Genomic DNA, 144179 nt, shown 5'->3' with positions numbered 1-144179 from the left:
CATGGCTTGGCAGTTCGGGCTGGACTGTTCCCATGAGGCACAGGGTCAAGACTGATTTGCATATGGCCATGTCTAAACTGGGGTGGTGTAGTGGGCAAAAGAACGATGGATTTAACCCAGATCTCTTGACTGGGGGAGAATGTATGCATTGTCAGCATTCCGTCCATCATTTGTTTGTTGTAACGCTTTTCGCCCTAAGTGGGATGGGTATTCCCAGACGTGGGACCCGTGCTCACTACGCCACTAGAGTCAAGCTATCCTGGCTGATGACGGCTGATAGCCAGAAACCGGTCCTAGGATGCTTGATTCCGGTCCAGGGAAGACATGGCTTGGCAGTTCGGGCTGGACTGTTCCCATGAGGCACAGGGTCAAGACTGATTTGCATATGGCCATGTCTAAACTGGGGTGGTGTAGTGGGCAAAAGAACGATGGATTTAACCCAGATCTCTTGACTGGGGGAGCATTGTCAGCATTCCGTCCATCATTTGTTTGTTGTAACGCTTTTCGCCCTAAGTGGGATGGGTATTCCCAGACGTGGGACCCGTGCTCACTACGCCACTGGAGTCAAGCTATCCTGGCTGATGACGGCTGATAGCCAGAAACCGGTCCTAGGATGCTTGATTCCGGTCCAGGGAAGACATGGCTTGGCAGTTCGGGCTGGACTGTTCCCATGAGGCACAGGGTCAAGACTGATTTGCATATGGCCATGTCTAAACTGGGGTGGTGTAGTGGGCAAAAGAACGATGGATTTAACCCAGATCTCTTGACTGGGGGAGAATGTATGCATTGTCAGCATTCCGTCCATCATTTGTTTGTTGTAACGCTCAGTTTAGTTAGGCCTCGTGCCACGCAGTATTGTGAAAGAGACGTGGGCTAATGTGCAGATCTGGCGACTTCGGAACTGTAGGACTTGGTTTTGAGTCCCCGCGTCAACTCTATTACATTCTGGGAATCTAGGCAGGATTCTTAATCGCTTAATTCCTGAATCTGTTCTTTAATAATGGAGCTTGATGCTCATGTAAAGCATTCTTAACGCATTTGGACCAAATTTGCGTAATGTAAAAAACTACAAAACAAAAGGGGTCTGACAACTCTTCTCAGTTTAGATTCTTCATGCATTTTTAATTCAGGGAGGGCTCTATCAGCGTCCCCGCATCTAGACTAGCAGCACCCCCTGCTATTCTTCTGTTGCAGTAACTGTCAATTCATCTGAACCCAGACCTACTGAACCCCTGCTACTCTAGTACAGAAAGCGCTCTGCCAATGCCCACGATAAGCAAGCTCTTTTGATGGCTAGAAGGTAGCCTTAGGGCTGGGACTTAGATTCTTATGGCACCAAAGGCAATTATATGTGTTCCCACCACTCTGCCACCATACATAGCACTACCCCATTTAACAAATATCCCCACTTTATAATACCAACAGTAACAGCACAATATATTGCCTTTCTAAAAAAAACAAGTCAAAACACTTGAACAGAGTTTCAGTAACTTATATTGCACAACTATTCACCAAGCTACAACTTGCAACAAAAAATAGCTTATTATTAATAACAGGCGAAAAACTATGCATTTACCAATGCTTGTTTTCAAAGTCGTAGGCTGCCTCTCACTGTGAATCAAGAGGCTAATGTGAAACACATTTCAGTTTTGTAGGAATATTTGTTGTGCACCTTGTATGTGTTAGTTTTTGTGTTTTCTTTTTTCTTTTCTATCTCTTCTTCTATGTCTCCTGTTTCTCTTCTCCTGTTTTCTAATTTCTTTGTCTTTTCTCTATTCCTTCTCTTGCTTTTTCTCCTTTCTTTTTCTCTTTTCCTTCTTCCCATCTCTCCTTTTTATTCTTTCCTTTCACCTTTTTTCGCCTTCCTTTTTCATTTCCCATTTTCGCCTTTCTGAATATTTTCTCCTTTCCCTTTCTCCTTTCATTGTCTTCTTTTCTCATTTCATTTATTCCTCACCTTTTTTTCTATAATCTTTTCTGTTATGTATCCATTCTTGCCTTACTGCCTCCCCCATTTTCTTACCTTTCCCCTTCTGCTCTTCTTTTTATGTAGTCCTTCTCCTTCTCTCATGCATTCCCTTCTCTCATTACCTCCTGTTCCACCTCGTTTTTCCTTTGCTTCTCTTATTATCCTTCTCTCTTTATTTTCATCTTTCCTAGTCTCCTGAATTCCCTTCTCCAAATTTCCCATTTTCCTACTTTTCTCATTTCCTTCCTTCCTTTTTCACATCTTTTCTCCTTCTATTTATTCCCTCTCTTTTATTCTCTTTTCTCCCCTGCCTTCCTTCCCTTTTCCTTCCTTCCCTCCTTCCCTCACTTCATGCATTTCTTTTTGTTTTTACAAATGTCTGTCATACATACCCATGAGCATAGGGGTGGCTGCAAAGATATGTATACTTTTAGAAATGTATGGAATCTGCATGCGCCTCAGAAAAGGTATTATTGCTAATGGTCATATTTAAGAGCCATAGTTAACAGTGTACATGTTATAAAGCTATCTCTCTGATTTGCTTGTTTGTGGACCAATGGACGGCAGGGCATTTAGCCTGAAAATGTAAGTATTTTGTAGCCTAGCTCTGTAAGTGAAAGTAATTTCATTGCATGTTGTACATGACAAGGACCATTCACCATACCCAACAAGTCACTCACCTTTCAGAGGTGATCCATAAGTAAGAGCAAACGGGCAACACTAATCCTTTGGAACTCCCATGTAAACCTTTGTTTATATAGTTTTTTTTTAGTAATTAATGTTGTTAATGGTCTCTGCTTCCTAACTTGAGTTCCCCAGGGAGAGCACTTCATTATCTAATCCACATATATAAGAAAACAACTATATAAGGAGCCAGAGTAAAGGCTTCCTGGTCCCCTAAAAATTGAGGGGAGGTCTATTAGGCATTAGTAGTGTGATGAAGCAAACTGTAAATTCTTTTGGAAAAATGTTGCAATACCTCTGTAGTTCATGGGAAAATTTCGAAAGAGAGGCCAGTCCCTCCCTACATCCTACTATGCACACCCGTCGCCTAGGGGAGAGGTGTCAGTGGAGAGGCCAGTACAACCAGTCCAGCTCTACACCCTGCCGTTCTGGGAGAGGTCTCAGCAGAGAGGCCTGTCCCTCCCTACACCCTACTACGCACACCTCTCACCTTGGGGAAAGGTCTCAATGGAGAGGTCAGTCCCTCCCTACATTCTACTGTTTACAGACCTTGCCCTGGGTAGCGGTGTCAGGGTAGAGGCCAGTCCCTCTCTACATTCTACTGCGCACAGCTCTCGCCCTTGGTAGCGGTGTCAGGGAATAGGCCAGTCCCTCTCTACATTCTAATGCACACAGCTCTCGCCCTTGGTAGCGGTGTCAGGGGAGAGGCCAGTCCCTCCCTACACCCTACTATGCACACCCGTCGCCTAGAGGCAAGGTGTCAGTGGAGAGTCCATTTCAACCAGTCCATCTCCACACCCTGCTATGCAAGCCTGCCATTCTGGGAGAGGTTTCAGCAGAGAGGCCTGTCCCTCCCTACACCCTACTACGCACACCTCTCACCCTGGGGAAAGGTCTCAATGGAGAGGTCAGTCCCTCCCTACATTCTACAGTGCACAGCTCTCGCCCTGGGTAGCGGTGTTAGGGGAGAGGCCAGTCCCTCCCTACATTCTACTGCGCACAGCTCTCGCCCTGGGTAGCGGTGTCAGGGAATAGGCCAGTCCCTCTCTACATTCTACTGCACACAGCTCTCGCCCTCGGTAGCGGTGTCAGGGGAGAGGCCAGTCTCTCCACACACCCTGCTGCGCACACTTGCCACACTGGGGAGAGGATTTCCACAGATAGGGCAGTCCCTCTCTACTCCCTACTAGTCACAGTAATAATATCCTACTCTGCATTTAAAAACAACCCCTTAGAAATTCACTGAAAAAAACAAAGGTTAATGGGACGTTCTAGTTAGATGAAATTGTAAGTTAAAACATACCATTTTAAATTAACAAAACCACTGAATTCCCCAGTTATAGTTATCTCAAGTAACTTGTGCTCTAAATTAACTATAACTCACTCCCTCGCAATGCACAGTGGTGTGATCAATGGCCTCATTTCAGATGTTGCATTTGTGTTATATTTGGTGTCACAGAACATGTCATGAGTGATGTAATACGTGAAGTAATTAGGGGTGTATGGCGAGGGTGCAAGCTATAGTTAATTTAGGGCACAACTTTAATACACGTATATGTCATCAAGGTACATGGATGTTGAGTTAAGTAAGGTAAACCTATACGTACCTCTGATGTTTTGGCCACAATATTTTGGCAGCATGAAATCTATGCTGTCTATATTTTGATATACAACCAATGCTCTGGTGACATGACTCAGTGTGTTCCACTCTTGCTACAAGAAGTAAGTGAGCCCAATTGATAGGGTTTTTATAACATTTATTATTTACTTTATGGGAGGTAATTGGCTTTCTGCCAGGCATTGTGTGAAAACTAAAGACTATTTAATGTAATACGGCATTGGGGACCATAATCTCATGGGTCAGCAATGGCGTGTCTTAATCGACTCAGTGAAAATGGTGCAAAAAGCCCCAGACATGACTGAACTTTTAAACTCTGCAAAAGAAATTAGGGTTCCTGAAGTAGTCAATCCTTCATGTAAGAAATGCAAATGCTGACAAATAGGATATACGCTGGTTTGTCTGCAAATCAAATTAACTCTTATTGAATTTTGAACATTTTAAATGGTTGTATATTCCATACAACAATTTGGTATGCTGGTGCCCAGTTCAGGAACATTTTCCTTGAGGAATCTCAGTAGATGGATGAAATCTAAAGTGGTAAACTCTAGCTCTCAAGACAATTCACAAATATTGGTGATTTAACAGTTTTGTTTATACACTTGCCAGTTGCGAAATGTATCTGGAGGGTTAATTTTAATTCCATTCTATATTCTTTGATATGAGAATAACATGGCCTATTTAGACCTACAAATGTTTAAACTTTTGAACACTCCCTTAAGTGTAAATGTCATGCTCTGAAGAAGTAAGGACATCGCTATAGAATGTGGTCCTCAGTTCATTCTTAATGGCATTTGCAAAAGGCCCATTGCTTGGATACAGTGGTACATTCACTCAACCATCTCCTATCATGGGGCAACAAAGTTACAAAACCCCAGATCTAAAGAATTCATATTTTGATATTTGTAGGTTTACTGTGTATTTCCTAGGATGAGTATAGCAATTTGGCTTTTGCCCACTCAATTCCCCTAGATTTCTTGCTTTTTCACTGCCTGTTTTTTTATGTTTACTGTTTATCTCACCTAATGAGCCTCACTCAAAGTAAATTCTGCGGAAATGGAATGAGAGTGCTAACTACCAGTGTCCACCTTTTAAGAGAAGGCCACTTCATTGTAGCTGGGTTAAGAGGCTGTGGCCTGGTTACGCTTGTTCACATAGTCAGTCACATGCCTGTGCGCATCTGTGCAGGCTGAGCGTATGGGACTTCAGTCAAGCTCCACATCTGTGCACAAATGGGTTGTCATAGAAGGGAGCCTTCAGGGATTGGTGCTAACCTGATATAGGCCCTGTTTAATGCGAGTGGGCATGCATAGGGTACCTTTGTAATGATTACTGAAAGGTCTGTATGCTTTACTGGTTTACACATTGTGGGTGAAATCTGAGCCACAGCACAGTTCCGACCTATGTAGGCCTTCAGAAATTCGTCCGGTATCAATCTTAGGACAAACATATCACCTGAGTGCAGATCCAAAGTCCTGTTTGTAATAATTGTACTCCTTATGGCACTTGGAGAATTGTCATATTTCCCTAGCTCAGCTCAAAAGCAAGTTCCAGTCCTTTGCCCCCCTTATTGGGCCCAGTTAATTACTTTGCTGGCCAGCAGGAGGATCAATGGCCTCCCCACACAGTATAGACATTTGCTAGTGCTTCGACCAGTTCCTGCGAATGGAAGGAATAGGGAGGAATTCTGCAAGTGCTTATTAGCTCTTCACATTGCCAGTGGCCTGGGCAGACCCCAGTCACCAGGAAGAAAGGAGGAAGGTCAGAGCTCCCGCAGGTCAACAATGTCCACACTCTTGAACAGGATCTGCTTCTGTGTCATCAGTGGAACCATTTTCAAGAAGATCAACTACCAGGTACACCATTCCCCAGGGTACACTGCCCCTAGTGCTTATTTCAGCAACTGCTGCTCCTAGATTTTAAACAGCGCTGGTTCTTACACCTTTTATTTTGTCCCTGAACTGCACTCTCCTACATTGTGGGAAATAGAAGCTCTAGTCATCAAGTTAAAACTTAAAATTATTCTAAACTTACAAAACATCAGAAACATTATTTTCATCCTTTAGCACTCAACTAATTAAAAACATATTTAAAAAAAGTTTCACCATATGGTCAACGTGTTTCTCTACTCTTACACTTCTCTAATGCTTTTGTCAGGACCAATACCGGGATATTAAACTATTTTCTCCATATGTTTGAATTTTACATTACTTTTGTAGAGAGAAATAGTTATCTCATGAGAACTGATTTATTCGCCACATTCTACAAGGCATACGCCATAATGATCAGTAACAAATGTCCAGACCCTGTAAAGTTTATAAATATTTGGCTCCATTCCATACTGACCAATTGATGTGCTATTTCATAATAAAATAATAAACTCAGTGCAGCAATAAAAACAAACATCCCTGTATTCCTTATTTCACCATTTGCTTGAAAACCCACCCCAGGTATTTTGTTGTCATTACAAAATTCCTAAAGCCCATAGCATGGTTCTCATTGACAAGCCAACCCTGCTCTCTCACATGATGGGAACTCGTTGTATGAACCACACAAAAATCCCTCCCTGATCGCATTAGTGCCCAGATTTTGCCAGAGTTAATGTCACAGTTTTGGTACCTCAATTGGATGGCACATATCTCATTTGTCACAGGGAAATGATGCCTCTTAGGGTGTAGCCCCAGCACACTAGACACCGGTCTTGATGTAGGACGCTGTTAGCAGTGAAGTAACTGATCTTTGATATATGCACCCTGCTTGACTGCAAACTCCAGGCTGCTGCAACAGCACCTTCCCCACAATGAAGATTTCCTGCTCTTTTTAATATTTTATTGAATCTGATTTCACATTAGCATGTAAGGGGTCATTGTATCATCCTCCCTGTTTTCTTTCGGTTCCAACAGTGCATCCCTGTGAGAATTCAGGGCTCAGCTGTAAGCCTTTCAAAGTATCTTCTTAGGGTATGCTTTTCATCACAATTTTTTAGTCAGGTAGCTTGATTGGTGAATTACATAGTTTTGCTGCAGTTACACTAGAATCTCGCAACCAAATCCACATGTAGGATCATTAGTGGACTTTGGGATGATCTGGTGATGGAGGCCTGTTATTATGTAGTTTTGGTAAAATACAAAATCCTGGTGAATGGGGATAGGTTTCAGTCAGAAACTCAGCCTCTTGGCAGCTACAGCTTGATGGACTTGGCTGTTTTAACCAGGGAATCACTGCTATATAGGCTGAGAGAGCACTAATCCTGGACACATGGTGCTACCTTGATAGAAGTGGACAAAGCCTTATTGGAGACGGAAAGGGTTTTACACTAGTCTATTTAGCAAGGCATTGCATGGAGATCACTTTCACGAAAATTGTTTGAATACCAGCAGCAGTACTAGTGGCAGATTAGTGGCACTTTGATTGGTGCAACATCAGGGTAAAGTTTAACCAACATACAAGATGCGCAATTTGAGTTTTCATTCATCTATAGTGAAGCTACATGACACAGAATTTAAGAGCAAATGCAGAAGCCCTACACAGACGATGTTCTAGGTAGGGGTGGGCGGAATTTGCATAGTCGCGCTACGCAAAGCTCTGCAAAACTGTAAAAAATCTCCACGGAATTGCTTGTTCGCGATGCTTTTTTCCAGTTTGCGAACGCTGTTTGCATGCTCGGGGGGAAATATCTCGCAAACACGCATTTTGAGAACGCGAACAAGCAAAACATTCCGGGAAGCCGTGGAACGCAGATTTTTGGGCAATTCCGCGTTCTCCGCAGAACGCGAAATTACCCAAATTCTGCAAATTCCACGAGCGGAACAGAATTTACCGCCCAGGCCTAGTTCTAGGCATTTGGACTGGTACTATAGAAGAGTTATTGAACTTGTTGACCTGGATCAACAGCCAGGATGATCATTTGGGTTTCACACAGACACACAGCAAAGAAAAAGTAACATTTCCCGATCTGAGGATCAAAACTAGCGAGGGCAGGTTTGAAACAGCTGACCCATATTTATCAAGGTTTTGCGTTGCCCTTGTACCATACAGGGGGGCGCAAGGGTGACACAGAACTTAAGTGAGATTTATCGAGCCACGCAAGGCCAGCTTGCGTGTCCCTGTATGGATTGATAAAGCTAGAGTAGCACAAGACAGCGCAAATCAGCAGAGTGACGTTCCATGGGTAGAGCGTGGGTGTTCCCACGCATCCACCCATGGATTTTGGTGCATCCCCAGGTTTACCAATTGTGGTAGACTTGAGAATGCCTCAAATTGCTATGCCTCCCCAGGTGATTTGTAACAAGGAGCAATTTCTTTATTTTTACTTGTTTTTACCTCTTTCTACGCGTGTTGCATTGTGCACCATGCATAGAAAGAAGAAAATGCCTCTCAGCATTGTTTTTGTGCATGGAGGCAGGGCCGGACTGGCCGTAGCGGGCACCGGGCAATCCCCCAGTGCGCCGCACTGGTGGGGGCCAGTTTTGGGCCCCTGGGGGCCGTTTTTTGTTACAGGGCCGTTTTTTCTGCATAGCTGCAAAATCGACCCTGTAACAAAATCGGCCGAAAACCGGGGGGGGGAGGGGGGGGGGGGGGGGAGGGGGTTGGAGGCCGAGCACATTGCCAGGGCCGGTTGTGGTTCTCAGTCCGGCCCTGCATGGAGGTGTCCATTCCTGCATAAAAACAATCCTGCTTACAATGCAAGCACCCTTGCAACATGACGCAAGGGTGCCAGCGGTGGCGCTATGCAGCTAAAAGTGACCCAGCACTAGGAACAGACAAGAATGCGCTGTATAACGGTGAATACGGTGCATTGCTGACCCTTCCATTTCATGCAGCACAGCAAGGTGGCTTGCTGTTTTGCGCTGCACAAAACGTTTCTAAGGAGGATGCTGCCACTGACAAGTCCCCCACTCCCATCACACATACCCCTTCCTTTCCTATCCCTTCTACTCATGCTGTGCTGTATATCCTTACTCCTCTTGCTCTGTTATTCATCTTCACTTCACTGTACCGCTTTCCCTGTTTCCTATGTCATCCTCGTCGGTCACATTTCCCCCTATCACTGATTGACTTCTCTCCTGCCCTTAGCAGCCCTAACCATCTTGTCCTCCTCTAAGAAGGATGAGAGGGCGTCAAATAATCTGGAAACTTCATGGGCTGTCAGGATCTGACTGTATAGCCAACATTTGAGTTATTGCCCAGCTCTACTTAGATTTTGGGCTGCTGCCTAAAAAGAAATGACACCTGTCTGTCAATATCAAGAGGTAATGAATTCCTGAGTTTTGTGGCCAGGAGGGAGGAGGTCCTCCCTCCAGCCTGATGGGCAGAGCACCTCAGTTTGGCAGTCTTCACTCTGAGCGAAGGCACAAGAGCTTAGTGCCGATATCGGCAACACCCCCCGCTTAGCAGTAAATGGTCATGCTGCGCAAAATATACAGCCCACACAAGTGTTTTGTTGGAAAACAGTTTGCTGCAGGTTTATTACATACAAGGAGTATGCCAACTTGGTGGGTTAACTTAAAGGCGATCCAAGGGCAGGCAGTGGTGACTAACCTAAGCTGCCCTGCCCACCTGATGAGCCAAACGGCACCGTGGCCAATCCAATCGGTTCTACCATTTATGCTGGGGTTATCCCCCTTACACATCATGGACCACCAGTCCATACCTTTTACTCACGCCTTTTTAGGGGTGGAGCGTCACCAGGCAAGCCCGCAGGACTAGTGGGGTGCCGTCTTTTTCAACCAGGGTCCTGCCGGAAAGACTCTTGGGATTTTGGCATAATGCACCCTTATTGTTCTCCTGAAAGGGTACCCCTCGTACCAGACAGCCTCAGGATTGCCCTGTAAGCCCGCCAAAGCCCTGGGTGTGGCTGCTGTCATATCTAGGGCCCCAACCCACCATGGCAAGTTCCATAACCTCCTGCAATGTGTGGTTACCTCTGAAGGGTCCCAGTCCTTCTAGCTGGACAATTCCCTTCTCCCTCTGCAGGTGTTCCCCATCCCTATCGGGGAAACCTAGTGGCATATACACTCAAGAGACCATGCCTTATTTACCAAGCCCTTCTTATTTTATTTTATTTTGCATTAAAGTTGAATCAAGCCCTCCTGTTTGGTGGGCTTGTGCATGGCTTATTTACCCCATCATAGGCAAGTTTGATGGCCTCCAAGTAAATTGGGAACTATTGTTCTCTGTTTTAACCACAGTTTAATTTACCCATCCAAAGGCATGTTCTATGGCCTGCCTGGAATTGAAGCAACTGCTCTCTACTTTAACCTCAGTTCAGAGTGAAATCCCTATGGTGCACTGTCACAATAAGGGCCTACTTGTTAGGTGTTGCCAGGTCGTGCATTACCCATCACTTCCCTGTGACTGATTTCAGAATACACCGGAAAACATATTGGAGTTCGCCTCCCAGGCCAACAGTGTATTTGTTAACAAGTTATTGTTAGTGGCCAACACCATACCCTTATCTCTGCCAGCTGGCCTGCTCCTGTATAGGAATACCACGCTGGCCAGAATTCTTACCCAAACGGGAATGCAAAACTACTGGTCTGCATAACCCTGGTTATGTCTGATGTAATCCATTGTGCACTGCATGCAAAATGTGTCTTACATTTAGGGTTGACTAAGCCCTTGTTTACCCACGTACTTGATTATTCCCTAAATGGGGGTTCAAACTGATAACCGTGCACCGCACCAGCAGTGGAAATGTATGTGCTCCTTCAAAAATTTAATGCAGTGTTCTAGTAACTGTCAGGATATGTTATTTTATTTTATTTATTTTTAGAGTTTTCTATAGCGGGGACCTGACCCAGGGTAGGGTATCAGAGCCCTTCACAATGAGTACACAGAACGAGTAAACCAAGTGGCAAAATAAAGCAGTACATAATATCAGCATGTTTTGTCAAAGATCGGAGGGGCACAGGTGACAAAGTTAATCTGAGCAATAGGTAATAGGTGCGAGGGAGTCCTTGGTGGGGGAGAGGAGGCAAGTAAAAGGGTGTAGAGCTGGAATGGTTCACGGTTCCTGTGAGAGTTTACGGGAAGAATTTGCACATCAGGAATGATTATGCTTCTCTTTTGAACAGAGGGGTAGAGGTGATTTTTCTAATGTAAGGAGGGAGTGAGTTCCAATTTCTTGGTGCTGCTCCGGAGAATGCTCCGTCAGATGTTTTTTTCTTGCTGAAACGTAAGGGTTTCAGGAGTAGGTTATTGACACTCCTAGAATGTCTGATTCCTCCAGATAGAGTACGTTTTTGGGATAGGTACTGGTACGTACTGTGGTGAAGTGCTTTATGGGTGATGTATGCCATTTTTATGTGGAATTGAACTTCATAAGTTAGCCAGTTGAGTGCTATCAGGTGTGGTGATGAGTGGTCAAATTTTCTAGATCCTGTTAGGAGTCTTGCTGCAGCGTTGAGGCAGGCTTTTAGAGGGGCGGTTGAGATTTTGGGAAGCTCTGTGAGGGTGGTGCACCAAACCCTTCTTTCTCCCCCTCATTGGAGTCGCAGCACACACTTATTTGGAATGGCACACTTACGCAACCCCTTTCTAAATCCCCTATTTGTGGGTTCCTGGCACTGTACCCTTCTGCCCTTGTATGGACCATGTAACGCCTATAGCCTCGCACCTGCCCCCGTATTCTGCATTATTACATGACCATATTGCATGCCAGCCCCTCACCTTCTGACTGTGATATTTAGCTGCTGTGAGGCCATGCTGATGTTCCTTCCCAGCGCAAGACGTGCACTTGCCAACTACTGCTAATGTGTACTTTGGAGCAGACAAGTGGGTGGGGACAGGGGGGGACGATAAGTACAGATACCTGCCTTTTCTTGAATAATGGACATGCCAAATGTTCTTAATACATTGTAGCCTTTTTGTGCTTTAACACCTTGTTTCCCCAACATTTGAGACAGCAGCACACTTGTTAGATGACAGCATCCACAACCAGCCTAGCTCTTATGGCTATCAGGGCAGGGTATTTTGTGCTTAATAGAAGCAACCTGTAACATGCCCTCGGGATCAGAGTGCACATATTTTGCTGAATTTGACCAGACATCTGCACAGACCTTTTTGCTTGCTAATCCATAGCGAACACATAAAAGGTGTCAAATCTGGTTTGAGGGAATGTTTGTATTGTGCACGCTATTGCAATCACCGCACCCTTTTTTGAGTGACAACTTACGTAGCGCACCAGGCTTGTTTAACTGCAGTCCGATCACGGATACATACCACCTGCTAACCAGCTGTGACCCTTGGTGCTTAATCCAGCAATAGACCAAGTTCACTTTGTTATCCCCGGAATTGATTGCCCTCCACATGATCAAAGCTGAGTCACCTTGTAATTCATGTTGGAACATTTTTACGCCGCATAGCCAGAGAGTCATGTGTATTATTAATTCAATGATAATGTCGGAATCTAAGATTCCCAATTTCAAGTTTTGCCGCTGCCCACCTTTTGTGGGTCCCTGGGACCCCTATGCCTCACTGCAAGTAACCTTGTTACTTGATACAGCTCCCTTAATGCACTTGCCTGTCACTCAAAGACACCTGGCAACAACATGACGCACTGCAGCTTGGTGAAGAGGGTTTTTGAGCCAAACGTACCCCGGCCCGTGTTTTCAGCATTTATCCTTTTATAGAGGTTCCAGTTTGTATGAAGTGTGTGTCAATGTCTTGGCAAGGCATACCCAGAAGCACGTTGTTGGCTATCCTCCTATGATGTGTAAAGGCTCAACTATCGGATGAGCTTCAAAATATGTGACATTAAGCAAGGGTGTCCTCGTGTACTTACCATGTATCCCTCCATTCTTACAGGAATTTTGCCTGTTCAGTTTAATCTGTGGTGTTTTCCCCCAGACTTCCCAGGCTTCTTTACTGCTAGCAATGTGAGCAGTTGCTGACATTAATGGGGGAATCTCCCTGTTGCAACCTAAAATGTTTACACCGCCTAATGTGAGCAGTTGCTGACATTAATGGGGGAATATACCAGTTGCAACTTGAAATTTTACACCGCCCACCTCAATGTGCTACGTTGTAAGCAATTAGGTACCCAACATATATCTCTTCCCCTTGAAAAGATACAACAAACCGCTTTGGTCATGAGAACCTTAATAAACACAAACTTTACCATGGACATACCTCTAAATGTCTCAGAGGTGGGACGGCCGAGGAGCACAAGACACAGGAAGTGTGCCAAATGAGAATGGCTCTACACAGCCATAAGAGCAGAGATACACATACATTAAACCCACAGATCCACCTTTGAGGTATGCTAAACTGCCCCAAAATCTGCTTCCCCTTGCTCCTGAACTGGGCTCATATTGCGTACAACCCCTCAGCCTCTGAAACTGTCAATTATATCAGCTAGCTGAAGCTGCGAATAACCGCATTACATTTGTTTGACCAGGCCTGTTGAAAGTAACTTTATTCCATTATTCAGAGTCTGGGTGATCTTGAGGTGGGTGGGGAGCTAATACCTGCCTTTGAAGAACCAGACTTATTGTTATAAGCAAATTTATGGGACACATGCTGCAGAAAATGGGCCTTCAGATCTCTGATTCCAGCCAATTGAAGCATAAACTTGCGGCATCTGCCTAAGAAACCTCAAGATTTAAAGCCTGAAGCCATATGGCGCATTTTCGTGAACCTGGAAGGGTGGGAAAAATGGAGGACCCATGTGCCTCTAATATGCTCATAGGGACTTTTGCATTCTAGGCCAAAGTGATACACCCTGTTATGGAGCACCCCAAAAGAACAGTCAGTTGTGGTTCTCAACAGACAGGTGAAATCATATCCCAAGCCTGCTGCATGGAAATTGAGTGTGATTGTGCTGCAGTCAGGTGATCAATTGAAAGGTGCCTTTGCCCAACTTCTGGGACTTGAACCCTTGACTTGGACGGGGCCCATCACACCAGATGTGTAAGCCCCTGCCTCTGAGCTGCAGGTCCTGGAAGCAGCCCAGTTATATTTCATGGTCTGGATAAATAAGATGTACAGACTGCGCCAGTCAGGGCACTCTGAGACACTAAATTCTGAATTCTGGAAGCATATCTAGAAGCATTTACTTTAGAAGCTAATGGCTTCCTATGGTGCGATGAGAGTTTGTTGACCCATATGGCCCAATGATAAGAAGACTTTACATTATCATAATAATAAAATGGGTAACTTTAAGTCGGTCTGAAAACCGTCCTGCCACATATCCTGGTCAATGCTCTCCTAGGCAAACTTCTGTTCTCTCTGGGAGGAACCTAAATCACCAGAGTTATCTTGACCTAAGCCAGCATAGCAGCCCATTTGGACTATTTGCCCTCTCTGGCGACATGATGAAATAACTTAGGAAAACACCCTTCAAGGTGTCCCCTGACACCGGCTTGTAAAGCATTTGTTTCAGAGCAGCTGCTCTTGGGCAGTAAACATGCAGCTCAGTATGTCTCTCCTCGTCATGTCCTACCATGCATGTTCTTAAAACGCCCAACAGTTTTGTTCAATAGACCATAATAACCCCATTTTAGTCTATGCTAGTCTCGAGCCAATTGGCACCTATGTATCTTCATCCGCACGTGCACGCTCTGTAGCCCCATGTATTCTTGACTGGCATTCCTTCATGCCCAGACATACCTCCCATGCCCTACAAACCTTCGTCAGACAGGTTATGCATGCGCCCTGTGAATCAGGAACTAAAGAGATTAGTCTTTACCATTGTCTCTAATTATAAGTAGGCTGTATAAACTAGCAAACACAAGAGCTACTGAAGAAAATAGGATACCAACAAAAGGGCAATTCCCCCAAGCACTACAGATTAACGACATGCACTCGCCACGCAGCTCGATTGTTCCCCCTGGCTGAAATCAACAAGAAATTGACCCAAGACTTCTGCGAGGGCCTGTACTCAACACTGGCCCCCTCTAACTGCTCAAGAGCGGGCGCCACACGCATGAGAGAGGGACTTACGTGAAACAACATGGATTGTGGATCGCAGTAGATGCCCATGCATGATCAGGCCAGCCAGGATCATGTGCCACGAGGCACGACTCTACTATTTAGTCACATGCATCATCCATGCGGGTTGAATTCTGCGACCCTGGTGGTACTAGCGCACCCATTGGAAACAGAACTCGCCTAAATTGCGTTAATCGCTCCCATGCAGGACCCGCGACCTGTCACATCTTGGCTTGGGCGGTTAACTAAATACCCCCATGTTAAGCCCCTGTGGAGTGCAAGTTACGGGCACACTACAGTTTCAGCAATAATGCCCAATGAGGCAGGAGTCAACAGCCCTGATAATCCAAAAACCTTAAACGTAGTGAAACAAAGCAACCAACCAGAGCACTACGCCTGCATTCGTACCCTTGTAGGGAAGCCAAATATTAACAAGCCTCACATCTCTGAAAACAAACCGTGGTATCACCTTACAATAGTGCATCTGCCAAAATAATGTACCTGCGAACCCGACTTGCCGATACTCACACTCCCAGCTCAGACCATCGGGGAAGCATCTCTGGTCGCCCAACATTAACCAACCTCGCACTTTGTGCTGGTCTCTCCCCTGACAACCTCTGAAACTTTACAGCCGCCCATAATTGTGGTTGACCACTGATACCACAGGACTCGGGCCTTTGACCTGGTAGTGAGAGTCCACAACCGCTAAGCTCCTCCTGACCCATCAAGTCCACTCCAAACCCGCAAAATGCGGTCCCTACGACTGGCGCGTCATGCTTGCACCTGGCTGCTGCCAGCTTCACCACACCAGCTCGGGGTCAGTGGGTAAGCGGGTGGGAGGGCACATGTAAGCTCGGGCTCTCGACAACAACTGTGCACAAAAGCACCAGCCAATGTAGCCATGATATCGCCCGCACCCAGAAGTAGGAGTGAAACCACTCGCCCTGGAGCATCCGTCCAATCCCGCAAATGCAGCATGTCCTACCCTCCTTTCAAAGCAAGAAAACATTGTCTGCATTTCCTTTCGTGAACACAATGCACGCTTAGACCTCAATCAGAGTATGTGCCAACCCGAGAAGAGAAAACCCGCTTAACCCATAAGAAAGCTAACCAATCCCTCAAAAGCTGGAACTCTCATGGAGTAGCCAGAGGCAACCAAAGAATAGCAACCAGGGGGAGCCCGCACATATGTAACACCAAGGCAGCCCAAAACAAGGGGGAAAACAGCACCCAAACCTCTGGCGAGCAGACAACCACCATGCACGTGATGAAATGAGGCTCAAACACAGTGGGTGCCCTCCCCACCATGGCACCGAAGCCACTTCCCTCTCTCTGAGGCCAAACCAGGCAGCCAAAACCAGGCGATAGTGAGTGCCACAGACCCGACCTTCTGAACATTGGAGAAACCCAAGGCCACACACTGCACCCTCAGTCAGTGTCGTCCAATGCCCCATAATGCACATATGCTCATGAAAACCTGCATCTTCACTTTCCACCTTATAACAGGTGTCTGCACACAGCAGAGCATGTGTCAGTCAGCCAAACAATCCACTAACACCGAAACTGACTCCGGTCCCCACAGCGCCACAATGTACAGTTAATGACCTCATCACAATTGGGCATGACTCACGGCTGACAAAGACTTAAGCAATACCTCACAAGTTTCTGATTAAAAGCCGTCTAAAGTAAAGATCACCCACTATATTCGAAAAGGCACTTCAAATCACTAGACCTCCTCCAACAAGCCAGCCTGAGCTCGTGGAGCAGCAATGGCTGCTCTTCAGGGAGGACCCCCCTGCCAATGCCTGGAGCTCATGCCGCTAGACTCCTGCAGCCGCAACCCAGGCCCGGGCACAACCCCAGCATGCCACTCTCACTCTGCTCTTTCGGTCGAGGAAGCACCTCTCTGTAGGGGTGCATTGTCTGTGCACAGGCAGCCACCCGCACCCTGCCAAGAACAGAGAACCAAAGAAAAAGGGACGACGACTCACGACATGCATTCTTCGAAATATGCCAAAACTATGGCATCAGCGTGCACAATGCGGCCCCCGGGGGAAGTAGGGACAGCAGACCAGTCTTCCCCCAGGGTGTTCGCGCGAGACCAGGAGACAAGGTGTAGTTAGGGGTTTAGGGGGTGGGTTTAGGGGTGGGGTTACAGTTAGGGTTTATAGAGGACAGGAGAGGAACATCTAGCCTCTTCCTGCCATTAGGGAAGGGTCAAGGTTAGTTTGGAGAGTTTAGTTAGGCCAGAGTAGGGATTTTGTGCTTAGGCACAATCAGCCGATTGGTGCGGGCGTTTCTGTGCAGTCGGGGACCTGGTTGCACATGTCTTTCCTTCCTGTAGCGCCCTCGTTCGTCAACACAGAGAGGTTTCCTTGGGCCCGGACGACGGCACACTCTTCTTGCACCCCGGGTATGGCAGAGCCTGATGCAGCGGCGGTCCGCGCTGCCCTTCAAGTGTTGGTTCTGAACCTGGCGTGGGTCGGGTTGACCCGCACGCCTCGTTCCCCCTCTGCAGGAGTTGCTGCAGCGGTGGTGACATGTCAAGAAGAGGCACCACCACCCAAAAGAGTTATGTCTGGGTGGGGCCGGGGGCTGATTTCTGTGGAGCCTGCGAAGCGCGGGGGACGGCTTAAGAGCCTCCCTGCGCGTGCTGATGTAGAGACGGCCGACCCTGTCATGACGGTGGGGTGGGGTGGGGCAGGGGCGCAGTGATGCAGCAGCAGGGGTCTGCGTTAGAGGCCTCAGGGAGCGCTCCCAGTGCGTCCAAGGCGGCAGAGGCAGGAATCCTAATACTGGGTGACACATCTTGGGACCTGGGGGGAGACAGTGAGGGGGGGGAGGAGGAAGGAGCCTTGGGAGAGCCAGTGCAGGAGGATTTTGCACTCATCCTGTCTGGCAGTGAATCTGTGGGGGGGGATTGGTGTGATCAGCCGGTGGATCTCTGGTGCGGGGTTGGGAGGGGGCCTGTTCGCGGGGGGCAGGGTCCGGAGAAGGCAGACTCGCATCTCCGACCTCCTGAGCCAGTGGGTGGAAGTGCCCCTGGCCCTTTGCGGACCCCTGGGCAAAAGTCAAGTGACCTCAGCTTGGGGCCCGCTGGGACCAGGTGGGCAGGCATGTCCCTGGAAGAAAAGATCCGAGACCAGCGCCGCATTATTCAGGAGACCGAGCTTAAGTGGCAGGAATTGTGTGCGGCCAGTGATGCGGGTCCCCGGGGTGTGTTCGGGGGGGATGGGCCCCCGGCGCACGGCTTGGAGGTGAGAGTAGGGCCAGGGCCCGGTCAAGGGGCATCAGGGCCCGAGGCAAGTGGGTTTGGGTGGATGAGTCAAGCCCCCTGTTGTCGGGGGTAGGGACGGCCACGACGGCTACGAGACCTGATGGAGCTGGGGCCCCCTCAGGTTTAGACGGTCGGGGGGGCACAAGCCAGAGGTGGAGTTTGGTAGAGGCATGGGTGGGCCGGCGGGGGGCAAGACGACCCCTAGACGCCAGGCAGAAGCAGCAAGGGGGTCCGCGGCAGCCTGACCTCCATCGAGGGAGCGGGCATCAGCAGTGCCGGAGTGTGGTGTTGTGCCTGGTGTGAAAGGGAAAGGTTTGAAGAGTACGGTGCATGAGGTGTTGGGGGCACCTGTTGAGGATGAGCATGAGGAGCAATTGGATTATGATGATGAAAGTGATGAGCTGGAAGAGGGTGAAGTGAGGGACAGTGTGGATTGGGGGAGGGCTAAGGTGGCAACTGGACGGCTTGGTGTTTTGCAGGCACCACAGGCCACCACCAGCGGTAGCAAGATGGCGAGCCGCCAGAAGACGGCTGACGCCAGAGGAAAGGATCTGGAGGCACCCACAAACTTATCGGGTGCCTGGTGGGCGGCTTGGGATGATGGCCACATAGAGGGGCGGAAGAAAGCCTGCTGGTCGGTTGGTGTGGGTGAGGGGTCTTTGCAGGACCCGGGAGGGCCTGCCAAGTTGGCAGTGGTACCCGTGGGGGGGGTCAAGCAGCTGGTAGGGGCAGGCGTCCAGACGGACAAGACAGATGAGCAGGACGGGAAGGATGACAAAGGGGATGACAAACAGTGGAAAAAGTTACCATACATGTGCCTGGCAATGGCATTGGGGTTGCATTTGTCTGAGAAGACTAAGTCGCGGATATTGAAACATGAGTATGTCGATATGTTCAAGTTGTTACATAGGGAGATCCAGGCCAAGGAGGGTTCCAAGGAGGAAGAGTGGGAACTGACTAGACGGACGAGGGTGCCGATTAACATGGAGAATTGGACGTCAGCTTTTCTGATTTACGCAAGAATATATTGCGAGAAGCATTTGGACAAGGCTATAGCTTTGCTTAAGTATATGGACATCATCCGGAAAGCGCAGATGCATTTCGGTGGTTTCGCGTGGCTCAGTTATGATGAGGAGTTTAGGGCTAAGATTAGCGTCGACCTCGATAAGCCGTGGGGTGAGGTAGATCAGGAGCTCTGGATGCAATAGATGTCCTCCACTGTGTCATCGGCATCTACACACACGGCCAGTGACCTTCCAGTCACGTACCGGCCTTTTCAGTCGCGTCCCGCCCAAACTGGGGCGAGAGGGCAGAGCTCGTACACCGGAGCTGGAGGACAGAACACTTAGACTGAGTCAACGGGACAGTCGCCCAAGCCCACGGGGGTTAGTACAGGTGCATGCTGGAACTTCAACAAGGGTTTCTGTACATGGCACCCCTGCAAATTCAAGCACGAGTGCTCCAAGTGTGGCGGAGGCCACCCTTTCACGCAATGTTTCACGTTGGCCACACCATCTGAACAGTGGTGGGTCACAAAAGGGCGGGGGCAAGCTGGGCCAAAGGGCTCCTACACCGGTTGACGTTAAGGCCATGGGTCCATGGCTCTCTAGGTACCCCGATAGAGAGGCCGCATTGAGGATTCATTGGGGAGTCAAGGAGGGTTTTCGGGTGGGATACCAGGGCCCCGGGGAGCAGAGATGGGCGGAGAAGGAATTGCAGAGTGTGGTTGCAGCTAAATTGCAGAAGGAGGTGCTAGAAGGAAGGATTGTAGGCCCAGTTGACCATTGGTCTGTCTCAGATCTCATTATATCACCTTTGAGAGTGGTGCCTAAGAAGAAGCCCGGGGAGTTCAGGCTGATTCATCATTTGTCCTGGCCGGAGGGGAGGTCTGTCAATGATTTCATTGCTGAAGAGGATTCCAGAGTTTTGTATGCTTCAGTTGACGAAGCGATCAAATGGTGAGGGTGTGTGGGCAGGGTGCTGAATTGGCAAAGTGTGACATAAAAATGGCCTTTCGCCTCCTTCCCATTCACCCTGCTGATTTCTCCAATGGTGGGAATGCAGTTTGAAGAGTCCATCTTTGTTGACAAGGTCTTGCCCATGGGTTGCGCGATTTCCTGTGCTTTGTTTGAGACGTTCAGCTCCTTTCTGCAGTGGACATTTACGTGCAGGAGCGGTCATCGTGAGGTGTCTCACTATTTGAACGATTTTCTGTTCATAGGAAGGGCACGGTCTGGTGAGTGCGAGAGGGCGCTAAGTCAGTTTCAAGTCCTAGCACCACGGGATTTCAGGATTTCCTTAGCCCCGGAGAAAACCGCTGGGCCCAGCTGCTGTCTGACATTCCTAGGCATTGAGTTGGATTCATTTGCTTGGATGGCCCGGTTACCAGAGCAGAAGGTGACAGACATGCAGGCTTTCCTGCTGCACGTGATTGGGGAGAAAAAGATCAATCTGCGGTCGGTGCGAAGACTCCTGGGGTTTTTTAATTTTGCGTGCCGGGTAGTGCATGCCGGGAGGACTTTCTGCAGACGTCTCGGCATGGCCATGTCGGGTGCGATCATCATAGAGTCAGGATCTCGATCGGAGTCAGGGCGGACCTTCGTGTGCAGCAGAGTTTTCTGTCTGATTTCAATGGTGTGTCGTTGGATTTTGTGGATGACAAGATGGTTTGGCAGGTGCAGCTTTTCTCTGACGCCGTAGGGGCTTCCGGTTTTGGGGTTTTCTGGGATGGGAGGTAGTGCGCGGAACAGTGGCCAGCGCATTGGTTGAAACAAGGCAGGAGCATTGCTTTCTTAGAATTCTTCCCACTGCTGGTTGCGCTAGAGTTGTGGGGCCCAGAGTTCCAGAACAGGTCAGTATTGTTCCACGTGGACAACAGGACAGTACTGGACTTGGTGAGCAATCAGAAAGCACGAGACCTGCATGTGCTGCGCTTGTTGCGAAGTTTTATGTTGCAATGCCTGCGTTTTAATGTGCTGTTTCACGCGCAACATGTCCAAGGTGCAAACAGTGACATTGTGGATGCATTGTCTCATTCGCAGTGGCAGCGTTACAGATGTCTGGTGCCGGGAACAGAGGCTTGCAAGACCAAGGTGCCGGACGGTATCTGGGCCTGGGTGGAGTGAGAGTAGTGGACCTGGTCGAGAAATCCATAGCTGACCCTACAGGTTGGCGTGGTCTGAATTTGGCGCGTTTCTGGGATGGACCAGTGAGATATGGCGCATGTCCAGACAAGGATGTGAACAGGGAGTCATTTGTTTTGTTTTGGACATCATTGATAAAGGGTTGTCACAGACTACGATTGCAGGAAAATTGGCGTGGATTTCTGTTTACAGCACATTGTACATGGGTTTTGATCCTGCAAAAAGTGATTTGTTGAGTAGAATGTTGAAAGGTTGGGGGCGTGAACAGGGTGAGGGGGAGGCACCTAGGGAGGCGATTACTTTTGACCTGTTGCGAGGCCTGTTGGCTGAGTTGTCACATAGTTGTTATGATGAGTATGAGGTGCCAGTGTTTCGTTTGTGTATTGTAATTGTAATTGTAAAAATCACTTATATAGCGCATGGCTACCCGTAGGCATCCCAGCGCTCTTGGCAACGGTGACCCTGGGCTAGTCCGATCTACATTCCTACTGCAAGCTAATTTCTGGGGAATAGGAAGGTTTTGAGTTTCTTCCTAAACTGAAGGAAGGTCTGTTCCTGCCTCAAGTTGCATGGGAGGGCATTCCATTCTCTTGCTGCTTGCAGAGAAAAGAGCCGACCGCCCGAGCGGGCTCGCTTTATCCTGGGAATGATTGCCAGGTTGTGGTCACTCGAGCGGAGATTAAGTTGGGGCTTATAGGGACTTATCATATTTTCCAAAATGGAAGGGCCTTCTCCATGCATGATCTTGTATGTGATGCATAGGGATTTAAATCACACCCGTTCCTTCACAGGGAGCCAATGGAGTGATCTTAGAGCTGGCTTCGCCGACATATATCGACTAGTTTCAGTCAAAATCCTGGTGGCATAGTTCTGAGCCACTTGTAAGGTTTTAAAAGTGGATGCAGGTGCCCCAAGGTATATAGCATTCCCGTAGTCAATTCGTGATAAAACCAAGGATTGAACTACGGTCTTCTTTGCTTTTTCATGGAGTTGGGGCAGGATTTTGCGCAGGGATTTGAGTATCCCATGACAAACTGCAGAGGTCTTTCTGGCTTGTGTTTTGAAGGACAACGCGTTGTCGAGCCAGAAGCCTAAACTTTTTATTTCTGGTTTGGGTGGTGGTATGGCACCCATACAAGTGGGCCAAGCTAGACAGTCAGGGATATCCTGCTTTCCTAAGAGCATCAGCTCGGTTTTTCCTCCGTTAAGTCTGAGCTGAGACAAATTCATCCAGTTTACTACCACCTCCAAACAATTAGCCAGATTGTTCGGGGAGCATCTGTTTGTTGCAAGGAAAACACCAGCTGGGTGTCATCCGCGTAGCTTATTAACTGGATGCCAAACGGAGCAACTAGTTCCGCCAACGGGGCCATGTAGACATTAAACAGTGTGGGGCTAAGGGACGACCCCTGTGGTACCCCACACTGTAACGCTAACAGGCGAGAGCAGTTGTTACCCTCAAACACCTGAAAATATCTTTCCTCGAGAAAAGATCTCAACCACTCCATGGCTTTCCCGGTTACCCCGATGTTCCGGAGTCGAGACAGCAGCAGATGATGACTTACCGTGTCGAAGGCGGCGCTGAAGTCCAGAAGGATAATGGCCGCGCTGCCACCTGCATCCAAAATCCTTCTGGCCTCTTCTACCACCCTCAACAGTGCTGTCTCGGTGCCTTGTCCCTTCCTGAACCCCGTCTGGGATGGATGGAGAAGATTGTACTTCTCCAGGAATGCCGCCAATTGGATGTTTACCAATTTTTCAGTCAATTTCCCCATCCCAGGTAACAAGGATACCGGTCGATAGTTAGCCGGGTCTCCTGGGTCGAGGTACGGCTTTTTAATCAGGGATCTAACCATGGCCACTTTCCATGCCTTTGGGACCGTAGCCGATTCCAGGGAGGTGTTAACCATCTTAATTACGGGTTCGCTGATGGTTGGAAGTGCCTGGTTAAGTATTTTCATGGGGACTGGGTCTCGTGGTGATCCACTTTTTATACTCCTCAACAGAGAGGGGAGAAGCTCTTCCGTGAGGGGGGCAAACTCGGAGAGTGTTGGACATTCACTTCTTTCCTCCGGGGGAGGTGCACTATGATGTGAGGCCGGGTCCGATACCGGGATCGTCTCAAGAATTTTATATATTTTGGTCTGGAAGTAGTTCGCCATGTCATCACATCTTGTGTCCTGCTCGTCTGCTTTTACGGGGGGATCTGGGATTTTTGTCAAGAGCTTTACAATCTTGAACATTTCCCTGGGGGCATTGACGGCGGATTCGATTTTGTTCGCAAAGAATGCAGTTTTAGTGGTAATAAGAGTGGTTTTGTATTTCTTCAGTGTGGCTTTGTAACTGGTCTTCCTTTCCACGGTAAAATCCTTCCGCCAGTGTCGTTCTGCCCTTTTACATTCTTGTTTTAGTAACCTTAAGTCTAAGGTAAACCATGGATGTTTCAGCTCTCCCTTCCTAATTGTTGAGGGTTTTTTCGGTATAAGCGTATCTAGGGATTGGGTGATCCACTGATTAAAATTATTGACAGCCCCTTCCACATTAGGATTATCCGGTGGCTTACTGCTTTCTAACAGTCCCTTCCATTCGTCCACGTCAAGTTTTGTCCAAGGTCTTATTAGTCCTCTGTCTGAGGAAGTAGTAGTACTCGTCCTGGAAATTCTCCAGTGAAAAGGAATCACCGAGTGAGCCGACCAGGGGACAGGGTAAGGCTCCAGGACTGTTATAGTCGCAATGTTAGTAAAAATGGGGTCAAGAGTATTTCCTGACTTGTGTGTGGGGCGCCGAACCTTAAGGTTAATGTTATAGCTCTCTAGGTCATTTTCTAAGTCTTTAGCTGCCCTATCTCCTAGCTTGTTAAAATGGAGGTTGAAATCTCCTAATAGCAGGAAGTTCGTGACCGTACATACCCCTCCTATCACCGCCTCCAGCAAGCTTTCGTAAAATGTGCCAAGGGGGCCTGGTGGTCGATAGATCAACATCCCTGCTATCGAGCTCTCACATGAGGGATGGAGGGTGAAATGTGTACATTCACATCCCTGAATCCTAGTATCCTGTAGTCGGCAGCTTATATTTTCCCTATGGATAATTGCAATCCCTCCTCCTACCCTCCCTGGACGGTCTTTATGCTGTGCTATATATCCTGGGGGTAGTGCCTCGACCAGATCTGGGCCAGAATGTGCCCCCAGCCAAGTCTTCACAAGAAACAGGGCGTCGAGATCTCTGAGGGTGATTAAGAGTGAGATTTCCTCCTTATGTCCAGGCAGGGATCGACAGTTAAGTTAGGCCATCTTCAGGGTTGTAGTCTGTTTAGCTTCGTCAAAAGCCTGTTCCGTTACTTGAAAAGGGCAATGATTGCATGCTTGATGGCCTTTCGTCAGGTCTAGCGTATGTAAGCTCCGGGAAATGATTGTTCCCTTGCAAGCTAGAAGGTCATCACGAGTATAGACTCTTACCTGAGCAGAGTGTCTGAGCCCGAGGCCTGAGCCCGAGGCCCGATCGTGCGCGAACGGGCGCAAACGGGCTTTCCTCTGGCGCTCCTCCGGAGCTCATCGGGCGCTCCCGCTGCGCGTTACCGCTGCGCGTCCTCATGACCCGTTTATGTAGGCTCTCCTCCCAAGCGCGTGAGCGCTAGAGCGCTGCTGAAGAAGATGGCGCCGGAAAACGGCGCTTCCTTAACTAATATGGCGTCCTAGTTGATCCGGGGCCCGCTCTAGAAGCGGTGAGTTGTTCGCCAATGCGATTTTTTAAAGTGCAAGTGGGGGGCGGCGTGCGCGATCACAGCGCAATTAAAATCAAGGTAAAATAGACTATATGAAACCCAAATACCAACATTAGGAATTATTATTTTAAAATATGTACTTCGCTAGCGCAACGCGCTACTATCCTGCGGCAGTACTATGCAGCGCGGCAACACCCTAGGGGGCACCTTGTTCCAGGCTGAACCCACCTGAGTCTGCGGCTTATGTAGGCTCTCCTCCCAAGCGCGTGAGCGCTAGAGCGCTACTGAAGAAGATGGCACCGGAAAACGGCGCTTCCTCAACTAATATGGCGTCCTAGTTGATCCGGGGCCCGCTCTAGAAGCGGTGAGTTGTTCGCCAATGCGATTTTTTAAAGTGCAAGTGGGGGGCGGCGTGCGCGATCACAGCGCAATTAAAATTAAGGTAAAATAAACTATATGAAACCCAAATACCAACATTAGGAATTATTATGTATGATTTGGATGTTCTTTGGGGCTTTCCGGGTGTCAGAATTGGTGGGGGCGAGGGGCAAAGCTGGTAGGATGTATGAGGACGTGCGCTTGGATGGGACGCGTCTGGGTATTTGGTTAGGTCGTTCTAAGATGGACCAGGTTGGGAGGGGCAAGTGGGTGCAGCTGGGCGAAAGCGGATGCGTGGAGGCATGCCCGGTGCAGGAGTGGCCAGAGTTTTGCCGAAGGACGCAGAAGGTAGCTGGGGAAATCTTTTGTCATGCTTCCCAAAAGCGGGTGATGGCTTTCCAGTTACTGGCGGTGTTACGAATGGCATTGAGGCACTTGGGCAGGGACCTTGCTAGGTATGGAATGCATTCATTTCGTATTGGCGCGGCGACGGCGGCAGCACGCCAGGGGCAGTCCTGGGACAAGATTCAACGAATTGGGCAATGGAGGTCCCGCTGCGGCGAACGCTATGTGCGCAAATGAGTCAGGTGCGCTTCATTGGGGTAGGCCGTAAGGGTGCGGGAGGGGTAGTTGTGTGTTTGGTTCAGTGGTATTAATATTTGTTTCTCTTCGTAGGTTGCATTGGGGGTCCAGGAGCCAAGACGGTTACCTGGATTGTGGGACACTCGTTTGTACACTGGGCATCGAAATATGCGGACAGGCAGGTGTACGGTCGTAGCCTGGGCCTGCAAAGCAGCCACCATGAGGTACACTGGTGGGGTAAGAGTGGGATGCGCTGGGGAGCTTTTTTGCCCTGGCTGACGAAAAAGTTGTCTCAAAGAGGCTGCCCGGACATGTTGGTTATCCACCTGGGGGAGAATTACTTAATCAAGCAATCCAGCGTGTCCCTGCTATTGATGCAACGGGATCCATGAGGAGCAATCTGGCAGACACCTGTATTGTATGGACTGAGTTTGTGCCGAGAAGGACTTGGTGGGGGCACTGAAGCCCGCTGCAGTTGAGAAAGCAAGGCGAAAATTGAACCGTGCAATGAGAGTTTTTTTGTGGGAACAATGGTATTAAAGTGATTGCTCATGTGGGATTGCGGCTTGAAGAGCCACTGCTTTTTCGAGATGATTGAGTGCACCTTGGTGGGTTGGGCAGTGCCTGACTTTGAAAGGTACTATCTGGCAGCCCAACTCCAGTGGTTCACACAGGCAGTGGCAGCGACGTTTCGAGGGCCCTACCCAGGCAATAACTGCTGGATACCGCGGCATGTGCTCTCCTATATCTTGCTAGGGCAGAGACTGCGTAAAGATACTATTACGAATGAGGAGAGAACACTGCAGCGTTGCTGGGTCAGGAGTAATAAAAAGCATGGAGTGGAGCGCCCCTACGTGCCCGAGCTCCCGTTAGGGGCGAGTACAGCGTCACCCCACGGAGGAGATTGGTCTGCTCTGGGGGATTGGGAGGAGAAGGGAGTATTTATGGTGGGCGACCTCTATGAAGACGGTGCCTCACTGCCGTTCTCGAGTTTACGAGATAGATATGACCTACCGCGGGGACACTACTTACTGCACGCGGCGCTGGTAGCGGCGATTCAACGCAGGTGGAAGACGGGGCTGACAGAACCAGAGACGTCGTTAATCTGCCAATATGTACCTATGGCGGCTGGTATGTTCAAGGCCGTTACGTGCCTTAACGGGAGAATGGAACAGGAGGGGAGGCAACCGATGGATTGACGAAAGGAGAAGTGGGAGCAGGACCTAGAGAGGGACATCCCGGAAGCTACTTGGCCTAAACTAGTGGAAAGGGCATGGAAGAGTACACGGAACGCTAGGTTCCAGCTAATACAATTTTACGTGTTACATAGGGCATATATGACCCCGAAGCATATTAAGCAGTTCTTTAGGGTGGAAAAGGCTGGCTGCCCTAGGTGTGGGACAGAAGATGCGGACTTTCGGCATATGCTGTGGTCCTGCCCGAACCTGACAGTATATTGGGGAGAAGTACTAACGGCACTGGAGTTGACAACGGAGCGAACACTTAACAAGGACATGGGGGTGAGTTTATTGCATTGGTTTCCGCATACAAAACGCAACAAAGTGACCAGCAGATTTATAGATTTAGTAGTTATGTTGTTGGGGAGGGTTGAGCGATATTGATACTAGTATGCAATAATTGTTGATGCACTACGAGACACCGCAACTAGTTGCCTAGATGACAATATGTAATCCTCTGTTTGGAAAGGATAACAACTTTGAACTATAATGGGCAGAGGACAGTTAATAACCATGTACTCTGTGAAAAATATGAGGATGTTATGATGATGTTTGAAAAACAAAAACAATAAAAAAATATATATTAAAAAAAAAATGGAGTGCACCTTGGTAACGCGTGCTACATGATGGAAATGAGGGATGTCATTAGTAAACTGTGGAATGAGTCCATTTGGTACCGTCGGGTTTAAGAGTGAAAGGTGCACTGACGCAAGGTGGGGCAGGTAACCGCCCTTCGGGGGTTTCCTGGTTGGCAGTAATTTGGAGGGGTGGGGAGTCTGACGGGCATACTCACCCCTCCGGGGAGGGGGATGCAAGTGCATGATGGGGGTACGGCATGCAAGAGTGCGATGGCTGGAGATGCTGGAGGAGGTTGAAAGATAAGTGAGGAAGCGAATGGAAGAAGGGAAGAGGTTGCTGAGTGAATTGGGAGAGAGTAACTGGAGTGTGTGAATGGCGGATGGATGGAAGATCTGAGTTTGGGGATTGGTATATGATATTGATGTTTGGGTTAAATTATTGTTGTCAACCTTGTCCTAATAAAATGGCCTTTTACGCTAACATACAGCATGGAGTGATTATTGCGTGAATGTCACACTAAGGGCCGTTCACCACCGGCCCCTGTCACTGCTCACCCCATGAGCCACGTGGCTTTCTGCCCATCTCCCAAACGCAAACTTGCCATGGTTACACAGACAAGTTCCTGTTGTGCAGTTCATCGCCTGTTCAATTTTGTTTTGGAGCTAGTCCAACCTTCATACTGTGTGCCTCCAACTTTCCAATGCCTCTCACAACCAGCGCCGGGGGATCACCGGGAAGCCAGGTCCACCTCTACTACTCCCACAGAACGACCTCAAACCGTCCCAAAGGTAGTGTGACCAGGCATCCCAGATTTGCCCAGACAGTCCGGGTTTTTCACCAGCTGTCCGGGTAGATTTCAGGAAATTCAGCTCCTGTCTCGGTTTTTAGAGAGGGTCAGCTGAAAACGACAGGAGGTGTTTTTTATGTTGTACTAAGCAGGGATAGTGAGCTGCTGTTTCCAGAAAGCAAGTTAATTAACAGGGAAGCTTCTGGGTTTAAAAATGGCATTTTATGTATGTTCTAACTACTTGTTCTGTAATTCCGTGCTGAGAAGCGCTGTCATTCTGTGCGCTCGCTTGAAGTAAAACTGTAGTCCTTCTTCTATTTTCATGAAATGTCCCGGTTTTTGGCTTTACAATTCTGGTCACCCTACCCAAAGGGGCCCAGGCTCACTGCCTGAATTACTGAGCCTCACGGGCCAAACCTGCCCGAAGCACCAGTGGGAGCCCATTCACACGACGGGGTCGGGAGCCTCCCACCCTCAGATCAACCATTCCCCTGCACACACAACTCCACGCACCACCAGAAAGGGGGTGAAGCAACTAGGCCCAAAAATGATCAGCAGCAAAGAAAGGCCACAAAGGCCCTTCATGGCAGAAAACTCACTGCGCATGACGAACACCACTTGGTCCTGGGAACACGACACCAACGGCACGATACGGACACAGCGTGTCCAACGGGGGACAAAGAGGGTGGCCAGTGGGTGGGGGCAGGTATAAATACCTGTCCCCAGCCCACCACACACCGGAAATGATGCTGCAGAAGCATCAGACCTGAGGGGGGACTCCCAGAGGAGCGGGTCCCAGTGACAAGGCGCGGGAGGTGCCTGAAGTGGCACTCAGGGGGCCACCCTCTATGAGGGCCCACTGCATGCGCCGCGAGCAGCCGCATTCTTCTTCCTCAAGTGCAACTCTACAGTCACGTCACCATCCCAGCAAAAGACCCATTTCAGCTCCACGGGGAATAAAAGAGAAGTCAGGCAGCCCCTGGTATCTAGTCCAGGACTCTTGAGATTAGTAATTTATTTAACTCTTGTGATTAGTCAGAAGGGAGCCAGTCTGTCAGATTAGTTTGAACACAGTTAGAAGCTGGGGTAGACATGGGGTACCTCTCTGGTTGTCTCACTGTGTAGTAAACGTATGTCTGGCTTTGAAGTCCCCACTTTGAAGCCAAGTAAGAAGAGGAATTAAACACTGGGGGCTCGATTCACAAAAGGCTTACGCACTTGCAGAGGGACCTACGAACTGCACTTTCTCATTGCGGAGGTTCCGCCATGAGCGAGGACCCCCGAGATTGCAGGCCCCTTTGTGAATCGGGCCCACTGAATATATCACATTCCCTGATCAGGGATGCCCTCCACTCTCTGGATAAACAGACATGGAGTAAAGCAGAGGTGGAGCAATGAAAGGGAAAACCCACTTGGTGTTAATAGCTTTAGACTTTTTCTACTTACATGGGAGACATCCCACACCTCCCGAAGGCACCAATCACCGGCCTTCCAGCTCTAGCCGGTCAAAGAACATGAACAGGGAAGAGGCTGCCGCAGTCAGCTGGATCCTATACCAAATTCTAGTCTCATTATCTCTGAAAATGTGTTTCTTCGCAGTCCAAACGCCTTCCTCTGGGTTGGGTCCTCTAATAGATTGAGTGGTTTGTGTATGGATGAAAACCAAATTGGGGCACCTTAGGTGAAAAGTAAGAGTATTTTTAGAATGTTATAGATCCAATAATAGTTGGAAAGAATGTCCACCATATGCTAAAGTAGCATTAAGCATTTGTAAATGATTGGTCTGAATTTATCTTAACACGGTTGAGCGGCTCGAGTGTTGACAAAGGTGATGCCCAAATAGTTATAATAGTTGGCATGTTCCAATGGGCTTCATTCAATAAATCAATCTCCTCAAAAGATTCTCCTGTCTGAAAAAGAGAATTTGCACTTTTCTTCTTAAGCGGCAACTTGAGCATACTTCAAGAGCACATCTAATATAAGATGCAGTACAGCTACAGTCTGACCTCCCGGTAAATCATCTATGTGATATATAGTTCCAAATTTAAGTCCACCAAGATCAGGTGGGAAAACACAGAGATCCAATAAAGCAAAGTTTAATTGTGCTAAATGTAAGTGTTCAATGATGTTGGAGGGAGAATGCAACAATGTCTGATCCCTGGATTGTAGACTATCTGTGAAGGCGCAATAGATGTGTCAGTATTAGATATGTGTGTCCATGGGAATAGTTATAAATCAACTAAGATACATATTTAACCGCCTAACAGACCCAACACTCCCATAATAAGGCTTCTTGCAAATGGTTGAATGCCTTGGAAAAATCAATAAAAGCACAATCAAATTGTACAGCATCTGCCACTGGTGATCGACCAGTTACAAGATTTAAAACTGCTCCACTATGAACTGCAGAAGATAACCGATTCAAATCCAACTGAGTGATGGGAATAATGTTGTTACTGTCATTCCAATTTTCCAATTTATTCAGGATGGTCTTAGCAAATTACTTGAAAGGAGGACACAACATTGATAAAAGTCGATAAACACCTGAATTGTTAGGATTCAATTAAAATAAATGGCACAGAAAGTGCGCCATTCCAGTATATCAGCGCTGTATGTACTTCAGGTCAAGGGGGGTATTAAAAACGTGGGCTTAAGACCATTTTGCGCGTTGTAATGAGATCTAGTACTTGTTTTTTCAAATTCTAAAGTGAATTGTTTCGCAAGCTCAATGATCGGAGTTTAATGCTAGATTCTTGCTACAGCCAACTGAGCACGTGAAAATAAAACAGGGAACTGACCTGTCACCGTATGGGTTGTGTGTGGAGCGGGGTACAAGGAGTAGAGTGTGTCTTTTCATGAGCATTGCTTCGGGTACATTGTGTGCTACTGGCTGCTAAAAATGATGGTACTATGTCCAGATCTGACGTCAGTATTCTTCCCAGGCACCACCCATACAGTGTTGTAAAAACAAATTGGCAACAGTCGCTAGGCGGTGACCCAATGGTTAAATTACGATTTCTTTATAGGGATTCTCATGAACCTAAAATCTGGAGAACACATGAAACATGACACCCCCTGAGCCTGACCCAGGCCTGACCGTAAGCGGGTTGAGCAAGAGACTCATTTCGCAATAAGCTGGCCACGCCCTGTGCCTTTCTGATATTGGTGTGCGGTCGCACATTAACACCAGGGCACTGTAAGTATATCTCCCCACCCTTGAAAGTCCTTTTTCCACCATCAAAGGAAAGTTACACAATTGCTTATATTTCAAGATTGCAAGTCAGCATAGATGCTTAACATAGAGAAGTGAAACTGGGACTGGCCCTTCTGATTTCCTCTTTGTGCCCCATTGTGTAACTTTTCTATACATATATATGTATATAACTAGAGTAGTGTTGTATCCCAAGTTACCTTGGACAGAAACTGAAGGATTTGAGGCTCCACTTGAAGGAGTACAAAATGGCACCTTGCAGAAGAATGTCCTGTCTGTTGGCGATCTTCATTTTAATTTCTATTCCAAAAGGATTTTCTTCAGACCAGGCTGAGTCAGACTGCTGTGCTAGTAAGTGCCCTGTCATTGTCTTTCCTGCTGGATGTTTACCTCACCTCAGACATGCTAGGTTCTCTGTGAAAATGACCCAATGTTTTCCCTTCAAAGCAGCCGCCATTTTGTTCCATCCTCACCAGGGTATGTTTCTTAGACTGATAGGTGCCCTCTTTTTCCAACCCTGAGATCTCTTCTCATTCTAACACTTAATGGAGATTCCTTATTCTTCGCTCAGTTCAACTGGACGGTAATCGCTTTGAACAGGGTGGGCTTTGTATCTCTCTGACTCTAGTAGGGCCACCATATTCTTCCATCTTCTCTGGGTTCCTGTGGGCTTATCTCCCTCCACTGTCTTTGGCAGTCAGAATGGGGCAGACGATTCTTTTTTCTGTATGTTATCAGTAGGTTGACAAGTGGGTTGTTTGCTTTTCATCTTCATACTTTGACCTCTTCCCTTCTGGAGGTATCTCACGGTCCCCTTATTTCCTTCAGTTCTTGGAGTCTCCATCCGCTTCCAGTCTCTCTGAACTCAGTCATTCCATCTGGATTATGAGTTCGTGGGAACCTCTATATTTTCGCCTTCTTATTAGGGTAGATTCTGTTCTGTTTGTTCTAAAGGTAGTTTCCATATGTCCCTTCAGCTGGTGGGGCTCGGTATTAAAAGGAAGACCTAATCCCTGGCTACCCCCTGAAAGCTGCAAGTACCCAAGTCTTTCCTTGTACAACATATTTAAGTTTTTTGCATGCATGAAATTGTTTACACAGTAATGAATGCACCAGTTTTGTAAATAAAAACCCAGGATTGAAGCCACGTGCTGCATCGCAGCACCCAGCCAAGCCCATCGACCTGGATTTCTGCGGTGTAACCCCTTCCCTTTTCTTGTGTTTCTTGGGCAGAGCTGAAGGGGATTTCCCTGTGCGGCACGGACAAGAATGTATTTCTCCAGGGACAGCCAGGAATGCCCGGGGTGCCAGGGATTCCAGGAACCAACGGGAATGCTGGCGTCAAGGGTGAACCTGGAACCCCAGGCCCCAGAGGTGAGAAGGAAGAGGGGAATCCATGGCTAGGACAATTAAGATGGCTGCAGAAAGTGGGGACGGATGGAGTGTAACAGAAATCTAGGTGACATTCCTATGAGAGGCAGGTTGATAGATTAGAAACAAGTCGATATAATGTCAACATGTTAAATACTGACCCACTTATGCACAAACTTCTGGGTTGAGGAAGAGTGATTTGTCCAAGATCACACTCAGTGTTCCTGGCAGAAACTAGACACGGCCTGAATATTGTTTACTCTGCACTAAGCCTGAAATAGGCATATCGGGTTATTTAACAATATGTAGCGTTTTTAAAACACGGCATTCCTCGACTAGCCCCCATCGATCACCACATAGCTGCCAAGTGAATACCAAATAGATCCCAATGACCCGAGGGTGAGACTGAAGCCCACTCCCCCCTCCCCCCCACCCATCTTTACATGGCCCAGCGGCTGCCATTTCTCCATCCTGCCCACCGTTCCATAAGCTAAGAATGAACGCCTCATTTTCACCCTTCCTGTAGCCCTCCCTCCCACTCCACGCTTCTCGATTCTCTGCTGGACCTTCCTGGTGATCCTGGTCTGGATGCCTTTCATGAAATTGGGACGATACAAATTCCACCGCACACTTTCACCTCTGTAACTATGCCTTAACACTATGCTCCTGTAGGGCATTTCCTCATCAAGAGCTTTCACTTGTTATACATGATACGACTTTATGATGCTGTTCATGATTGTATCTAATAAAGCTGACTTTAAAATATCGATTACACTAAAGTCAAGTTGAAATTGTTGCAGTAATAGTGTTGCATCCTTCATTATTACCTGTGACAATTCCAAACATGTCGAATTACATGTATTCTTGAATTTATCTAACTGTACCCCAATAATCTTTTAGTACTCATCCCTGAACCCTCAAAACCCAAACTACCCCTTAATACTACCCTTCCGATTGCCCTAAAAAAACCTTACTACTCCTTAACGCTATCTTTCCCTAAACCCTAAAAGCCCGAGCTACCCCTAGAGTTACAAATTGATGAACCCTAGCGACCCCCTACTACCTATTAACACTACCCTTCCATGAACTTTAAAACCCTTACTACTTCTTAATGATTCCCTTCCCTACACCTTAAAAACCCCTTACTACCGCTTAATACTACCCTTCTCTGAACCTAAAAAAAATCCTATTATCCCTTATTGCTACCATTCTATTAACCCTAATAAAACACTTACTACCCTTTTACCCTACTCATTCCTAAATCCAAAAAACACCACACTCCCTCTGAATGCGGCCCTTCCCTGAACCCAAAAATCTCTTTGTTCCCTTTTTGCTACTCTTCCCTGGACTCTAAAAAATCCTTACTACCCCTTGACACTACCCTTCCGTGAACCCTAAAAGCCCCTAACCACCCATTAACACAGCCGATCCCTTAGCAGAAGCCGGCAGCACAAGTGTAACAGGCTGCAGTACTGATGGGTGATGGGTGGTATATAGTCCATATTTATTTTACTGTCAGGTGACAAATCCAGCAAATGCTCCTAGTTCATTTTATATGCGACGTCATCATGAAGAAGCCCTGTTAGCCTTGCTATAGATAAAAAAAGCCAACAAATAACCCTTAGTGAGGAAGCACGGTTAATCATTTCTTCTCTTGGACTTCATAATCCATTAACTGAGATGCACTCAATAGTGTTAATGCTGGTGTTCAGTTACTAGACACGGGGCCTCATTTATCGGCTATTGGCATAGGGCAGCGCAGTAAGTCTTCTCGCTGTACTGCCCTGCGCAAATGTGAAAGGGCAGGAATCCACCGTATTTAAGTAATACAGTGCATTTCTGTCCTTTCCCCCCTCCACTGGTGCACAATTTGCTGCATAGCACCAACACAGGCACCCTTGCGCCATGGTGCGAGGGTGTCTGCATTGTATGCTAAATTGTTTTTGTGCAGGACGAGGCACCTTCCTGCACAAAAACAATCCTGAACTGCGTTTTCCTCTTTCTGTGTGTTGGAAAAAGGAAAAACAAGAAGAAACCAAAATATTTCTCCTCGTTACGCCTGCTCTGGGAAGGTGTAAGGTTTTGGCACTGCCCCAGCTTTACATGATACAGTAAATCGGGGGCAGCGTCAAAATCCATGGGCGTTGCGTGGGAAAACCCACCGCAATGCCTATGGAACATTTTCCCTGGGGCAGAGTAAGGCAATGCAGCGACTTGCACTTCTTTGTATTACTCCATAAGAGGCTTTGAGTGGCCTCACAGATGTGGCTGAGAGTTCTGCGCTGCAGGAGCATCAGAAACAGGGACACTCGGCAGAGCAAGCCTCTCATAAGTAAGCCCCACAGTGAGCAAGGGAAGGGCATGGAATGAGCTGCAGAATGTTAAACACGGTGCATTCCTGCCCTTTCACTTTAATGCAGCGCAGCAAGTTGGCTTCCTGCACTGTGTGAAAGTTTGATAAATCTGCCCCTCTGTGTCTATGGATGTTTCAGGAAAGCGGCCTGTTTAGTGCCAGCCCAGGGGGTTGACCGCTTAAGAAAGCTGTTGCACCGGTGAGTGGGCTACTATGATAAGGGAATGTTGGGGAAATTCGTTGTGGTGGGCGAGGGGGTTCGTTAGAGATAGTGTGTGCACCTATTTTTGCGTGTGTGTGCGTTCTCCCACTTTTATATGTCTAGTCGAAAATATGTCCACAAACTTCTAGCCAATTTCCATCTCTCCGGCCTTTAATTCACACAAAGAGGGCTGTTTGCTGTAACCCACTGGAATGCCACAGACTTCTGCTGCCACCTGTTGGTAGGCCTGGAGAGTCTGTCTTGAAGTCAACAGCCCTGTTCCAGCCACTAAGGGTCATCAGCACAGGGATCTGGGCCCCAGGACTAACCTTGATTTCTAGTCCTGGCTGGTCGAGATCTGGTGTGGTCTAACTGGCCAGGGTACCTTGACTAGCAAGGTGGAAGTCACGACCCACGTAAGGACCCTCAGTCGTCCCAGGTAGGTAAAGAGAGCGCTGCACCTGAGCGTCAGCACCCCGGCGTGCTCTGATGTGCTCTGACAACAACAGCTCTTTGCCCATGAGGTGCTTGGCTCTTAAGGAAAACATAAGTGCAGAGCAGCCCCTGCCAGACCCTCGGATGCTCTCTCCAACCCCCTAGCCCCTTTCCTTGTTAGGAACTGTGGGGGTCCATCCCTAGGTGAGACAAAAGTCTGCAGAGAGCAGAGTGGCAACTTAGGAAGCAAAACCAACCATCCACATTTGAGAAACTTTCGGTGGACGGTATTTACTCGACTGGTAATAAAAAGTACCCCTGGAGGCTTCAGCGGCAAAGCACATTTTTTAATTCCTCCACAACTCACCAAACACAATACATGCCAGACACGCTTATCGCGGCCCATTCACGTTTTTTTGGAAAGGTTGGTGCATGCTGATCTAGGGGAATGCAAGTGGAGGGCAAAGTTCAAGGCGGTCAAAATGCACAGCTTTGAGGGAGATGAGTGTGGTGTCTTGGGCGCCTGTGAGCAGCACACCGCCCCATCAACGGGGGGGGGGGGGGGGGGATATAGGGGAGGGGGGATAGGGGCTTGCATGTGTAAGCAGAAGGTGTATGCTGGGAGAAATGTTTCTTATCTTTTGTGGGAAGCAGAGCTGATACCAGGCTGTCTGGGCAATCGTGATACCATGTTTTTTTGTAGAATGTCAAGTTTTAATTTATGAGCCCAGTAAATTGGCATTTGAGGAGAGGGAGGGGGAGAAGCCATTGAACTGCATCGTGTTCCCCCAATGATGAGTGTGAGAAAGAAGAGCAGCTGAGCCAGAGACTTTTTAAGGCATGGGCAAAGTGGGCTCTGGCCCAGGGCCCCAGCCTTTCAGGGGGCGCCTTGATGGAGCCAGCTCTGTTCTCCATGAGTCTTGCCCTGATGACCTTGAATAATTCTTAAACAGATAGTTTTAAATACTGTTTTCCTTGAATTTATTTTTAATGTGGGCGATGTGTTGGAGTCTATTACATATATTTTGCAGAGAAATGTTGTATTTATGTTTCATGGAACATCCCTCAGAAAAGGTTCTTTTAGATCAAAACAGGACCTCGCATATGAGAAATGGGAGGGTGTCGCTGGGATTATTTGCAAAATTAGTGAGTTGCTGCTGTTTTACAATATTGAAAACACATCATTATCCCTGAATATTTGATGTAAAAACATTTACTATTCGGATGAGTGCGCTTGTGTCAGTGACCTGGCAAAGGGAGTATGAAAGAGTTTAAATAGGATCATACATTCAGAGCTGTTCTGAATAGGGGCCCCCTTAACACGGTTGCCCAGGTCCTCCAATATCCTTAAGATGTCCCTGAGCTGAGCAGATGAGGGGCTGGTGACTGAGAGGAAAAGCATTGGGTTGTTGCAAGTTTGTAAATTAGAGTGGAGACACCTGAAGCAAGAGGGAGTGAGACTGGGAGCTACACGAGAAAGACTCTCTGGGCTTTTGTGTTCTGGGGGGTCATACATGTGGTGGAGATGGCAATGATGTAACAAGCATTGGCATAGCCAATAGGTCTCGCCTTTGGGACCTTATAAGTGTTTAGCCTGAGATTTTTGTAATGTTTTTAAGGGATGTTATAGAGCAATGTAGCCGTTGTGTTTTATACTGTAAAGTTTGTGTGCAAGTTGTGATTAGTAGTGACGTAAGGGTAGTGGCATGGTGTGGAATATAGTGGTGAGTTGTGATATGATGTGTGTTGGTGGGATGTATGGGTGTAGTGTGTTTTGCTGGTGTGTATGTTGGTGGTATATGCAAGTTTACACCCCCCAAAAAACCAATTGTAATGATATTAGTTATGTGCGTAGTGTGATGGTATTAGAGAGAAGAGGGGAGAATAAGACAGAGAAAAGGGACAAAATTTGGGTATGAGAGAAAGTAACAGGGAAACAGAAAGGGCAAGAAACGGGGGGACTGAAAAGAGAGGACAGAGTCAGAGGAACGTGAAGAAAGACGGCCCTAGGAGCTGTTCCTAGGCACGGGGTGGTTACGTGATTTGCTCACAATCACAGGCTGTTGAGTCGACGCAGACCGCCAGCTCTAAAGTAGGCGTCTCTGGCCGTTATGCTACACCTTTAACTCTCAGCCCTTGTTACCTACTCTGGTTGTTTGTCTCTTCCAGAAAAGGGCCATGGTTATGAGTCAGGCAGAGAGGAATTACTGTAGGATCATGAGTCGATCAGCATTAAAGCACCTGGTATTCCTAGTTGTTGGAACACCGGACCCCATTTTAAAGGCAGTAATTCTACTTAGTAAAATCGTAGGAGACTTTGGCTGCAGAAGTCAAGCCTCGTCACCCGATTTGTTTTTTTTATTTCTGGTGGGGACGCATTCAGTTCTACCCCCTGCCCCACCTTCTAAGCCCTTTTCCTTCCTAATCCCCACAGCCTCTCCCTCTATCCACTCCCCACACAGACGCTCCCACATACATTGATCAGGTGGTAAATGTATGCGTCAAATCCCATGGAATTTAGAATTCTGCATCGTTTGGTGACCATAAATCCAGTTCCACATGGTAATTCCCCATTCCAACTCTTATTATTATTATTTACCGTATGGAATTCTAATTCACCTGATAATGATTGGTGGGGCGTTCCAGTGTCTGATCTGATTTTACCAGGCACTCATTTTTCTCAGAGCAGGTGTGAATGTATGCCTTAAAACTGGGAATTCTGTTTGGCTTTACAACCAGGAAGTCCAGCTCCAGAGACCAATTCCCCATTCCAATACATAATGTCATGGTACTGGTGCCATGTTACTGCACGTTAATTTAAATTTCACCTGCAGATTTACCCCCATGCCCTAAACAAGTACCGTGCAATTCCTAATCAGCCCCAAAGAGTCAGAAATGCATCTCTTCCCATTTGCATCTGCTGGTTAAGTTTGTTTTAATGTTTCCCTTAGCTTGAAGATGGTAGCTGCCTTCCACACAGCAGCAGCTCTCTGGTGCTTTTAACATACAAAGATACCCACATGGAAGAAGAAATGCAGTTGACATATGAAACTTTTAAATGTTTTTACCTTATGAGGTGTTCAGTTTTGCACGAATCTATTGTCCTTCTCCCCTCACTTTCACACCCAAGGCTCATCTGTGAACGATTTAGGGCATCACGTCTCATCTCCATCGTACCTGCTGCCTTCCTGACCTCCAGATTAATATTTGGATGAAGCCAATTAAAAGTTCCTCTCAAATTAAATATATATGCAGTTGGGAACAGGTGCTGGAATACATTCTCAAAGATTTTCCTGACAGTAACACAATTCTCACTTATTTAGGCGGAAAAATATGTTTATTTCCGGTCCATAATTCATGCTTGTTTGTGCTTCATTATCACCTCCAAAACACGTCATATACGAGCTTCATGAATAAGAAAAGCAAATAAATGTGCATTCATAATAAGACAGAGCCGCCTAAGAATGCGCCTCATGTTTTGCTGGTAAAGTGTCATGATTGCTGTTTTAGTGAAACGCTCGCTGCTGATTTCGACCATGATCTGGTTATCACGCGTGACCCTCTTAGTGATTAAATTGGCCAAATAATACAGCCTGATATTTGTATCCTTTGAAAGCCGCAAGAGGGTGGTATAAAGTGTGATAAACAAACAGGCTTTTGTTTTCAGAGGGCAGCTATTGTTGTCTTGTAACATGTAACTTGGAGAAAACAAAGATGTTGAAAGTGAAACTGTGAATCACCTGCCAGACAGGGCCGTGTCCAGGGGAAGTCAACATCAAGTGTGTACATAATTCGCCTTCTTTCAGACACTTGGATTGTGTAATACCCTGATTTAGTTGCTATTTCTACCTGAATGGATGGTACCCTGTGGTGTGTTAGATGTGACGCACCATTCTATTTCCTTTGTTTAAGGATTGCCCTTCCTGGCAGGCTCTGCTCTTGTAGGACACGACGTGCATAATCACAGCTGTAAGAGGAGATGTTAATCGGCAGCGGTGAGGAGAAACAGATTTAATGTATGATAATCCGTCCTACGGCCAGCATCTGCCCACAGAAAGCCAGGCATCCGACTGTCAGAGGGATAGAAACCAACAGCTGCCGAGAATATTGAAGCGTGAGGCAAGCACACCCCAAACGCCACAAGAATAGAGACTAGCAGGTGACGATCCGGCATACCGTATGGACCACCATTTGCTGGGTGCTGGAGGGGTTATGAGGGCGCTATACAACTAAAACAGAAGACATGGCCTCACGGGCCCAACGGCACATACTATACAGGTCTGGTTCTAGGCACAACGAGCGCTAGGATGGGAGGAAAAGATAACACAGGCCACGCCATTGTGGGACACCAAAAGACTAGGTGTGATGCGCAATACTAAGGGGTTTCGACAATGGGATCTGATAGGAATCTCGAGAGTCGGAGATCTCTGGAAGAAAGGTGAAATAGTCACGTTTGCGCACTTACAGACTGCATATGACCTGGCAGACACCAAACAATTTCGCTACCTACAAATTAGACACGCACTCCTGGCTGCGATTCCACCGGGTGCACGGCTGGCAGAGTCCTCACCGCTGGAAGATAGACTCCTCACAGAACATCTGGCTAAAAAAGCCACATCCCAAACATATCGGAAAATAATAAATAACCAGCCAGACCCCCTAAAAGCCCTTAAATCTAAATGGGAAACAGAATAAGGAGACTTTGACGAAACGGATTGGCAGGAAGCACTTTCATCCCCCAAAGAGGTGGGGATACCATCAAAACTTAAACTGATACAATAAAAAATTCTACATCGCACGTATTATACCTGCACACTCCTGCATAAACTTAATCGGACAGATTCATCGCTTTGTCTTAGACGGTGTGGTGAAGAAGGGACTCTCTTTCATACCCTCTGGCTATGCCCCGTAATTGTCCGGTACTGGAAGGTGATAATACGCACACTCTCATAGGTGATGAAAATTACGACTCTCCAGGAACGGAGGAGATGCCTCCTTAATATATGGGAACCCACAGATCTTAATCGTACAAAGCAAGCCTGGGTGACATTGGGAATGATGTTGGCGAAGCGAAACATAGCTCAGCGGTGGGGATCCCGACAGCCCCCTACCCTTCCCCAGTGGTGTAGGGACATGGATACCACAATGATCGTTGAAAAAACAGTATATATACATAGAGGCTGCCCCAAAAAATGGACCCAGATATGGGGAGGATGGAATGCCTACTGGGGGAATATATGCGACCCCCCCAAAAGAAAATTCAGATTTAGACATGAGTGTTTGAATGGATTAAAGATGATAAATGGTAGAATAATAAACACTACGAAAGTCCACGATAAAGCTAGAGGGCAGCAAGGGATCCACTGTTACTGTTACGTCAATGTATTGTTATGTCGGATTCTGAATGAATATGCACAAATTAATGGTCTGAATCTCAACATATTCCATGGCAATGAATGTTTATTTGTTTTGAAAAATGTCAATAAAATTTTTTTTTAAAAAAAAGAATAGAGACTAGCGCGGCCGCGCGAAAGTGAAAGCGATTGCGCTAAGGCCACGCTATTTAAAAGCACGCCGCCATGCGCGCACGTGTGCGACGGGAAGACCCGAGCTATCACAACAAAATAGCGTGAGACTGTCCACTGTCCCACGGACACACGCATGCTGTCTGCATTGGATAGATGGCGAGAGCAGCCATCTTTGTCCATGCAGACGCGTGCATGAGCCCACGGGGAGAATTGATTCCAAAAGTTCCTTTCTAACGAGAGCAACGCATGCGCTGCTTTCGCCAGGCGAGAACTAAAAAACAACAAGACGAGATTGCATGAGGCAGGGTGAGCGGAGGACTCTAGGTGAATGGACAGGGATTACTCTTTTTGAGAGGCAATGAAGAGGAGAGCAATGAATTATAGTATAGTTCATGATTTATGGCCTGCCATGGCTAATTTTGTGCAGGAGGGTAGGTGTATTGTGAATTCAGTGCTCAATTTGAGCTGGTAGTTTCACTTAATTGTCAGCATCGGTGCTTATGACAGTCTGCCACAAGGTGGCGCTGCCTGGCTAATTTGGGTATGAGCATAGCAAAAGCTGTTTGTTCAGTCGATATACATTAACAATGACTAATACCTACCACCCAAGCCATTCTTATAACTTTGGGGGCCTGGAAAAGTATTGTACCTATTTGTAAGAGTGCAATAGTTAGTAGTCATGTTGGTATTGTCATTGGCAGCGCTGGCAGGGACAATGGCTGGTACAAGCAGCAAAGTCCTCTTGACGAGGGGCCCTGGCACCTATTTTTTCACAAATTAAGCACTGATGGTGGTGTGTCATTGAAGAAGATTTTGCCAAAGGGGGTGAGGATGTGGGGATGAGCCAAGTTTTAGTGATGACCATGTAGCCTGTGAATGTGGATATCAAGGAGGGCGGGTGCTTGTGTGTTATCGTGGTGTGCATTGGCAAGCACAAGAAGGAGAGGGCGGCAGGAAGGGGTTTGTGGTTGCTCATCATGCATTTCAATGAATTGTTAGGGTGGTTATGAATGAGCTGAACAGGTTTTGGTGTTCTGTAGCATGGGATGTAGTGATACATAAGATTGGGTTTTGTTGCGGTGTCATGACAGAGGTGATAGGGGTACAGAGGCTCAAGGAGCTCTAGGAAGTGGATTTCGAATGTACTGACACTAGTTACTCAAACGCAAACTGGGCGTGGTTTGTTTATGCAACAACATGGCAGCAGCATCTCCTCAGGTGATCTTGGGGGTTCATAAGAGCAGGGCTTTAGGCGGGATGAAAAAACTGGGGGGATCTCTCAAAGGGGTGTGGCCGATGTAATTAGGGCGTGGCTTAAACATAGGTAAGCTAAAAAATCTGTACTTGGCGTTGTATGCCACTGACTGGTAATTTGCTGCTTCTGTCAATGCATCCAGATATATATTACAACAAGCAACATTACACCTACAGCAAGCCAAAACTATTGGCTTTGCTAAGGGTTGTTAGCAGAGGCGCAACTAGAGCCAAATTTCGGGGGGGGGCTAAGAAAAAATTTCGGGGGGCGCTGAATCTTTAAGCAATCGGCAAAGTGGAGCTGCAGGGGCTCTTAGAAGGGGTGAAACAACAGCAAGGCCTCATTAACATGCAAATGGTCTTTAAAAGACCTGTGAAGTGCTCGGGTGCGGCTGTGTGTGCGCCGGGAAGGTGTCTCATCCCGGGCTGCCACACACGACGGGGGGGGCTGAAGCCCTTTGAGTCCAATGGGTGTTGCGCGCCTGGTTGTTAGTTGCATAAGATAAATAAGCAACAACTATGGCTTCATCATATATAATATTGAAAATGCTTCAGTTCTGAAATGTTGGGACTGTGAAAGAACTATAACAAGTCTCTGTGAAGTTACGTGAAAGGTAGTGAAAGGTGGTACTGCTGCAGAGTTGAGATTGTATTTTTCACCCTGTGGGTGAGGGCTAAAACGGAGAGCCCGATAGGGACCTGTCTCAGTACCTGCTTTTCAGAATTGCCGGTGCTGAGCACAGGTTGGACCCGGCCCACTTAAAGCCTTGCATAAGAGCATAGTAGCTGCAGTTCCTTTAATGCAGGCGGGATCAGTAAGTCAACCGATGGAGGGCAGCAGTTCATTCACATCCTTTTAGTGCTGCCTGCTGTCCTGAGAGCTGCAGGACGTGATTGAGTGTTAAAAGAGGACAATGCATAGAGTCTTAAAATTCTAATGTTCTTCCTCCCACAGGTGAACAGGGTAGTGCTGGGATCCCCGGAAAGTTTGGCCCACAAGGACCCAAAGGAGAAAAAGGTCAGTACATGTCCATACTCTAGAAACACAAAAGCATTGTATTAATTGTATATTATTTATTAAAGGGGCATCTGGTAAAAGAGAAAAACAATGTCCCTAGCCCAATCCTACATCATCACCAAACAGGATTCGGAATCTGTTTGATGATGAATTGTGGGGTTTGCGACATATTGTGGCTCCTAGATTGCACCTTTCACTAGGATTGTGGAATGTGGTGCTTAGGAGGTAGATGGTCCAAGGGTCCACTGATGCAGCCAGTAATAAGAGTAGAACTGATGCAGACATTCGAATGGGCACCTTTGCCTTCTGCCTGTTGCCGGGCAGAGGGTCATGTCTAGGCATGGTTTGCACTCATCTCTCTGGCTGACTGGGGCAGCCATGTGCCACAAGATACCAATGCCCTGGCACACACGACTCTTCTGAAGGCCGAGTCTGGTGGCTCAGTGGACTAAAGCGTCTACTGTAGGGGTCCGTGTTTGACCTCATGGTCACAGGTTCAAATCCCAGTTGGTCCACTAAAATAAGTACCATTTGGTTGGGTAACAATAAGCATCTGTTATTCAGTGCAAAGAAACCCTTGGGTCAACGTGTGCTTTACAAATACACGTTATGTTATATGTAGTACAGTTGACCACCCTCCTCTGCTCCAAGCCTTTCCCTAATTCCTCTGCAAGCCCAGAGATATTTTTCTATCCCAGAAACTCTGAATGTGCATTGGGTAAATAGGGTGGCACGTCTCAACCTTTTCCTTTCCTCCTAATAATGAACTCTGCGCTACTTGTAACCTTGCAACTGCTAACCTCGCAGCACCCCCATACCCGTTGCGCCGAGCAACATAAACACCACGGTGTGCATTGTGTCCCCCGCACACCTTGGACGTATCTAATACGTAGTAGTAAGATGCTTCTCTGCTCTCAGAAACTTGTTTTAAGCTATTTAAATATTTATAAAGTACCCCAAATAAAAGTACATGAAATAATTTTTGCATCTGATCTTTACCACAGTTTGACATTTCAGGCGAGATCAAATATGAGAGCATTAGCAGCACGCAGGTCATACTAGGAGGAGATTTACTAAGATTTTGTGCTGTATTTGCGTCACAAAAGTGATGCAAAACTGCGCAAAACCATTTAATCCTAATTAACTTTCCAGCGCTAAACTTCTTTAGCGCTGGAAATAACGTAAAAGTAATGCAAAGCAGCGCATTGCGCTGCTTCGCATTGCTTTGCGCCATGGGGGCGTACCAAGGGTGGTGCATGGTCATTCCCATGCAACCACCCAAGGTTTCTCACGCTAAATCCAATTTACTAAAACAGTAGATTGGGTTTAGTGCGAGAAAACTGCGCCCTTTTCAACTAGGCGCAAGGAAGGAGAAAGGCTTTTATTTCTCCTTCCTTTCCCACTTTGCATGCCTGTTGCACTGTGCAGCACGTATGCAAAGTGGGAAAAGCTTTGCCTCGTGTCTAGCATAGTATTTTGTACAGTAAGGGTACCCTTCCTGTACAAAACCTATGCTACACTCATGCACACACCCTAGCGTTACGGCGCTAAGGTATGTGCTTGGCGCACGGCAGCTGTAATCAGCGCCGGCGCAAGGGAAAGGGGAGGAGAGAGCCATATCTCTGAAGATATGGTGCTCTCCTGCCCCTCCCTGTCGTGCAACGCAGCGTAGCCTCGCGGGTGGCTGCGCTGCGTTGCATGGAGATTTTGTAAATCTCCCCCTAAGTGTTAACACACACTAGGATTTTGTTTTTAGTCCTACTATGGACAGCTTGAGCTGTGACATAGTCCAAGTCAGCACAAAGCACAACAGGCAGTAGGAAATATAAAGAGAGGGCTTCTGGTCTGTCCCCTTAAGCCATTAGCTTGTTTGAGTGAGCCCCCTTCAAGCACTGATTTGATGGGCTGTTTATCAGGTTTTGGAGCAGCCTCCGGCAATTTACGTATGTTTACAGTTATCCCCAGAAATCAGTGCAGAAAGTAACCCCCACAGAGCAGGTAAACTTAGCAACTGCCCTTTCTTGCCAGACCAGTTACACCCTATTCAGTATTAATATTATTCTTTTTTTTGCTGCGTCAGGCCACTCGTTTCGCATGCACTCCACCCAGTGATTCCACCCAGTGATTCTATAGCAATTAAGGCCTTCCGTAATTTGAAGCTATATTTATGTTACCTTAGACTTTACTTGACCCATACTTCGGATTCTCTGAATTTAGTACATTCCACCACTAGATGAAGCAAGTGCCACTGCTATGTTTTAAATGATTACAAGGGCAGTCTTGACTTGACATGGTACATTGGTTGCATACTGCCACATAACGAGGCCGATAGCATCAAGTTACTTATGCTCCATGCCAGAGGTTCAGTTCCATTTCATCAGAGGCCATCTGTCAAAGGCATTGTAAAATGAATTGTTCTCACCGCAAGAAGCCTTGCGACAGCTGAATATAAATATGGAATGTAACCTGGATTTTTTTTATTATGGTATTAGAGACGCTAGGTTTTCTCTCTCAAATATCAGCCATTCGAAATGCAAAGTTTGACATGTTTTTTAGGTCTCGCCTGAGCCAGCGCATGCACTGCGCTGGCGAGACTTTTAGTTAGTGGCCTTCAAAAAGCCCGACAACAGCTTTTAGTGAGATATAGAGCGTGCGGTTATGCGCACAAGCGCGCGTGCCTCGCTCCGCCGCCGCCTCTCCGTCTTCCTCGACTTCAACGTTCCTCCTCCCCCTCCCCCACCACAGAGCACGTCTGGCAGCCGCGGGTCTTGTTTGTTATTTTGGTTGGGTGAGCAAGCCTCGGAACGTTGCTGTTTCTGTAATTTCTCAATCGTGGCATGAGCTATGCTCCTTCCCGCCCCCCCCCCCCCCATGATGTGTCAGCCTGGGCTGCTGCAGCTTCAGGACACACACAAGTCTTTAGCTGATGTGTCCTGGGCTGTGCTGCTGATGGGGCTACAGTGGCTCCCTCGTACAAGGTATTTCCTAGGTCATCCAGAGGTTGAGGCACATAGAAAAAAACTACCTGAACTCTGATCCTGGGAACAATGTTGTTGACATGGCTTAAAAAACTAAAACCAAAGTGTTCTGCAACCATTTTGTTTCCCTTCACCTTACGTTTAATACAGATAAGATATAGCACACATACCTTAAATAAAAAGTAAAGTGTGTGTGTCACTAGACAGTCGCCCAACTGAATCCTGGTTGGGGCACTGGTAGAATAGTGGTGACCATTTAAAGTGCTTCGATGTCCTAACTAAATGACTGAAAGCACTGTGCATGTGACAGTCATTATTTTTAAATTCTATTGCACACAGTATAAAACAAGCATTGGCATATCCAATAGGTCTCACCTTTGGGACCTTCTAAGTGTTTAGTTATCCAGCACAATATCCTTGGTGCAACAACATCAAGTGTTGCATGGCTAAACACTTAGAAGGTCCCAAAGGCGAGACCTATTGGCTATGCCAATGCTTGTTGGTCGTAGCCTACGAGCCTCGCTCATGCCTATTATGGTCTAAGCTAAAGGTTATTCCAAGTTGTCCTTCTCACTCACATGCCTCATACCCAGGGCTTTAAGTGGGGCGGGTCTTACAAGCAGGTGCCGAAACAGGTGCCTATTGGGCTCTCCGTTTTTGCACTCACCATGGAAAAAAATAAATCTTACCTCTGCAGCAGCACTACTCTTCACTGCCTTTGATGTAACTTCAAAGAGACTCATTACAGTTCGTTCACAGTCCCACCATTTCAGAACTAAAGCATTTTCAATATGTTATACTAAGGCATGGTTGTTGCTTATTTATCTTATGCAACTAACAACCATTGACAAAGTCAATAGTACTGACTTGTTGTAATTGTAATGTTACTTGCTGTCATATATCTGGATGTAATGACAGAAGTAGCTAAATACCAGTGGGGTGGTACACCAAGGTAAGCATAAATTTCAGCTTGACCTTGCTTACACGGCCTTAATTACATCGGCCACGTCCCTTTCAGAGCCCCGCCCCAGTTTTTTTAATCCCATTTAAAGCCCTGCTCGTACGCTGAATGATTGTCAAGGCACATTTCCCCATTCACGGCTCTTGTTCTAGACGCCTTTTGCTTCGCAGTAACAGCCATGGATCCAGGCAGCCTCGCTGGGAGTCTGTTGCTAAGCCTGTCTGGTAATGACCTGCCTAGCTCCTGCCTGGAAGCCCCTGAAGCGAGGAGTCTGGGCCCCATACAAGTGAAAGTCAGACAGATCACATGACCTAGGAAGATGGTGTTGGCGCTTCCACCTCCACCTGCAATCTACACTCCCTCCGAGTCAAAGTGACGAAGCACTCATGCAGCACATATACCTGCCAATCAGAAGCCCCTCCTAAGGCATACCGACAGACAAGCAAACGCTGCCTCTAAATCACCATACCCTACTGCTAAGAGAAACTTTGCTGCATCCCCTTCCCCGGAAGTGCAGCTGCATCACTGGAACCTACAGGCTCTTCCTTTCCTCCTACATGCACCTCGGACTTGTCACCTGACTAGGGTGACCAACCGTCTGTAAATTTCACGGACTGCCCGTTATTTGGGTCTCTTGTCCATGAGGAATTATTTCACGGACGCCTTTTGTCCGTAAATTCAGATGTTGGAGCGACCTGTTCGCCTGCAAGCAGCCTGAGAGTCCTGTAACTCTCACTGCAGGGGCCAGCTCCTCTCTCCTGCTGTGATCAGTGGCCAACAGCAGCCCCACCCCGACCTGGCACAGGCTGCTATCTGCCCATTATCATTCTGTATGTCGGCCTAATTATCACATACAGAATGAAAATTGGCCTCTCTTCCCAGTGACAGCATTTGCTGGGCCTCCTCCCTCAAGAGCCCAGGGCATGGCAAACGTCTTTTGTTTATTGGTTCCTGTCACCTCATCAGGGGCCAATCTCTGGGGAGGTGGAGGTTTAATTTTGGCACATGTTACCCCGGTGCATCCACTGTTAGCCTCTTAAACTGTCACACAAGCAGTGATAATAGTACACAATTGTCCTTTATTATTTATTTCTTTTGCTCTAATAGTGCAAAGTATTTTCATGTTTACCCTGACCCCGAGCCCCCTTAGCTTTTATACGTCACATCCCCTTGGGATGATTGATCGGATCGGAAGTTTTTTTTCAATGGGGGAGAGGGGGCATGTAAGATCTGCGAAGCCTTTAGCTTTGATTTTTTTCTTCATTTTTTTAAAATGTAATATGAAAACGCAGGTGTTTAAGTTTCACTCGCACACACAACAGATGCACTGCAAGGTTGTCTCAATCTAATATAAACTTATTTTGACTTGTGTTGGTTGTCTATATACTTATGTAATATTGCGCGGCCCCCTCTGATGTGTCTGTAAAACTTACCTTTTGTCCTGAATTTTTGTCTTCAATTCTGACCTTCTGTCCTGAATTTTTGTCCTGAATATTGACCCTTTGTCCTGAATTTTTACACTCACTGTCCTGAATTTATACCATGCCAGTTGGTCACCCCACACCTGACGCAGCATGCAGTCTCACGCAAACACAAAGCTGCATAGCCATTTTCATCCAACATGCTGTTTGAATAGGCCTTACGTTGGTCATTGGGTTGTCAAGGATGTACATTATTTGAAACATCTGGGCAGGACAGCTTCAAGGGTCTTTCACAACAGAGTTTCTCAGTCTCTAGGGCAGTGATCCAGTCTTGGCAAAGGTGCATGGCCGGCGGAATAACTCTGTAGTCTGGGCTCTGAAGCTTGAGAGACAGATTCCCTATCTGGCGCATTGGGTTCTACATAGGTTTTAATGAGGATATTAGTCCAGGCTCTGCGGCATCAGCCATGGCTTTACTTTGAGCCTGAACGATATCTCTGCTCCCAAAGGTGGGCACGTGTGGTTTCAGTCACCCTATCAACACCAACGTTACTTTCTAATTATCATGAGCTCCAAACTTTAGTTGGGACAGGCGCCATTTTGAGGTTGAAAAGATACAGTGCGAATATGGAGTGGAAGGGTAAGGCGGGGAGAACAACGTGTTGAGGCTTATTTACAAGCGCCTTGCGCCACCGGTGCGTCACTTTTAAAATGGGAAAAAGTGACGCATTGGCGGCGCAATAGGCTTGTCAATAAGCCCCGTAGTCCCTAAGAAAGCATCCTCTTAATTCTGGCATGTTCTCTTCCGTCAGGTGACCCATGCAGCTCAAAGGCGGCTATCAACTGTTCCCAAGGAACTGGAGTCTCAGGTAAGTCCACAAACTTTACATAAAAGCACAAATATGCCCCGTTTCCCTGAGGAATGTTAATGGCTCAATGGGGAGCAGTCAGAGGGACCAACAGGACGGGTTGCAGGGGCCACACAGGCAGGCCATGGCCTTCAAAGGTAAAAAAGACGAGAGACCTCATCGGGAACCCACATTCACAGAGATAATTAATACGTGGGGTACGCTCTGAAGGAATTGACTGTAGTTCATTTTTAGCTAACACGGTTCCATATTTGACCTGTTCAACGAACAAGACCCTCCTGCCCATCAGAAGAGACAGTCCAAGAACTGTTATTTCCAGTGCTTAATTTGTAAAAGAATAAGCGCCTGGGCCAAAAACTGTGCTCAAAATCCTGCTGCCGCGTTATTGTATGTGGGCATGCTGTCCAAGGCTGCATAGTCTTGATTATTACACCTCTTTAATCCACCACCACACAACCCCTTTTTCTGACTTTTGCAGGTACTTGCTTTCTCTGTTTGTCACGTTTTTTTGTCTTTCTCTTCGTCCTCTTTGTGTGTTTTTCACTCTTTTGCTCTGGGTCAATGTATGCAGAGAAAAAAATGAGGCAGTTACCAAAATATTATTGCCAGTGGGCTCCACTATGAACCACCAGCTCAAATTAGACACTGGTTATTACTAACCATGGGCGTAGATCGCATAGTAGCGCTACGCGTAGCTACGCGAAGTGCACTTCGCACTACGTGAGATACGCGTAGCACTACGCGAACTGCGTAGTACGCTGTTCACGATGATTGCACAGTGCCGGATGCTTGTCCGCACTGTGCAATCATTGCAAACGGCATCTTGCACAGTGCAAGCGGTCATTTTCTGCCGCTCGAGTAGATTTTTACTAGAGCGGCAGCTTTCTCAACGCAGACCGGTAGTTTCTCATTGTGAGCGGTCGCGAGCATACGCGACCACTCGCAATGAGAAACCTGATCTCCCCGTGTCGAGAATCTCGCCGGGAGGTTTATTTTCCACGCTCGCGATCGGCAACTTGATGTTGATGATTGCGAACGAGGAAAAAGTCTCGCGGGGATGTAATTTTGCTTGCTCGCGGTCGCCAACTTGTCGTTGAGGACCGCGAGTGAGCAAAAAATGCCCGCTACGCTACACGATTTTGTACTGTGCTACGTGCAATTCGCGTAGCGCGGTGTAGCACAAACTACGCAAATTTCGCGAGCGTAGTTATCCGCCCAGGGTTAGTTATTACGAAGTAAGAACTGAGTCAAGACCGCCCCCTCCCCGAGCCCTAAGAACTTGCAGTTTAGGGGATCGTCTGCCCTACAGTGAAGCAGGGTTGGACCCCTTTTGAGCTTAGTGTATCTTGAGTAATCTGCACAGGAGAGATAACAGTGACAGACCCTTAATTGTGGTGTTCTGTGTGACGAGATAGCTCAACAGAGGGATAACTCAGTACCACAGAGTGCTTGGATTTTGGCAGGTCGTTGGAGCTGGAGCTCTGGAATCATTCTTCAGACCAGAAGAAATAGCTGCCGAAACATTAGGGCTGAAGAGTAGGGTAGGAGGTTGGCCCAAGAGAGGATACGGTTTAATGACCCATGCCATTTAGGCTACTTTCTGCTATAAAACTATCTCGTTTTTTGCAATTCAGATTTGTCTTCTTGTTTTCATTGTCAAGGCATTGTAGATAAGTTGTAGAGTTACAGCCATATAGATATAGTCAGGATGCTGGGCAGCTTTGCCCTTCACTTAGTATTTTCCATATAGACAAGGTCACATTATTGGAAAGCATTAGTGCCATTCCCCGTCCATCTTTTTATTTGGCTCCTGTCACTGTCCATTGTAAAATTTGGCCTTTGATTTGTTAATTGGCTTATGAGTCCCTCCTTAGTACCTCCCTCTCTTCTGTTGTCACCTCCCATGAGGACACCCCCTGTTACATGTGTTGTTACTCGGTAGGTTTTAATTACATCCTCCTTTCGTTAAAGGGCTTTCTTGCTCTTCCACAAGGGCCTATTTTTTTTTTATGTACCTAGTGCGGCACGCCTCAGAACTAATAATGGCGGCCACGCTTTCCTTTAGTTCCTTGCGATCGCTGCCTTTATATAATTTACTTCTTTTTTAGGTCTCACCTAGCGTTGCAGCGCGAAGCGCTGCCATCGCTTTGCGAGGCATGCAGTATTCACTATAGTGTGGAAGCTTAGTAGAAGCTCTGCCCACTCTCCGACCCATCTTCTTCATTGGCTTAGGTTATAAATGCTGCCTTCCAATTGGTTTTAAGCTTGTTAGTCCCTCCCCATGACAGCCATGTCAGTCATTTGTATCTTTCCATGGTTACTGGCCCCTTTACAGCATGGACTACTTTCACCCCATGCCCCTCCCCTCCTGCAGTCCGATGCCTTCTCGCCGCCCACCGTCCCTCATCGCCCACACGCATTGCCATTTGCAATGCAATAGGTCTTGCGTAAATGCGAGTCCTATTGCATTGCCAATGCATGTTTAGCACCCTGCCGCCTCTTCCTCTCCCCCTCTGTGCCTTCACAGCAGTCCCCAGTTCTCGGATTCAGGTGCCCGCAAGCACAGCCTCAGGTAGTTCAAAGGCCGGAGGCGCCCTGCGATATGTTTGTTTCCTCTCCCAGTCCTCTCCCAGTCCTCAGATCGCCCCTTCCCTGGCTGACACCGTGGTCACGAGAACAGCTGGGCTGAACGTTGGGTGTGTGCGTGCGTGTGCGCGCTCCTGCCTCCTGACGTGTGGTCGTACTCTGGCTTTGGAATACAAGCTTCCCATTGCAAGCATGGGTCGGGCTCCATGTTGCCGTTCTCAGGTAGTGCTGGCTGCCGCCCTGCTCCTTCTGGACAGTTCCTGGAGAGCGGCGGTGTGGGACGCCTCAGGTGACACCAGTACAGCTCCTGCCCGGTCTGTGGCAAGCTGCCTCTCCCTTCCTGGACTGTACCCAGATCCATCGCTGTAGAGTTGTTGCTCTAAGGTTTGTTCGAGCAACGTGGGTTTTGGAACCCAAGGATTGACTTTTATAGAGGCTCACAGGATTAAGTTTTGTTGCGGAGTTTTAACTGTATGTGGTGCCTTGTTGTTGAATTATGCCGCATCGAAGCAGCTGCCTTTTTATTTATTTATGTCCGGTGGTTTCGCACCTTCAGACGAAAAAGACTTTCTCTTTCTCTTTCTGTCCGGCGAGGTTCTTCGTGCTCCCTGGGTCTTCCCAGTGTTATTTCATCTTATGCTTCAGGAGGAGGCTATTGTCATCCTTCATCTGTTAGCCTTTTCGTTACCCCTATCTGCTTGCCAATGTTTAATAATGTATGGCTCGTGCTCACCATGTGTTGTTTTACTTTGTATATTTGATTTTGCTCTGGCAAGTATGTTTCCTTTTATAATAAGCGGTGTTATGGATGTAATGCCATTATGTATTTTTATTATCTTTAGGTATTTACGTTGATGATTGACATATGAATGCAACATTTATGTTTTAGGGTTTGTTAAATAACACGCATTACAGACTCGGCTTTAGGCGACAGAGCTGTCACTCAAGCACCAGCGCTGTCCAGGCCAGGCTTTGGACATGAACTGTGGGGAAGTGCCCCAAGCAGGTTCCTGAATCTTGTCCGAAATAAATAGAAATAAATAGATGCAACATAGGTGACATCACAGGGAGCGCCTTCTCCCGACATCTCATCCAGTGATGTCACAGAAAACGGCATAACACATCGCATTTCTGTGATTCACCATAAATATTGTGAAAATTGTTTCAGGGGTTCATTGCAAGGTAGGAGCCGGACTCCTGCAAAGTTGGTGCAGACAAGCAGAGCCCCACCCACACTAGCTGTGGCCGAGCTGTTTAATTTAAGGCCATGCACCCTCTTGACAAACATGTTCCCGTTCCCGTTTACATGGTACTTTGCTTATTTATTTATCAAGCCCACATACGCTATAGCTTCTTGACGCCATATCAGTCCTGTCGAGAGGATATTTCTCATAAAATTGGACAGAATTTGAAGAGGAGATAAAACAGAGATCCAGAAAAATACAGTGTCAAGAAGTAAGAACTTCTATTGGAACTATTCAAACCTAAGATTTGAGCTTTCTATGAAACTTTAATAAAGAAGATTCTTGGCACAATGACAGTGCTTTAGCCATGCGGGGAGACGTTGCAGGCGGGAGCTAAGGGTGTGGCGGCAGGTCTGCACAGCCAGGCCGGCCTAGCGTACCATCCTGCTCCGTGAAGTTAGATACTTAAGCGGGTGCCTCTTCTTAGATATAAATTAATGCCCCTCACCCACTGACAGGTGTCTCACAGTGTGGGCTGGGGTGGGGGTATTTATAGGATGTTTCTATCTTTGACCCAAGTAATTTACATGGCAGTCACACCCAGTAGAGATGCCAGCAGAGGGCCTCCCTTACATTGTGTGGCCTCTCAATGGCAATGCCTCCACTGCTGTTCCCTCATAGGAATCAATGCGTTCCTTCTCAAACTAAACGAGATGGGTGAACAGAGAGGAGGGTGGAGGGAATGTCTGCCTTTTTTGGTGGATGTCATATCGGTACCCCCCTCTAAATGAGGTACAAATTGCTAAAAACATGTCACTCTCACCTACCTGACAGCAGCCAGACACAATCTTCCTGTGATCAGAAAGTCATTGTACCGTAATCCTCCTATAAAGCGGTGCCTCCCTAGAGCCCTTATTTAGAGGTCAGTTCCATAATAATAAATAATAATAATATGAAATTTATAATGCGCTCAGCTTACCCGGGGGCATCCCGGCGCAGATCAACGCTGCCAACATTGGCATTTTTATTTCTTCACTCTATTTCTGCTGACCTTTAAATAAGGTGCTTAGTCTGTAGCCCCAGGGACTTCTCCACCTTTATACGGTTAAACTACCAGTGAATGATAAGCAACTCTCGATGGCTTTCTGAGTCGAGGACGGACTGTTAGTCACGAGATAGACTGCTGGCTAAGAGACCTCTGCAAAAACAACAGTTGATGGACAGAATGCAGAACAATGTCATACATTCACCCCAGTACAGAAATCTGGGCCTAAATCCATCGTTTTTTTGCTCACCATGCCGTTCCAGTTTGAACCCAGCCATATGCAAATCAGTCTTGACCCTGTGCCTCATGGGAACAGTCCAGCCCGAACTGCCAAGCCAGGTCCTCCCTGGACTGGAAACAAGCATCCTAGGACCGGTTTCGGGGTTTCACCCGTCTTCAGCCAGGATAGCCTTGTTCCAGTGGCATGGAGAGCACGGGACCCACATCTGGGCATACCCTTCCCACTCGGGGTGAAAAATGCAAAAACAACAGTTGATGGACAGAATGCAGAACAATGTCATACATTCACCCCAGTACAGAGGTCTGGGCCTAAATCCATCGTTTTTTTGCTCACCATGCCGTTCCAGTTTGAACCCAGCCATATGCAAATCAGTCTTGACCCTGTGCCTCATGGGAACAGTCCAGCCTGAACTGCCAAGCCATCCATCATCCCCCCTTTGGTATCGCTTTGTTCGCCCTAAGTTGGCAGGGTATGCCCAGACGTGGGTCCCTTGCTCACTTTGCCACTGGCTTCAAGGTAGCCTGGCTGATGAGGGTTATGAACCCGAAACCGGTCCTAGGATGCTTGTTTCCGGTCCAGGGAAGACATGGCTTGGCAGTTTGGGCTGGACTATTCCCATGAGGCACAGGGTCAGACTGATTTGCATATGGCCATGTCTGAACTGGGGTGGTGGAGTGAGCTAAAGAATGATGATGGATTAAACCCAGATCAGTTGACTGGGGGTGAGTGTTTGATTTGCTCAAACGCTCTGTCCATCATCCCCCCTTTGGTACGGCTAAGAGACCTCAGCCTCTTATCCTTCTAATGGTCGATTAAATTGAATAAAAGTGACACAACAACAGAAATTTATGCATGCGCCTTGAAAGTGGTTCAGATGGGCTACTTTTCTTGAGAATGCACTCGCTGGAGTATGAGGAAATGTAAATTTGTATATGTATTTCAGGCTGCGCAAAATGTGAAATAAAAACGTGAAATACTATTTACATGCTGTTGCTTTTTTCTTGAGTTATGCAGTTAGTTCTTCTCAGGAATTTGTTGGCAGTGGTTTCCACCTGTGAAAGCTGCAGTAGTAGTTTTCAGAATGCAGTTTACCTCCACCGCCCCTGAGCTACTCCTCTTGACCTCATCCCCACAGACTGTAGTCGCCCACTTATTCTTCACTCAGCTCTTATTTCCTTATCTCTGACCCTCGCCACTCTCGCCACAGGTTATCCTCTCCCCCTCATCCAACTCTGTATAGCCCAGCCCTTCTTCTCCTCACATTACATATGTATCACTTCATTTTTCCCTCATTCTCAACCACTGACTTATTGCTTCTTCCTACTTTTCATTCCCTCAGCCGTTCTTCTCCTCCTGGGGCCTCCTGCTCTGCGCCACCCCCCTCTTCTTGTCTTTATATCCAGTTGTTCCTGTATCGTAGCAAAGGGTGCAGCATACTGCTTGTTAGGATGGGCGTGCACCTTCACTATCATAGAGATCAATGCCAAAGGAAAGACAGCATACTTGTAATGATGTAATAAAAGTTAAGTGCCACACTGTACTCCTTTGCAATAAGGAAACTCAGGATGCATGTTAGGTTATGAGTGCGCCCCTCTCTAGGTGTAAGCAAAGGAGTATTAAAAGAATATCTGAACTTCTAAGTGGCATATCAACTTGTAAGGGTCTCCAATGTTATCTTTGGCTGTCTGGTGATTAGAGGGTGTTAAAGAAAGTCTACCTGCTTGCCAATTCATGTTTAAAAATAAAAATATATATGTGAATCACAGAGACAGGCGACAACCCAAAGGAGCATAAGATGCACAGGCAGAGATAAGACTCAGTTATGTACATGGCTCCTATGTAGGTTTATAGGATTCAAATACAAGAACAGCATTCAGGTAGGAAAAGAATAGTAAGCTGTCGTTGCTGAGCAAGCTACTGAACTTTCTCGCTTCATGTGCCAAGCATGGAAATGAGGCATTGCATGTCATAGATGAACATAACTTGAATGCATGGTTAGGATGAGCAGGAAGATGGCTACAGAGGTGCACTGAGGCAACGAGTTTAAAATTGAAAACAGACTCTCGAGTGTCTTGGACTAGACTAAATAATATAAACTCTGTTTTCCACTATTATGTCTGTAATAGGCTTTTGTCCTTTTTAGGTCGAGCATCCAAGGCCTCTTGTATATACTATAGTATATACTTATTATATACTTATATGTGTATGTACTTGGTGGGCTCTGGAGATTATCCCTAGGACGTATCTGCTTCCACTTAGGGACTTTCTTTCTGTTCAATTGCCTCTATTTAACTGTCTTGATAGAAAACGACCAGCAGAGGTCAGTAAAATACCAGAATTGCTTTCTGCTTGTTCAACTGCCTCTATTTAACTGTCTTGATAGAAAACGACCAGCAGAGGTCAGTAAAATACCAGAATTGCTTTCTGCTGAGGGACTTTCTTTTTTATTAAATTTTTGGCAACTGCCTCTATTTAACTTTCTTGATGGAAAACAACCAGCAGAGGTCAATAAAAAACCAGAATCACTTTAGCATTCTCTAGATTCCAGTCCATAGAAATTGTCCTCCACGAGCACCCGTAGACAATATTTTTTTCAAATCTAGTATTTTCAGTGATATGACCACCAAAGGGCCAGATTTTATATTAAAAACAGGGTTTTAGACTATACCATTTCCCGCTGAAAGGCAATATTTCTCTCCATGTGTTCCCATACATGGCGTGTCACGCTGTTTGGTGCTTACTTTCCCTCCATGTTAAAGAACAGTAGATGTTTCAGCACCCAGGCTAATGTGCTGCATAGCTAAATACATATAAGGTCCCAAAGGCGAGACCGATTGCATTGCAAATGCTTGTTTACAATGGCGGCACCCGCACCTTAGCTTTAAACATCTTAAGCTAAAACACGGGTGCCGCAATTGCTTCCAAAGTAAAGAAATAGAAAAAAAAAGTGCATTTGTTTTTAGCTTAATTTCTTTTTGAAGCAATTGCGGCACCCACACTTTAGCTTGAGATGTTCAAAGCCTAAGCGCGGGTGCCGCCATTGTAACAAAAGTAAACAAGTAGAAAAAAAAGCGTGCAGCCCCCATTTTTTCTCTTTGCTTACTTTTGTTAAAATCGCGGCAACCACGCTTTAACTGTAAGCTTCGTAAGCTAAAGCACAGGTGCCGCGATTGCTTCAAAAGTAAAGCAATAGAAAAGACGTTTTTTTCTATTACTTTACCTTTTAAGCAATCACGGCACCCGAGCTTAAGCTTTCGATGTTTACAGTTAAAGCGTGAGTGCCACAAAGGTCTCACATTCACGAGAGTTTGAGGTAATGGCATTGTAAATGACAATGCCTTTTATTTATGTGTTTAGAAAACCTGCAAGCGATGTTTCCACACCGCTTGCAGGTTTTCTAAACACATAAATAAAAGGCATTGTCATTTACAATGCCAATACTTCAAACTCTCATGAAATCGAGACCTATGCATTGCAAATGCTTGTTTATTGCCTTGTACTTCGGTGGACACTGTTAGGTATGTGGCGTTCCCGATGGGGTTCAGGAACTGCCATTGCTTTCCCAGGATTCTGTGGAGAAGTTGTAACCATGTAACCTGGGCTGGCACAATGAAGGGTTCATCTGCGGAAGCTGTAAGCATGGGCTGTCCCAGCCTGCTCACTGCCAATACTGCACCTTAAATGAGGACGCTGCAAAACTATCTGGAGCCATTGCAAGAAATTCATCATAATTGTTTTCAAATACGAATCCTACTTTGAGCCCACTACTGAGCTGGTAGAACTATCACTCACAAATAAGTGCATATTTAATGTGAAGGGAACTTATGTCTGATCTACCACTAGACCCTGTCTGCTTCCTGGGCTCCCTATCTGTTAATTTGCATATATCTACAGGAGGACACATGTCGCCTGCTCCCTGCTGCACTGCTCGAGGTGCCGAGGATCTGCTGCTTATTGTGTGATTGTGTGGCACACTTCTGCCGGCCCTGCCCCCTTGTAAAGTAGGCATGAAGGCCTGCAGGTAGGAGTCTGATTTGTTGATGCGCCTCCCTTAGAATCTCTGTTTCAGCCCATGTCTCTTTCTTGAAATCTTGGTGGCGCTCTGCCCCGGTGTCCGGGCTGGCTTTAGCCTTGGTGGCGCCCAGTGCGACAATCTCTTTTTGCGCCCCCACGTCCCATGACCACCTCCTCCTAGTCTCTCACTACCACCTGCAGAAGTGCCCCATATCTCTCATATTTCCAAGCACTGCGCCCCCCCCTGAGGCCACATCGCTCCCCACCACAGATCAGAGCCCAGTGCGGCCGCACCAGTCGCACAGCCCTAAAGCCGGCCCGTGTCCATATTGTCGGCTTGCTGTTCCATGCAGTGCTTGTGTCCCCTTCTTCCTGTCTCTCTGTCCCAGCGTCAGTGTCTTTAATCAGTGCCAGTGAGTTCATGTTCCATTATTGGTGTCTCCCAGTTACAGAATGACTGTCTATTTGTCCCAGAGTGAGTGTGTTCCTGTCCCAATGTCAGTGTCTCTCTGTCCCAGAGTCCACCTGAAGTCTTGCGTACTTGTATATGTAGCTTGTCCTCAGCCTGCATCCCTACACAATTACACAGCTTATTTACCCCATGTGTGCCTCCCTGTATAGCGTCTTGTAACCCAGATAGATGTAGCACCTTGGTATCCTTATTAAGTCTCGCCTGAGCCAGCGCTTTACCGCTGCTCTGGCGAGAGTTTTAGTAAGCGGGTTTTGGAAGTGCTAACCTAGTGGCTTTTTCAGGCCTCCAGCTTGCGTTTGCGATGTCATGCACGCGCACAGCTGCTATCCTGGTTTCTAGCATTCCTTTCCTCGCATGGCCGGCTTTCCTCCCCCTCTCTCACCCGCTCCTCCCCCTCCCTTACTGCACAGAAGATCGGTTTCATTCTCTGCCTCTGCTAATTACTTTCACTTTCGCAGCGCCGTCGAGGTCTGTCTCGTGAAGTCTCTGGTGGAACTCGCTCACATCTGTCTCACTTGTTTATTTAATTGCGCGCCACACAACTCCCGGCCGGGTCGCTCTTGTTGCTTTACTTGTTATATCTTTTTTTTTATACTTTAGGCTTTGTGCTCTAATACGTTTGTGGTTGGATATTCACATCTGACAAAACACGACAGCTCCAGAAATGTCTGTAGCGATGTTACAACACGCAGTGTGCCTGATCATTTATGCGTAATAGTGCAGTAAAAATGTAAAAATCCTGTCACTGCACCTCACGAGGAAACTGTCCCTCAACGAATAACTTGTTTTCAGTGACCGGTCACAACTCTCCCAGGGAGCTCCTATCCTATCTCCGTTTGCCAACAGGACTACCCCCTCCGTCTGTTATTGGCGCTCACTGTCACTGTTCGATGACACATAGGTGCTGCATAGCTCGTACCGCCCACCGGCGCTCTTATCTAACCAGCCCTTTCTCGCCCCACAGACGCCCGGGCTCCAGGTTACTCACTCCATGTTGTGGTCGCGGGATTGCTACCCCTGTCTTTATGAGAATGCAAGAAAGATAGCTTTATGTAAAGAGCAATTTCATAACCGACACACACATTTTGCGTTTGGGAAATATGTTGTGTGGGCCATGCCAGTGTCAGAAGTGAGTGTAAGTAAAACTACAGACTCCGTCCCAACAAAATCATCTTCGAGGGACAGAAAAACTAATTTGGCAGGGGAACACAGGCTGCTGTCCCTTCTTTTATCACCCATGGACATGCAACCAGCTGCAAAGTGCCCACTGAGAAACCTGGCAGGTCCCTCCCTGCACACAAGGCCAAACATCCACCCAATAAGTCACACCCCATCAAATAAAACAAGCATTGGCATAGCCAATAGGCCTCGCCTTTGGGACCTTATAAGTATTTAGTTATGCAGCACAATATCCTTACTGAAACAACATTAACTGTTGCATGGCTAAACACTTATAAGGTCCCAAAGGCGAGACCTATTGGCTATGCCAATGCTTGTTCTTGATGTTAATGTGCCTTGGTATCCTATATCCCAGCTGTGGCGTAATGTGTAGCTCCTTGAAATCATACCTATTCATTTATGTAGCTGCTTGATACACCGTGTCCTTGTGTTTCTGGGATAATGTCAAGACGACAACTGTCACGACAGAGCATACCATAGCAGAGAATCCTGCACAAGCTACAGTAGAAACGTCAGCAAAGAATGATTTACCTCTGTATTCAATGGGACATTTTCCTTCAATAAGGCTCATAAAGTTTGTATTGGGCTTTATGGTAAGGATTAGGCTCAGGGTTAGAACAGGCATGTTGGTGTTTTTAAGTCAATGATTACTTTGAAGGCAAGGATTAGAGGAAGGGAATGACATAGTTAAGATTAGGAAAAGACCAACATTAGGAGTCAGGGGTAGGTAAGGGGTTAGGGTAAGACTCAGGAAAAGGGATGAAGCTCGGTTTAGGGTTAGGGCGGGGTTCAGCGGTAAATAATGGTTAAAAAGAGGTTTTTGGTGTGGGTTAAGGTTAGAGAGGGCTAATGTAAGAGTTGTAGTAGAAGACATGTTCTTAACTGTGGAGGTCATAGTAGAGGGCGCATCATTTTGACAAGCATTGCAGGTAAAACAAAAAATGATTTGAGCTGGAGGGAAGATAATTCAGTGCCATGGAATTATGTGTCATGATAGTGATCACTAGCTGTAGCGCCTAGAGGACATCAATCTCTATGTATTAAGTTACCTTACACCTGAATCCATTTGGGTATAACTCCTTGACTGAGGCCAAAGGTAGATGAATAATGAGGCTGGAGCATACCACACATGAGAGGGGAGAGCACAACATCCGAAAAAGGTGGGGCATCACCTAGGCACATAAACAGAGGAGCCTCGTGTCTATGGCACGTGGCGGATGAGAGGACATCAAGGGACAAAAGTCTGAGCGGGAGACACACAAAGATGAGCGAATGGAGTAAAGGGCAAGAATAACGTGCGGGCCTCAGATCACCAGTCAAAAGTGAAAGGTGAACCAAAACACAAGATGGATGACAGAGGAAACCAAGATAAATGGTGGATTAAAGATGTGACTAAGGTACCATTCCAGTGAACAAGTGGAAGGATGAGAATAAGGCCCCAGCCAGCTGGGATAAGACAGAAGCTGGATAAGAGGAGAGACAGGCTCAAGTAGGAGAAGAGAGTAGTTCGAGACACAGGAAGGACGAAAGAGGAATGAGGCACATGATGACTGGAAGTGACGCATCAAGTAGATGAGATTGCAATACACGTATGTGGGCTCTTAACACCCTGTAGCCGACGGTTCGCCTCTCTGATGCCCTGTGTCTGTTATGTACACAGCAACTTTGAGGCAAGTTTCCATTAGAAGTGTATGTAATCTCTTGAGATTCTTTGGCTTCATACTTTTCTCTGGCAAAAATATCTCTTCTAGTGGTGGGTATTGAAGGAAGTAGGGGTAGGTGGTGTGTGGGATGGTATTGTCTTTAATTGGTGGGAGTGACATTAATCTCTCCTCATTTCTTGTTGTGTGCTTTTGAGCAGGTCCAGGGCCGGCAAATTGTAAGGAGCTGTTATCCAGCGGGAACACACTCAGTGGATGGTACACAGTGTACCCGGTCGGTGGGCGAGGGATGACTGTCTTCTGTGACATGGAGACCGATGGAGGAGGCTGGCTGGTGAGACAAGCGGGATGGGACTTGCTCGACATGTGCAAAGGATCAATATAAGGGGCAGTTGTCATTTCATGGAGGTCTCAGGGGGAGGAGGACCAGAAATTTGGGACCCTCCATCCTCCACAAACAACCCAAACCACATCACATACTTGTAGAGGAATGATTGTCATGCACACACACGTTATTTAATGAAGCTTCCTTGAAACCAACATATTCCTCAAATGATGTCAAATACTCAAAATTTCCCCCTCAATTTACAGATTTCGATGAATTAAGAATTTCTTAACCTACTGAACCCCGAATGAGGATTTAACTTTTTGGGAAATATACTATAAGATATACTAAAGTAGAAAGTAGTAGTCAGTTAACAGAGTAACTGAGAATTAGGGGCAAGTGCCACAATGAGAAGCTACAACACATGAATTCTAAAAACATAGAACATTTTCCCTACTCAAATCACAACCAACATATGTCATAACATGATGCATATTTGTAATACATAGTTTACCCTGAAGGGGTGGCTCTGAAATAACAGATGGCTTTTGCTACTCAGTTCAATAGTAATCATTTGATAAACTTCAGAAATATTCGAACCTGTGACCAAGAGGTAAAACATAGATCTATGTATTGTATCATTTTGTCTACTGAGCCACCAGACCCAGCTATAACCCACAACATAACCCACCATCCCCCTAAATTAAGAATTATGATATATATCTTCAATCATGCTATGTTATGCTATTTGCGGTTGTAGTGTGCACATTCTGCCAATGGTGAGGCCTTGTAGTGCTTATGGCAGTCCAGTGACTTTCCACTTGGTTCTGGTATTTCATTCGCAGAATGGAGCCTGATTTCCCTTGTGTTAAAGTGTTAGGGGAAATGTATTTCTATTTTTTGTTAGGTGGTTATGTCCTATTCAGTGAGATGTGGGTCTATGTTAATGTGTGGCATATCATGGTAGGAAGCTCTGTTGTGGACACTGTGATAGCTAAATATATACCAGGTATCTGGACTCCGTTGGGTATGTGTGGTTTATTTTCTCTAATCTGTCATGCAGCAAAGTGTGTACTGTTTATTAGCGATTTATTTATTTATTTATTTAGTGTGGATTTATAATGTGCATGGCTGCCACAGCAACAAGGCGTCCCAGCGCAGCACAGGGACCAGAAACGGGAGCTTAAGAAAGTCGAGGCAATTAAATGGTGGGAATGGGACAAAGCCATGTCTTCAAGGCCTTACGAAAAGCCAGGTGGTTACAAATGGTTCTAATAGGGGTCGGAAGTGAATTCCACAATTTTGCCGCCAGGCAGCAGAACGAACGTCCCCCTGCCCTAGCCCTCCACACTCGAGGAGTGCAGACCATAGCTTGATCAGCAGATCGCAGCGGGCACTTGGGAACATAGGCCTCCAACAAATGGAGAAGGCCCGGCGGAGCCTGTCTTGCTAGGATCTTATGTGAAATGCACAGTGCTTTAAATTGTATCCGTTTATCCACTGGCAGCCAATGGAGTTTGGGGAGAACCTGTGCTACTGAGCAGTGCTTGGGTAGCGAGACCAGAATCCGTGCTGCCGCATTCTGGACCCTCTGGAGGCGCTTTACGCTGGCCGTTGTTGCTCCCAGATATAGGCAATTGCCGTAGTCCAGTCTGGATAAAACAGATGCCTGAACGATAGTCTGGCGCACCGAAGGAGGGAAGAACCAGAGCAAAGGCTTTAGACCCCGCAGGAGTCCAAAACAGACCCCTGCGGCAGCTTTGGTTTGTTTCTCAAAGGTCAATCCCCGGTCAAACCATACCCCAAGGTTTTTTACGGTATCCTTGGGGAGTGGGGCAGGTTTTAAGCGGTCCGGCCAGTAAAGATCGGACCACAGCTCCCTGTCCCTCCCGAATAGCAGGATTTCCGATTTACCGGAGTTAAGCTGCACTCAATTAGCTGCCATCCAATCGGAGATAGCCAGCAGATCGTCCTTAAAATTGTCTAGATTGATGGTACATTTCCTAGAAAAGGCTATCACAAGTTGGGTGTCGTCTGCGTACGACACCAACGACAGCCCCCTCCCCTTCGCCAGCTCTGCCAGAGGGCTGACATATAGGTTAAATAATAGAGGGCTCAATATGGAGCCCTGTGGTACCCCCTGATGTGAGGAGAAGGGGGGTGCCAGGACCTGAAAGGATCTTTCCGATAGAAATGATTTAATCCAGGCCAAGGCTAGATCCCTGATCCCGATATGCTGCAGGCGTTTCAGAAGTATTTTATGGGACACCGTATCAAAGGCGGCACTTAAGTCCAAGTGGACCAAGGCCGCTGAGTCCCCTACGTCTAGACTGCTCCTAATGGCTTCCGACACGGCCAAAAGCACGGATTCAGTACTATGCCGGGGCCGGAAGCCATGTTGCTCAGAGTCAAATATGGCGTGTTGCTCAACAAAGTTAGCCAGAATGGAATTCACATGAGCCTCCGCCACTGTAGCCAGGAAAGGTAACTGAGAGATAGGTCGATAGTTACCCGGTTCGGCAATGTCTAGGGAAGGTTTTTTCAACTGGGGGACAACTTTTGCATGTTTCCATGCCCGTGGGACTGATGCCATTGACAATGACAGGTTAACCACATCCAGACACACACCTGAAATGGAAGGATAAAGCTGGTGGAAGCGAGTGGGAGTCACTGGGTCAGCTGGGGAGCCTGATTTAATTTTTGAGCATAATGCCTCAAACTCCAAAGGCAGGATGGAAGGAAGTGCCACCAAGTTACGTCCCTCCACAGCCTCTCCCCCTATAGGGTCTACCTCCACAGGCAGGGGAACTGCCTGCGGGAGTGCCAGATAGATCTGTTCCACCTTATTGACAAAATGCTGGGCTAGCTCACCGCATTGGTGGTTGGAGGCAACAGGAGAAACCCTGTTGTCTCCTGTATTCTTCATGTCACCCAGCAAAGAAAAAATAGTCTTGGCGGGGTTGGAGCTGCCCAGAATATTGCTGGCCACAAAATCCGCCCGTGCTCTTCGGATACCCTTATGGTATTGCTTGAGGGCCATCCGATATTCGAGTTTAGCTGTTGCATCATATGAGCGTCTCCAGACACGTTCCAGCTGTTTACAGCCCTTCTTGGCTAGGGAAAGGGCGTCGTCGAACCATGGATTAGATGACCCACGACCTTTCCTTCCCCATTTAGCTGGAATACAATTATCCATGCCAGCCGTCAGCCAATCGTGGTAACACCGGTTAGCTGCTTCCACATTTGAGGATAACTGAGGTTGATGGCCAGATAACCAGGTAGAGAGAACCTCGGGGTTAAACCTGTGCCAAGGGCGTTTAAAAAGTTTAGTAGGGCAAATAGGATCTGTCTTAATCTGTAATTACAGGGAGAAGGAGACCAAAAAATGGTCGGTCCAGGCCTGTGGGATTGGAGTACGCATTTCGATCCGAGGAGGATTGGAAAAAACAGGATCCAGCAAATGGCTGGCTATATGGGTGGCCTCAGGCACATGCTGCCTCAATTGGAAGGCTTCTACGTCTGCCAGAAAACTGACGATCTCCACTCTTTCTCCATTCTCAAAATGGAGGTTGAGATCACCCAGAATAGTAAAATTAGCTGCCTTACTAGCGAAGTGACCCATTTTATTTAAGAGGTCTTCCCTAAAGCCGCTCGCTGGCCCAGGAGGCCTGTAGATCAGGAGACCGGCCAATGTGAAATTATGAGTTAGCCTGATTTTAAAAGAGGCGCATTCACAGCCCACTATAAGTTCCCTATCCAGGCTAACAATATATTCCTCCTTAACTACCACTGCCACCCCCCACCTATCCCCCCCTCCCGATTCAGGGTTTTCAACACATAACCGGACGTTAGAGCCAGCCAAGGTACTACCACGGCGTCTTGGTTGAGCCAAGTCTCCGTAAGGAAGAGAGCATCAGGAGACTCATCAAGTAGAAGATCAAAGACCTCTGCATAATGCTTTATCAAAGAGCGGAAGTTGAGGCTAAGGAGGCTAAACTCCTTAAGCCCTGATGAGCATGTGTCCCTCTGGGCCTGGGTCAAATCAAGCAAACAAAAATTGCAGTGAAAGGAATGTTCATGCAAAGACCAGGGTAAGGAAGGACAAGTAGAGGCCAGGGCAAAGAGTTCCTCCCGCGAGTACCTAATAAGGTCCGTCGTGCAATTAACAGGGGGACCGGCGCCTGGCGTCGAACCGGCACAGACGGGCTTGCCTTAGGCGCGCCTTCGGCGCGCCAGCGGCGCGCCCGCTACGCGGACTCGGCTGTGCCTGCATTTATGGGCCTCTGGGAAGATCCGGCCGAGCAGCTACAGAGCTAACTTCCCCCCTTTCCAAGATGGCGGAGCTACTCCGACCGTCCCAGGGAAGTGAATGCCCCAGGCCTCGCCCACCGCCCACAGCAACTCGACACCACTTGCTAAACACAAATGGACTCCGGTAAGTTAAAAATAAATAATTTTTCAGTAGTTTTAACAATTAAAACAAACAAGCGACGCGCTGGCTGAATAGCAATTAAAGAACAAAGTACCGAATAACTGCGTGCAACTCGCTCCCGGCTCAAGCCTCAGGAGTCTGGTACTGCGATCAGTGTTGTGAACCAATATAATATCTGTCAAAATGAAATTTTGGCATGTGTTCAGTGTATGGACGAAGTTCTGTTTAATGTGTTCTGTTGGAAGTTTGTGTATTGATTTCTATTGGCTAATGTTGTGTTAAACCAAATAATGGCTGCCTTCATGGTATAGCTGGTGTGAGAAATTGGGTTGCTAGTTGCGGGGGTAACAACCACAATCCTTGTCAGGGTGAACCACCAAAAGCCACTAAATTAACTTGTGCTTCACCCTTTGATAGTTTGTAACAAAAGCAGGCAGGCTTAACTATGAGGCAATGTGTTAAGGATTTAAGTTGTACACAAAGAGTATTTGTCAGCCAGACGAACTCCTCAGGATCGATGTGATGCTAGGTAATTCCACCTCTTGATATCCCAAACTGCTGAATGCTGTTATCGCACAGACACCTGAAGTGATCAAGTGAGGAAGGGAGGGAGACCTAGAAGAGGCACAAAACACTATTAAACACACTCCTCTACAGCTTAACTTCCCTTCCCTTCCCTTCTGGTCATCTTTTTCTCAATATAGCCTACCTGTAAGAGAATAAAATGTAAGCGTTCTCAAAGACCCTTCTCTTGGCTTCACCTATGCATTATCTAAAACAGAAAACATACATCATTATGCAACTAGTGCCTGTGACCTCCACTGTGAAACTCCATTGACATTTCTCAACCAACCTACCTATGATTCAAAGGGGACTTTCTTGTTCTAATTTCCTCTGTTAAGCGATATAAAATATAGGGAGGCCTTATCACCAGGAAGCCTAATCATCAAGAATAATTCACATTCACCAGTTAGTGCCAAGCAGTGGGCACGTGTAGGGCCAGTTTGTGTTCAGATGCCCCTCCCATCAGGACTGAAAGACCCTTGCCTGACGCTGTTTTGCCTAAAAAAGTATAAGGCATCATGGAAAATGGAGTCCAGGCACATGTTCATACAGATTGCCTGCTTCTGTACTGTACCCCGCAGGCATATTTAAACAAACACACATTAGGTTTAGTCAGGAGCACTTTCTGAGGGCATATTTGTCAAACATACTAGATTAAGGGTGTAAATAATGTTGTAACCAAGAGCGCACCCATTCATAAAGGGCAGACATGGTGTCTACAATGTCTGGGCGAGAATATGCCAGGGTGGCAGCGTTCTTGTGGGCTGGCGGATTCCTGACAGTTTTAAAGTGAAAACACAACATAAGAAAATTCCCATACCAATTAAAAAAAAATAGAGCACAATTTAATAAACTATTTGACATGGAAATTACAAAAATACAATCAGTAATTCTTGTTATGAATTTTTAAAGTTTTTAGTAAAAATGAGTGCCTAAAAGATCAAAAGTCAACCGTGGGCATCTAGTTGCTCAAGACTGGGAAACAGTCAAAAGTTATGGCTCTCTGCGATGGAGCGTGGTTTGTATACAGGAGGTGGAGGTGGACTGGGCCAGGTCTCAGCTTGCCATCGGACTTGAAAGAAATTTTGAAGAAAAATGTCTTAGACGGTAATGTTCAGCGGTGTGAGGCAGTCGGTGGTGTCCGAGGAGGAGATGTTGTTGCCAGGGAGCCACTGGATGGAGTTACAGTGAATTTTTCTGCATTCGGACTTTGTCACTTTTTTGGAAGTTGATAATCTCCAGCAGGACAAAAGTGGAAAATGTGGCCGACAAAGGCTCCAAGAAGCCTGTTACCCATTCTGCGAGGAACTGCTGAACACGATTTGCTGCTACAGAGAAGAACGTGTGGGGAGCTACCACAAAGTCAGGCTCACCAGCTATGCGCATTGGGTGGATCAGTGAGAAAGTAGGTCTGGTTCTCCTGTTGGTTCTCAGAGCACTTTTTGGCTGAAAAATGTCTAAATCACATGTTTTTGGTTTAGGCATCTTTAGCGCCACATCGAAGTGTTCAGGACTAGGTGGACACCACTTGGAGGGTAGGACTCACTTCAGGCAGGGTCCAGGGGCAGAGTTCAAGTTGTTGGAGCTTTTTGTGTTCCTGTAGCTCAGAACAGGCGGCCAGCTAACTAGCCATTGGAGACATCTCTGGTAGTCTGGGTTCAACTAGCATGGCAGCCCTCTAGCGGCAGGGCACTCCTCTGAGTGTTCAAGGCAGGCTTCAGGCAGCAGGGCAGTCCTCTGGTAGCAGCAGGGCAGTTAATTGAGATACAGAGCAGGCACTGAAGAGTGGGTCTGATGGTACTATTTTTATAACTTGTGCCAACTTTGAAGCGGAAGAAAGATATAGAGTTTTCTCCCCACAGTTGGTTCTGGAACTTCCTTCATCCCTGCCCATGCTTCGAGAGGTCTAGGGTCACAAAAAGACTGGTGTGAAGGTCTTTGTGAGTGTGCTGAGGCAGCTTCTTTGAAATGAAAGTATGGCAGGGAACAGCTCTGCCTCTCTCACCATGTTAGAACGGCCCAACCTGCCAACACTCAGTCCCCCTTTTGCGTGTCTGTCTGGGAGAAATACACAAGGCCAACAACCACTCTTATCACAGTCATGTGACTCAGAAACAGGCTGAAGACACCAAATTGTTAGCACAAAAAAAAAGACAGCTTCTTTAAAGTGCAAAAGAAACAATTGATGGACGGAATGCTGGACAATGCAAACATTCACCCCCAGTCACAAGGATCTGGGTTAAATCCATCATTATTTTGCTCACCACACTACCCCAGTTTGGACCCAGCCATATGCAAATCACTCTTGGCAGTTCGTGCTGGACTGTACCCACAAGGAACAGCGTCAAGCCATGTCCTCCCTCGACCAGAAACAAGCATCCTGGGACCAGTTTCAGAGCATCACCCTTGATCAGCCAGGCTAGCTTGAATCCAGTGGTGTAGTGAGCACGGGACCTACGCCTGGGCATACCCATCCCACTTAGGGCAACATATGCAAAAGAAACAATTGATGGACGTAATGTTGGACAATGCAATCATTCACCCCCAGTCACAAGGATCTGGGTTAAACCCATCATTATTTTGCTTACCACACCACCCCAGTTTGGACCCAGCCATATGCAAATTGTTCCTTGTGGGAACAGTCCAGCCCGAACTGCCAAGCCAGGTCCTCCCTGGACCGTAAACAAGCATCCTGGGACTGGTTTCAGGGCATCACCATTCATCAGCGAGGCTAGCTTGAATCCAGTGGTGTTGTGAGCATGGGAGCCACGTCTGGGCATACCCTTTCCACTTAGGGTGACATATGCAAAAGAAACAATTGATGGGCGGAATGCTGGACAATGTAAACATCTACCCCAAGTCACAAAGATCTGGGTTAAATCCATCATTCTTTTGCCCACCACACCACCTCAGTTTGGACCCAGCCATATGCATATCAGTCTTGACCCTGTTCCTTGTGGGAACAGTCCAGCCTGAAATGCCAAGCCAGGTCCTCCCTGGACTGTTAACAATCATCCCAGGACCGGTTTCAGGGCATCACCCTTCATCAACTACTAAGAAGGGGGACCCCTAGTTAATGATACGGGCAGGTAAGGCAGGGGAAATGAGAAACAACCAACAAAAAGAATACCTGCCACAATTATTCACGGAAGGCCCTAACACGGGTCCTAATAAAAACCACCCAACTTGGCAGACAGACACAAGAATTGAGAAAAACAATAATCCAACAAAGGTGTGATTTAATCAAAATGGTCAAATAAGTTTATTTTTCCGTATTTTTAACACCATTCTATTAAAAATACATATGTATATTGCAAAACATCATTCCACAATTCAAATAAATGTAATATTTCTGTCCCACACGACTCATTCAAAAACAACAATCATACTATCATACATTCCGTAACAACATCATCCTAAATATCACAACACACAAATTATATTCATGAAGTAAAAATAACATCAACATGATAAATATGCCACATATTAATTGAATAACACAACGGCAGTTGGCATCCACAATGTATGGGTAGAGAGATTTCAACTACCCAGTAGCCTTAAAAAACACCAATGTGTGTTTCGGTGTCAAGCCCCCGCCGGGGCTACACCTTCATCAGGGCGAGGATGGGCCAATGGTGTGGGACAAACACACCTGGCAGTCGGATTCTTTAGGGTGATCAAGGGATAATAGTTACCCCCCAGAACTGTCAGAAGGACTTCAGGAAGAGAGAATGGCCTTAGATAGAGATCTAAGGAGCAGATCAAGGAATCTATCGGTGTCCACTGAAATTCTAACCCAGAAAAAAAGATCAAAAGGGTCCAGGAAAGCAGAAGCGATAATGCTTAGAATGATCTCATATAGTCGAAATGGTCGACGATAAAGACTAAATGTCAATATTCAGATCAGGACACAGTTCGATATCTAAATATATGGGCAGGCTTCAAATAAATCAATCTCTTGACTCAGCAGCTCGGTACAAAAACGCCATCCTCGAATTCTTTTTGTTGGTTGTTTCTCATCACCCTTCATCAGTCAGGTTAGCTTGAATCCAGTGGTGTAGTGAGCACGGGACCCAGGTGGATGGCTTTCACCGGGCTACCATCTAATCACCAATAATCCTTAACCTGTTTATGAACTCCAGGGGCACACTTCGCATATGAGGTTATCCACATAAACATACGCCAATTGGCTAATGACGAGTAACACTAGCTCAAAGTTTTATTAGCTAAGACATCAAGTGAGTAGAAAACTTACCTCTCGATCATTCAACCATGGATGTGAGCTGCATACTTCAAATGTGACTGCTACAAAAAGCATTTGTAATCAAGAACTGCTGAAGTCCCAGATCTATCATTAATTAGCCATGATGGCTTTGTTAGCTCCTGAACACCATGAACTGAACTCCATGAACTGCACGAAGTTAGTTGCCTGTAATTTGAGGGCTGGACTTCAAATATTGTCAACAAGATGACCCAGGCCTCCTTGAACCAACTTAGGGTCTTATTTAGAGGTTTGGGGAGTTGGTACTTTGCTGATTGCTGAAAACGAGGCAGATGTCATGTTCGCCAAATTACAAGTGTATTACAGCCAATGGTACTCTAATGTTTTGATGGAGTACCCTGTCTAATAAGGCCCTTATTCTCCTTCAGAACATCAATCCTTGCCTCGCAAGAGAATTATGATCAATCACCTGTTATCCTCTCCCACAAAGATATGATCATTGGAAAAAAGAAATTCATCCTCATCACCACTAACCTAAGAATATGCACCCGCCCACCTACTTCAAGTGGATATATGTCACACTATTGAGGTCAAGAATATCAATCTACCCATGCATTTACTCCATAGAAACATTTTGTCATGGTAGTCACGGAAGTATAAGATTTACTTATTTACACTCCACCTTTACTTAGAATGGCAATTTGTTCATAGTCTATATTGTGGAGTTGACATAAGTGCAGGTCAATATTTATACTTTGATACTTTAATACAACAACCTTCAAGGAAGCATTGGATTCAAATCCCATTGTAACATCTATAGAGCAACCACCACAAAGAAACAAAAGTAGCTTGTTATAGAAATGCACCATCTAGGACCACACAGACACTTCACAAGCCAAACCACTGCAAGAGTCAAAACCCGAAAATGTCACAAATCAAGAAAACGTCCTGACTGTGTGCTTGCAAATGTTGAAATAATTTGTCATAGACAATGGCACTTCCCTCCATCTCTGCAAGAGTTCAGAAAAAAGCTCACGATGATCTTTTGACACTGTACCTGCTCCAATTCAACTGAGTCCCTTTACATTCTTAACCCATCTCTATGGTGCCAACTCCTCTACGCCACCTTTTTCTAAGCCACTGGCCCACTGAGGAGAAAGCTGCTCATTGCTCGCTTGCTACGGGCAATGTCCCACCTTGCCAAGTACATTATTTAATGCTGTGTATTTTGCTATGTAATTTTCGGTGTCTTGTGTTTTTCATTGTATTGTGCCCTTTGAGGGTTTGGCCTAGGGTTACGATGTAAAAATCTCTTCAATTAAATAAATAATAAAATGAAACCTGGAATGAAGAAATGGGTAAATTGCAATCACTGTAGCCTAGACATGAACATTATGCCCCCAGCACACCCACATATCTTCAAGTGTGTGAAGTCCAATTTTTAAAGGAGGTATGGGGCACATCTCATTACAATGCCCTCCATAATGAGAAAAATGCTAGAGCGCCTTTGCATGCTAGGCTCCATAAAAAACATTCCACCAATCAGATCCACTGTTGACTTGCAATCCAGAATCATTGCAGACCCAATGCTGTGTACACCAAACTGGGCAGTGTGCCACCTCTGCCGGGAGCAAGGAGATAAAAGACTAGCTGAGTAGTAAGAATTGCCATCATGGCCAATGCTCCTCTCGATGGCAATAGAGGGCCACAATGCTTGTGAGACACATGTGCTCCAGAGATGGCAATGTTTGCATTACAGAGCACTGGGTGAAATTTCTAAATGGTCTTTTCCTGTCCAGGTCTCATCTGTAGGACTCAAAACAACAGCATTAAATACTTTTGTAGTCAAATGTCTCCATTAATGTCTAAATACTACACTTCCTACTTTAAAATATATTTGAAAATGGACATATTTGACACATGTGTAACATCCCCCGATTGGTAATATAATTTACAAACCTAATACGCCATGTAGTGTATTATTCCTTTTTGCAGGTCATTACAACTGTCTCATCTCAACATAAACTCTGCTCTGGCAATCATTCTCTCTAACCTCATGATAGGCTAAAAAAACTATATCTGTACGATGAGCTGTTTAATACACCTGATGCTCTGCAATCTGCACAGTTCATGTGAAAGAAGCCACTACCCCGTCGACTCATCTTCTGTTCCTCTGTCTCCCGCGTCTCTACAGGTGTTCCAGAGGAGACAAGATGGATCCGTTGAGTTCTTCCGCGATTGGGAGACCTACAAGAGAGGTTTCGGCCGACAGGAGTCTGAGTTCTGGCTTGGCAACGACAACATTCAACTCCTCACCAGGACAGGTGAGGCCTCCCACTGCCAGGTCACGTCCTTTCACGCGCATGAACCCTGCTCACAAGTTACCTCATCAGAGACGCAGGTGGAGTGTTTTTCTACCAAACCCTGTCCCCTCAGGCGTAGGTAGCAGTGGGCATGCTTACAGTTCCCTCATTAGCAGGGTTGAAGTGTTCCACAGCCACGCCCTGTACCCTGATCTGCGGGAGTGCGTGTCTGCTCACAGTCCTCCGGTGTAGTACGCTACTGTCGAGGAACGTGCCCTGATGCTCGGACAGAATGTTCAAGGTCACAGTACCCCTCCTCTTATAAACAAGCGAGGGTTTCCACTACCAAGCCCAGTGACATGATGCACCTATTCACAATACACCTTCTCCAAGACTCAGCGGTGGTGTTCCACTGCCAGGTCCGGTTGCCTCTTCGCTAGGCGATGTGGTCCCGCTTGTTCACATTGATAGGTGTAGTGTCCCTGGCACTGGGTTTGTATCCAAATGTAATGACACCCACTCCTCAAACTAAGGCAGTGGTGAGTGGTCCCTTCAGCCTGTATATACTGATGCACGGCTTCTTTCTCAACGGCAAGGGTTGTCTACTTTCCTGGCCCAGAACAGAGCCATACTCTTCTCACAAACATAAACACGCTACTCGCCCCCTTCTCCCCATGCTCAGTTCCCTGGTTCTGAACATGTCTAGTCTGAACAGATGGCGTGGCTCCTTACCTTGAGTGGAAGCGCAAGTAGCCAGGTGGCTCCATATGGGTTCCAGTGACTTCAGGTGAGACCAACCCACCCCGAGCCAACCTTCCGAATGTTCTCATGGCAGCTGTCCAGATCTGGGTTGACATCATTTGGCAGAGTATTCTTCTAAATGCTTCCCAAATGGAAAATACCTTTTCAAGTGCTAGGTAGTAGCACCCCCTGCCATCCTCGACATATATTGATTATTTGATTGAGTGATTGATTGATAGATTGTGGTGTTTTATAGAGTGTACGGTTACCCCGGAAGGGTGCTCTGGCGCTAGGGAACTCTTTAACAGTGTTCGAAGATAAACCTCATGTGCCCCACGTGACTTAATTACCTTCAAAGAACGATGTGAGGAATTTGCCAGCTTCCTCACAGACAAAATCGCTAAAATTGATCAATCCTTCCCTCAAGTCACTGCCTTTCCTCGTCGGCCAATCTCTCTTAACATCTCCCCTCTCTCCACAACAACCCAACCTCCTGAGCCTTTCACTAATCAATCAACACCAATTGGTACAGAAGACAACCTTTTTAACACCCAATTGACAAACAACGCCAATTGGACAAATTTCAAACCCATGCCTGAGCTTTAATCATTGCGAAAATAAAGCTGACCTCACACACCAAAGATCCTTTCCCAGCAAAATTAGTACATGACCTAAACCACATCATCGCCCCGTTTTGGACAAAAATAATTAATACCTCCCTTGCCTCTGGGTACGTACCAGACTCCCTTCAACTAGGGCAAATCACGCCCATACTTAAAAACCCCAGGGAAGACCCTAATGATCCCAACAACCTCTGACCTATCTCCATCCTCCTGTTCCTAGCTAAAACCATGGAGGAATGCATCTTACAACAACTCGACAGGCACATAGGCAAATACAACCTACCTGACTCCTTCCAATCTGGTTTCAGAAAAGGCTGCAGCACAGAAACTGCCATGCTTAACATTGCTGATGACATACATTGTCGTCTAGAGAATGGAGATGCCTGCCTACTCATCGTACTGGACCTCGCAGCAGCTTTCAATACAGTCAACCACTCATCCTTACTGGAAACTCTGAAGACATGTACTGGTCTCAATGACACAGTCCTAAAATGGTTCCCTTCTTACCTCCAACACAAAACACAACAAATCAAAATCAGCTCTTGTCTCTATTCTCCCCCAAAAGTAACCACCTCTCAATCCAAGGCTGAATCACTGACCTCGAAGCCCTAAACTGTCCGCTCCCTCTATCCAACTCGGCTAAATCCCTAGGCTTCACCCTGGACAAAGATTTGTCACTGAAGGAGCATATCAATAACTCAGCCAAAGGAGCGTTTTACACACTGAAACACCTCCAAAAATTTAACTTTTCATCCCATCTGACGATTTCAAATGGGTCATTCAATCGCTGGTCCTCTGAAACTTGACTACGGTAAGGCTATACTCACCAGGACTCCAAAAAACTCACATCGCCCCCCACAGATCAGTACTCAATATGGCAGCCCGGCTTATAACAGACTGCAAATGGTAGGAACACATTACCCCTGCCCAACAAAGGAAGATGCACCTGCAAGACCTCCTGCATCACCCACAAAGCACTTCACTCTCAATCCCCTGACTATTTAGACAACAAGGTCACAAGAGCAGGAAGTGCCAGACCTATGAGAAGCTCCACCATTCTTCTCCTCGTACCCTCATTACTAAAAAATAAATCTACCCAGACTAGTTATTTTTCAGGTAATGCTCCCAGTATCTGGAATGCCCTCCCGAAGGACCTTCGCTGCAACCTGTCCTACTCAGGCTTCAAAGGAGACTTGAAACGCCATCTCCTCAATAAATACCGGAGCCCATGAATCAAACCGAACTTGATTTCTATTAGACTCCTGTGAGCAGGTCATTCCTCTACTGATCTGCTGGCCTTTCTTTTCCTTGTGTACACCTTTATTGTTCCTGTTGTCCTGCTCTCCATGATCCCTTATTTATTTTTGTTTTGACCTAATTTCTGTCATTCTCCATCCTCCATGACCTCAAAATTGTTTCTATGTAAACAGTACCATGTACTCCTCTGTAGACTTTTACTTCCCCTATCTTATATTTATCTTTAACCTATGATTATTACCTTGCTCTTGCTTCTGTACAGCGCTCTGTTACCGCTGGGTCTAGCCTAGCCAGCACTTTACGGTCCCTAAATTGTTAATTGTTTGGACCACATTTCTTTTTTTTTTTTTCTCATACCACCTTTGTATGCAAATTAGTAGCCTGTTTACCAATCCGCACCTCTCCAGGCTATTGCATTACTTCCATAACTCCTGCGCTCGTGCCCTTCCAGTATCCTGGCTGCACAGACCACGCAGGTGTAATCATTAGACAGTAGAGGTTACTCACTTATGTCTCCATCCCAAATCTGGAAGGCCACCCAAATTTTAGAGTATAATCGTGTATTGGGCTTTAAATCAATATCTGTTTTCGCCGTTCTTCTTACTGCTCGCAACCAGTCTATCCCTTGTGGTGGAGAGGATTCCGTCCATTTCTTGCAGATTTCCCGCCTGGCAAGAAGGACTAAATAAAATAACAAAGCTTGTTTGTCCCAAATAATGTCCTTACAAGACGAATCTGTTACCCCGAACATTACTAATAAGAGGTTAACTTCGATGTTTATCTTAAGAATTTCGTTGATTATCCTACCAACCTCAGTCCAGTATTCTTCTAATAAGGGGCATTCAATAAACATATGCTTATCATCAGCACTAAGCAATCCACACCTGCGACATTTGGGAGGAATATCAGTCACGAACTTTGCTAAGTTTTTTGGAGTCCAGTATAATCTATTTACAGTGAAAAAATGATTTCTCTTCAAATTTGCTGGTTTAACTGTTTTGTAAAGCAGCCTGAAAGAAAGATGCCAAACTCTTTTTGGATCAGAAATCTGCATCGCCTCGTCCCAGATTTTATAGGGGGCCTTGATTTTTTTTCCTCGGAGGTTAGTAATGCATGATACCATCCAGCAATTTCCTTCTTTATTATATTTTCGTTATTTAATTTTATTTCAAACTCTCAAAAATTTAAACCGGGACAAGGATCCCCCTGTCATACTACATAAAACTTCCCAAGGGACCACTTCATTCATCACTATCAGGTCCCCCCAAACCTCTATTCCTGCCCTCCTCAATGGGACACTCAATTGGTCCTGCAGGAATTCAGGCGTGCCTGGAGAGTCCCATATTGGGGCCCCCCCTGAATAGTAACCAATTCCTAACATATTCCTAATCTTAACCCACAAAAATAGAGCTGCCTTCAATATTTTTAATTTTACCTTAAAAATCTTTTTTTTTGCACCAAACTTGAACAAAAATCCTTTCCCTCCCCACTCTTTAATCATTTCTTCACACAATCCACCCCATGCGTGATGCCCTGTTGTACATAGTAAAATCCTACAGTTTTTAAACTGAAATGCCATGCAATATAATTTTACATCTGGTAATGCAAGTCCTCCTTCCGCCAGTCTGCGTCTAAATTTATACCCGGAAGGCAAATGTGTGAGTTAACCCAACAATTAATAGCATGTATTGATATGGCGACGGAAAGATCTGCCCCCTTGGCGGTGGTTGCATTGGACGCAGCTAAGGCGTTTGATCGAGTCTGTTGGGAATATTTATGGGTAGTCCTAGAGCATTTAGGGATGGGACCTCACTTTATAGCTACACTAAAAACATTATATAACAACTCTACAGCTATAATTCTTCTAAATGGAGCCCTTACTAAAAGTTTTGAAATTACTAGAGGGACAAGGCAGGGCTGCCCAATTTCGCCCCTGTTATTTGATTTAAATATTGAGCCATTTGCCCAGGCACTTCGTCAAGATAGCCAGGTGAAGGCTTTCCGTGTAGGAATGTTTGAGAAAAAAATCTCATTATATGCGGATGATCTACTCTTATTCACATCAGATCCGGTTATAACGATTCCAAGAGTCGAACAACTGGCGGCTGAGTTTGGGGTCTTATCAGGTTACTTGGTAAACAGAGATAAAACCGCGGTTATGTGTTGGAACACTCCTGATTGGAAAGGGAGCGTACAGACAGAGATCAGATATCTAGGAATTAATATCCTCAATGAAGTGCAGAATGTCCCACAAAATAATCTGGAAAGGATTATAAAGGAAATTGTAAAAATATTGGGAAGGTGGAAGAATCTGCCTTTGACGATATATGGGAGGGTTAATTTGATAAAAATGGTCATTCTCCCGAAACTTACATTTCTTTTTAACTGTATACCTTTATCTTTTCCGAGTGGGCTAATAGACAGAGTACAGGGTAAATTGGGTAGTTTTGTTTGGGCAGATAGGGGAACGCATATGTCTTGGTTTGGACCTCATTTCAGTAATTCCATCCTTCATGTTCCTACAAGTGTTTCTTTGTGTATATTAATGTGTGTTCCTCTGTCAGACTTTCACTTCCCTTATTTTTAACTGTATGTAACCATTGATCCAATGATTATTGCCTTGCTCTTGATTCTGTTAGACTTTCACTTCCCTTATTGTTAATTGTATGCAACCATTGTTCAAATGATTATTGCCTTGCTCTGATTCTGTAAAGCGCTCTGATAACCCTGGATCTAGCTAGCGCTATATAAAACCTTTAAAACAAATAAATAAATAAAAAATAAAACAAAAGTAGACCACAGACTCAAAAGGAAGAGTCTAAGAGAAATAGGGACCTGGAAAGTGTGTAACATCTTGTGAATACAGAAAAATCACTGTTCCTTTTAAAGAGAGACATATTTCTGATTCCAAAGCCTAGACCCAAGACAGGAGCAGAACTGGCCTCTTGCTCTGGCTTTGTAGATGTTGGGAACTTCAATAAAAATGTACGCCGAGTGCAAATGGCGGGGTAGTTCATACATTTTCAACTTACATATACTAAGGAAGGACCAAACCTATAGGTGGCTCTTTGTCATAAATAAAGAGATTTAAGCACGATTTACTTCCCTACAAGAACCCAGTAAAGTTTTGGCAAAAATTGAGAAAAAAGAGTGTGATGAGGACCCTCAAAACGAGCCAGGGCACTGGGTTTTGAAACATGTGGTGTTGTTTACTCAAGAACTGAGGGAGGAAAAGATATATGGAATCCCTGTAGCACTGCTGGGATATAATCTTATTGTAGTTGTTATTTTTGAAGCACACGAACACAAGCTTTCCTCAGCGTGTTCCAGAGTTTGGTTGCTGTTGTGTTGAACAACCTCCCCCCCGTAGTACTTTGTGTAACAGTAACATGGAGAAGGAATGGCCTGCTGGTCTTGAAGAGTGAGGAGGGTGAAACCAGCTGAATTAAGAAGCTAGGAAAAATGGAAAAGACGAATATAGAGCTTTATATATGATGGGTATTGACTTAAAATATATATGTTTCCTGATGGGGAGCCAGTGAAGCCGACTTAAGATAAGGGAGTTATGTTCCCACTTCTTGCAGTCATGATAAGTCTGGCGACCACATTTTCAATTTGGTGAAGATGATTCAAGGATTTCTCCAGCAATGAGATACTAGCTCCATAGACTGCAGAAGGTCATCGATGATTTTGATATAGCCATTAGAATCGGCAGCAGAGATCTGGGGTCCTAGGGTTAACTTCTCATCCAAGATAATAGAAAGATTGAACAGGATAAGGGTGGAGGTCCAGCGAAGCTGGCCAGTTTATGTTCACCTGGAGAGGATAAGAGAAGCTGGTTTAAAACACCTGTGTTTTGGGTGGATTCAGTATTTAAAAAATTGTGGACATCCACCAGTGAACCGCAATGAGAACATTAAAAAAGAGGAGGCCTTTTTAGAAAGGTTGACAAAGAGCCAAGTAACATCAGCTTAAATGTCGAACCCAATGCCTAAGGAGTGCAGGAGACAAGCAAGGACTGCAAGCATATGTTGAAAAGCAAATGGGAGATAGTAGCTCCTTGCGCGATGCCCCTCTTAAGATTATGATCTGAGTAAGAGATTTTAGATAGTACAACACTCTGCGAATGTTCCTGCAGAAAGGAGGTAGAAAAATCCAGAAATGTGCCATGGCAGCCAATGTTGTGGCGTCTCTGAAAAAGGAGCTTATTGTCGATGGTATCAAAGGCAGCGGACAGATCAAGGAGAATCAGTACCCCTATATCCTCATCATCAGCTCCTCTGCAGAGATCGTCCAAGGTGGAGAGAACTGTGAGCTCCATGCTTCGGCCGTGTCTGAAATCACTTCCAGCCAAGACAAGGATGTTATTGCTTTTCACAAAGTTTTGAAGCTGAAGAGAATGAAGGCTTGAACTACTTTCCTTCAACAGTCATGAGAGAGGAGGCACAACATTTCACAAAGCACTGATTATAGAAGAAACAGTTGGCAGCAACATTATTGTGGGAATCCCGGTCAAACTAGAAGGCCACCTGGTCAAGGTCCAAAAGAAAGTAACACTGCTTATGATCAGTGCCTCTGTTTTATCTGAGTTGTGTTAAACATTTTTTTTTTATCGAGGAGGCTACTTTCGGTACGCAATTGTGAAATGTGGCATGGGAAGAAATTACGTTACCATCAAGTCTAAAGACGAGTTGGGTGTCATCCGCTTATGACATCAGCATGAGGCATGGGAGCCAAACAATTTGAGCTAGAGGAGTGACATAAATTTATAAGAGGTCGGGGCTAAGGGAAGAGCAATGAAGAACCCCACACGATAGAAAACAAGAATCTGAGCACAAAGGGGGAAGATAGAGGCCTGGGTAGCACAAGTGCGAAAAGATGAGATCTAGGCAAGAGCATTGGGCTGGATACCACAGGCAACAATTTGGTCAGGAAAATAGGATGAGATACTGTATTGAATGCTGTGGGCAGGCTGAGGAGGATCAGGATGGTACTTCTATCCTGATCCACCGTCATCCTTTGGTGATCCGGAGCAGAGCTATTCCTGTACTATGCAGGGGCCGGAAGCCAGATTGGGAAGGGTCGAGCAGTTGTTGAGTGATCTCATCAGCAAACTGTTTGTTAATATGCTTCTCTAGTCATTTGGAGGGAAGAGGAACAAGAAATATAGGATGAAAATTGCTGAGAACAGATGGATCAATGAATGTTTTTTTTAAAGAAAGACATTGTGATCTTTTTCATCTTGGAAGGGATAGCAGCCTCTTTGATGGAAGAACTGAATAGGTTGGCTAGAACAGGACATACAAACGAAGAAGCTCTGAGAAATATACCGCAGGGACAAGGGTTGAGTGAAGTCGCTAGTTTCATAGTATACAGAGGAAGCTCAACTTAAGTAGGGCCAATGGGATAAAACTCCATAAAGGTTAGGGAGAGAGGGCTCCAGACCAGATCACAGAGAGTGGCTGCTCGAAGAAGCAAGCAATCTTATCATACAAGCATAGGGATCAAGAATGACATATGTCAGCTGAAGGCTAAAACAAGGTGCACAAGAGTGACATAAGGTTTTTAGTGTGATAAATACATCATAGGAAGAATTAGCATTTCGATACTTTTGAGGCATAGTGCACACGGCAGGCTGGCTGAAGCATTTTCGTATAGTCCTTGAGGATGGCAGTACAGCACAGTTTACCGTACAGGGATTTGCAGCAGCATTTGACAGTAGTGAGTTCTCGAACACGCCAGGGAGCAGAGGGTCTAGACCTGAAAATCCATTTTGTTTTAATAATTGTCAACACCTCAACACCAGAATTAATCCCTCAGTTGTAATGTTCGGCATAGCAACTCACCAAGCTGCATAAGGAAGAGGTGATTAGGCATTCTGTGAAGCTAGGTGAAGGAGGAGCATCTCAAGGGTGGATGTCTACCAATGAGGAAGAAATTGGAGGCTCACAGGGAGACTTCAATGTTGAAAGAAAAGGGACAGCCAAAATGTCAGTCAAAGACAGAGCAAACGGTGGGCGCGTAACTATATTTCCAAAGGATGAAAAAAACGGAATCAAGTAGGTGTCATAACGTAGGGAGGGTAACACATTGGGTCAAATGAGGCCATATGAGGGACAAAAGCGTGCAACAATTTAACCACGTGGGAAAGAGAAGGGGTTTCTCCCATAAATTGAAATCCCATAGGATCAACAAATTGGAAGCTAGCAAGGCGACTTGAAATAGAAAGTTGCCAAAGATTGACTCACAATTGGAGGTGGGTTGCGGTGTTTGATAGCTGGGGCATATTCTCAGTGTTAAGGACGGAGCGAGAGTAATCTGACAAATCATGTATTCTGGAGAAAGACTGTTGTCAATTGTTGATCACCTTGATCAATTATGAATTATGAAAAATAAGCAAAATGCGAGTGCCCGAGCTTTGCAGCTGACCTAATAATCCCTAGAAATCTGCATTCTCAAATTAGGGCTGGAGATGTCATGCAACCATGTCTGTGTGAGAAAAAGTAGATCCAGTTTAGGGCCAATTATCAGTCACGTATTTCAATTTTATGATGTGATAATGGACATGCGAAAGGCAGCAGGAGAGCTCAGAAGATTGGAAGTTAGGTGTAGGGGCTTTAGGAAGAAACACAGAGTGCAACAGTTGTCTACTGACTCTTGAGAGGTCTCAAAATAGGAAGCCACCGCATGGAGCTATAGACCCTACCTTGAAATTGAGGTCGAACAGTGTTCGCCTGATGTAAGTAAATAATGGAGATTTGTGGGCAGTATTTCAGACGCTGTGCTGTGGCTGGGTATGAAAGTACATAGACAGGCTTGCTTTGCGTCTACAGTGGCATCAGGAACAAATAACCGATTGACACATAGATGGAGGCTGGAGGCAGAATAGTCACCCAGTCAATAGGAAGTTCCAGCAACACCAGGAACACAAGGAAAGGATGATGGGTCAACCAAAGAAAAGCAGAGCCCAGGGACCTCCATGCTGCTAAGGGCGACAACTGAGAGCTACTTGGAAAAGATCAAAATGCAAATAAAAGTTGAAAATCAACAAAAAGAAAATAACTTAAATAACAACGTGTGATCTGCACCAAACCACATAACAAAGGCAAAACAAATAATTCATGGTGGAAGAGGCCAGGCTCCTAAAATTATAAGGGATTAAATAAAATGGTCAAAGAAAGGTAGTATTAAAAGTGAAGCGTCTGCCAGTAGCAGTCAATGCACAGTGACTTTTAGCCAGTGTGAATATACCTTGCATAGATTGAAGGAAGGTGAAGCAAAGTGTCCATGTACCTGTAGGTGCACACTGTATCCAGTCTTATGTCTAGAAAATACAACAACATTTTTAGTTCTAGGCAGTGGTCGAAGTGGGGGAAAACAAAGTAGGGGAACTGTGGGCAGAGAATCAGAGGGCAGGAATAACCAGTGGATTGGGTCCATGGGCGGAGTCAGAGGTGTGGCAGAAAGAGCAAAATATCCCAATTTTTTATATTTGTTTCCCATTTCACTTAGCGGTTACAGCTTATTACGTTATTTAATTTAACCAATGGATACACATGTTTATTTAAAGTTTAAATGACTTATTGACATTAAAATACATTCACAAGGTGGAATACGTTTCCAATCACAGAATGTCCCAAATATCCTTAAAAGTGGAATCGCAAGCCATTTGTCTCCCAGCCATAAGGTTTCTGTCATCAGCACTTCTCCACCCTTTTTCCACAAGAGCAGTTCAAACATGAATGGCAAAATATCCTAGTTTGTAAATGTTTTCCACATAATTATGGCTCTGCCATATTTGCCACATAATACATCATCTGCTGCATAATCTGGCGATTTTAACTAATAAATTGTTTATAACTCAAACGGATCGAAAGTTACTAATAAATGTGACTTGTGCTGCTGTGAAGTAGAGGGCCCTTTGTAAAGGTTGAATGGTCACCTTTCTCACTGCTGCAGTTGTATGTTCCACTGGTATTAATAAGGAAAAATATTTGCAGAGACTGTTAGCATGTGTAAAAATGTCAAAATAAAGTATAAGAAAATGTACAGCACCACTAATACCAGTGTAGGGTGTCAGAGCACTTTACATCACACATATTAAACAGAGACAATCAATCATATGTGTGTAAATCACTGTATAGGAAATGTTACATAAGACAAAGGACTACAAGGTGTAGGAGTCACATGACAACCATACTAGTAGGTAGCATAGTTTAGTCAGACCCCCCAGGATATAGCGGCATGGATTAGCAAATTTAGCAGCACAAATATGGAAATTTAGCGGCACAAATATGGAAATTTAGCGGCATTTTTGCAGCACTTTGTTTTACTCATAATCATTCTCAACCTTAAATCAATGGAAACTGTTTTAGCAGAGTATTCCGCTTTGAAATAGGCAACCTGGGATATGGAAGAGAGGAAGCAGCCCATAGGTGAAGGCTGTTATCCCTTGGAAATGCATTCCTCCATTTGCTTTAGTATAGGTTCTGAGAAGCCCATAAAAGATGGGCTGGTAGCATCCCATGGGAAATGGTATTCCAGAACCTACCTTAGTGAAGTTAAATTTTTTTGTGGAGCAAGACACAGTGGTGCTGGCTGCGATCCACGCTAATCTTGGGGGAAAGAGAGAAATAACGGAAGGAGAGCTCTGCTATTTGGGCATGGGGGCTAGAGCCAGATGATATGGAGAGGGTACAGACAGGGCAGAACCTTGGCATGCTTACAATGCCACTCAATGACCAAGTCTGACGTTATTGAAATGCCCCAGGAAGACTACACCACTGCACATGATGCTGAGGAGATTTTCAACTGGTCTCTCCCCTATATACTGATCTTTACCAATCTAAGTCTGACCTCAGGCAGGCACACATCTCCTTCCATTTTGACACTATTGGTGAGGGGGCTCACTGTCATTATCTTGACAAGCCCATATCGATTGAGGAGATTGTACAGGTGAATCGGAGCCTTCCCTCTGGAAAGGCCCCGAGGGCAAATGGTTTGATTGTGAAATTCTGGCTCCACAACTCCTAGGTGTCTGTGAGGAATCCAGGGAAACGGTCTGTCTGTCTCCCCCTTGCACTACAAGAACCGCCAATGGTGACAATTTTGAAGTCTGATAACCCCTCCCCCCCTGTCCCCCTCCCCCCCTGTCAGCTGTGATCATTTTCATCCTCTTTCAATAATTAAAATAGACAATACAATTTTGACTAAAGTGTTAGTGAACAGAATTCTTCCATTAATTCCTAAACTAAGCCGTCTGGATCAATCGGGATTCATCCCAGGGCTCTACCACTCATACACCCCACAAACTATATTCAGTCTCCGGCACTAGATAAACCCTGATTTAGACAGTGTGGTGTATTGCTTGACATCACCAAAACTTTTTATTCACTTGAATAGTGCAACCTTTTCAGGGTATTGGAGTGCACGGGCTTTAGCAGGTGAGGGTGATCTATAACCAGCCTGCTGTGCAAATTTGATTCAAAGGGCCTGCTTCCTCCACTATTGGGATTACTCGGGAAGCAAGGCAGGGTTTCCTATTGGTACCCACACTATTTGCTTTAGCCATGGAACTCCTGGTGGCTTGACTCCATCAACATCACTCGGCTCCATCAACATCACCCAGAAAGGGGATATAGCGTCATGGCTCAAGCACTCGTGGTGTCATTTTACACTGATGTGTGATGCTGTATATCTGATACCTCATCTGTTATCAAAAAGTCCCTCAAGGATCAGTTACCTATTAGGTATCACTATTAATTGGACATAGTCATTTATATTTCCCTTCATTGCTGCTGTAGCTAAATGCACTCTGGACTACCTTGTTAAATGGTGCACATCCTCGGTGACAGACCTTGGGATATGGGTGAGCAGAGATATAGAAACCCTGTCACAAAAGTGCCGATTTAGCGGGCACTTTTGTAAAAATTGCGGCATTTTGACAAAAGTGCCGATTTTGCGGCAAACCGCGAAATCGCAAAATCCTGGAGGGTCTGTTTAATAGTGATAGGTCTGGAGAAACACAAACTCAGAATTTAAAACGTAATACCATGGTTGGGGGTTCTCTTTAATAATCAGAATTGATTTCTACCCAAATTAACCTTTTTTTGCATTCTTAGGACAATCAAACACTGGGCAAAAAACCATAACACTCTAATTTATACCTTGCAGTTTGCATGCAGCTCTTACATGACAGTTAATAGCTTACTGTTCTATGTTAGGAATTTACCTTATTAACTGCATGTAACAATAAGGTCTCTCTGACAAAAGCAGTAACCCACTGATGTATTTACATTATGTGCACTTTGTGATCTGCATGGTACATGTTCTTAGCAGCAGGCACATTAACCCTCTGCACTTCCTTTCCATTAGTCAAAACGTTCACTAGACAAAACACCATCTCTCTCTACTAAGAATATTAATCACTGGAGTTATCATGACATTTTTATTGTTGCCGAAAAATGTTGGAGGCCCGGAAGGAAGTAGCAAGTGCTTTTAAAACCATATTATACTTGCAAACACAACGCCCCCACCTGAAGTTAGCCCCTGCCGTGGTCCGTGCAGGTAACAGCGGTGGGGCGGTGGGGCCAGGTAAGGGGGGATTTCAAGGGACGATGCAGAGGGATAATTAATCATTTATTTAATTTTCCCTCTGCATCGTCCCTCGAAATCCCCCCTAAACCGGCCCCTCTGCCCCACCGCTTTTACTTGCATGGACCGCGGCTGGTCAGCACCTGGTGCGGTCACACTGCCCTAGAGCCACCCTGCTCAAGAGTCCTGTGACCTCAGTGACAGAGTCACTGTCACTCTATGGTTTGCTGCTTCATGGAGAGATCTGTTTGTCTTTCCACTGATCCAACTCATGAGCTGATCCAGAGCTAGGACTTTGACAATCTTACATTCTGGGGGTAAGGAATCTCATCCAAGGGCAACTAATTATCCCATGCAGCAGAAGGTGTTGAATCGCTGTGAGACATCATAAGGGGAGATTCCCAACATCTTGGACTGTTGACTAAGAGGACCTAAGATTAGAACCCCTGGGATAGAAAAAAAATGGTGGTTCAGAGCACCCTATCTCATTGCACCCGAACCACTACTCCTCAACCGTAGAGCCTGTGGTCGATCCCGCCCACTTTGACCACAGGCTCTACGGTTGAGGAGTAGTGGTTCGGGTGCAATGAGATAGGGTGCTCTGAACCACCATTTTTTTTCCATCCCAGGGGTTCTAATCTTAGGTCCTCTTAGTCAACAGTCCAAGATGTTGGGAATCTCCCCTTATGATGTCTCACAGCGATTCAACACCTTCTGCTGCATGGGATAATTAGTTGCCCTTGGATGAGATTCCTTACCCCCAGAATGTAAGATTGTCAAAGTCCTAGCTCTGGATCAGCTCATGAGTTGGATCAGTGGAAAGACAAACAGATCTCTCCATGATTATTCATGTGCACTAAATCCCTCTCAAGCCCCTCTGTAGAGAAAAATGTGCAAGAGAAAATGAACCTGTAAAGTAAGACAGTAATGGAGATTATTGTGTGCCCAAAGCAATCCATCAGTGTGCATGACGTTTATGCATGGGAAGCAAGGGTTAAAGAAAAAGCATTCTAGGAAAGATGAAAACAGGTCCACCTTCCACATTGTCCTTTGTTAAACTTCTAAACTGATCTATTTACCTCAGACTCTGCCAGCAGCATCTCAGCATCTTATGAGTGATGCCTCTGAGAGATGAGGGGGGTGGAAGATGTTGCACCACAGCATGATGAGCCCAAATTGAATTTAAAAAGTGCCTTCTGCCTAAGTGGGCAGTTTTGTTTTACACTAATACTGAGTCAGAGTAGGATTATGGTACAGAATCCAAATGTGCTCGACCAGGTAGGGAATAGGGTTGAGCCAACTATTTTCGCACTAGTGAAACCATTCCTAAACATTTTGTAACTTCTGAAACGCTACAGAGTTAGTTTATTGTATATTTAGGCTATATATTGTTTTCCCAGTAAGGTAATCGCTTGATTTTAACCAGGGGAAAATTCAACAGGTCTTAATTGAAGGATTTGCCCTCCGAAAAATGCCTCTATTTATGGTTTATCCGTAGTGCCTCCAATTATGAATTCACTTGCAGAAACCCCGATTCCCACATCTATCCCCTATAGAATAATGAACTATCGCAGACAAAGTTGTGATCCCCAGTAATTCCATTTCAAGGTGTTACTGATACTCATGACATGTGGAATGATTACCCTATTACACCAAGCCACTCATAATGAGTGCCTAAGTGACAGGCTGTAGAGGTGTCTTAGTTTGATGTGATGTGGATGATATAAAGTCCTGTTTAAAAACAGATAAGCTCTGCTGGATTGTCGTTCATACCTAGTACAATTTTCTGTTCATAAATGCAGAGCAGTACACCTGAAAAAAGGAATGGATGTAATGCTTCAGGCGAATTTGATGGAAGGATGAAAACTGTGGACAAGAGTGATACATTCCCACAGTTTTTTTCCTGCATGTCTTCCATCCTACAACTCTACCCTCTTGTATCTTATCCACACAACAGTTGAATAGTGAAAGTAGCAAGCATGAGATCCTCTAGTAAAGTGTTTGGTTGTTAGCTGTCCCCCAATTTACTTGTCTCTCTCTTTTCTCTCCGCTTCTCACAGGAACGTACCAGCTTCGTATCGACGCCACAGACTTTGAGGGACAGTCTTGGTTCGCAATGTACAGCACCTTCAAAATCCTTGGTGCTTCAGAACTGTATAAATTGGTTTTGGGGGCCTACTCTGCTGGGACCATGGGTAAGCGTGTGTATGGACAATTTGGGGAGGGCAGATGCAATCGGAGTGGATTATTGTATATGTCTTTGGCCATATAGCGACACATGCCATTTATGACACTCTCAGTCCATTCTGGCATCTTCACATGGCTTTGTGTCTCTGATAATCCTGTAGATCACCGTTTTAACTCTCTATGAACACTTACCATTCATCTCCACTATCAGATTCCAAAACTAATATGCGGGGCGCAGTACAACCTCAAGTAAGTTATTTTGCTTTCAGCTGCACTACTGTACCCATCATGGAAAACTTCCTGCGATCTCTGAAATCCAGTTGACCATATTCCATAGTTGGCTTTTGAAAGAGCATGCATCATGCAGCAGTGCTATATAAGGACCAAAAAACAATAACAACAACAAATTCTGAAAATAAAGTAGTAATACTGTTACAGCTATGACACTACACCTTGGAAGTAATAACTGAGTTTCCCTTTTACATTTGGGTTATAGTCCTAGCCCTTGACAATATCTCAGGTAAGCTTGTCGTCTCAACAGCTGTATTTCCTCAGTATTCCAAAGCAACACCTCTAAAAATAAACTCCCTCAATTATTAGTAATAAAATATAAAATTTGAAAGAAGAGCACTTCCCAAATTGTTTCTTCCCAAAATGTATTGAAGTAAGCAGTGGGTAAAAGGGGTTAAGGTGTTAAGGGTTTGAATAAGGGTATTGGGTTTAAGGATTTGCTGCTAGTTATGGGGATAGGGGTTAAGGGTATATCGTATATGGTTTGGGTATAGAGTTACGGCTTTGATTTATAGGGGCTAGACATTAAGGGGTCAGGGCTAAGAATCAAGGGTTAGAAGAAGATGGTTAAGGGTATGAGGTAAAGTGGCTAGGGACTAAGGGTATTGTATTAAAGGTATTGGTTCATGAGTCTATGTTATCGGGTTAAGAGTACAGAATTTAAAAGTATGTGATTATGGGTTAAGGGTGTAAGATTAAAGGTATAAGAGTTTGCTGGACAGGGTTAAGAGTTTGAGGCTTAGGGTTGTGGGCACAGAGAAAAGAAGTTAAGGTTATGTGATTAGGTTTGAGGGTTTAGGAGGTAAGATTAAGTGCTGGGAGACAAAGTTAATGGCTATAGGTTTAGGAAAAGCTTTAAGGTGCACTGTTAAGGTTTAGGGTTGAGGAGTTACGGGTATAGGGAAACACCTTTGGAGAATAGGACTTAAAGGTATGGGGTAAGAGGGAGGGGTTTGGTTATAGCTTTAAGATTTGGGGAAGAGGGTTAAAGTTACAGGTTTAGGATTTATGAATTAGGAGGTATCTTTATACGAAATAAGGTTTACCGATTAAGGCCACAGGATTAAAGATATAGAGGTTAAGGCTGTGGCAAATATTTATTAGAAGGTGGGTATAGTACACAGGTTTTGCGGGTATGAGGATAAGAGTATGGGGTACAGTGTTACTGATTTAGTGGGGATTAATATTATACATATAGGACTAACTCATGATTGTATTTGTTTAGTTTTCACTTTAAGAAATTTGTTTTTTAAAGAGTTGTTGACAAGTGTTACAATTGCTTTTTACAGCAACAATTCATGTAATTAATATAAATCAAATAAATCAATTTCACGTAAGCAAGGTTTGACACTGTGAACTATCCTACCCTTTTAAATAGGTGAGCCGTGCTAACAAACTCCTCTCTTAACTGGTTCCACTATTCTCTGGAATACCTATTCTAGAGAATGCCATTGGGCCCTTTCCTTTGCCTGGAGGGGTTCCCTTCGTGTGACAAACCACAGCCTCCTCTTTTTAAAAAATGTATCTCACCTCCCATCTTAAAATCATTACAGATTCTCAGGTCTTGTACAACCATACGCTGATGATACCAGCCGAAGGTTTCCAGCTATTTGTTTCAAATTGCCTCTGGAAACCTCATCAGAGACTGAGTTGTTGAAAGTTCTTGATAGGTTGAGTCCTGAATGTGAGATCAATATTTCCAATTAAACAAAACTCATTATTTTCAAAACCAAAGCCCGCCCCAATTTTTCATACTTACCTATGGCAGAAATCTTTGAACAGCAAATATTGAACTTTATAATACAAATGTGAAGTACTTTAAAATTTGTATTATTAACCAAATAAAATAAAACATAACAGCACATTAACCCATCAGATTTAATGTGTATTAATGTGTATTAACGAATGTGTAAATTATGAATTCGAATATATTTATATATATATGTGTGTGTGTGTGTGTGTGCATATATATATACACATATATATTAATTTAATTTATAAATTATAATTTTAAAACTTTTGTTTAATTGCCGCCCTATTTATTGTGTAGTAGATTTAGTTCAAAATAATTCAATTAAGGTTATTTTTACATTGTTAGTTAATAAAGTTTATCATTACATTTTTTAAATACTAAAATAATGTATAATTATAATTTTTCTAACACTAAGTAAATAAATATATATCATATATCTGTACTTTTGCATATAATTATGTATATGTTATGCATATAATTTAAATGTCAAAATAATATAATTTATTTAATATTACTTCCTATAAGGTATTATGTTATTTGTATGCATCTATTTGTATCTATGAGAGTGTGTTCCGCTACTAGTGGATGTTCGTGTGTGGTGTTTGACTTACTCCAAGGCTGCTTTCCCACTTATTGAATAAAGAACATTGAGAGAAGCTGAACAGTTATTCAAACATTTGTGTCATTGCAGTTAAATGGCAAAAAAGGAAAACAAAGGAACACACCAATCTTGAATAAATCAAAGGGATACATTGAAACAATTTATTTTTCCACTTTTTTCTTTTTTTACATTTTATAGTGTGTAGATGGCACTATGAGACTGCCACAAGTAATAAACAAAACGGCGCAAGTGCTAGGGTGACAAGGTGCAAAAAAGTGCTGGTTGTGTACAAGATATATACAGTGACACATTGCTGGTTAAAAATGATCATTCAGATGACATACCCCTAAGTACATGAATCTCTACACCGCTTGGGATTTGAGTTTTCTTTTGGCGTGGAGCAGAGAGAATAGGGCCAGGATTATGTCAAGCGCGTCGACGTTTCGACTCAAATGTTCTAAGGTCTGTTTGGTCAAGGTCTCACGGTTAATGGGGAGCCACGGGTTGGTAGCAATAATCAGGGACGGGGAATATAGCGATGTGGCTTTAAGTAAATGCTGGAGTTTGCACCAAGCCTAGCATGTGGTGTATAAGAGTTGTACGTCATTAATGTCCATGGGGAGACCCTTCAGTAGTGTGGAAGCTAATAGCCAGACCTGGTCAATCTCCGGTCTGGTGTAGGGCAGCCTGGCATCGTTATGAAACCAAGGATGAGCATACTGGCACTGTGCTGCAAAATACTTCAGGCAGAAATGTGGTACCCTGAACCCTCTCCTTTCATATGGGAGGACTAGTGTGTCTCAGCCAACGCGGGAATGCTTACCAGCCCAAATGAGTTTCAATAATAACCCTCATAATGTAAGGAAGGAACAGTTAGGGGAAGTGGGATATTTTGGATGAAATATAAAAACCGGGAACGGACAACCGCTTTTATTATTGAAATACGTCCAGCGATGGGTAGTGGGAGGCATATCCAGCATTCCACCTGTGAGGTCAAGGTGTCACTAGTGGGACTGTAGTTCAATCGGATCCCCTGTTCCCTATCAAGGTGTAAGTGAGCACTGAGGTACTTAACCAAGCCGTCACACCAGTTATGGGGAAAGTCACATTGGATCGGGAAGGTGGCATCAGTCAGTGGGAAGTGCTCAGATTTCGACCAGTTGATCAGGAGCCTAGAATGGCTCCCAAAGCACAGCACCTCCTGAAGGATGGGGGCCAGGTTCTCTCCCCAGTGGTGGATAAACAGTAGGGTTGGGTGACGAATTCCGCTCTGCCGGTGGAGTTCTGCCTACTCCGTGCAGAGTACGAAGTTCCTCTAAACTCTGTGAAGTGGAGGGGAGTTTTTTCTCTCGAACGCTTGTGAGAAAAAAACGTGCGCTAGATCGCCTCCCGATAAGATTTCTCAACGCCAGCAGTCGTGCCAGGTCACGACCGCTCAAGTTGAGAAATCTGCTGCTTGCGTTAAGGAAGCTGCCACTCAAGTACAATGTCTACTCAAGTGGCAGAAAGCAGCAGCGTCCTCTGGCATGACGCATGGTGCCATTCTGCTGCTTTTACAGGGCAAGACAAACTTAACAGACTCTGCCGCTGGTGGAACTCTGCAGAGCGAGGCAATATTTTTTCTGCACTTCGTGGAGTTCCGTGGAGTAGAACTCCGCGAACTCCACTCATGCCTAATAAACAACAGGAGACCATCTGCATATAGCGATGCAGTCACCAGTTGAGGTGGAACTGTAGGCTGCGGTGCATGTGGTCCTGTTGCAGGTGCCAGACGAGAGTATCCATTGCTATGATGAATAGCAAGGGAATAATAGGTAACTCTGCTGTGTACCCCAGGTAATAGAGAATTGGCAGGGAAAGGAGGAGTTCATTCTAAGATGTGCTGTTGGTGCAGAGTGCGGGAGACTTGTCAAGGGGGAGAATCCTTGAGGAACACCTAGTTTATGCAAGATGACGTGGAGGAATGGGCATTCTAGGGTCAAAAGCCCTCTTCGTGTCCAGGAGGGCCACAGCAGCTGCTACAACTGGGGAAATCCTGTTAAGGACTAAAAAGACTGTACATACATTTAAGGAGGTGGAGTGATGCAGAACAAACCCAGATTATGTGGGGGATATTATTTGGTCCATTAGTAATATGAGGCAATTAGATAGCACTTTTCTCAAGGATTTTATTGTCAAAGTTTAATAGCGATGATGTTCAGTGAGATCCTCAATGGTGGAGGTCTTTGCCTGGTTTGAGGAGCAGGGTTATGACCGCCTCCTGTATTGTCAGTGGGAGTACCCCCGTGGTGATTGATTCCGTCTATATGGCATGCAACCGCAACACTAGGATGTGTTTGTAGAAGTCCCCATTCAAGCCATCTAGCCCTAGGGCTTTGGAGCCATACAGTGAGTCAATTGCCTGCACAACTTCATCACAGGTGAGGGGCTCACTGAGAAATTGTTGTTGTGCTGGTGTAAGCCACACATCATGGACACCTCATTGAGGTAAACAGCCTGGGCCAGAGAGTCTAGTGGTGGAAAGGTGCATGTAATACCAGAGGAGGGTGTCTAGTATGTCATCATTTGAGGTCACCCATGATCCCAAGTCTGTGTGAAGCTCAGTGATATAGAAGGTGTGCCTAGGGGGGCATAGAAGCCGAGCCATGATGCGCTTGGGACATACACCCTCCCCATACCTGCGAGCCATGGCATATTTACCGAGAAACAAAACCTCACAATCCGCCAGCTCGCAGTGTTATGCCAGCATCATTGTGCTTTAAAGTAGAGTACTCGGTATCAAAATGTAGCTGGTTATCTAAATCGAGCTGGGCGAGGGCCATCTGCATGCACGTTAGTTCCCTATGGAGCTCCCGCAATACACTGTTTTGTTATGAGATGAAAATGCCTCTGCTTTGAAAGCCTCCCAGGGCGTGGCATGAGTGGTCACGGAGTCCTTGTTAAGTCTGAAATAGTCTTGAACTGAATCTTGCAAGGTGGAGCAGAATAGCGCATCCTGTAGGGCCAGTGAGGGGAACCGCCAAAGCTATTTGTGATCCCCCCGAAAGGTGGAGGGAATGGGGGCATGATCAGAGAGGGTACGAGTAAGTAGGTGGACCGATTCCAGCCAGGGGCACAGTTTGGTTGGTATAAGGCAATAGTCAATGCGGGTCTGAGTATCATGAGTGGAAGAGTAGTGGGTGAATGCCAGGGAGGAGGCACCTTTCAGGCACCAGGCGTTCCGGGGGGTATAAGTAGCACAAATGTCACGTAGAGTGTGGCGGGAGCATGACTTGCCGGTTAGTGTGCTAACTGTTGTGTCGCAGGACAGTTGCGTGCCAGTGTCCCAGTCACTAAGGCGTACCAACTGTGTTCGTACTATAGTCGCCGGGAGGAAGTGCCTCTAGAGTAGGTACTGTAACAGGAGAAATACCTGTGAGACCCCAGTGAGAGGTGAATGTGTGGGATCAACCAAGGGGCAAGTGGGTCTCTTGTAAGAAAGCAATTTGAGTGTGTGTCATGTGAGGTATCGCAAAACTTGCTTAACCTTATGGGAGTTATTGAGGCCTCTAATGTTCCATGGAAGCAGTGTGCATTCTATATATTGTGAGTCATGTGTGCGCGTGGGTAACATTTATGAGTGCATGAAAGACAATAGAGCTGTGCCTACTTGTGTTAAATATGTCTGTTAGTCTACTTAGGAAGACAACAGCATTGAACATGAATATTATCTCAAGCTCCCCACCCCCCCACCTCCCACCACCCACACCAGGCAATTTGAGACCGGTGAAGCCCCAAAGAACTACCCAAAATAGCAAAGTAAAGAAAACAAGACTCGTAACTCTGTGTACCACTGGGAAGTGGCAACACCACGGCGGTAGATTGGGAACGTTTACGGATTAAAAGTTGACATGGTGTGTAATGGGTCCATAGACAACATTGAAGGGGTGGGGAGTCATATCGTCGTGCCGTGCATGGTGGTTCAAGCACAGTGCAAGTGGGCCGAAGGCAGATCGCCCACCAGCACCCTCCAGGGAGAGCCCAAACTCAGCTGGGGAAAAGGTCCACACTGGCATCGGGTGTCCGGAGAAGACCTTTCAGGAGAGGAGCGTCTCAGTGGTGTGCGATCTTTGGAGTCAGGTTGTAAAAGTCCTGGACAGCTGCTGGTGTATCGAAGAAGTGGGGCTTCCCATTCATGTCCACACTGAGCTGCGCAGGATACAGCATGCCGTACCAGAGACCCAGCTATTGACATCGGTGAACTTATTGCAGGCATCCTGCACCACCTGGGTGAAGTCTGGAAACAAGGATATCTCGGCACCCTGCCAGCACAATGAGCGCACAATATATGTACTTTATATAAAGGCAAAAAAAAAATCAGTCATAAGAATTATTGAAGAAACATGGCAAAATACTAAAAATAAATATTCCTAATTACAAACACTAGATATTAAAAATAATACTAAATATACAATTGTTATAATTTAAAAAATAAGTTAATAAAAATATTATTGCTCTCAAAAACATATATAATAAAAATTATTTTACATTAAAATAACTTTAACTTAAATCACAAAAAATATGTGTTAAGAAAAATTGCACTTAAAAATTTGAATTGGAGAGGTCAAATTCACTACTGCTACTCTATCCTGAGCAACAGTAGATAAAGTGTTGGACTTTGGAGGGTTAGATTTACTATTCCCACTCCAACGTAAGCTACACTAGGAAAAAAGTTGGACTTTGAAAGAGTCATATTTACTCTTCCTAATCCAACATGAGTAACAGGCAAAAAGCAATAGTCTCTCCCACAATATGATTAACAAGACAATCTGTTAAATACAATATTTGTGTCCATCAATATTTTTCAAACACACCATTTTCAGATTTAACATTACAATTGCATGCCTATTCACTTTCTCATACACCCAGATTTTTAACGGTCCTATAAAGAAATATTACCAGTTTGTGGTTCTGCATAATCAATATGCACCTGTAGTAATAAAAATCTAAAATAATTGTTCCTTCTCATTCCTGCTCCATGAACCAGGCCCAAAACTAGGAAAGCTTCTTTCTTGATATGGTCCCCAGGAATGAGGGAGATGTCGGCCTTTGGATAATTTGCAGTAAAAACAGAAATATTGGGAATACTGATCGGATTTGAACAACTGTGTGAGGACATTTGGTTCACTATGGTAAATTAGGTATTACAGTGAATTCCATTTTATGGCTTACCATGAAACTCCTGATGATTAGACACATTGGTGCCGATTCCGATCCGTTAAAAAAATTCCCCGTACGAATTGTATCCGGATTTTTTTACGTACGAATCGTACAAGTCCCGTACAAACTGGCAAGTACAATTCGTATGTTAAAAAATCCATACGAATCACATTGGGAAAATTCCCCGACATATCCTCGGGTCGGAAAAAGTGTCCGACACGTCCCCGGACAGTTATACGTACGAATTGGGAAACTGAAGTCCGAGCGCGCAAGTACGATCCGTCCCGTCCGTCCGAATGCACAACCGTATGGAAAAAACACCGTACGGAGCTAACTCCCATAGCAACCATGGAGATGTCCAAACATGTGCCTGCATACGTGCCGAACACCCCCCAGCCCACCCCCCCAAGTACGCGCCGTACCCCCAGCCCCCCCATGTACGCGCCATACCCCAACCCCACCCCTGTAGACACGGAGCGTACCCCCACCCCGCGTAGGTACAGAGCGTACCCCCACCCCGTGTAGGTATGGAGCATACCCCCACCCCATGTAGGTACAGTGCGTACCCCCACCCCCGTAGGTACGGAGCATACCCCCACCCCACCCCATAGGTACGGAGCGTACCCCCACCCCCCGTATGTACAGTGCGTACCCCCAGCGCATAGCGCTGGGGGTACGCACCGTACATACGGGGGGTGGGGGTACGCACCGTACATACGAGGGGTACGCCTCTAGAGTAGGTACTGTAACAGGAGAAATACCTGTGAGACCCCAGTGAGAGGTGAATTTGTGGGATCAACCAAGGGGCAAGTGGGTCTCTTGTAAGAAAGCAATTTGAGTGTGTGTCATGTGAGGTATCGCAAAACTTGCTTAACCTTATGGGAGTTATTGAGGCCTCTAATGTTCCATGGAAGCAGTGTGCATTCTATATATTGTGAGTCATGTGTGCGCGTGGGTAACATTTATGAGTGCATGAAAGACAATAGAGCTGTGCCTACTTGTGTTAAATATGTCTGTTAGTCTACTTAGGAAGACATCAGCATTGAACATGAATATTATCTCAAGCTTCCCCCCCCCCACCTCCCACCACCCACACCAGGAAATTTGAGACCGGTGAAGCCCCAAAGAACTATCCAAAATAGCAAAGTAAAGAAAACAAGAATCATAACTCTGTGTACCACCGGGAAGTGGCAACACCACAGCGGTAGATTGGGAATGTTTACGGATTAAAAGTTGACATGGTGTGTAATGGGTCCATAGACAACATTGAAGGGGTGGGGAGTCATATCGTCGTGCCGTGCATGGTGGTTCAAGCACAGTGCAAGTGGGCCGAAGGCAGATCGCCCACCAGCACCATCCAGGGAGAGCCCAAACTCAGCTGGGGAAAAGGTCCACACTGGCATTGGGTGTCCGGAGGAGACCTTTCAGGAGAGGAGCGTCTCAGTGGTGTGCGATCTTTGGAGTCAGGTTGTAAAAGTCCTGGACAGCTGCTGGTGTATCGAAGAAGTGGGGCTTCCCGTTCATGTCCACCCTGAGCTGCGCAGGATACAGCATGCCGTACCAGAGACCCAGCTATTGACATCGGTGAACTTATTGCAGGCATCCTGCACCACCTGGGTGAAGTCTGGAAACAAGGAGATCTCGGCACCCTGCCAGCACAATGAGCGCACAATATATGTACTTTATATAAAGGCAAAAAAAAATTCAGTCATAAGAATTATTGAAGAAACATGGCAAAATACTAAAAATAAATAATCCTAATTACAAACACTAGATATTAAAAATAATACTAAATATACAATTGTTATAATTTAAAAAATAAGTTAATAAAAATATTATTGCTCTCAAAAACATATATCATAAAAATTATTTTACATTAAAATAACTAACTTAAATCACAAAAAATATGTGTTAAGAAAAATTGCACTTAAAAATTTGAATTGGAGAGGTCAAATTCACTACTGCTACTCTATCCTGAGCAACAGTAGATAAAGTGTTGGACTTTGGAGGGTTAGATTTACTATTCCCACTCCAACGTAAGCTACACTAGGAAAAAAGTTGGACTTTGAAAGAGTCATATTTACTCTTCCTAATCCAACATGAGTAACAGGCAAAAAGCAATAGTCTCTCCCATAATATGATTAACAAGACAATCTGTTAAATACAATATTTGTGTCTATCAATATTTTTGAAACACACCATTTTCAGATTTAACATTACAATTGCATGCCTATTCACTTGCTCATACACCCAGATTTTAAACGGTCCCATAAAGAAATATTACCAGTTTGTGGTTCTGCATAATCAATATGCACCTGTAGTAATAAAAATCTAAAATAATTGTTCCTTCTCATTCCTGCTCCATGAACCAGGCCCAAAACTAGGAAAGCTTCTTTCTTGATATGGTCCCCAGGAATGAGGGAGATGTCGGCCTTTGGATAATTTGCAGTAAAAACAGAAATATTGGGAATACTGATCGGATTTGAACAACTGTGTGAGGACATTTGGTTCACTATGGTAAATTAGGTATTACAGTGAATTTCATTTTATGGCTTACCATGAAACTCCGGATGATTAGACACATTGGTGCCGATTCCGATCCGTTAAAAATATTCCCCGTACGAATCGTATCCGGATTTTTTTACGTACGAATCGTACAAGTCCCGTACAAACTGGCAAGTACAATTGGTATGTTAAAAAATTCATACGAATCGCATTGGGAAAATTCCCCGACACGTCCTCGGGTCGGAAAAAGTGTCCGACACGTCCCCGGACAGTTATACGTACGAATCGGGAAACTGAAGTCCGAGCGCGCAAGTACGATCCGTCCCGTCCGTCCGAATGCACAACCGTATGGAAAAACACCGTACGGAGCGAACTCCCATAGCAACCATGGAGATGTCCAAACATGTACCCGCATATGCGCCGAACACCCCCCCAGCCCACCCCCCAAGTACGTGCCGTACCCCCAGCCCCCCATGTACGCGCCGTACCCCCACCCCACCCCTGTAGGCACGGAGCGTACCTCCACCCTGCGTAGGTACAGAGCGTACCCCCACCCCGTGTAGGTACGGAGCGTACCCCCACCCCGTGTAGGTACAGTGCGTACCCCCACCCCTGTAGGTACGGAGCGTACCCCCACCCCCCCGTATGTACAGTGCGTACCCCCAGCGCATAGCACTGGGGGTACGCACCGTACATACAGGGGTTGGGGGCACGCACCATACATACGGGGGTGTGGGTACACACCGTACATACGGGGGGTGGGGGTACGCACTGTACATACAAGGGGTACGCACCGTACATACAGGGGGGTGGGGGTACAGTGCGGACGTGTAGGGATGGGGGTACGGTGCGTACCGGGACCCCTTTTCGCCGTGCATCATGGCGTACTTAGCTTTTCCGGCACTTTTTGGGCCCTGTAAAAATATTGCCGTGCGAAGTGCTGTGGGTACGAATCGTACTTGCTGGTCCGTAAAACGCGGTGTCCCGGATCGGAATTGTGGGTATATTTTAGCCGGTCGGTGTTTTTTACGATTCGTATGGAAATGGTGTTTCTGTACGAATCGTACTTGCGGGTTTGTAAGGTGGTTTTCCCGGGTACGAGTCGGACGGAGAAAACGCTCCGTCCGACGATTCGTACCCGGTTTTTCCAGGATCGGAATCGGCCCCATTATGTTTTTATGTCTCTCCTGTTAAATTAATTATGTTGAACAAATATTTTCATAAAGTGCATCTTCAAGAAACTCATCAAGGTGTTTCACTCTCAAGGATTTATTGTATTTTCGAGCTCTAAAGTTTTGTGTTCTGTGGATCTACTTCTCCTCTCTATAAAATCATACAAGTTTTGTTTCTGCGTATATCCTAGAACCAGGGATGAAGTTTGAATTCCCCGTAATTTTTCCGCAAACTCGCCTCTAACATTAGCAGAGTCAAAATATCCTGTGACTCCAGGTTTTGATGCCTGTTCTTAGGCTAGTTGCAAGTGATCTGCTAGGATAACTAAAAGCATTAGGTTCAGTGTCACACAGATGCCTGGTAAGGCCCTGATTATGAGTTGGTCGGTATATTCTGACCTGTGCGTAAACCCCTGTTTACCCACCAGTTGTAATCAAAAGTTGATAGTTATTTAATGCATCCGGTAATTAGCAGATGCATTAAATACCTAAATCTTCATTACATTTTGGCAGATCAAACCTGACGGAACTTAACAGAGAAAAGCACAGGTATTTACCGTATATTGAGGATTTTGGTATGTTAAACCCCAAAATCTGCATGTTATTCCCCAACAACTTGTTATAGATGTTATTTATCACACCTGAAAAATAACGTACCCTATGGTATCATTATTTATCAAGTGCAATAAATAGCACCTAAATTCGTAATCAGGGCCAAAACATCAAGTACTTCTGTAGCATGTTATTTTCTGTATGTCCATTACAAAGTACCAAATACAAGTGTATGATAGTCAATTAAAGAACAAAAGCATTGATACCAACCTCACATTCCTCCTTCACAATTACCTGTATGAGCCCTTCATAATATTTATGATATATCCTTAGTGCTTGCCAAGGCACTCAGCAAACTCACTGAATTTACCTGAAAACGTCTAGGCCTACAATCACTATGTCTGTAAAGTGTCAGAAAGCAAAACCCAGAGGACAATTATACAAGATCAGCAAAAGCGTGCTGTGATTTCCTGGTCTCAAGTCGTAAGGGGTGTCTGAATTTGCTATCGCTCTATCTCCCCAAGCTTCCCTGCAGGTGATGAGGTAACTCCTCTAAAGGCACTTTGTGCTATATTTCTGATAAATGATACCTAATCAGTTTTTGAAGTAGTAACCTCGTCCCTGGATGCAGCAAAGCCATTCCATCTTGTTTTGTTAAATTATGTTGTTAGTTCTTGTACAGCACACAATCAGTCATTGTTATAGCATCACATCACTTTCAGTTGCCCTGGTGTGACTTTCCCCGTGGGTTTAAGGTTCCCATCTAAGAGTAGTGTCTGTTTCAGTTTCTGAAGATCTGCTGGAGGTGATGTAAATGGGTATTTTCCCATCAAATGTGAATGTGTTAACTTTAATGACAACTGGGTTAGTGCTCTTAGCATTTGATGGATGAAACTGGAGGACTGTGCTGAATAATTTATACATATTCTGGGATGGTGGTGTTACCTTTTCCCTGAAGGGTTATATGTCGTAATGCAATTGGTGGTTGTTAGAACTGGGACCTCTGGTGGCCAGAGGAATGCACCTAGTCCAAGCAAAAACACCACTCTAGTCAGAGTAAGCTAGATGCACACTAAAAGATAAACTGTGCTCACCCTCTGGAAGCTTAACATTGAGCAGTCAGGCTTATCTAAAGAGGCAATGTGTAATGTATTTGTGCAACACACACACACAGTAACACACTGAAAACACCACAGAAATACTTCCCACAGGGTTAGAAAAATAGATTATATTTTTATGAGTAAAACAAAACCAAAATGACACAAATTCAAAAAGGTAGAACCAGAATTATGAATATATAAAGAATAAATCAAAAAGTAGTGCTTAGAAGCAAATAGTGCTTAGTGGTTACTTGAGGTCACGCTGGACCGGGGTAGAGCCAAAGTTCAGGCAGACAGCGATGGAGTGCAGGCCAGCTACAGGACTCCTGCAGGTCCCGCTGAAAAAGTACCTTGGATGGAGCAAGCGTCGACATCGAAAACTCGATGCGGCAGTACTGATCCACGCAGGCAATGAATGCTTCATCAATTAACCCCTTTACGATGCAGGCACTACGTGATCGTTAAGCTGCGCTGTCAGTTGTTGTTGAGCCGCACAATCCGTCAAAGCGATGTCATCGATCAACTCCTAGATCGGTGCTGAAGAGCAGTGCGTCGGTTACGATCGCCGCTAAGTCATCAATGCGTCAATTTTGATAATTCTGGCCTGCAGAAATCACCTTTCAATTGCCCAGCAAGTGGATTGGCACCGCTTGGCAAGACTCACAGATGGCAGAGTCCAAGTGCTGTTGCAGAGTTCGAGGAAGTCTTTCAAAGCAGGCCCTTGAAGTGCACGTGTCCCCCTTTCTTCCCAGCCCTGGCTCTAGATTATCAATATATGGTAATCCGTCCTTTGTTTGGGAAACAGTCCACTGCCTATTCAGGTGCAAGTGTCAGCTCCCCTTCTCTCTTCCTGCCCAGAAAGATCTATCAGAATGCAGATGAATGCAGATGAATGCAGATTATTTCTCTGTCATACCCACCATTCCTGTGTTTGTGGCTGTCTAGAGGAAATGCACAAAGTGTAGCTGTCACCCACCCTCGACGTATATTGGAGACAGGCTGCAAGTCACACAGAGCAGTAAGAGCTGAGAAATGTTCACTTTCTAAAAGTGGCATTTCTAAAACAGTAATATTAAATCTAACTTTACCAGTAAAGATGATTTACCATTACCATTCCAAAGATATGAAACATAATGCAGCTTCTCCTTTCTAATCAGGAATTACACCTTAAAAGTGTATTAAGGATTTCCCAATGCTAGCCTATGAGAGGAGTAGGCCTCACAGAAGTGAAAAATAAATTTGGGTGTTTGTCACTATCGGGGCATGTAAAACATAAAAGTACCTGCCCTACATTTTAGTTGCACAGAACTCTTCCCTTAGAGCTACCTAGGGCCTATCTTAGGGGTGACTTATGTGTAATACAAGGTGAGTTTAAGACTTGGCAAGTGGTATTAAATGCTAAGTCAAGGTGGAAGAGAACTGAACACACACGCCCTGCAATGGCAGACCCGAGACAGGTTTGAAAGGCTACTTGTGTGGGTAGCACAATCATTGCTGCAAGCCCACTAGTTGCATTTAGGTAACAGGCCCTGGGTATATTGTATATCACTTTACAAGGGATTTCAAGGCAAACTGAATATGCCATTTGGGTATACACCAACGTCGGAAGCAAAACCAAAGGGGATGATGGACGGAGTGTTGAACATTGCAAGCACTCACCCCCAGTCAACTGATCTGGGTTTAATCCATCATCATTCTTTAGCTCACTCCGCCACCCCAGTTCAGAAATGGCCATTTGCAAATCAGTCTGACCCTGTGCCTCATGGGAACAGTCCAGCCCGAACTGCCAAGCCAGGTGCTCCCTGGACCGGAAACAAGCATCCTGGGACCAGTTTCTGGCTAATCAGATATCATCAGCCAGGCTAGCTTGAATCCAGTGGCAAAGTGAGCAAGGGACCCACGTCTGGGCATACCCTGCCAACTTAGAGAGAAAAAAGCAAAACCAAAGGGGATGATGGACGGAGTGTTGAACATTGCAAGCACTCACCCCCAGTCAACTGATCTGGGTTTAATCCATCATCATTCTTTAGCTCACTCTGCCACCCCAGATCAGACATGGCCATATGCAAATCAGTCTGACCCTGTACCTCATGGGAACAGTCCAGCCCGAACTGCCAAGCCAGGTCCTCCCTGGACCGGAAACAAGCATCCTGGGACCGGTTTCTGGCTAATCAGCCGCCATCAGCCAGGCCAGCTTGAATCCAGTGGCAAAGTGAGCAAGAGACCTATGTCCGGGCATACCCTGCCAACTTAGGGCGAACAAAGCAAAACCAAAAGGGATGATGGACGGAGTGTTGAACATTGCAAGCACTCACCCCCAGTCAACTGATCTGGGTTTAATCCATCATCATTCTTTTGCTCACTCCGCCACCCCAGTTCAGACATGGCCATATGCAAATCAGTCTGACCCTGTGCCTATCCTGGCTGAAGAGGGGTGAAACCTGTAAACCGGTCCTAGGATGCTTGTTTCCAGTCCAGGGAGGACCTGGCTTGGCAGTTCAGGCTGGACTGTTCCCATGAGACACAGGGTCAAGACTGATTTGCATATGGCTGTGTTCAAACTGGAATGGCATGGTGAGCAAAAAAACGATGGAGTTAGGCCCAGATCTCTGTACTAGGGTGAATGTATGACATTGTTCTGGATTCTGTCCATCAATAGTTCTTTTTGCATTATACACCAATGTCACCATGTTTTGGGGAGAAGCACATGCACTTTAGCACTGGTCAGCAGCGGTAAACTACTCAGGGTCCTAAGGCCAACAAAAAGATACAGCAAAAAGAGGAGGTAAGGAGGCAAAACGTTTAGAGAAGGCCATCCTAAAGATGATATATCTAACAGTGGTAATGTATACTCTAGAGTAACACAGTGTACTATGTGTATGGTACTGAGTTACCAATATGAGTCATATTTGGATGTGGTGGACGTAAGTGAGGGCCTTATTCACAAACTGCACTATGTAGTTGTTGGACTTGGCACTTTTTGCAGGGTTATCCCCTACCTTTTTGCTTCTTCCTTCTGGTTTTTATTGACCTCTTTTTGTTGATTTTAGGACTCTGGGCACTTAATCACTGCTAATCAGTGCTAAAGTGCATAGGCCCACTGTGTGAATTTTGAACATGATTGGTTATCCATGATTGGCATATTTGACTTACTGGTCAGTCCCTAGTAAAGTGCACTAAGTGTGCCAGGGCTGGTAGATCAAATGCTACTAGTGGGCCTGCAGCACTGATTGTGCCACCCACATGAGTAGCTCTGAAAAGGTAACTCAGACCTACCACTGCAGTGTCTGTGGGCAGTTGTTAACTGCCATGTCGACTTGGCGAGTGCACCCACTTTCCAGTCCCTAACCTTCCCTTTTCTTAAATATAGGACACCCCTATGGTAGGCCCAAAGTACCCCCCTGGGTGGGGTGCAGTGTATGGTATAGGTAGGAAATGTACTGATGTGTGTAATATGTTCTGATAGTGAAATACTGCCAATTTCGTTTTTCACTATTGAAAGGCTTTCTTATACCATAGGCCAGAATGGGGAATGCTTTGTAGCATTTTACAAGCATATCTTCCCATAGGGTTAACATGGAAAAATAAAGTTTAGGCTCTCTGAACTCAGAATTTAATAACAAATCTTTTACTAAAGATGGTTTTTAAATTGCGTTTGAAAATGTCACTTTTAGAATGTAAAACCAAAGGAAATGATGGACGGAGTGTTGAACATTGCAAGCACTCACCCCCAGTCAACTGATCTGGGTTTAATCCATCACCGTTCTTTAGCCCACTCTGCCACCCCAGTTCAGACATGGCCATATGCAAATCAGTCTGACCCTGTGCCTCATGGGAACAGTCCAGCCCGAACTGCCAAGCCATGTCTTCCCTGGACCGGAAACAAGCTTCCTAGGACCGGTTTCTGGCATTTCAGCCGTCTTCAGCCAGGCTTGCTTGAATCCAGTGGCAAAGTGAGCAAGGGACTCACGTCTGAGCATACCCTGCCAACTTAAGGCGGACAAAGCAAAACCAAAGGAAATGATGGACGGAGTGTTGAACATTGCAAGCACTCACCCCCAGTCAACTGATCCGGGTTTAATCCATCACCGTTCTTTAGCCCACTCTGCCACCCCAGTTCAGACATGGCCATATGCAAATCAGTCTGACCCTGTGCCTCATGGGAACAGTCCAGCCCGAACTGCCAAGCCATGTCTTCCCTGGACCTGAAACAAGCTTCCTAGGACCGGTTTCTGGCATGTCAGCTGTCTTCAGCCAGGCGTGCTTGAATCCAGTGGCAAAGTGAGCAAGGGACTCACGTCTGAGCATTCCCTGTCAACTTATGGCGGACAAAGCAAAACCAAAGGAAATGAAGGACGGAGTGTTGAACATTGCAAGCACTCACCCCAAGTCAACTGATCTGGGTTTAATCCATCACCGTTCTTTAGCCCACTCTGCCACCCCAGTTCAGACATGGCCATATGCAAATCAGGCTGACCCTGTGCCTCATGGGAACAGTCCAGCCCGAACTGCCAAGCCATGTCTTCCCTGGACCGGAAACAAGCTTCCTAGGACCGGTTTCTGGCATTTCAGCCGTCTTCAGCCAGGCTTGCTTGAATCCAGTGGCAAAGTGAGCAAGGGACTCACATCTGAGCATACCCTGCCAACTTATGGAGAACAAAGCAAAACCAAAGGAAATGATGGACGGAGTGTTGAACATTGCAAGCACTCACCCCCAGTCAACTGATCTGGGTTTAATCTATCACCGTTCTTGTTTGTGTATTGACTGTCTGGTTTTGGCGTGACAGGTGCTGGGGAGGTTCATTCTCTCAGACAGCCATGGGGGGTTGATGTGTGTCCTGCCTTTCCTGAATGAGTCAGGGCTGGGCTGAATAGACCTGGCCTGCATTCAGAGTAGGGGGAGGAGTTCTCACAAGCACTTGATTAGGCCCAGTCTGCATTTAGAGTGGTGGGAGGAGATTTCCTTTGCACCTGAATATGGCCCATCTGCCTTACACGATGCTGTCTCTGTCTCCTGCCGGGCAGCTGCACCAGAGAGGACAGAACTGGTTTGGACTGGGATCAGAGACCCTTGCACAAAGAGAACAAAGACATTTTGGGGTAGAAGTATTAGACCTAAAACCCTTGAAGTTTAGACTACTTCTGGAATCAAGAGGAACCTTTGCCAAGGAGAAGAGCTGGAGAAACTGAGGAGAAGTACTGCCCTTGCTGTGTGTCTGGGGTTGGCCTGCAGTTGCTGTTTTTTGCCAAGTAAAGGAGAAGGGCTTTGCTGTGTGCTGTGTCCTCCTGCTTAAGGAAAGTCTCCAAGGGCTTGAGAAGAGTTGCCTCCTGTTTTGAAGTCTCAGGAACACAAAGACTTCATCCCCAGCTCCCCAGAACTTCCTTCCTGGGAGATCCGACCTGCCAAGAGATGCCTGTGACTGTCTTGGGCCTCTGAAGGTTGTTTCTGCTGTTGGTAACTGGAAAAGCAATGCAACGACAAGGAAATCGGAACGTCGCTCCTCTTGCATCCGTTTTTTCAACGCAATGCCGTGGTGAGAGAAGAATCTCCCCGCATCGCCACTGCCGAAACCGATGCAGCGCCTGTCGCCGCGGCAAGAATCGATGCATCGAGGGATCACGGCTGAAAAGGTCGACGCAGCACCGCATCGTACGGCGACACATCCCGGATTTCCAAGCAACGTCCCTGTGCGGCAAGTTTTCCCCGACGCATCACCCGCGGATCGGAGTCGTCTCGGAATTGACGCATCGCTTTCCCCTACAGACCGGACCCGACACATCACTCCCCTGTGTAAAGCGGAACTGTCGCATCGCATCCACGAAGGTTTGAGGAACGACGCATTTCTTTGGTTTTCAACGCTTCTCATTGCTGCAGCAGTTTGACTTGGTGAATTTTGTGGCAACAACAGGTACTTTGCAAGAAATCATGCATCCATAGTTTTCTATGGACTCAGTTGCTAAAACCTTTTGAAAGTAATTTTTCTTAATACTTGTATGTTGGATGTTTGTCTGGTTAAGTTTAGATAAGGATACTTTATTTTTTAGGTCTCGCTGAGCCCAGCGCATGCGCTGGCTCGAAGAGACATTTTGTATGTGGGCATTTCAAAGTGCTGCTGGCTGGCCTAACGCTTGAGTTCACGCGATCGTGCACGCGCGCAGCCGGCCGCCAGCAGCACTTTGAAAACTCGTGCGTCATCGCGATCACTTTCGCTTTCAGAGCGATAGCGATCACGATGACGCACGCGCACACACAACTCCCGCTTCTCCCCCTCCCCCACCACATATTGCGTCTCCAGCCGCTCGCGCGGCCAACGCTTGTTTTTATTGCATTTCTTCTGACCGAATGCTGTCAATCGCCATGCACCATTATTGGGAGAAGTGTAAATATTAGCATAGTGACACAAAGTCTTCGCCGGATTCCCAATCCCTTTTCTTCTTCTTTGTGAGCCGGAATGTCTCAGCGCCACGACATGTTTGCGTTTTAACCTCACAACTGTGCTTAATGTTGTGTAGCACAGTTCAATGGAACACGATCTATGCATGCGGTGCCGCCAATATTCGAATTCATTTATGCGTGACTTAAGGATGACGAACTGCCATGTCTTATGTCAAGTACATGAAAATTCCAACAACGGAGCGCTCACTTTGTCAAACTTGAGCCGTGAATAAATCTGTCCTGTTTTCGTTTAATTTTATGTGCTTGTGTTCCTGCTGCAATTAAAAGGACAAAGCAATTCTCCAAGACCTATCCTGAAGTTGAATAATTTTAGGGCTCATTAAACTTTGTTCTTTCAAGTTGAAGCACTTGTAATTTTTGTGCTCTGCACACACAAACCCTTTATCTTATGACCCCATGATGCTCTGAACCGCATCCAGCCGAACCACAGAGAAATTAATACTGGACTGCGGGTGCGCTCTGTTTTTAGCATGCTACTTAATTTTGAATTGGGAAGTATTTTCATTTTTTGTTTGCAACCTACATCCGCATTGTTAATTAACGTGCAGCTTAATTAACAGCTCCTGCTTAGCTGTGTCTGGTTTCTACTATTGTGCGCTTCAAACCCGTTTCCCAAAGGTTAGCCACTAGTTGTGCACGTAGAGCTCACACTTGAACATTTCCTATGAGCTTTGCTTGGAGGAGAGCTTCAAGGACTGCAGCTATATTTATGCTGTCTTACAGCAGCAAAGCATAGATAGGGCTTTTCATGTCACTTAACTAGCTGAAGAGGCATACATCTGATGAAAGCCCCAGACCCAGAGATGCTGTGCTTAGCTGCATGCCCATGTCCTGAGCTACTTATAGTACTGTGCACATTCTACATAAATGTGTGCGTTTAGTAAGAGAAGTGCACTGTAGTTTTATTTTCAAGTATGAGCAGCATAAATCCTCAAGTTAGATAGTGCCTCCCAACAAGTTTTGAAATGCTGACGAGCAGAACTTGCGTAATGTAGTATCTCTGTTTTGCTGGTCGGACATGTGGTGCTAAACCTATGTACGGATATAACTTGGGGGGAACATAGTTTATTGTAGCACTAAAGCACTGCACAAGAACTATGCTCACATAGAACAGAGACTTTGAGCAGTAAATTCTTTATTCATGTTCACGGCAAGTCCATGACAGTCCATATGGATAGACCCAGTGCACTTTCCATCAGCACCCCCAGGGCCAGAGTGCAAGAGTAGCATGTGCATCAGAGGAAAGGCTGGGATGCATGTGTCCCAGTCCGGCCATGCACACTCCCCTCACAGATGGACACCTCGGCCCCTTTCTCTGCTCTTTACGGATGGCAATTCCAGTCCTGGAACATTCACCCCAATCTACCCTTTATTCAGTTTTTAATGTGTTTAAATGTTTCAAGAGTACACATTTCTAATTGCTTTAAAACTCTTTTTGCTTTCTTAAATGTGCTTTAAAATGTACAATTTGAAAATTTTTTTCTCAAGTGGAACCAACCACCCACACACGCAATCACTGGGTTGGACTTACTCACAACTTAATATTCATCCCCAACTTTTACGCCCCACTTCTTTGAAATGTCACCCACCACCACTGGGCATTGGAACTCTGTATTGGGAAACACAGCAAATGTTACAAGATCAAAACCAAATTTGAATAGATCTGTATTGCTCATTCTCCTTCTGAACTCCTGCATGGTTATTTTGGGGTGCTGCAGCCCACCACGCACCCCTACCTACCGCGCATATGCGTATTTCAGTCGCAGATGGAGTCAGTCAGCACTGTCCTGGACCCGATGGCGGTAAAAATATACGGAATACACAAACTGCTCCGTGTATGCACCGGGTGCGCTCTGCCTTTGGTTCAAAGCCAGCACAGTGGCAAAGAGAAAGTGAACAGATAGGAGGAAAAAAGTAAGTCCTATCATTTTACAGCTTAGTATTTCGTTTTCTTTTCTACGTGACACTTGTGCAACGTCGTAATATGTTCACCGTTTGTTAGTACGCTTTCACATGAAATGCCATGTGACAATGTTTTCAGTTTAAAGTGCTTCTCCTCCATCTCTGGCTAGTAATGTCAATCATGCCCTAGAGGCCTAGTCCTCATTAATCATGGGTCTGAGCACAGCTTTCCCTCTTCACAGAATCACAGTCCATCTTACGAGGGCTTCAGTCCCTTCCGCAGTTTCACTGCACCCGGCTGAAGATCCTGCAGGAACATCAGTCTGCCGTCAGCCTGACCTAGTGTGTCCGGCAGACTTCATGTTTCTGTCTTTCTGGCCGCCCACTCTGTATCTGTCCTGTGGGGTGCGGGGGGAGGGGGCTGCAGGGCTCCCTGCTACTCTCTCTTGTATTTTCTGAGGCCAGCCTGCACTGCAGTCTGTGCTGCCAGCGCTGAATAAGTTCTGCATGCAAAAGAACCTTGACCGTCTGCAGCCCACGGTGCAAGTAATCTGGGTCTGTGCCGCGTGAAGGAAGCTTGCCTTCCAGATGCCTTTACAAGACCCAAGTGCATGACATGGAAGTCTATTCTTTCGCCTCGGCTGTGCCAACTTGTATGCAAGGGAATGCTGCTTCTCCTTCAGGAACATTGTGTGCCGTTCATGTCCGTGCGTGGGCTGCCTGTGCCTGTCTGGTGTTAAGTGCAAGGACCAGGCCCGGCTCCAGGAATTTTTATTTGGGTGGGCCAAGGGTGCATTTGGGTGGGCCACTGTGCTCTCGATTTGTCGCATATATGTCTAGGCAGGCCTGCTTTAGGGTCCTCCTTTATCTCTTCTTAGTCTTACAAGGCCCAGTAAAATGCCCTCTTTTCCAAATCTCTTTCTAAATATTATCACTCTCAAAAAGTGTTTTTTCCATGTAATGTTCCTTTGATGGGAAGAGGAGGTTTCTGAGGTGGGAGTTTCAGGCAACTGACACTACTCAGGCTCCCTCTGTGCGAGCCTTCCGGGAGAATCCCTCTTCATTACTACCTCCACCTGACCCCGTACTCTGCAGCGCACTCCCCTACAGGCTTGATTATCCACTACTCCTCACCAGTGCACCTTATCTCACAGCTGACTTTGGGCCCTAGCCCCATATCAGGCACCATCGGACCCCACTTTCATTTTTCCTGGTAAAAACATTAGTAAAATCACCTTCAAACTTAAAACATTAAATATAGCAGTAAATATAATTAGCACACACTTTAAAGTGTGTTCCACAGTAGCCCTTATGACCCGACTGCTAATTAAATAAACAAAAACAGAAAGGCCATGACAGGGCACCAATAACCTCTTTCTCCGTAAATACCCTTTGCTATCACCTTCCAAAAGTGCCCCTCATCCCTCCATGGCCCCCCCTATTGACCTCCTCGGATTCCCTCACTGCCACCCTCCACTAGTACCCCTCATCTCCCCATAGCCCCTCCCCCTCGTGACCTCCTCGGATTCCCTCACTGCCATCCTCCACCAGTGCCCCTCATCTCTCTGTAGCCCATCCCCTCATGACCTCCTCCTCAAACTCCCTCACTGCCACCCTCCAGCAGTACCCCTCATCTCTCCCTAGCTCCCCACTCCACCCCATGACCTCTTCCTCGGATTCCCTCACTGCCACCCTCCAACAGTGCCCCTCATCTTTATGTAGCCCGTCTCTCATAAGCATTTCGTTTGTTGCACAGTGTAGTGTGTGTCAGTACTTTACACCACGCACACATTATACAGAGACAATGAATCATACAAGTATGTAAATCAGTCTACAGGGAATGTCACAAACAGTCACATAAGCCAATGAGGATTACAAGGTGTATGAATTGCATGTCATACATAATGGTGGGCAGTATTTTTTAAGAGGGTTAGTTCTGGAGAAGCACAAACACAGAATTTAAAGCATATCCCAGTGGTCGGGGGGTTGGCTTTACTGATTAAAATGTATATCTGCCCAAACATACTCATTTTAGCAATATTAGAATAATGAAAGACTGGGGAAGTTCTAACTATATCACAAAAAAGAAAGCAAAGTTCTAACTATACCATTCATGTTTGTATGCAGCTCTTTGATGGCAGTTCATAGGTCACTGTCCTATGTTAGGATTGTAACTTCTGAACTGCAAGTAACACAAGGATCTCTGTGAGAAAGGCAGTAACCCACTGAGCTTCCACATAAAATACAGTTTATCTGCATTTAAAAACTACTAACAGACAAATGATTGCTCTCCAGCGGGATCATATTACCAGCGTTATCTGGGCATTTTGTATTGTCTTATTGTTGTCCTGCATCGGCCATGATAATGATAACAAGCATTTGCAATGCATTAGGTCTCGCATTTACGCGAGTTTGAGCTATTGGCATTGCAAATAACAATGCTTATTGGCATTGTCATTTACAATGCCAATAGCTTTAACTTGTGTAACTGCGAGACCTATTGCATTGCAAATGCTTGTCTAAACTGGTGTGGTGTCCATGTGTGGTTTTATCAGTGTGTTACTATGAGTGTTGGTACAAATACTTTACACATTGCCTTTGGGATAAGCCTGTATGCTCATGCCAAGCTACCAAGGGGGTGAGCAGGGGTTATCTAAAGTGTGTATCCCCCTTACCCTGACTAGAAGCAAGGGTCCCTATTTGGACAAAGGTACCTACTACCTCTGCCAACTAGAGGCCCCCATTTCTAACAGTAATACGTTTTTAGTACTATAGTATTACTGCAAAACATTCTACAAAGTGTATTTATGTAATAACTTACACTTTTGTAGTAACGTACACTTTTGTAGTAAGTCCCTACCTCCATTATTTTCAATGGGAAGATGCTTCAGTACCAGTTGTTGGCCATGTGTAGTACTACAAAAGTGTAAATGACTACAAAAGTCCACTAGTGAATACCTAAAAGTAGTAACTGCACTCAAAAGTGTAAGTTACCTTTTGAATCAGGCGATATGTCTTAATATGTTCTGTTGTATGATGCTGTGTGTGGTGTGCCCTGGTGGCTGCTTAGCACCAGAGGTATAACCCAACATCTGGAATGAAAAGGCAGGGAATACATGAAACACATATTCATGTACAATATATTCACATTGCATCCTGGGCTACTGTGGGGCCATTCTTTTTGTGGGGTATTGAGGTACAATCCGATTGAGAAAGGAATTATCGTAAAAAATTGTTTTCAGTTCCATTGTGGACTGCAGAAGGGTGGAACTGTGTGTGAGCAAGGGAACCACGTTGCAAAGGTTAGGAGCATAAACAAAGAAGACTTCTCTAGTAATCTTTCATTTAAGGGTCCTAATAGATTTCGAGTAGGCCTCCCTCTTGGTTGTGTGCAGTTAGCTGATGGCAGTCCCATTCTATACAAGCAATCTACAAAATGGACAGCACTTAAATTGTCATCATCACAGGGGGAGGATGCAGAATGTGGACTATATAAATAATAATTAATAACGTGCTTTTATAGTGCTTCATAAAATCTTTTGGGACAGCGCATGATCGGATGTACTTCTCGGGACCTTGAAGTGCCCACCTCGTCGGATCTGGTCATTGTACATAGCCCACATGAGCTTTTGCCTGAATAATATATTGGCAATCAAGTGTTCAATTTGATGATGACTCTATAATTTGCTGCATGGTGTATGAAAAGTCCTGAACTTTCTATGGCAGTAGATATTTCTACACCTACTCTATGGCACTTGTTTGGTTTTGCATCTATATACAGAAGGAGTAGGTTGGACCATTCTTCCAATTGTTGAAGCTCCATCATTTCTTGCATATCATGCCCTTTGGAATTATCTTATTCCATTTTGAATTATTCGAATCTTGAGTGTTCCATATTGGGGATTCCATACATTTGTGGTACATATGTTTGGATCTACCTTATGAATAGATGTTTTTAATGAATTAACTTAGATGCTCCTGTAATTGTGGTGCCGTCCTGATGATGACCAATTAATTATACTATGGTCGAAACGCCGTTGACGCATATATGTGGCCTTAACTGAAGAAGACGCTTTTTTTTTGCTTTGTGTTGTTTTTTGTCTTGTTCTGAACTTCCTATTGTGTATAATTATTCCCTCAACCACTTTGTGATTACACTTTGCATTGTTTATTTTTTGTGTGTGTACTCTGTTGAGCACCAATGTTGTTGTATGTCATTTAATTATTTATTTACTAATACTTTTTGTACGAACTGAATATATACATGGGCTTTTTGTAAATTGCTTTTTGTACTGTATATATGTATAATTTCTCAGATTTTTTCGTTTTGAATATTACAAGTATTTTTCTTTCTCTTTTGATGTATGTTTTGTATATATAAATGTTAGACTTGAACCCCTGTTAGGATTCTACTATCATAAAATGCTAGGCACTTTTAATAACAAGTATTACTGTTACCAAATGTAATGGCATTAAATTAACCGAGTTTGGAAAGATGCCAGAATTCAAATATGATATATGCAGGTAACTAAATAATAAGCAAATTCATGTCCACACAGTCAGCATCAAATACACTTTTTAGAAACTAATGATTGTATTGTGGCGTGTTTGAGGCTTGACAAACACAAGACTGACAGCTGAATGGCAATTTTATCTTCCCAGGAGACTCTTTGGGTGGCCACAGAAACATACCCTTTTCAACGATGGACAGCGACAACGACCTGTCAAGCGCCAACTGCGCCTCTCAGTACAAGGGAGCCTGGTGGTACACTTCCTGTCACAACTCCAACCTGAATGGGAAGTATCACAGGGGAAACCACACCTCGTACGCCGATGGAATCAACTGGGCCGCTGGGAAGGGGCACCATTACTCTTATAAATATGTAGATATGAAGATTAGGCCTTTGTAAAAGGTGAGGAGAAAGAGGGCGGCCTTCAACCCACCTGGTGCCGGGAAAATGCCGGTCCATGTAGGTGTTACATAGGTAAACAAGCATTTACAATGAAATGGTCTCGGCATTGGTAAAGTTAGAGCTATTGGCATTGCTCATGACATTATTTTTGTTTATGTTTTTTTTTTAAAAACATTTAAAGAAACGGCATTGTCATGAGCAATGCCAATAGCTCTAACTTTAACAATGCAGAGACCGTTGCATTGTAAATGCTTGTTGGAAGAGCTTCTGGTACAATATGGAGCACCACGGGCTGCAATTTCACACTCCACGGAGCACTGGCCCTAAAGTGAGCGCCCCTCTCCCCGGACCTCCCTCCCCTCCTCCCCCATGTCTTATCATATTCTCACCCCTGTTCCAGCTCTGTTTATGAGCCTGCTCCGGTGTCAGCACCCCAAACAGAAGAGGGGGTGTGAACAGTACCAATGTTATCGACCTCAGAAGAATGAGATGCCGAGTTGGCCCTTTTAGACTCCGACCCGCAGGCTGCACAGCACTCAGATCTCCACAGCAGACACGTAGACGCGGAGGGCCGGTTCACCGAAACAGAACATGCAATCTTTCTCTCCGCCTCCACGGAGGGAGCATGCCTTCTCGCCGTCTGTCTTTGCAATCCTCGGGCCTTGCTCCCGGGCCTCCGCTCCCCCATTTCCGGGCCTGCTAATGGTTTTTCAATCTACCTGGTGTACTTCCTTACCGCTGTGACATTAAGAGAGGTGGGTGGAAAGAAGGGGGCATGGAGTCCATTCTATATTCAGCGGCTCTGCCTGGAAATGCATTAAACGCCCCCCCCCCCTGAATCCGGTGAGCGCACAGTGACCCCGCCATCGATTGGCGGATCAATTCGGATGATGGCTATCTGTACGATTAAAATACATAATGTGCCGTATGCTGAAGCATGAATCGTGTGCATGGAAAGTCCTCAAGCCTGGTACCCGGGAGCCTAAAATCCAACATTCTGATCGTGACACCCCCTTTATACCCAACTCTCTAACTACGTTATCTTCTTCCACTTTAGACTTTGCCATAACTGCGAGGGGGTAGAAGCGTGCTGTACCACTTTTTGCAGGTCTCACATTGCAGGGTACACATTGGAATATATGCTGTTTACGTTTAGCTGTATTTGTCAACCAATGCAGGCTTTAATTATCTTATTTTAACGTCACTTCCTATGAGTAAGGTCAGGTAATCTTACGCGAAGACAGCACATTGGGGGAAAACACAACTGGCCAGTTTTTCAAGAAACGTCCCTGAGTTATTCTAAAAGACGACCTCTCTTCAGGCAGTGGATAATAGAGGCCTTCAACGCGCACTGTCGATCTGTCATTGTGGGGAGATAACCAACCCTTGAAAACAGAACGAGTAAAACATAAAAACAGAAAGGGTCAGGCCCCACCGTTTACCGCGCGTCATGTATCAGAAATCGTGTCATGGCGTCAAAAGAAAGACGATGGGCTTTCATAAAAATGCATATGCACAGTTCTAGTGTTTGTGTCAGGGTTCTCTGCGGTTCGCAGATTTCTATGCAGATATTTTTCAACGACTAACCCGAAAAATGCAAGGCCTCTAGTCCAAACTGCGACAGCCATTTCCATAGGAAGGCTATACTAATGTACAGAAATCACCACCTAATCGAGGAACTAGGGTATAAAACCGTTGGTGGCAAAAATGAGACCTTTTTTCTAATGTAAAATGGCTCGTCCTCGTAACCCCTTGCGGTCCTTTCAGAGAAGGACCGAAACCTCTTGTAATAGCCATTAAAAACGAACACAGATGCAGGCTGCGTCCGCTGCAGCTGCGAATGCAGAAATAATACAGATTGTGCGCAAGATGGGGGCTGTGTTTTTCCATTGACAGAAATGCAAATCGCTCCCAAGGCAACGACGCAGCGAGCGGCGGCGGAGGACAGGAGGAAGCCCCGCGGCCGCTGGGTGAGGAGAGCGGGGCCAGGGCGCTGCTGCAGGCCCGGGGCAGCCGCCATGGGAGGCGGGCGAGGCCGGGGCCCCTGCACCTGGTGCTCAGCCGTGGCAGTGCGTGGCGGGCCGCATCGTGGGAGTGCCTCCTGCCCCAGCCTTTGGGTGTCTCCCCTTCGTACCTGGAAAAATGATCCCTCCAATCTCTAGGGTGGCATGTCCCAGTGTTCAGTAGTTCATCGGATACGGCCCCTCGTATTGTAACTGTGGCCTTCCAAGACGCGACACAATATTGCATAACGTTCAGGAAAGTTAGGTGTGTTCCCTTGTGACAATGTGTGGCTGGTGAGATAACATTATCTCACCATGTTATGCTAAATACATAACAAGGCAGAGCAAAAGGCACACCACCGCCTTTCTCCAAGGCAGAGCAGAAATGCCTCGGAGAAACGCAGCGTCCTTTTCGGATTCGGGGGCGTGTTTTGCTGTTATCTCCTCCAGCCATTGGCTGGAGGAGATAATTAGACTTTCTGCAAAAAACACGCCCCCCGATCCGAAAAGGACGGGGCCTGATCGGAGTGACGGGACCTCTTCTCCAATGGCTGGCCAGCATTGAAGAGGCCAGCCAATGGAGAACAGGGGAGAAGAGGGGCGGGTTCAAGCCCCTCTTCTCCAAAACATTAAATCTCTCGACTTCCGGTTCTGCCTTAGGCAGACCGGATGGTCCCGAGACCTAAAAAAGGAGCTATCTCTTCCATTTTCTGCTGCCATTTCCTCACCCACTTTTTGTTTTACTCATCACAGGTCTTTTAGACTTGGAGAAGTGTGGCTCAATGATTAGAGCGGCAGACCCTGATGCAGAGGTCTAGCCCGGGACCAGGGTTCAATTCCCCGCCACGGCGGGTCTTGGGCTCAAAAATTCCACGGACCTGATAATTCTCGCCTCGGTGCCATTCCAATCATGGAGTCCCACTCTGCAACTCTGGGCAATAGCTTGCTTAATCTCCACAACGGCCCCCACAACGCTAAGGATGCCTGGCCTCCACCTTGGGGGTGCCCTGGAGTGGACGCCTCACAGGGAAAGCCAGGATGGGTTCCACAGCGGTATTCGTACAAGCGCCTTGAGACCCTTGCGGGTGAGTAGTGCGCTATACAAGTATCAATTTACATTTACATATTTATTTTCAGATAACACAAAAATGCACACCTCCTTACTTTGGCTACCCACTGAGGATAAACTGTCAGTGGTGGCTCCTCTTTCATGGCTCAGAACTTGTGTTGCAGCAAGTTTCCCTTCTCTTTCGCTCTTTAATAAAACTAAGAGGGAAATATACTCAAACTTGAGACAATGCAGTGCAGCAACAAAAGTAGCTGAGATATGCTGCTTTGAGTCAAAAGGAGGTGAAAACAGCACCATATTCTCTGTCTGGTACTTTCTCTGTCCCTGCGCTGGCGCATTTTGGTTGTCTTTTGACAACACAATGGTTTTACACCTTTCCAGTACAAAAACTATAATTTGACATAGTGTAACACAGAGTGCAGCCCACATTCAAAGTTTAAAAAGTTTAAAGATTTTTTTTTTCTCAAACCTTATGCTTGCATCCAGGAGGCCGCAAAGGCCAACCTACCTTTTTTAGCAGACAGGGTTTTGCATCAAAAACCATCAGTGATTGCATGGGAACACTCAGGTACCACCGTGACACAAATTAAGGCAAAATAGTGTCTAGCGCATATTTGTGATAATTTAGGCAAGTTTCCTATGCAAATCAGTATTTGCATTACACAGTACATCCAAGCACAACCGGTTGTGCTGGGTTTGCATCGGTTTTGTGACACAAACCCAACATAAAGTGATACTAGATTTTCCCCTAAGAATTCGGGGTATCAGGCAGCTCTGCAAGTCACCTTGTTGCGCAGCCCTGCATGATATGGAAACGGGAGGAATGTACCGTATCTAACAATATACTATGCATTCCTGTCTTTTCCCTGCACTGGTGCACAATGTGCTGTCTAGCGCCAATGCAGGGGCCCTTGCTCCATAGTGCAAGTGTGCCTGCGGTGTAAGCAGGATTGTTTTTGTGCAGGAAGGGACACCTTCCTGAAAAAAAACAATCCTAAGAAGCAATTTTCTCTTTCTATGAGTGCTGCAAATTGCAGCACACCTATAAAGAGGAAGTAACAAGAAGAAATAAAGATATTTCTCCTTGTTACGCCTCACCTGGGGAGGCGTAGCCTTAGACGCATTCCGGGTGTACCACGGATGGTACATCTGGGAATGCGCCGAAATCCATGGGTAGATGCATGGAAACACCCGTACTCCACCCATAGAATGCCTCCCTGATGCAGAGTAAAGCAAGGCTTTGAATTGCGCTGTGTTGCGTTACTGAGGATCTATCAAGCCACTCAGGGCCACAAAAGTTGGCCTTACGTGGCTTGACAAATCTGACTTACAATTTGCGCCGCCCTTGCGCCCCCTTGCGTGGTGCAAGGGCGACTCAAAACCTATATAAATGTGACCCTCAGTTTTCATTCAATGTTACACTTTACATTTTGACCTGCGCTGTTTGTACTCCCGTTATTTTACTATTGACTATTATGACTGCTCTTTTGAATTCTCTATCATATTTACAATCTCCCGTTCCCGAACCTTGACCTCATTTCTGTCCAACCGGAACGACTTTCACCACGTTTGTAGCTCCTGTGAAGCGCCTTGACATACTATAGAACGTGTGGTGCTGTGTTGAATAATGGTGTACATACAAATAATGTTTATGAACCATTTTTCTTTGTGGTGTAATGACATAGCAGGAATGTTGAGCAGTACGTCCGTGATTTCTGTGGCTCTCCAGGTAATTTAGAGGCCACTCGAAGGCAGAGGAAGAGTCCAATATGAATTCAGAGACTAAGACAGCGGTGGCATGGATGTACAAACAAATGCCAGTTCATTAATTCCGAAAGTGTTGTAGGAATGTGGTGTAAAACTGAGTCAGGATGGAGCACCAGCAAGGATGTGAAACCTTCCTGGCTGTTTGCTTACGACTGAACTGATGTCCATAGAAGTCACAGATTTATCATTGCTAATTACATTTCACTTTGTTGACTGCCCTCAATAAAAATTGCTTCCAAACTGTAACATATACTTAGTGTCAGACTCCTATCCAGGTTTCTGTGTATTTGGGGTACATGGCCCCCAGCAACAATGTGGTGAGATGGAAGGACTGCCGTTTTAGGGACACGTTGCACTGTTTTACGATTTTAACTGTACTTTACATTTTTATGATCATTTTATCCCACGTGCTTATATAAAAGAATAAGTAGGAGACAGGGTCAGATGTACAAAGGTATTTCTGATCGCAAACGACCCATTCGCAGAATAGGCCTCTTGTGAATGGAAAAAAGCCTTCTTAAGTGTACCAAGCCCTATTTGGGATTTTCAGGCACATGCATCAATGTAAAAACCGGTCGCAAACGGGCAGATTCTCAGAATATGCCCTTTTGCGACCGGTATTTTTGCATTTGGGATGCATCATCCCAAATGCAAAAATCGCAATTTAAGGAATCTCTAAATTGCGATTCCTTAAATTGCGATTGCATTTAAGGAATCCCAAATTGAGATTCCTTAAATGCAATGCATGAAAGTGAAAAAATTAGCGATTTCGCTAATAGGGGGAGCAAATTACAAGTTGAACTTCATGGTAATTTGCAAAAACTTTGAAAAATGCACTTTTGTGCATTTTGCAAAGTTTCATGTTGCGCACACACATGCCCTTAGAGCATGTGTGTGTGCAACATATGTGCACAGATCAATTTCAGGGGTGCAATAGGGTGTCATTTTGACACCCTTGCACCCTTGAAATTGCATGAGCTATTTGCGAGTACCTACTGGTACTCGCAAATTGCTCATGCAATCTCCAGTTCATTCCTATGGGCCTGGAGGCCCATAGGAATGAATGGGACGGCTTTCCTCAATTGCGACTCGCAATTTGCGAGTCGCAATTAAGGAATTTGTAGGAATCGCTATTTTTATAGCGATTCCTACATGCATAGGCTTTTGCAATTCCTTAATTGCGATTCCTTAAAAATCGCAATTAAGGAATCGCAAAAGTCTTTATTGATGCATGTGCCAGTTTGTAACCTATTACCGAATCGCAGATAGGGGTTGCGATTCGATATTGGAAGGGGTGAGTTTAGGGTGCCCTTTCCAAATACCGAATCGCAGTGGTATGTAAGAATGTTTTGTGATTGAAATACACTCGCAAATCATTCCCATTTTACCACCAACTTGGAGATGGTGGTAACCCATTCGCAAATGGAAAGGGGTCCCATAGGAACCCCTTTCAATTTGTGACTGCATTCAACAACGTTTTATAAGAGCAGGCAGTGGTTCCAGGGACCACCACTGCCTGCTCTTAAAAATTAAACTGAAACTTTTTCTTTTTCTTTTTTAAATGCATCCTGTTTTCCTGTTTTTTTGCTGGCCCCACTGTGTTGTTTTGTGGTTCCCAATGGGTGGCAAAATGCGAACTACCTCATGAATATTAATGAGGTAGGTCAATTTGCGACCCACTTGGAATTGCTAACAGTATAAAACACACTATTGTACATCGCAGTTTGCGATTCCCTAATATCAAATCGCAAAAATTCGATATTAGGTAATCGCAAACCCGCGATTTTGTACATTTGACCCACAGTTCCAAGACCACTGAGCAATACTGCACAAACGTTTGTATGGGATCTGGCTCCTGTCTTAACTTAATTCTTATGATATGCGTAGCAAGTGGCTCTGTCTAAAGTCTGATGATCCAGTAACATTGGTAACAAGCATTTGCAATGCAATAGATCTCACATTAGTTAAATGTCGAGCTATTGATTTGCAAATGTAAAAGAAATGCAGGGTCTGCCTGCCTTTTTTTATTTATTGGCTTCTGTAGCAATGGCGGCATGCTGCGTTTTAGCTTTACGATATTTAAAGCTAAAGCACGACTTGCCGCCATTGCTGAAAAGGTCACTAAATAGAAAAGAAGTTGTGCAGACGACATTTTTTTCTGTTTATTTACTATTCCTGCAATCGTGGCACATCCTGCTTTAGCTTTAGATGTTTAAACTACAAAGCTGCGTGCCGCCATTGCTATGAAAGTAAATACAATGAAAAGAAATGCGGCATCCGCCTGCCTTTGCTTTTTTATTTATTGACTTTTGTAACAAAGGCAGCATGCCGTGCTTTAGCTTTAGATGTTTAAATCTAAAGCGCAGCGAGCCGCCATTGCAACAAAAGTCAATGCAGTGTCATGCAGGGGGGTGGGGAAGGCCGCAGGTAGTACGGCATAAATGATGGAAGGGAGGGGGTGCGAGTGAGGAGGTAACCGATGGCCAGAGATGGGCATCCAAACAGAAAACAATTGGTGATGTCCACTAGGAGGGAACCAAGCACATAAAGGCGGGCTAGAAGGACTGTATTAACCAACCAGAGTAAAGGAATTTAGAAAGGCAGGCTAACTAAACAACCAGATGTGCTGGGCATGTTGCATATCCATATCGTGAACACAGCATATCTCGAACAGAGAGCACTAGCGCTGCCTAGGCAGGGCCTAAAAACTGGAGGTGCTTTAAACAAATTCTGATTCTGAACTCCCTAGATCCCACAAAGATGAAATAGCGTTTTTCTTTTCAAAGAGACAGGAACATTCACAAACCAGATTGTACATGCACAAACATAGAGCAATAAGAAATGCCCAACCATTGCCGAACAATTAGATGTAGCAACTGTAGGACAGGTGAACACAACTTTACCACCACCACCTTCATACACAACAACATCTTTTTACTTCTTAGGAGCCGAATGTATGACGTTACAACAGAAACATTTACAATGCATGCCTTTACAACGCAGTTTTTACATCGCAACATCCATTACAACGCATGCCATTACAACGCACACCATTACAACGCATACCATTACATCGCATAATGTTTGGGGGTCACAGTAGGGTAAGTGTTGGATAGTGTAGGGGTAAAAATTACTATTCCCACTCCAGTGAGTGCAACAGTTGGGTAAGTGTTGGATAGTGTGGGGGTTAAAATTACTATTCCCACTCCAGTGAGTGCAACAGTAGGGTAAGTGTTGGATAGTGTAGGGGTAAAAACTATGCATTGTAATGGTATGCGTTGTAATGGCATGCGTTGTGGTGACATGCGTTGTAATGGCTGCGTCGGAATGGAATACGATGTAAAGGATGTTGCGATGTAATGACTGCGTTGTAAAGGTAGTGCGTCATAATGACTGCGTTGTAAAGGTTGTTTCCCTTAGGAACCATAACAATTAGAATAGCATAAATGTCTTATACACCATCTGGTGTCCATGTCACATCATATATTTTGGCCAGATAACACAGAAGGTGAAATCTCGCATTCTACAACATAAAAGCAGATTCAGGCGGCACACTAAAAATACACCGCTGGTCCAACATTACACATCAGCCAAACATAATGCAGATTGCAAGTGGTAGAACATGTCAATTTTAACGCTGGAGGAGGCAAGCTCAATTTTTTTTAATTTGCCACGCGTGTTGATGGTTTGAACGGTAAAATCGATAGAAAATGGCTGAATACCATTGGTGATTCCAATAAAATGAAGATATGATGCCCTGGAACACTAATAGTATAATTGTAGGATTATTTGAACCATTACATGTGACCAGGCTAATATAGTACTATCTGTCACTTCAATTTATCTATTTATGGGAGGCAAATATGAATATATCTGGATGGTCTGTAACTCTGAAGTACCCCACATTACATCTGATTTTCCAGCTGCATGTTATGTTATGTTAAGTCTATTTGTAAAGCTCACTATCACCCTCAAGGGTATTCTGGTGTTGCACAGGTGTCTGTGCCTAGCCCTCCCAATGGTAGTTTGGTTAATTGAAAAGCTAGGACTTCAACTTCTTGCTTAATTCAAGAAGGAGGAGGCTCTGATGTGGAGTGGGAGGCCGTCCCATGCATTAGGAGAGATGTAAGAGAATACCCGTACTCCTGATCTGGTTCTCTGTGTGTGTGGGATGTGTGGGACTAGGAGTCCTGCGCATCAGAGGAGTATAGATGGTTGGTGAAATGAGTTGTGACCGATCAGGTAGGTGGGGACTGAATTTTGTAGTGCCTTGAATGTGTATGTGAGGAGTTTGAATGTAGCAGGTTGAGGATGAGTCTGGCTGCTTATTTCTGGTTGGTTTGTAGTCTTCCAGGCCATACCCTGTTTTTCAGGTTTGAGGCGTAATTGCTCTCTCCACTATGCACTGACTCTCCTGTTTCACAGAGCCGTGGATGTGAACGGAAGTCTAGTGTTTTTTCGCACGCAGTTTCACTTTGTACCCTGTGATATCCTGCATTTACTTCCTGATGTGCACTGCTGGTTCAAACTAGCTTTCTGGATCTGTGAGTACCAGTAAACCTGTTATTACTGTGTGGATACTGGAACCTAAAAGCCCCTGCCTTGCTTAATATCAGTGTAGTGCCCCAAGGAGAGCAAGGCAACATCCATTCTCCTCCTGGGTGACTTCAGGTAAGTGGCACAGGTCAATGGACAGGATAGGTTGAGGGTGGGGATGGGGTCATTTATATAAGACAGGCATAAGGTGGGAAGGCACTTCAAAGCACCAGTGCCAGTGTGAAGAAGTTAGAAAAGCAATTTGCATAGTGTGCAAAGCAGGTAGGAAAGAAAGAGGAAGTTGGGACATGTGTTCTAAGACACCTCATAGGCAAAGAAAATAAACCATGTGATGGAGGTAACAAAGTCCAGGGTATAGACAGTGCAGGCAAACAAAGAACAGGCCAATGGCTATAGGTAGAAGGCACAGAAGTCTATAGCATACACAAGCAGAGAGCTGGAGCGGCTTATGGAGTCCCGGGTACTGGTGCACCTTTAGGTCTGAGCGGCCTGAGTGTTTCAAGTTGGCCAATGCTGAAGGTGGGGAACGGTGGCAGTTTATTGAGCAAGCAATAAGCGCTCTGGGACGCTGGCCTGAAGAAAAAGGAAGGTTATCCATGGATTTTCCATTGTTGAGGGACCATAGCAAATTTATGTCTGCTTCACAATGGAAATTGAATGATGGGGGAGTTGGTGATAGAGAAAGGCCTGGAGTGTGTGTTGAGAGTATTGAAAACACGAAGGATGAGTTAGAAGACCCTGTGGGGCTAGGTGAAAGATTGGGAGTGTGATAGAAGTATGCATGGAACACATTTGGCTGAAATAAGGGTGAGAAAATTAAAGAGCAGAAAAGTTTTCTTGGGGTCTGGAGCAGACTGAGCACACATGGAAAAGGTCAGGAGACCAGGAACAATGGACATAGCTGATGCAGAAGAGGAGCAAAAACGATTTTCTAAATTTAAAAGAGATAGGGAATCGTGGTGGTCTGTTTGGGAAGTAAAAGCTAAGGTTGATACAATTGCAAAATATTCGATTGGGGTGGGGGATAAAATTTTAGTAAAAGATTTCTGTTTGGTGACTCAAGAAACGGATGTCAACAAGACAGAACATCACAAAAAACATAAGAATGTTAAAGGGAAGAGGTTAATGTGTGAAAAAGAAATACAAAGTCGCAAAAATGAAAATTCAGACAAAAAAGAAGGCCCAGTTGAGGATAAAGACAATGATGGGTCTCTGCAAAAAAGGTTACCATATGAGTATTACCATGCCTTTATGGTCACATTTATCAGACAAAATAAAGAATAATATTTGGAAACGTTAATTTGTAGAGGTATTCACATTATTCCATAGTGATATTCAGGCAAAGGAGGGATCCAAAGAGGAAGAATGGGAACTGGCTACAAGGCCGAGGGTTCCTACGAACGTAGAACATGGACATCTGCTTTTTTAATTTATGCTAGTGTTAAATAAGAAAAGTATACTGACAGAGCAATAGCAATTTTCAAATATATGAACATTATAAGATAGGCTCAAATGCATTTTGGTGGATATGTGTGGTCAAACTATGATGAGAAATTTAGAGCAAAGGTCAGTTTAAATAATGACAAGCCATTGGGTGAAGTAGATTCTGAGCTGTGCCTACAGTGAATGTCATCCACGCACCCTCCAGCAACAACATATACAGTGAAGGAAGTGGCCCTTAGGGGCCACTCAGGTTACTTACAACCACCTACTATGCCTTCCCAAGAATGAAAAGTCGGTCAGACAGTAGAGAATACAAACATGCGTTTATTAGCAATACTCTGCTGAGGAGTCCAATCTAACCTGCACCCTAAGATGTCTGCCGAGGGACTGACCCCCCAACAGCCCACAATACGTAATCATTCCTCCCAGACTCTCCAACCACGCCCACAGTGGAAAAGTACCGGCCTGGGCCGAACATGAACAAAGGAGGCACAGTGGGATGAGCTACCACTTGCTAGACGGATACACATTATCATAAATTCAAGGTTACCGTGCTGGGTCTCAGCGTCTCCTAACGTGGGAGAAGAGCTGCACATAGAGATAGGTATGAGAGGGCAGAACAGCCTATTCATTAGCAAGTCAGAAGGCAACCTTGAACAGAAGAGAAAATAATAACGAAAGACAGTGTTCTGCTGAGGCAAGCAATACGAGTAATGAGGCCTAGTGCAGGCACAGCCTAAGGAGCCTAATAGTGATTACGAAATACAAAATGGAGTCACACTCGCAAACTAAAGCTTACACGTTGCAGGGATATCTCACAGCTTATACGTTGCAGAGATAACTCAGTGGGTTGCATAATGTAAGCACACATGAGAGGGCATTTAGCCGCACACTGCTAACCTACTACAGCATGAGATACGTATATAATCAGAGTGAGTGGGGTTATTTCAAACCTAACAACAGTCAGTGGTTGGCGGTGACTTACTGGTTCTTTCTGTATTGTTCTGTACAATGAGGTATGGGGTGGTATGGCAGGGGGCAGCCAACAGCAGCATGTTGGAGTTTCAATAAGAGATTTTTCCCAAGACAGTTCTGTTGCTACAAACTCAAATGCTCAAAATGTGGGACAAGAAATCCTCTCACGCTATCCAGACAAGCAGGCAGCAGTAAAACTGTTTGAGGATTTAAACACGGTTTTCTAAATAGGGAACCAGGGACCAATTTTAAAAAGATGGTCAGGCAATTGAAATCCGCACAGTAAATGCAAGATATAGTGCAAAACAAGTTAAACAAAGAACTACCAGCAGGGTGGATTGCTGGACCATTTGAGTATTGGCCAATAAACAATTTATTAACTTCTCCTATAGGTGTTATTCCCAAAACAAACAACAGGAGAGTATCAACTAACACATCATTTGTCATGGCCAGGATGGCAGTCCATCAATGATTTTAATTCCCTGACAGATTCTAGTGTCACTTATGCAATGCATCTGTAGATGATGCCATGAAATTAGACAGGGCTGGAGGAGTCGCAGCAGAAGTGTCAAAAAGTGACATAAGTCAGCATTCAGGCTATTACCAGTGGATCTGGCTGATTTTGCTTTGTCAATTTGGGGGAGCTAGATATGGAGATAAAGTCTTAACAATGGGATATTCTATATCCTCAGCTTCATTCGTAACATTTGGTAACATTTTGCACTGGCTCTTCACACAAAACAGTGGCCACAAACTATTACATCATTATCTGGATGATGACCTGTTTTAGGGGGAAAAGGGCCACAGGGCAATGTCTGAAGGCGTTACAAAAATTTCAAAGTGTTGCTGAAGAAATGGTTGTTCCATTAGCCCCCGAAAAGACAGAAGGTCCTATCACCCTGGATTACATTTCTAGCCATGGAAATAGATACTATTCAGACTGAGGCAATACTTCCTGCAGGTAAGGTCCAAGAAATAAAAACATTTGCGGAAATGGTTATTGGTAAAAGAAAACTGGAATTGAGAAAAGTACAGAAATTATTACAGTACTTAAATCTTGCATGCAGGGTAGATAGATCAGGGAGGACACTTTGTAGATGATTAGGTATGACAGTGTCTGGAGCATCACTACCACATCACAGAATATGGTTTTCAGCATCAGTGAGAGCAGACCTATGCACTGGATATGCTTTTTCGAGAACTTTAATGGAGTATCATTGTCTTTTTTGCAAGGAGACACTATTTGGCAGTTGCAGATCTATTCTGATGCTTCAGATGCAAAGGTTTTGGCATTATGTACATTTTGTGGGAGGGTAGATAGAGTTTGACACAACATTGGTTACAGCAAGGACATAGTATTGCTTTTTTGGAACTCTCCCCTTTGGTTGTGGCATTGTACGTCTGGGGGAAGAACTTAAAAATAGAACCGTTATCGTCAATGTTGATAACATGTCAGTTGTAGAACTTGTGAATGAACAGAAAGCTAGAGATTTGAGAAATCTGAGAATATTACGCGCATGTATGATAAGATTAATATTATCTTTACAGCAAGACATGTGTCAGGAGCGAGGAATAATATAGCAGACCCTTTATCTCATTTTCAGTGGCAAATGCTTCGCTGGTTGGCCCCAGGCGCAGATAGCAACAAGACAGAACTGCTGCAGAACATTTGGGTATGGGTGAATGAAAATAGTGGAGTTAGTAAAGAGCGGCCCGTGCAGGTAAGAGCAGTGGGGCGGTAGGGCCAGGCTTGGGGGGGGGAGGGATACGACTGGCGACCACGGGGGAAAATTATTTATTTATTTCATTTTCCCTCATGGTCGTCTGTTGAATCCTCCCCCCCAACCCGGCCACACGGTTCATACCTGCACGGGCCGCTCCTGTCTAGAAGTCAATAGCCCCATCAACAAGAGGAAGTTATTAGCAAGCGTAGCAAATATTTTTAAGTCATGGTAATACAGGGGAACATGAGAATAAATGACAGTTGGAAATGAAAAAAACAACTGTTAAGTTTGTGATGTTTTCAATTGAAAAAGGTTTGTCACACACCACGATAGCTGGTAAATTAGCAGGGATATCCCTTTATGGAAAACTATTTATATTATTTATTTAAAAAAGTTTTATATAGTGCAAACATGACCCTTGTGGGTATCAAAGCACTTTAGAAATGTTCCAAAAGCAGAGACAAATAGAATCAATAATATCATCATCGAGAAAAATACAGGGTATAGTAGTACCCTAGATAAAGTAGGGTACAACACAATGTCAGGACCAATAGGTAAAAACAAAAATATAAAAGGGCAGCAGTAGTCATGGGAGTGATTGACATGTCATGAAAGGTACGAAGAGAGGCGATCCTAGAATCTTTGGCAGTAAGTATCACTTAAACTTTTTATTTGAAAGATGCATTTGAGAGAATCTGTCAGATTTTCGGGGAGCAAGGCGTTCCAAATTCTCGGGGTGATCCCAGAGAAAGCCCGGTTTTAGGTTTTCTTTCTAAGGAATCTCTGTGGTTTCAGCAGCAAGGGGCTAGAGCTTCTGGAGGATCTGTGGCCGCCAGAAAGTTCAAGCTTCTGAGCGAGGTATCTCGGGGTATTGAAGTGTAGGGCATTATGAGTAATGCAGGCAATTTTTTGCTGAATTCTTGCTTTGAAAGGAAGCCAGTTGGGGATGATGTAGTTATTTCTTTTTGGTCCCCTAATGAGCCTTACAGCATAGTTAATAGAGGCCCTAAGAGGAGCAGTTTTGGAATTGGGCAAGCCGCAGAGGGTTGCACTTCCATTGTTCAACCTGGGAGTCACAATGGCTTGCACTGCAGACTTGAAGTCATTTGGGGGAAGGAAGGGTTTTAATTTTCTTAAGATACTCATTTGGAGGTCCACTATTTTGGTGGCCGAGCTGACGGGCTTCTGCATGTCAAGGTTTTTGTCAAGAGTTGTAAAGAGTTATTCCTAGTGATCTTGCTGCATCTATAACATGTGGCAAGCAGTTGGGTGCTGTTAGTTGTTTCATCCATTCCTCAATGACAGGTGACTGGGTGGGTGGGGGTGATTAGGAGGAATTTGGTTTTTAGAGTGTTTAGTTTGAGGTGGCTGAATGCCAGCCAACTTTGGATTTTCTGTAGAGTTACATTGGGGGATCTGATGTCTTTGAGGGAGGATACTTTCAGGTATAGTTGAGTGTCACCGGCATACATGTGATAGTGGATGTTAAACAAACTCAGAATTTCTGTTAGGGACTCCAGGAGCAAGTTGAAGAGAGTGGGTGACAGGGAGGAACTCAGTGGTACCACTATAGTGACCGGAGTGGCCTGAGATAGGGAATGATTGACCTTCAATCTTCGTGTTCTGTTCTGGAGAAACAAGGTGAACCAGTGTAGGACTGACCCTTTTAACCCCATTCTGTGTTCCAGTAGATCTAGAAGATTGTTGTGCTTAATCGTGTTGAATGCCGAAGATAGGTCCAGGAGGATTAGAAGGCAAGATTCATTAAGATTTAGCATTAATAAACTAAAGTGGGGTTGTGAGCCAGTACAAGGTTACTTAGTGAGAAACGTTTTGAAAGATTTGAGCGAAGAGCAAAATAGAAGCACACCACTAAGGGAGACTGTAACAATTGATTTATTGGAAAGATTGTCTATACAGCTACAATTTTTCTCTTTTGACGAATTTGAAGTACTTATTTTCAGGTTATGCATGTTATGGATGTTTTGGAACTTCTAGAGCTGCAGATATTCTAGGCTTGAAGGGTCACAGTGGTACAAAACATAGTTAAATATTTCTAAAAAGGAATAGGTTGAGAGCCTCAACGACTGATCACGTAGGTATAGGGAAATAGGGTTGGCTGAACAATAGTGCAGTGGTAAATGTATGTCCAGATGGGGAACTGATAGGTTTTCAAAAAAGATTTAGGGTCACATGTATCAAAGTATTTTGTATTCGCAAATGGTGCGAATCGCTAAATTCGCCAGTTTGCGAATGCAAAATGGCCTTTCTCGATGTTTGAAAGGCTTTGGTATTCGCAAGTGATTACCTAAATTGTGAATGCAAATAGGGAATCGCAATTTGTGAATCCCTAATGCACATGTAAGAAGCCTTTCCATAATGCAAACTGTGCATTTAGGAAACGCTATTACAATCAACTTCAAGTTCATGGCAACCATATGCAAATTTGAGGAATGCACAAAACAGCATTTTTCAAAGTGCCACGTAGCGCACACATGCACCCAGGGCATGTGTGTGCCTTACATGTGTACATTTTTTTAGGGGCTTTTTGGGGGGACCTTAGGGGCCTTAGGCCCCCGGGCACCCTTGCCTTTGCATTACCTACCAATTAGGCCATCGCGATTTAGGTAATGAAAGACCATTCTCACCTATGGACCGTGAGGCAATTACAAATAGCGATTCCCTAATTGAGTTTGCGATTTTTAAGAAATCGCATTTAGGGAATGGATATTTCCTGTCTGTTTTCTTTTACATCACATTTTGCAATTTCCAAATAGCTATTTCTTAAAAAACATTATTTGGTAATCGCAAAATTCTATTTTCCTACATGTGGCCCAAAGTCTGCTGGATGAGGAGATATTTTGCCATAAGAATGGAGAAAAAAAATATCCAACTTATGAGCAGTATTTCGAATGGCATTGAAACAACTTGAAATGCCACCTGAGAAATATGGGAAACACTCTTTTTGCATAGGGCAGCAACTGAAGTTGCAGGATTGGGCTGTTCATAGGCAGACATTAAAAGAATAGGAAGATGGCAATGAAAATGCAGTGAAAGATACGTGAGGAAGTGAACATTTTTATTGTATATATGGGTATATTTCTCTAATTCCCTCATTTTACTATAGATTGTGTGTCTGATGAGGCAGGAAAACAGCACACTGGAAAAAGAGATACACGATGAGTACCAAAACAAAACAACAAAGAAAGGCAGTTGCGGACAGTGCGCATGCGCGATATAGGTAGAAGGCATTCCGGCTGCCACCTTTAAATCAGGTACTTGTATTGAGTGTTGAGTGTTGTTGAAAATAATTAATTTCAGTGGGTGAAAATTCAGCAAATAATAAATTGCACATAAATTGGGTATAAAATCATCATGCAATGTGGAAAATGATTTATTTGTCCACATTTATTAAAAATAAAAGAAGGCCGAAATCTTGTGAGATTTTGCCAAACTCCCGGTGGCCATTTTGAAACGAAGCTCACTGATTGGACATTATAATGAAAAACTATACAATGCCAATGTGAAGTCAGGCATAAACATATAATTAAGTCAAAAAGACCCAAATTCATGCTGATTTTAACAACAAATTGCAATAAACTGTAAAAATAAAAATAAACGCAATGTTGAGTGAGGTAACAAATAGTGAGGCAACAGTAAACATAGATTCAGAAATATATAATAAGGAAGAAAGTATAGGAGGTGTTTCAAGTACATATTTTAGAAGGCTATTACCTTTTGACATATCAGATCAGCAAAATATTGCGCAAAGATGGCAAAAATGAAGAATATTTGAATTTTTGTGTGACATGTAAAAGATACACTGATAAATAGGCAAATGATTTGTTGCTTAATCTTGTGGGAGATGATGTGGAAGACTTGATAATTACATTTCCTGAGCCAGACCGACATGCATACAATGGTCTCATCAAATGTTTAAATGAACAGTTTGACCCTCAAATAAATCTAGATTTTGAAAGATATCATTTTAAAATGGGATTTCAAAAAGAAAATGAAACAATGGATGACTATGTCACAAGGCTAAAGAAATTAGTAACATTCTGTGAATTTGAGAATTTTAGCAATGAAGAAGCAATACGTTTAAGAATGATCCAGGGATGCAACTCAGTAAAGTTAGGAAAAAACTTCTGGAGAAAACTTATGATTTACAAGAAATTCTACGTATGGCTAAAACGGAAATGCAAGCTCAAAAACATGCTACAAATATGGAAGAAAGCAGAATGAAAACTATAAAACAAGTAAGACAGATGTCAAAGAAAAGTAGTGATACAGGAAAAATTAAATCACAAATAAAAGGAAAACGACTATGTTATAGGTGTGGATTTCAATATCAGCATCAGAAAACATGTCCAGTGGTAGGACAACAATGTAGAAAATGTGGAAGGCAAAACCACTTTGCAAGTGTGTGCAGGTTAAAAACAGAAAGCAAAGAAATATAGAATGAAAATGAAAAATGGAACAAACAGACTACTGTGGACATTAAAAAGTGGAAATACTAAATATATTAGCCAAATGGAAAGTGTCAAAGAAACCTCTAAAGAGGAATCTGAGCAATCAGAAAGCTTGCATATGATGTGTGAAGAAAATGAAGTCCAACACCTCAACATAATAAAAAGGGAAATCAAAAAGCAAACAACATCTGTGGATTTAATGGTTGGTTTTCAGAAAGTTCCACTTATTTTAGATAGCGAAGTGACATTCAATATAATGTGTATAACGGAATATATGAAAATGAAAGAACAACCTGTATTAAGTCCATCAAATGGCAGTGTTTTTCAGTGGGGAGCTAAACACTCTTAGCTTGTGTAGGAACATTTGAAGAAACACTGCAATATGGAGACACAACCAGTAAAGAAGGAATACATGTAGCAAAAGGTGAACCATGCTTATTAAGCAATGTCACAGCTCAACTCATTCGTTTATTAGCAATGACATGTAATATGACAGTAGATCATCCTGTGCTAAGAAAACATCCAGAGCTGTTCAATGGTTTAGGAAAGTTAAAAGATAAAACAATTTCCCTAAATACAAATGAAGCAGTGAAACCAGTGGCGCAGACACACAAGAAAATTCCAATACACTTGAAAGAAAAAGTAGAAAAAGAGATGACATTATTGCTCCAACAAGATATCATTGAAGAAGTCACAGGTCCAACACCATGGCTGTCGCCCATTGTAGTGATTCCAAAGAAAGACACTGAGGATATTTTTTATTTATTTTAGCGATTTCTAAAGTGCCTGGTGACCCAAGGGCATCCCCGCGCTATGTAACTTGAATCCTATTTAGATTGGAGGAAACCGAAGGGTGTTAGTTGGGAAACAGATGGGTCTTTAGTTTTTTGCGGAAAGCAAGGAAGTTGGATTCCAGTCTGAGGGCGCGAGGGAGTGCGTTCCAGCCCTTGGCCGCCTGAACGGAGAATTGTCGGCCTCCTGTGCGGGCTTTTTTGAATCTGGGGATGCGGACTAGATTCTCATTTTGAGATCGTAGCGATCTGGGTGCTGTATAAGGTGTGATCATTTTACTAAGGATCGCTGGACCAGATCCGTTGTAAAGCTTGTGTGTAGTACACATTGCTTTAAAGTGCACCCTTTGGCGCACGGGGAGCCAATGCAGGGTTTTGAGGGCTGGCTTGGCGGATATTCTGGGGGGGGTGTTGGTAATCATGCGTGCTGCCGCGTTCTGTGTCCGCTGGAGTTTCGTGATGGTAGCCTCGGGGGCTCCCAAGTAGACCAGATTGCTGTAGTCCAAACGGGACAACACCAGGCCCTGGATAAGGAGCTTTCTGGACATAGGTGGGAGTAAGGGCAGGATTTTACGGGTCGTACGCATGAGCCCAAAACATGTGCCCGAGGTTTTGGTTGCCTGGGTTTTCATCGTAAGCTGTGGCTCTAGCCACACCCCGAGTGTCTTGATTTCAGATTTAGGGGGGGGAATTTCTCCGAACACATCGGGCCATATTGTGGGAGGGATGGTTGTCCATTGTTTGCCGAGTAACATTACCTCTGTCTTAGTCCCATTCAATTTCAATGATGATTCGTTCATCCAGTTGTGGATATTAGTGAGGCAGTTAGTCAGATTTTCAGGATGGTCAATCAGCTGGGACAGGGAGACGACTAGTTGGGTGTCGTCAGCGTAACTCACCATTTTGATGTTAAATGGTGTTACCACATCCTCGAGGGGGGCCATATAGACATTAAAAAGCGTCGGGCTTAGGGAAGAGCCCTGGGGGACGCCGCTAGTGAGTGGGAGGGTGGATGAGTGATGGCTGTCATCCCACACTTGAAAAGTGCGTCCTGTAAGATAGGATTTGATCCATTTGATAGCTGTCCCGGTAAGTCCTGCATTAGCCAGTCTACTCAGAAGGACACGGTGGTTGACCGTGTCAAAGGCTGCACTTAGATCCAGGAGGATCACTGCCACTGATCCTCCTGAATCTAGTAAGCCCCTTGCCTCTTCGATCACTGCAAGGAGTGCGGTGTCCGTTCCGTGGCCTGGGCGAAATCCGGTTTGGGATTGTCGGAGCAGTTTATTTGTTTCGAGGAACTGGGATAGCTGGATGTTTACCAATTTCTCGGTGACTTTACTAATGCCAGGGAGTAGGGATATTGGCCTATAGTTGGACAGGTCCGATGGATCTAGCTGGGGTTTTTTTAAGAGTGCTTTAACCACAGCACTCTTCCAGCTGTCGGGGACGGTTCCATGGGAAAACGAACAGTTGATAAGGTCCGTAATGGTAGGGACAATTACTGAGGCTACGGTCTTGAGGAACCTGATAGGGGCTGGGTCCAAAGGGGATCCACTTTTCATTTTTACTAGGGTTCGTTCAACCTCTGCGGGGGTGACAGGTCGGAAAGTCTGAAGCGAAGGACGACAGATGCTTTTAGTCGGTTCGAGGGAAGTACTACATTCCGTGAGGCTGGGGGAGCTGGGGGGAGGGAGGGAGGCCAGGATGCGGGTGATTTTCTCGTTGAAGAAGTTGGCTAGCTCATTACTTCTGTCAACTTTGGGGGTGTTGGAGGAGGAGGTGGTGGGGACCTTGGTCAGCTCTTTGACGATCAAAAAAGATTCTCGGGCTGAATTGGATGCTTCTTGTATTCGTGTGTTGTAGTAAGAAGCTTTGGCTGATTTGATAGCCTCTTTGTAGAGTTTGACCGCAGACTGGTAGGCTTCTTTGTTGGCATGTTGCCAAGTCTTTCTCCAGAGTTGTTCGGCCTTTTTGCAATTTTTGCGCAGTGTTCTTAGTTCTGCGGAGTACCATGGTGCTGATCCATGTTTGCCGTTTTTATTTTCCCTATTTCTGAGAGGGAGTACAAGGTCTAGGGAAACGGTAATCCAGTCTCTGAATCTTCTGTCTGCCGTATTTGGGTCTTCGGCCTGAGCAGGGATGTTTTTTTCCAGGGTCTGAGCCCATTCGTCCGTGGAGAGTCTGGGCCAGGTCCTATCCTTACTGAAGGTAGGGGGAGTACGGTTTTTCGTGAAGGTTCCAGGTAATTGGAAAGGGACCAGAAAGTGGTCTGTCCAAGGGAGGGGAAAGCCCTCCTTTGCTAGCATTGAGGACGAGTTGGTAAACACGGGGTCTAAAAGGTGGCCCTTGGTGTGGGTGGCTCCGGAGTTTAATAGACGGATATCGAAAGCCGCTAGATCTTGAATCAGATCATAGGCTACCGAGTTGGCCGGGTCTTCTAGGTGGATGTTCAGGTCTCCAACTATCATATAGTTTGATAAGGAGAGGGCCTGAGTTGTGACTAAGTCCAGAAGCGAACAGGTGAAGGGACCCGGGATGCCGGGAGGGCGGTAAATGAGGAGTCCTGTAAGAGAGGTGGTTGGGTTGAGTGTGACGGTAAAATGCAGACTTTCTGCGTCGGTAATCTGTGCGTCGTAGGTTTTGCAGTGGAGGTGTTCTCGATGGATGATGGCTACCCCGCCTCCTCTGCCTAGAGGACGGGGTAAGGATTGAATACAGTAGCCCTGTGGTGTTGCTAGGACCATGTCTGATTGTGAATGAGGGCCGAGCCATGTTTCCGTGAGGAAGAATATATCAATTCCATGATCTTCTATGATGTCGGCAATCTGAGTCGCATGTTTAGGAAGTGAACGGCAATTCAGAGAGGCAAAGTTAAGGGTGGCGGGTTTGCTGGGTTTAGTGGGTAGCGTGAGCTGCACTGGTTTGCATAAGGAGCAACGAGTGAAAGGTCCCTTGAGATTATGGATGTAATCACAGGAGGGTGGGGGAGGTCTGAGGCTCAATAGATCTCTGCGGGAGTACTTTATAGTTGGGTGAAGGGATTCGGGCAGGGGTTCTGGCCCTAGGCCCGGTCGTGGGTTCCCAATAAAGCAATTGATAGAGAGAGGTATCCATTTCCTCATTTAATGAAATGATTAGTAAAAGTGATGGAGCTATCAGGTTCTCGAAGTTAGACCTGTGCAAATTAGAAATTGATGATCAGTCAAGATATATTGCAACATTCTCTACACATCTAGGATTATTTAGAGATAAAAGGTTAAATTTTCGAATGTGTTCGGCTGCTGAGATTTTTCAAGAAATTATTCCAAATATTATATGGCCAGTACAAAGTTCTATGAACTATAGTGATTATATTTTAGTTTTTAGAAAAACACAGGAGGAGCATGATCAAGCATTAGATGGAGTATGCAAGCATCTTCAAAAGGCTGGGTTAACGCTCAATATAAAAAAGTGTGAAATAAACAAATCAAAGTTAACATTTTTTGGGCACATGTTTTCTCGTGATTGAATAAGGAATCCTATCAATATAGTGGCTTTAAATGCAATATTCAGGCCTAAAAACGTGTCAGAGATACGCTCATTTCTAGGAATGGCTAGTTGTTGTGCACACTATGTAAAAAATGTTGCAACCATAAGTTCCCTGCTCAGAGAACTAACGAAGAAAGGACTGAGGTTTTCCTGGAATAATGAATGTGAACATGTGTTTAAAGAAATAAAGCAGGAGATATCAACTGCTGCCAATTTAAAGTACTTTGATCCGGAATTGTGTACAGAGTTAGTGGTGGATGCTAGTCCTGTGGGCCTTTGTGCTATTTTAGTACAACATAAACCTGGGAGGGAAACTCCTAGAGATGTGATTTCTCATGCCAGTAAAAGTTTATCGGATGTGTAACAAAGAGACTCGCAGTGGAAAAAGAACGTTTGACAGTTGTCTGGGCATGTTTGCACTACCATGATTTTGTTTATGGAAAACCATTTGCAATTATAACAGACCATCAAGCACTCACATCTATCTTTGTGAACCCAAAAACAAAAATGTCCCACACATTGAAATATGGGGAATGAGACTAATGGATTATAATTTTTAAATTGTTCATGAACCAGGAAAAGAATATAATCCAGCGGATTACTTATCGAGAAATCCATTCAGAAATGAGAAAGAAAAACAGTTAGAAGCAGAAGAATATATACATTTCATAATTAAATCAACAGTAACATTAATTGTTGCAGGGAAAGAGTTGGTTGAAGCAACACAAAAGGATGACACAATTCAAGAAGTAAAGAGAATTATATGTGAAAATAACTGGAGATTAATAAATAGTGCAACTCGATTTCAACCTATTATAAGAAGGCATGATATATTGGCGTTTAAAAATATGCAGTCTGAACTATCTGTAGCTACATCTGGGTTGCTTTCAAGAGGCAATAAGGTAATTATTCCCACGAGTCTACAATGACGTGTCATTGATTTGGCAGATGACCGTCATAGAGGTATTTCTGCTGCCAAAAAATTCTTGAGAGAGAAGTTATGGTTTCCGAAACTGTACAATCAAGTGGAAGAAGTCATTCAATGTTGTCACTTATGTCAATGCACCGCCAAGGAAAAAGGGATGGAAGAGTTGCATATGTCTGAGTTGCCGAATGCTGTTTGGTCTAAAGTAGCAGCAGATTTTTATGGACCACTGGACTCAGGACATTATGTATTAGCAATAATAGATCAATATTCTTGATTCCCTATTATGAAAGTAGTGTTGTGGACATCTACGCCAGTGGTACTTCCTGTTCTTGATAAGATTTGTTCTAAATGGGGAATACCTAATATATTGAAAACAGATAATACACCATAATTTGGTGGAAACAAATATTAAAATGTTGTGAATTATTTGGGAGCAGTTCACAGAATAACTCCAATGTGGCCTCAGGCAAATGGAATGGTTGAAAGATTAATGAGCACTATTAAAAGGCTGTGCAGCGGGCAAAACTTTCACAAATATAAAAAATTCAAGCATTGTGTCATGTTTTACAAGATTACAGAAACACACCTTATGGGTCAACGGGAAAATGTCCTTCAGAGTTAATGTTTGGGAAATCGAGACAAACCCTTCTACAACATTGGCCAGCAGATCCGCCAAAGGATCATGAAGAAATAATACAGAGATAAAGAAGCAAATGAAAAAAGTTTAATATTATGCACAAAGTAAAAGGAATTGCCGAGATCAAGAATTTGATGATTTTGTGTTAGTACGTCAACAACAAATACAGACATCACAAAGCAGATTTGATCCTTTACCTATGGAAATAACTAAAGTTCAAGGAACAGCATTAACAGCAAAAGATCACAGCAGAGTAATGCAAAGGAATAAAGCATTTTTCCAAAAACTTAAACAAAGTAATGGACAAGAAAACACGCAGTCAAATATTCAACTCAATGAACAATGGTCAGAAAATCAGGAAGAATTTCAAGAAAGCCTGTTCATTTGATTGAACATTGCTAAGCTAAGATACCCGACTGCTGTCATCATTTTTTTCTTTTTCTTCTTTTCTCTCTCTTTTCTTTCTGTTCTCTCTTTTTGTTGTTCTTTAGGTTGCTAAAAAAAAAAAAAAGGGAGGGGAGGGGGAAGAAATGTGATAATGTGATATAGTGGCAAGTTGTACTGTGATGTCATGTAGAATGATTTAGGAAGTAATGTTCCTGGGTGGAAGGAGAAGGTTGGTTCAAGTAATTACAGTACACTTGTGAAGGAGAACGCAGGAGAGCAATTGCATTGACCACATGCTATAATAAATAAGAATCCAACTCTTTACTTATGTTTCAGATGATTGACACTCGTAACACACCAGAGAGGTGGCTGGCTGCCATTATGCCACACTTGGGGGCATATTTTCAATAGAAGTGACGGAGCGCGGCGCTATCTTCTTGGCTTAACACTGCACTCCACCACTCCTGAAATCCAGGGCTGCACCATATTTACAACAATATGGTGCACCCTTCATTTTCCCCAGTGCTGGGGCTAAATTTAGCTGCCTAGCGCCAACGCAGGCACGCTTGCACCAGAGTGCAACGGTGTCTGCGTTAACAGGAAGGTGTCCCTTCCTGCACATAAACAATTTTCGAATGGTGTTTTGTAACTTCTATATGTGCTGCTTAATGCAGCACACATAGAAGTTGCAAAACATCATTTTTTTAAAATGATTGTTTAATCAGTCAATGGTGTTTTGCTGTTTCTATGTGTGCTGCACAACGCAGGACATGTGAAAACAGCAAAAACGAGGAGAAATTAAACATTTCTCCTCATTGCGCCAGGGTAAGACCGCATTTTCCTTGGTCCTAATTTTGGCCCTGCCCCATATTTATGCCACCCTTGTAAATGGCAGGGTCAAAATCAAGGGGTGTTGCTGTGGAATGCCCATCACAACACCCATTGCCCTCCCTTCTCATACTGAGGAGCCGATTCCGATCTCGCTGGGAGAAGGCTCCGCCTGACTCGGATCCGGAGTGCTATCCGACCGACTCGTGCTCCAGGGCTCCGAGCGACCCAGTACGATGCGAACAAGCGCTGACGGACACGGGTCGTTCGGAGCACCATTGAAGTCAATAGGAGCCTGTTGTATGACGCGTACATAAGCTCCCATTGATAAAAGAGGTACGTTGCGCACAAAGGCGCCCCCTATAGTGGGGACGCGTCTGTGCCACCCGCACCGTACATGCATGTGTAAGGGGACCCTTGGGTCCCCCCTGTGATCAACTCGTAAGGCTACAGGTGAAGGGGGGTCCAGCGCAGACCCCTGAAGTCCGCTTCCCGGAGCGTTTACGGGTCGGATGCTCCGACTCGATCTAGCTGTCCGAATCATGCATCGTACTGGCTCAGTCGTAAATCGCCTCCATTGCACTGCACGGTTTGCTTACGAATGAGACGTACGGAGCGGTTTGGACCCCGAAACGATTCGGTTGGCGATTTCGTGGTGCCTGTTGGACCTAAAGTCCAAGGGTAGCTTGGCTCAAGTGGAAAGGCCTCATTCCAGAGTAACATGTCGTGCTTGCATCCCACTCACCTCAGCACTCCAGCGTACCACCACTAAAAACGACACTACACCAGAGAATTTAGAAAAATTAGAAAAGCTTTATCTTTCCTTCTATCATGTTTTTCTTTTCCTTCAAATGAAACCAATCAGTTTTTATCTACATCACTTTAGGGTCAAAACGTTTCATCGTGACTAGATTGGCATTGCATAAATATCTTAGACCTGGTATGTCAAACACAGCACAGCAAATTCCATAGCGCTTTAAATAGAGTTATTAAACATAGCGCTGCTCATAGCGATTTCATAGCACCTTAGAGTTATTAAACTTAGCGCTGCACATAGCGATTTCATAGCACCTTAAATAGAGTTATTAAACTTAGCGCTGCACATAGCGATTTCATAGCACCTTAAATAGAGTTATCAGACTTAGCGCTGCACATAGCGATTTCATAGCACCTTAAATAGAGTTATTAGACTTAGTGCTGCACATAGCGATTTCATAGCACCTGGCAGAACATTCGCACTTCAATTATGGAAACAATAACACGTCAGATGTGGCCCTCCAGCATAACGTAGTGATCCAGGAATCAATAGCGCTTTAACACATGGCAAGTCTTTGAGGCACCTGCTGGACCCTTCTACCCGTAGGGCACCTCGTGAAGGGGGACCGTGGTCCAGTTCAGTCACGCTCTGGGGTCGAAGGGGGCCTCACGTTGGATCTCCCCGGGGGAGGGGCGTGCTCCGGGCCTTGTGGGCCTCCCGCCCTCCTCCCCGGAGATTATCTGTGTCTTCGGCCTTTTTCAGGCCCTTGCGCCGGTCTCTGAGGCTTCGGGCCCGGGCCCACAGATGTCGGCTGGGAGTCCCGCGTTGCGGGGACTCCGGCAGATCTCCCCATCAGCTCCGCACCGGGGAGGGATCCGGCAGAGGCACGCCCGCAGCCGCCAATGGCAGTGCGGCATGCGGGGGCGCGGCTCACAGATTGAATCCTGCAGCGGCGGGGGTGGCGTCGCGCAGTCCGCCCCCGTCACGTGACGGTGGATCACGGCTTCAGGCCTACGCGGCCTTCTTTGAACTCCGGCGGCCCTCTCCTCGCAGAGAGCCGCGTCGATGAGGCTGCGACGGCAGCGGCGGGGCCCCGGACCTCCCCGTGGGCCCAAGGATGGCAGGAACAGGCGACACGGCCCAGGGCCACGGCGGTAAGTTACCCTCTGGTGCAGCCCCGACGGGGGTGGCACAAATTAAGGGGTGGCGATGTTCTCAGCGCCTAGCGCTCCCTTCTTCCTCACACACATTAAGGGGTGGCGATGTTCTCAGCGCCTAGTGCTCCCTTCTTCCTCACACAAATTAAGGGGTGGCGATGTTCTCAGCACCTAGCGCTCCCTTCTTCCTCAGAGCGATGCCCTGGCTCAGGGCAGGTGGGTTGGGAGGTGGCAGTCCACACGCCAGAGGCAGATCAAGATAGGGGGGGGGCCCAGGCCCAGTCAGGGAAGTAGAAGATTAGGTCGTAGGTGTTAACTCCTTTCCCCGGTTCTCTTCAGGGGTCCTGGCCAGGCGGGGAGCACAGAAAGGTTAACGTGATCCCAGGGTCAGAGGCGGACGGCAGGGCTAGGTCACGAGGTAGGGGGCAGTGTCAACCGAGGGGGGAAGAAAGCAGGCCCTAAGAACAGTCAGTTTCCGCCTCCAGCGCACCTACCTCCCCACTCAGGTGCCTTACTTCTGACTACCTCACTTCACACAAAATGGCAGACGCACCTCACCTCTATATATAG

The 144179-nt window shown here is 45.4% G+C and overlaps 1 protein-coding gene across 1 annotated transcript; it reads left to right on the top strand.

Annotated features, from left to right (window-relative positions):
* The first annotated feature begins 32304 nt into the window (after positions 1-32304).
* FCN3 (ficolin 3) lies at positions 32305-121672 on the top strand. The gene is made up of 8 exons (XM_085645679.1): positions 32305-32470; positions 33353-33493; positions 44218-44280; positions 50453-50509; positions 63092-63225; positions 74629-74758; positions 90012-90146; positions 116333-121672. Exons 1-8 carry the CDS (start codon positions 32368-32370, stop codon positions 116578-116580), a joined length of 1011 nt encoding a protein of 336 aa, XP_085501805.1. The 5' UTR covers positions 32305-32367; the 3' UTR covers positions 116581-121672.
* The last annotated feature ends 22507 nt before the right edge of the window (positions 121673-144179 follow it).

The sequence above is a fragment of the Triturus cristatus genome, chromosome 3_1 (assembly GCF_964204655.1).
Source record: "Triturus cristatus chromosome 3_1, aTriCri1.1, whole genome shotgun sequence".
Classification (NCBI taxonomy): domain Eukaryota; kingdom Metazoa; phylum Chordata; class Amphibia; order Caudata; family Salamandridae; genus Triturus; species Triturus cristatus.
This window is presented reverse-complemented; position numbering and strand designations above follow the sequence as displayed.

Excerpts from the sequence above, each read along its gene's own strand:
- FCN3 (XM_085645679.1), top strand. The coding sequence starts at position 32,368 with ATGGCACCTTGCAGAAGAATGTCCTGTCTGTTGGCGATCTTCATTTTA. Across the intron at positions 44,281-50,452 it reads AGGACCCAAAGGAGAAAAAG|GTGACCCATGCAGCTCAAAG; the intron begins GTCAGTACATGT and ends CTCTTCCGTCAG. Across the intron at positions 90,147-116,332 it reads CTACTCTGCTGGGACCATGG|GAGACTCTTTGGGTGGCCAC; the intron begins GTAAGCGTGTGT and ends TTATCTTCCCAG.